Source organism: Vipera ursinii (genome assembly GCF_947247035.1).
Source record: "Vipera ursinii genome assembly, chromosome: 2".
In the NCBI taxonomy this organism is placed as follows: Eukaryota; Metazoa; Chordata; class Lepidosauria; order Squamata; family Viperidae; genus Vipera; species Vipera ursinii.
The window spans coordinates 107,805,150-107,935,712 of record NC_139513.1 but is presented as its reverse complement, the minus strand read 5'-3'; the positions used below and the strand labels follow the sequence as shown (position 1 = coordinate 107,935,712).

General features: G+C 40.7%; 3 protein-coding genes and 2 long non-coding RNA genes across 7 annotated transcripts; 3 read left to right on the top strand and 2 right to left on the bottom strand.

The window, feature by feature from the left end:
- Nucleotides 1–20,799: 20,799 nt before the first annotated feature.
- LOC310636779 (CCN family member 1-like) lies at nt 20,800–32,209 on the bottom strand. Its single transcript, XM_083356881.1, has 5 exons — nt 31,984–32,209; nt 30,738–30,951; nt 28,068–28,394; nt 24,000–24,205; nt 20,800–23,522 (listed from the first exon to the last, which is right to left on the bottom strand). Exons 1-5 carry the CDS (start codon nt 32,032–32,034, stop codon nt 23,214–23,216), a joined length of 1,107 nt encoding a protein of 368 aa, XP_083213007.1. The 5' UTR covers nt 32,035–32,209; the 3' UTR covers nt 20,800–23,213.
- Nucleotides 32,210–59,066: 26,857 nt separating this feature from the next.
- LRRC8E (leucine rich repeat containing 8 VRAC subunit E) lies at nt 59,067–69,490 on the top strand (the record flags this gene model as incomplete). Its single annotated transcript, XM_083356585.1, is given in 5 exon segments — nt 59,067–59,171; nt 59,173–59,234; nt 59,236–59,274; nt 65,687–65,825; nt 67,244–69,490. Coding segments are annotated over 5 exon segments (2,592 nt in total).
- A 1,844-nt stretch (nt 69,491–71,334) lies between these two features.
- Nucleotides 71,335–81,204, bottom strand: LOC310633849. Its single transcript, XR_014491100.1, has 3 exons — nt 80,952–81,204; nt 75,776–75,841; nt 71,335–71,564 (listed from the first exon to the last, which is right to left on the bottom strand). It is a non-coding gene; the product is annotated as an uncharacterized lncRNA (long non-coding RNA).
- Nucleotides 81,205–84,198: 2,994 nt separating this feature from the next.
- Nucleotides 84,199–118,421, top strand: MAP2K7 (mitogen-activated protein kinase kinase 7). 2 transcript variants are annotated; one of them, XM_083351767.1, is made up of 12 exons: nt 84,199–84,344; nt 95,217–95,264; nt 110,207–110,354; nt 111,517–111,583; nt 112,040–112,153; nt 112,454–112,573; nt 113,484–113,591; nt 114,217–114,396; nt 115,119–115,199; nt 115,782–115,924; nt 116,733–116,778; nt 117,290–118,421. In XM_083351767.1, the coding sequence occupies exons 1-12, from the start codon at nt 84,221–84,223 to the stop codon at nt 117,425–117,427; spliced, it is 1,317 nt and encodes a 438-aa protein (XP_083207893.1). In that variant the 5' UTR covers nt 84,199–84,220; the 3' UTR covers nt 117,428–118,421. The 2 variants fall into 2 exon arrangements, with proteins under 2 accessions (XP_083207893.1, XP_083207892.1); XM_083351766.1 differs by lacking the exon at nt 95,217–95,264 and having other exon boundaries at nt 84,218–84,344.
- A 404-nt stretch (nt 118,422–118,825) lies between these two features.
- Nucleotides 118,826–126,813, top strand: LOC310633847. Of its 2 annotated transcripts, XR_014491097.1 has the most exons (3): nt 118,826–119,049; nt 122,206–122,316; nt 123,013–126,813. It is a non-coding gene; the product is annotated as an uncharacterized lncRNA (long non-coding RNA). The 2 variants fall into 2 exon arrangements; XR_014491098.1 differs by having other exon boundaries at nt 122,206–126,813.
- The last annotated feature ends 3,750 nt before the right edge of the window (nt 126,814–130,563 follow it).

Genomic DNA, 130,563 nt, shown 5'->3' with positions numbered 1-130,563 from the left:
GCTGAATCATTTTTGAATCCTGGAATCTTTCAGCATACAACATGCTAAAACAGGAAATTGTAATGTGAATTTTCCTCAATGGCCTTCCTGCTATTTCAGTACACCTATGGCCTGAAAAGATCTAGACGCAATCTATCTCCTGCAGAATATTTCTGATCATTTATTACATTTCAAGATTTCGTTAAAGGAAATCTGCCTTGGTTAATTAGCAAGTTAACCAATCCTCTGCTCATTCCAGGAAAGCACAGTACTCTTAACAAATGGTTATTTAGCCTTCCTGTGATGGAAACGTGATGGCTTCAACTATTTATTTCTTATGCCTGGCATAAGAAAAGTTGGAAAGTTTTTTCTTAATATTCAATTAAATATCTATTAAATGTAGCCCTGATTTCTAGGGCTATAAACAATAAATGTGTTTTTTATGGGCAAGTCAGTGTTATTCTAAACATCAGTATGGTGTGTTTGGTTTTGGCTTAGCATGTTAATGAATCCACCCAATGCTAGGATATTTATCTAACACAGAAATGTGCATGATTCCAGAGGAAAGGCAGGTTGGGACTACTGGACAGCTTGGATCAAATTAATTGTGATCCCCGTAAAACATTTAACAGTCCAACCATTATGCTGCTTACTACCTGCTCTGCTCTCTACTAAATGTTCTCAGAGCCCAATGCACCAAAGGATGCAAAATCCAATGGCATGAAGAAATTGCAAAAGGCAGCTTTAGCCCAAAGGATAATTAAAGAAGACATGGCTGCTGAGCAGGATGAGGACCTCAGGTTGTTCTGATGGATCAAATTTTCCTGATACTTGTTCATATATTCTAAGTGAGGTTTGCTTCTCCCATATGCCACTCATGTTTGTCCAGTTCATATATAATATAGCAAACCCCATAATTTCTGTTCGCGTTATTTGGCACACCCTTCTTTCCAATTTAAAAACTGCAAGTGGTATGGACAGGTAGGTGGAGAAGACAGATTCCCTGGAAAAACAATACAGGCCACATCAGATAGACAAAGTGATGCTTTATTTTACATATCCAAAGGCTAAGAAGTTTATTTCCACCATCACCACCACCACTAAGAAAAGCACTAAAATATACACAACTTTCCCAAAAGAAGTCTATAAGAAGTTGAGAGAAAAGATTTTAAGACACACAAAAACGAGAAAATGCCCATTTGGCTAGAGACACAGATGGAACAGATACACAAGCAGGAAGGAAACCATCTCCATTCCCTACAGGATACTATTGCACATTAACATACCACAGGTCGGCCCATCCAACACAGATGGGGCAGGATTTCTATACATTACCTGCAGCCAGACTATGAGCGGCAGGGAAAGGCTGTGACGATTCTTCTTCGTGCTCACCAGTCTTCAAGGGCATCGGGGTGAGGTGCAAGTGCTGCTCCCAATCCATGGGAATCTTGCTGCAGGTCTCCTTACTGCCCTCCGTGGAATGTTCTTCACTGTCCAGGGAAGAGAGGCCAGGGCTTTTGCCACAGCTGTCAGTTGAATGGAGATGAAAGGCACCAAAAACATCACACGAAGCTGCAGAGTTGGTTGAGGCTGGGGTTTCTGTGCCAGCATCACCAGAACCTTGTTCGTCAGACTCCTCTACCGAATGGGGCAAATGTGACTTGGTTGGGAGAGGTGATGTCAAGAGGCAGACTGTTTTGGGAAAGCTTGCTTCCTTCAGAAGATCTGTATCCAGATCGGCTTCCTCCTCGGAGGATACAGTGGGCTCAGTAGGTGGATCACCAAGGACTTCATCTGCTGGCAGGGTCTCTGCCTCGTCATCTCCCTTTTCCATGTGGATGCCCAGATCAAGCTCACCGGGGAGATCCTCCAAGGGACTCAGGAGCTGATGACAAGTTTGTTCCAGTTTGTCATCTGACTTAGACTCAACTCCAGAGCTACTGTCATACTCTCGGAGCTCTTCAGGTGTGCTAGTTTCACTGCTGCTCTTACCTGCCAGGTCAGGCCCGCTTAAGGTGCTGGATTTGGAAGATGAGTCTCCCTTCTCTGGAGAGCGAGCTTTCAGCCCTGTACTACTGAAGAGCAACTCTGGCTTTTCAGTCAACTCAGTTGGGTATTCTTGTAACAGCCCCAGGCTCTTCAAGGGCAGGCTCTGAGGTTTGTGCATCGACAGCTGAGCAGCCCCACTGTTTGGCGAGAGCTCCCCTGAAGGATGAAACAATAAGTTTGGAGTTTCATATTGGGTGGCCTCTTCTTGCTTCACGTTACTCATGCATTCTTCTGGAATTACTGCATCATCCTCAAGTTCTCCGATGGTGGGATATTCATCTAAGCTGCTAGATTGATCGTCATAGCCTGCAGAAGGCTCTCCAGGCAATTGGGTAGGAATTGAGGTTGCAGCCACAAACACAGGGAGACGTGTTTGGTACTGTGTAGCCTCTCCCATTATTAAATGATCTGCTACCTGCAGAACTTCCATTAGCTCTTCATTTTCAGCATGAATACTGGCACAATGCAGATCCTCCATCTGCTGAGAAGTGACTACTTTCTGTGTAAGCTCACTATCTTTAGTTGCAAGATCTAGGGGGCTCTTCAGTCCTTCATTTCCTACATCTAGAGTTACCACTTCCTTCTGCAGTTCTTCCTCCGAGTCCTGACACAAATTCAATACCCTGTTCACCATTTCCAATTCAGTGCTATCGTTGTGGCCTGCTGCTAGAGACTCTGTTACAGTTTTTAAGGTAGGATCAAACTGGCTAGCTGAGAGAGACTGCTCTACTGAAAGACTGGGCTCCTCCTGTGTCTCTGCCAGAACTAAGAGTTTTATAGTTTGAGTTTCTTCAAGCAATTCAGACTCTAAAGTCAAGGACTCGGAAGAAGGAGATCTCTCAAGCATAGGAATGGACTCGCTTATTAAAATCTGGGAATCCTCAGCTGGAAGGGATGGTGTTGAAATATGATGTACATCAAGACAAGACTTGTCGGGGCTGTGCAAGAAATGGGGCTGCTCAATAGCTGCTGAAGCATCCAAATGAGATGTTTGCTTTCTGAGGTGCTCAGAGTCCATGCCTCTTTCTTTGTGCCATAAGGTTTCCGCTGGAGAAGTTTGGTGAGAGAGCTCCAGCTGAATGGGAGGAGATGTTTCACAAGGGAGGTCTGGCTCCAAATTATGTGTTTCATCACCACTTCCACAATGTACCTCCAAGACATCAAGAGTGGTCAAATGAGGCATCTCACTAACAGATGATATACTGGTATCTTGTGGTCCAGGGCAGACCAGAGATTCTTCAAGGAGTGCTGGAGGCAGCCCCTCTGAAGCATTAACCTTTATCTCTTCCGCTTTGTCACCTTCTGAGTCTCCTGGTTCCATCTGCTCCATCCCTACTCCTGTTATGCAACAGCCTGAAGTCTCCTGGGAGAGTAGCTGGTCAACAGTTTCTTCTTCTGCTGTAGATTCCAACTTTTCTAGAAACTTTGTATCCTCAGTTGAAGCACTTTCTGCTTCTTTGATGGTCTTCTTGCAATTCCCTTCCTTGGCAATTGCCTTTTGAAGCTTCTTTTGGGGTGACACCTGCTCACGACTGGGAAGAGTATCTTTCTTCAGAAGCTTCTTGCCCGAAGGAGGCAGAGATTTGGGAGAAGAAGCACTGGCTCTTGGATGGAGAGTCCCAACAGCTGCCTTGGCAGGAATTTGAGGCTTACTGGGATCTGAAAATTTCTTTGCTGCGAACCTGCTGTTCGTAGGTGCAGTCACATTCCTCTCTCTGAGATTTTGCTCAGATTGCAATTTGGAGGCCGACTGTTTGGGATGCTTTAGGACAGGTGGCATCTTCCCAGAGGAATCGTAGTTTGAAACCTTGGCTTTTAAAACTGTGGCAGCTCTAGAGGCATCTGGAGTAAGAAAAGACATCTTACACATTGGTTTGGATTGGAAAAGCTAACATGTAATCTATGCAGAACATCTGAATCCCCTCCAGCGTCCTAAGGCCTATTTCTAACTACACTACAGCTGCCCTTCTGCTCCCTGGCAATTGAACATGATCTTCCATTTTAGTACCAATTCGTTCATAAAAATAATGTAGTGGCCATGCTTCAGTGATCGTTGTCCCTTTCTCAATGGGCTTACCGATGACGTGATTTATATTTTTTTTGCTCCTTGTACTTGACAGGCCTCAAGTCTGTTTTGGAATAAGCTAAAATTTTAAAAGTATTTAATGCTCAGTGTGACTCCCCTAACTTCTCCGGATGTGGAATAGTAAATATTCCAATTATTGTGGTTTGGCTAGCAAATTGTTCTGGCAATTAGAATTCATTACCATCTCTTCAGAAGTCACACCAACAAAAACTCCTACGTGCCAACAAAAGCCACTATGACTGGAAACTATGGAAGCCAAAAAATAAAATAAATAAATAAATAAATTGGAAAGCATTAGGGGAAAACGATGAGATGGAAACATAGTTCTAATTCTTAAGGGGTGGAAGAACCCTGCCAAGAACTTACTAGGGGTGCTTAGCGAAGCTACTCTTTGCAGCCCTGATATGCCATTTGCAACCTAGATAATTCTGACTGATCTTAGTGTGTTATGATCCTTGAACTGTAAAATAATGCTCTATGTTTGATATCTAAAGTCACTACAAAAATATTGAAAGACCTTTATATGACGACCCGCCTTTAGCCTGATCACTCCCAGTTATATGTATTAGCTAATATTTCTGTGAAATATGATCTTTCCCATTTAGACATTGTAAAGTTCAGGTTTTGGCAAGGTAGAGGGGCATTTGTGTTAGGGCAACAGACTAGATACCTCTCTGTGTTGCCAGTGTGTTTTTCTGCTGATGTGCTGATGTGGCCTGACCAGCAGGTGGTGGTGTTTGCTTATGTTTGCCCACATTCTTATCATTAGTAGCGGTCCTGTTTAAAGAGGATGAAGTTGAATTCTTTGTTCCTGGCAACCAAGTCCTGAAACAGACAGCAAACAATTATGCACAGCAGAAAACCCTGAACATAGAAGGCACAACTGTCTCAGTAATCTATGGCCTCAATACAAATGCACTTGAAGCTTTTGTCAGTTCAGAGTTTATGAGCCAAGTTTATCCTGAAAAAGTACCAGCTTTTAAAACTTGCAGTAAAGAGAAAAGGACCTTCAAATATCTCAGCCATTAGATCAAGAACCAGACAAGATGTTTTCATTTTGGTTAACAGCTTGAAATATAGTTCTTCTAGCTACCCACCTACCTCTTGCATCTGATGACATCTTCCAGTATTCAGATAAACTGGGCCAGGGGAGAACAAACACAAAATAGCAATGGAGCCATTTCCTCCAATTATTATTTTCAGTATCTGAACTGGAGTCATTTCAGATTCCCTGCATCTGGCATATATTCTAACCTGCCCTTATTCCTTTACTATTCACCCATCACCTCCTCCTTCCAATTTTTGCAGAGGCTAAAAATGCAAGATTGCAGCAATATAATCAGAGTGCACATTCAATTATCTTTAATTTGCAGCAAGTAGAATTTCAGAATGTTTGATCTCTGCCTAAACTATGGGTACAATATTAACTAAGAATTCTCAGCTATACAGTAGTCAAACATTTCCAAATTGCAGGAAGGTTAAATTAGCTAAGCTGATTCTGGGAGTTGAAGTCCACAAGTCATAAAAGAGCCAAAGTTGCCTACCCCTGCTCTGAGGAATCCAAACGTGACAAAATTACATATTCCTTCTTTATCGGAATGACTGTAATATATGATTAAATCTTTCAAAGTAAAAAAAAACATAATAGAAAAACAAACATAAACAAACATAACTATCAATGGTGTCAATCCTCAAACATTGTATGAAAAAGCTTTAACTTGTTTGTACAAGGCTATTACATGATCGCCATGATCTCCTGGTCACAGAAGTTGAAGTTCTTCAGCACCGATAGGTGAGAGGACTCTCCATCATAAGTCTAAGATCAAATCTAGGAGCCCAGGAAAGGATTTTGGGGGCAGCACGGTAGCTGATACGCCAGCTACCAATCCAGCCTAAATCATAAGCATTCACATCCCACTATGTGAAGAATAGTGACCTCCGTTTATGTATAAGGTCTCAAGTCAGATCAACACCACCTTTCCTTTCCAATCATGGCCCCAAAATCCACCAAGGCAGATTTAAGATAGGGTAGCATTGCTGCTTTTGCCTAACCAATCTTAGTTATTGACCAGATATGCCTGTTTGCCCATCACTAAGTCATGAATGAATGAGGACTTGTTAGAAACAAGTCTTATCATAGATCAGCAGCACTCCAGGCCAGAAACACAACACTCCAGCCATCTGGGCCCAGGACAGAAGATCACCACCAAACTGAAGCCCCTCCACTGGAACACCTTATTCAGCTTATTTGATCCTTTTATTCACTGATTGTATGTGTGCTCCTCATTAGATGTACAACTGCATCAGTGATAGTGTGCAATAGTATACTATTGTGCAGTACACTAGTATACCCAAGGCCCGGGGGCCGGATCCGGCCCGCGAAGTGGTTTCATGTGGCCCGCGAAGCCATCCTGGAAACAGTGAGGGAACGGCCTCCACTGCCTTGGCCCTGGCCCAGAGACCCTCCTTCCGCCAGACACCTTCAGATCTGTCCCACTCCTGCCCAGGCCCCCATAGGCACCCTTGATGTGAACGATGTAGAGCTGGCCACGCCCACCCAGTAGGCCATACGCACTCTATCCACGCCCACCCAGTAAGCCACGCCCACCCTGGCCATACCCACCCGGCCCCCTGAGGGCAACCACACTGCTGATGCGGCCCTCAATGAAATTGAGTTTGACACCCCTGAGTTAAGCTGTTTGCCTCGTTATAGAGGCATTCCTTGGCTTTAACTCCAAATAGCTGGCAGCCCTCCATTCTGCTACTAGTATGATTTACTCTTTATTACATTGCAGATCTCAGTATGCTTGGGCACTGTGTATGATGTTTTCCTTCTAATGCTTGGGGGTCATATCAAATTGCTATGCTGTCAAGAGAGAGAGTGGTGAAATGGACAGAGTTCCAGAGTGGCCCTGCAAAACTCCAGGCTTCTAATTAGATACAGACATGACATTCGTACTCTATAAGGGAGATGCTCTCTTGGATCGCCTTAATGGGACACACGTATGCTTTCCATACATGCAATTTGACCAGTCGGAAGGAATATATTAATGTACAAACAATTACTCCCACCATAACTTCACAACAGTTCCCTCCATCAAGACTCTATACCCCCCAAAACCTGGCATTTCTGAGCAAATCAACATACTCGTACAAAGAAAAAGCATTTAAAATCCCAATTCTTTGACTGGTGCATCTGAAAGTGATACCCAAAGCCGATACCTGGATGTTTTAGCCTGTTCAGCTCTGCTGGGCTTCGTTGAAGGTGCTTTTGATGCTGATGGAAGAAAAAAAAAGGCAGCAGCTTAACAGTTAACTGACAAATTGCAATGAACACTTGCAAGAGTTACCTAATGAATGCAGTAGGACAAAGGGAAGGTTTCTTTTTTCAGGATTGAACAGTATGTCGAGGCTTTCAGAGAAACATAAGAGAAAATACAGAAAGTGCAGCATCCTGAGAACCCAGTCCTTACGGCTATCATAATTAATGCTGGGAACACTGCTTGCCCCGTTACAAGTTACGAAAAGCTACTCCAGTATCTAGTGATTTAGGAAAAAAAGATCCATATAGTTCTTGCATTCTTCCCAACAGCTAGTATTAGATGGCTCTCAATGCTTTTTTCCCCCAATTTAAAAAAATAAATAAATCAGTAAGTTTAGAACACTTAGTACCCTTTAAAAAGCATGTCTAAAACCATCCTGAAAGATGCTGAAAATGCAGGAATGAACCAAGTCCAGGATTAGTTACTCCATGCGTGCTGAAAAACAGGCAAAAGCATACCTATGGGCTTTGGGGGTTTCTGCTGCACTTCCTTCTCTGTAGCCGTCTTTCCCGACATCTTCGGTCCACTTGCCCTCTCCCCTGGTGCCTTTTTCACTGTCGCTCTAGCAGACAAGTTGTCAACACTACTAGTCTTGGATGCCGGCTGCTTTGGCTGCTGCACGTTGGCCTTCCGAGCAGATCCATCTCCAAGTGTTTTGGAAGCTCCACTAGGAGCTGAAGGAAAGCCAGCTGCAGGAGCTGCTGGCTGCTTCTTATTGGGAAGCTTGTTTGCTGGCTGAGGGGGCTTGCTGGCCTTTTGCTTGGCAGCAGGGGGGCAAGCAGTTGGCACTCTCTTCCTAGCGGTTGCCACCCCACTGGTCTGCGAAACTGAGGTTCCACTAGCAGCTCTGCCGTTGTCATCCATCTTCACATTCATAGGCTCCAGGTGGGTGGTATCTGTCTGAATGGATTGGCAGGTTGGAGTTTTCAATTTGGTCCTGAAAAAGAGAAGCGCTACCAAGGTGATCCAAACCGTACGCCTACTGTTGGACCCCCAGGAAGACCCACTCCATAGAGAGACTGTGACAATGAGTCTTCCAGCTCCCGCTTACCGACTGTGGAAGATGACACTGGATGCAAATAGGATTGAAGTTGGTACTGACAAAACACACAAGGAGATCAGAATATGCTGTCAGGTGTTCACTGATACTAGGTAAAGGTAAAGGTTCCCCTGCACATGCGTGCTAGTCGTTTCCGACTCTAGGGGCCAGTGCTCATCTCCGCTTCAAAGCTGAAGAGCCAGCGCTTGTCCGAGGACATCTCCGTGGTCATGTGGCTGGCATGACTAGATGCCAAAGGCACACGGAATGCTGTTACCTTCCCACCGTAGTGGTCCCTATTTTTCTACTTGCATTTTTTTTACGTGCTTTTGAACTGCTAGGTTGGCAGAAGCTGGGACGAGTAACAGGTGCTCACTCTGTTACGCGGCACTCGGGATTCGACCCACCAAACTGCCGACCATCAGATTGACAAGCTCAGCGTCCTAACCCAATGAGCCACCACGTCCCTCACCGATACTAGCCTTACTTTATTGTCGCAACGATATTCATATCTGAAGGGACCTACAATAATAGCTAGAGCATCACAAAACTCACCTTCTAGGGAGGTCACGTCAGAGCAGAGAGATTTCAGCTTGCTGTGGCAAGGGTAAACAACCTCATTCAGACCGCAGGCTGCCAGGAGCTGCATTCCAAACCAAAAAACAGATGGACCCAGGTCAAAGTTCAGTTAAAAAGACTGAAATAAGATTCATATGCACACCGTCAATTCATTTTCCTCTAAAGCATACTCACACTTCTGCTCTCTCTCCTCCAAGTGTTACTGCCTATAAAAAGAACACCGCAAAAAGAAATTGGCACAGAGGTCCTGTATACAAGCATGAGTGGAGAGGGCCAGAAGCAATGAGCTTTCTGAATGAGGCTTTTTGCCCTTCCAGACTCTACAAGGTTGGTGATGGAAGGGCATAAAGGAGATTCTGAGTGGGAAACGGTAACTTTTCTTCTCCTTGTTACCTCAGAAAACATTGATGCCTATTTATCTGTAAAAGGGTCAGCAGATAAATTTAATCACTCAACACAAGTTCCCTAGATTAGTGTTGATCCTCCTTATGATCCTAGTACCTCTGCTAATTAGTGATTTTTTATCTATGAAATAAGGCAGAAACATCACTAACTACAACAAGAATAAGAGTCGCCAACTATTAGATTCAGGCTACCTTGAATGCAGAAAGGAGTCCAAGCCACTAACAGCACATGCATGTAACTTGGACCAACCACTATTCATACCTAGACAGAGGCACCCTTGCAAATTGACAATAATACACCACATTTATATCCTATCTTTTCCTTCAACACAAATCACTCCAAGTGAGGGTGTAGCAGGAGAAGTTTCCTTAGCAGTCTCCAATCTAATTTGGTTTGAGGATATAATAAGCAAGGCTGCAGTTATCACAAAATCATGGAAGGTCGGGGTTGGAAGAGATCACCCTTATCCTATGGAGTCCCTCATCCAATGCATGAATCAACAATTATAACACCCCCAACAAAGGTTATCCAGCCCTTGCTGAAACTCCCAAGGCAATCTCTTCCACTGCTTAGCAGCTCAGGAAATATTTCTTGATGTCCAGTCAAAATCTATTCCCATATACTTTAAACCATTCTCCTGTGCCATGCCTTCTGGGTCAACTTTACCTGTTCCATATTCTACATGACTATCATTCCGATATATTTCCACATACTCTGTCATCTTACACTATAATCCAATTTCCTTGCCTAAATGTAACATTTTTCATTTGAAGTGTATGGCATACAGCCTGGATATCTGACATACCACTTATCTCCAGTAGTTTCTGCCTACCCAGTGCATTGAAGCAGATCAGGTGCACTCAAGTCTCCTCTATTAAATATGGCTATCCTGTGGGACCTATGAAGTGGGCCTTCTCTGTTATAGCCCCCACCCTCTGGAATAGCATCCCCCCCCCACCCCCCAAGATAAGGATGGTTTCCCCTCTCCTGGGATTCTGGAAAGTCTTGAAGACCTGGCTCTGGTCCCAGGCCTGGGGTTGACATTTCTCATTGTTAATGGCTCCTCTTTTGTTTTGTGGGTTTAGCTTTGTGAATATTTTATCCCGGGCTGCCTTTTGATTTAACATTTCTCACTGTTTCTATGATTTTTAAATTTTGTATGCTGCCCAGGTTCCACTACAGTTGTGCAGCCAATAAATTTAAATAAATACATGTCTTTCTACTGAAATTTATTTTGTAGATTTTGCCTAATGTTCCATTGTACAAGATTCCATTCAGTCTTGAAACTGTCTTCCAAAGATTTTTCTACCTCCTAATTTTTGTGTCATCTTCAAAGATAATACAATTTTTTTAACCATCCTGTAAATAATAATTACGTTCAACAGCACAGTGCCTAAAACAGAGCCCTATAGTATGTCATCCAGTACTTCCTTGGGTGTATAAGTGTTCAACAGCTCTAGTATCCATTAAACCCATAACATGGCCCAGCCCCATTCTGTCATCTTCTCTGCTAGTTCATGGAAAATTCTGTTGAATAAAGTTGTCTAGTTTTACCAGAATATCCCTGGGCTCCCCTGGGCCATCGTCCTAGTAAAATGGCTTTCAAAAAGCATACAAAGGGTTGCTAGCTACCAATATGTGATCTAGTAATTGTCATGCCAAACCAAGTACCCACACTCAGTACCCAAAGGGCAACACTCAATACACCTAAGACTATCCAATGGAGCCACAGAAGAACTGCACCATCCCTGGTTTGGGTTTTTTCCCCCCTACTCTCATCTGAGTGATTTTTGAGGTAATTCATAGCAACTGCAAGTACGGTAGGCAAGAAGAGAAGACTTCCTGAACTTTGTGCTGTATAGACGTGGATGTACCTTCCACTATTTGCAGACAACCTGCCTATTTCTAGAGAAAGGAATGTCAAGGCTGAAGAAAGCTCCTGTGTGACAAGGCATCTGCAAATGCACCAGTGACTGAAGGAAACCGGTTAAAAGACTAGTTAAAAGACCCAAATTTAAGGAAATTCACAGGATAGCCTCTTAGGCGTACAGAGTGTCACTTGGAAGTGCAATTTTAATTAACAGTCACAAGGTACTAAATCATCCCCCTTAATTGACCCAAAATGTATTTTATGCCCTCCACTGCCCAGCTGCTGAAATAACTTGGTTATCCTTCAGCCATGACCTTTTCCCTGATTTTGATCCAGAAAGGACAAGGAGAGGCCTTTGTAGCTTAGAGTTATGAAGAGGTAATAGATAATAGAACACATGAGAATAAAAAGGGAGGCAGCTGTTATGGTTCCATGTGCAGCTGGAATTGGAGGAGGAACAGGCACTCGTGACTGTTCTGCTCATTATTGAAAAAGATAACTGGGAACTCACAGGCAATTTCCGTAGGAAAGAGATAAAGCCGAGAACAAGTTAATTGTAGGTTCCTGTTAACGTTTATGGTAAGAACAAAGAGGCAGTAAAACAAGCACCACTGTGACCAAAGGCCTAATAATTTATGGCATTTTATTTGATTTCTATCATCTGTGGTGATTCTCAGTCATCCAGGTAGGCCATGGTTGTCTCAAAGGTGGTTTTTCAAGAGGCAATTGGACTGGATTTTTTCCCCTTGAGGAAGAAAAACCAAATGTTTCGTTTCTCATCCAAGAAACTTCATCAGTTGTGAGGGCGGTGGCGGTGGTGGGGAAAATGGAAGGATAGGATAGGTATGGTTTCTATATCCAACCTACTTCTACAATCTCAACAACTTCAGAATTGAAGAAGCTTCTTGGAAGAGAAGCAAAACGTCTTCAAGGAAAAACAAAGAAAGTCCAGTTGCCTCTTCAAAATAATAATAATAATAATCTTTGGGACAACCATGACCTGGATGACTGGGAAACCATAGACATAGTCTCAGCAAGTGACTCTGGGCAGTGTACACCACAAAAACAATTCAAAACAAGTGTATTGGAGGTTCAAAGTTCAGCACATAGCCAGGGCTTCAAGGCCAGCAGGGACAGGGTTATCCTAACCAGAGGGGAGAATGTTCCAGATAGAAGACAGGTCTCCTGACAGGATATTTCTTGGCTGACAGGAGCCATAGCAGACTGAGCTGGACAGGAAGAAACCACTGGGAGAAGATGGATCTTTAGGCAATCCATTCCCGAGCCATGAAGGTCTTTAAAAGTGATGACCAGCACCTTGAATGCCACCTGCAAGCAGACTGGCAGCAGCAGTGGTGTTACATGCGTTGAATATCTGACACCATTTGCTACCCATGCAACTGCATTCTGCACCACTTGAAGCTTCCATATGCTCTTCGAGGGCAGCCCCACGTGGAGCACATTGCACTAATTCAGATGAGAGGTCACAAGGGCATGGGTGTCTGTGAACAAAGCTGTACGGGGGCAAAAAAATGTTTTAGATTTGTTTCCTTGCAAGAATCCACTCTAAGAGGGCATGCTGTTTATGAAAACTGTATAAAAAAGCTTATCCAAGGGTTAGAGTGTATACGCTTTGGAACATTTTTCCTGCCACACTTTATTTGCACAAATGAAGTCATTTAATCTCTATTCTCTGTGTTAATTGGCTTTGCAAACTGGGTCCAACAAGCCCACTTGGGAGAATGCAACAACTCAATGCCATGAAGGAGCAGGGCAACAGAATCTGCATTTGCTTTTCTTTAGTTGCCTCTACTAAAGAGACAGCTGAATCATCTCATCCATTAGTTTGGTTCTTGCAGGGGAAACAACTCCCAAACATTAGCTCTGGTCTTTTGGGGTGGGAGGTGGCACTGATGCAAAACAGACCCAGTAAAAGGATTGTTCAGTGCAATCGGAGTGCGTCTAGTAGTGGATCTCTTTCTCTGCAACACCATTTCCTTATACTTACAGTCACAATCAATTGCAATATCTGTGTTCCTTCACATGACCTTCTTGAAATAAGTTCTACCACCTTTCCCATCATCTGTTGCCAACAGTTCCATTTGGAAACCATTTTCTCTTTGCTACCACTGTCTAAAATCAATCATGTTTGATTGCCTCTTCTCCATCACCCATCTGGAAAATATGAGATTTAAGGTCTATCACAAACAACCATCCGTTCATCTCGACCCAAAGTTTTTTCTTTAGAACAGCTCACATATGCCCTTAAGCATCATTTCAAGAGTTGTTAATTCATTGAAATTTTATTTCAATTCTACTCAGCATGGCATTATTTTTATTACTATAGCTTAGCTACCCCTTTAGTCCAACTCAGAAGAGTAGGAACTCTCTATTTTTATTTTTAATACAAAATGTTCACATATCCCCGGCTTTAAGGACAGTTTTAAGACTTATATATTTCTCTCGCAGAGGAGCAGAACTCCTTTGTTTAATGGAAGCTGCAAGAGCCCATATGAAGATAAAAATAATAATAATAATTGTCTGCTGGTGAATGAGCAAATAACAATTTCGCTTAGCTTGTTGTTTTTTAGCTGTGGGAATACTGAGATTTACCCAATAAAAGAGAGGGGGAACCAAAAAAAATCAACTATTCTTTCCAACAAAGCGGCATAGGGCGAGGCTGCCGCCCATTACCACCGTAGACCCCCTCCCTTAACAAAGAAAACGGACCGGCGACCGCGCCTCTCTGACCCACTACTCTCAATGGGAGACTTTTTGAGAGACGGCAACTGTTCCGGTGGTCGGATACATCGTTTTTAATTCCTTCGTCAAGCGTCTTTCACCGCCCATCCCCTTTCAGCACTTAACGTCTGAATTCCGTTTCTAAAAATACCACACACACACACACACACACACACACACACCCCGATCAATCCATCCAACAAACCAGCCACAAACGCCGATGGCAAACAGACAGCCATCCTTTTTTAAGTTTCAGCAGGGTAGCAATCAGGCAGGCAAAGGCGGGAGGGAGGGAGGGAGGGACGGAGGGGGCTAAAACGCGATTCTTTCCCCCCTTTTCCCCCTTCCCACCCCCGCAATCCGGGTAGCCACAAAAGAAAGAGTTCGTGCCCAGGAAAAGACGCCGGATCCATTTCCTGCGTTTCCTTTCGGCCGGAAGGAAAAGAGCCCGGTCCAAAACTGCCCAGTTTAACAAAGCCAACACAGCCCAAGCCCACCCACCCACCCACCCACCCAACAAGGCGCGGCTCTTTTCTCTCGCTGCACCTGCAGGCGGCCCCCGCCTAGTTCTCTCCGCCACGCCGCGCCGCCCAGCCCCTGCTTTCCAGGAGCCGTTCCCCGAAAGCGCCAAGCCGAGGTGGGGGAAAAGAGTCAGCCGGCGTCCCTCCGTCTCCCCGGCTTGCAATTCCTTCGGCGCCGGCCCCAGAGCTCCGGCACCGTCCCCCGCCTCCCCGCCCAGCCCAGCCCAGCCCAGCGCCTGTGGACGGCTGTTGCTACCTAGCTTGCTTTGCGCCGGGGAGCAGAGCTAACCGTTCTTGCAGCACAGAGCGAGCGAACTCGAGGCCGGTCGGGGCCGCTGCTGGTGCCGGCAGCCGCTCGCACTGGGCGCGTGTGTGTGTGTGTGGGGAGGACGAGCACAGCACAGCACAGCGCCGCCGCCGCCGCCGCCACAAAGTAGGCATCGGGCGAGGATGGGCGGGGGGAAGCAGAAATGCCCATCTCGGTTACCTACCTGGCCAGCCAATGGCAGTGCCGGTCGGTATTTGGAAGGGATGATGTCACTCCCGCGAAGAGGCTGGGGCCGAGCTGATCGATTGTCTCCGGCTGCAAGAGGCAGCTATTGTACCCCTTTGCCCCGCCCCCCAGCTAATGTGGCAGCTGGTTAATAGATCGGTTCAGCCGGGGGTGGGGGGGGGGAAGGGGAGAAGGGAGGGAGTGCGTTAACCCTTTCGCTGCCGCAGTTCTCTCAGGCGACCTCTTGGGGGTCTTCAAACTTGGCCCTTTTATGACTTGTGGACTTCAACTCCCAGAATTCCTCAGCCAGCTTTGCTGGCTGAGGAATTCTGGGAATTGAAGTCCACAAGTCATAAAAGGGCCAAGTTTGAAGACCCCTGGTTTACACGGAATGCCTTTGGAGTGGGAGTTGTTTTGGACACGTGGCTTCTCTTAAGAGGGAATTTTAAACCAGAGAATTAACTCAAGGGTGACGGGCGCTCGCCATATCTGGCCTATCAGATGAGCTCTTTGCCCGAGCCTCGGCTCCCTCTGGGGAAAAGTAGAACCTCCTCACGCAGCTCTCTGCAGGGAGGGTGGGGGATCCAGTTGAACCACCGAGGCCAGTTAACCTCGGGACTTGTGCAACAGCTTTGCTGGCTGAGGAATTCTGGGAGTTGAAGTCCACAAGTCATACAAGGGCCACGTTTGAAGACCTACAGTACCTACTCGCGTTAGGAAATGGGTCTTGGTTCACGCACGCACCCTTGGACATCGTGGCAGTCTGTGGGCTGGGAGTGTGAACAGGATTCCTTTGCAAAGGAACGGAGGCGAACGGGGTCCCTGTTGCACAAGTCCCGAGATTAACTGGCCTCGGTGGTTCAACTGGATCCCCCACCCTCCCTGCAGAGAGCTGCGTGAGGAGGTTCTACTTTTCCCCAGAGGGAGCCGAGGCTCGGGCAAAGAGCTCATCTGATAGGCCAGATATGGCGAGCGCCCGTCACCCTTGAGTTAATTCTCTGGTTTAAAATTCCCTCTTAAGAGAAGCGACGTGTCCAAAAGAACTCCCACTCCAAAGGCATTCCATGTAAACCAGGGGTCTTCAAACTTGGCCCTTTTATGACTTGTGGACTTCAACTCCCAGAATTCCTTTGCTGGCTGAGGAATTCTGGGAGTTGAAGTCCACAAGTCATAAAAGGGCCAAGTTTGAAGACCCCTGATGTAAACCACAAGTCATTTTATACATACATTTGTGGACTTTACTGTAATCCTGTTGTGTGGGCATAATCTCTTCTAGGAAGAAGTACTAAACTGTGTGATTACGATTTGATTGGTTATTTGCCATCAAGTCACTGTGGACTCTTAGCAGCCACATAGGTAGTCTCCAAGGCGATTTGTCTCTAACCTGGTCTTTTAAGTCTTCCCAAACACAAAGTATTCCCTCCAGCTGAAATGCAGTTTTAGCTTTCAACAGCTTTTAGTCTTCCATGGGAGTTCTATGAAAGAATCTGGGAAGCCCAGCTGTCCTTGATTGTTTTCATAAGCCAACACCTTCCTGTACAAAGCGAGGAAGCAAAAGTGCCGCGACTAAGTCACTGTCATTTAAAAAGAGTTGTGTTGTTTCCCACTTCTCTCCTGCAGTATTTTTTCCAAATTCACACAGTTTAGAAACCCGTGATGAAGCAAATGTAGTAACTTAAAATTAACCATTTTAATCAGCCTAGAAGTTTTGTCTGGTTTTTTTTTGTGACTAAAAAGTCTTCTGTGACTGAAGCTCAAATATTGGTGGCTTTGTGAACATGAATGACCATATAATTTGTTTGAGCAAGAGGACAAAAATGGTTCACCATTACCTTCTTCCAAGTATTTTATTTTCAGCGTCCAAGTCTAGTCTCTGGCCGAGATTCACGGTAGCCTTTCATCCAAGAACTAGCCCTGCTACTCTGAGGTAGTCAGATTTGGCTAAGGGCTGCCACCTGCTCTTACCTGTTTAAAGGCAAAGGTAAACTGCTACTGATCTGCTACTGCTATTCTAAAATGGCATTTACTTACTCATAATTTCCACCTCATTTCCACATGAACAACGGGTTCATGTTCTTTCAGTGGCCTTTCCAGGGCATGTTCACTGTTTTCAGCTGGGCTTTCAAAGCAGAACTTGAATTTTATCAGATTTAATACTCTTTCTCAAGAATTACACGTGATTGGGTTAATTATCTCAATGCCAAAGGGACTGAGACTTAACTGTTTTGCAAATGTTTCAAGATCATTTTTACTTATATTACTTATATTACATATATTTCATTTCTCAATGATCTCTTTATGTACTTTTTCCCCCACTGCAAACATTTACACAGAAGAGAAAATACGAATGAGCAGAGAAAGAGGCAGATATGAAACCAAAAGCTAACAGAAAACGTGTAAGCTATTGACAAAACATGAGCGAAATTACACATATTTGTAACCCAGGAGCCAAGATGATTCTTTCTTTAAAGTTAGCAGAAAGGAAGACACGTTAAACTGAATGTTTCTCCCAGCCCATTACAATAGCTGCCCAATTGGTTATTTATCTTAGAAAATATCCTGACCCTCTATTATAAATGATATAAAATCAAATAATATTTAATAATTATATATGTAAATAGTAAAAAATATTTATTTTTGCTGACATGGCAAATTAGAAGAGTTAATGAAAATATCTTCCGAAACTGCTTCTTAAACTATCCCATTGTTTGAAAGAAGGTCCAAAACATTATATACATTATATCAATATAACATTATATTATATCTGACTGTCCTTCAGCCTTACCTAAATATCTGTCAACTCTTGCAGCCTATTGGAGAATCATTGAGATCTACAAGTACAGGGAGCAATATCCCAGGCAGTAAAGCCTCAGGATTTATATTACTATAATACGGTATATGAGCAGTGGTGGCGCAGTGGTTAGAATGCAGTACTGCCGCTACTACTGCTGACTGCTGACTGCAGTTTGGTGGTTTGATTCTCACCGGCTCAAGGTTGACTCAGCCTTCCATCTTTCCGAGGTCGGTAAAATGAAGACCCAGATTGTTGGGGGCAATAGGCTGACTCTGTAAACCACTTAGAGAGGGCTGTGAAGTGGTATATGTCTAAGTGCTATTGCTATTGCAATGTATTATAATATCTGTAATTGCTATAATATAACAGAGATGTTCTAAGCTGTAATTCCTATTGTAACTGGAGAAGAAAGGGTGGATATGGGAAGCAACTAAATGGTCTACATGCAAAGTCAGGACAAAGAAAGTTGGGGCCTCTGTGTTATGATGGCTGAAGCTGCCTACTAAAACACAGAGAAATCTTTGCTGAAAGACTTTCATTTGCCTTATTTCCTTTTTATGATTCTTGAGATAGTTTTGATAGCAAAACAATAGTTTTCACAAGTTCTATTAATATTCTTAACCAGATCGCAGTCCTAGAGTGAGTACCTAGAGAGTTGTAGGCAGTGCTTTTTTTGTAAAAGAAAAAGGTGCCGGAACTCACACATGTTATACAACCCGCCTTGCCTACCCTACAAGGTTCCATCCAAAAAAGGTGCTGGAACTCCGTTCTGAGCATTCAAATGAGAAAAAAAGCCCTGGTTGTAGGACTTTCCTGAATGATCATGGAGATCAGCACACAATTTTGTAATTATAGTTTAGATAAAGAACTCAGGAAAGAAGAGTATTTGGGTACGTGGATCATAGCCTGAAAATCCTTGGTAATCTGCTATTCAGTTGAAACTAGAACTTTTCGTGTTAGAACTAATGGATAGATAATTAGTAAAAAATAAAAACAGATCACTGCTGCATATGTACAAAAATGGAAAGATTCTAAAACATTCACAATGCAGGAATGGCTGGTGAGGATGGCAGAATTATCAGAGATCGAGAAATTGATTTGCCTGACTAGGGAAAAGACAATGACTATATTTATTTGTGACTAGAAACCACTTGTGGACTTTTTGCTGAAACAAGAAAAAAATGAAATTGTGATTTATGGGTTTGATGACTGGAAAGGGTAGACTATAGAAAGAAGCAAATTCTATTATAATCATAGAGAGAAGGTATAAAGGTACTTGTAATGGCGGTTAAGAAAATCTTTATAACTTTCCTTTGTCTTCTCCATTTCTTTCTTTGCACTTTTTCACTTAATTACTACTTTTCCTTATTTTCCTTACTTTTTCTTTCAAAAATCTGTGGTTTTTATTATTTTAAAATTCATTTAGTAATATATATATATATATATATATATATATATATATATATATATATATATATATATATATATATATATATATATATATATATATTATATATAATATAATCATTTTGTCATCTTCCCCAATCTCTTCCTCACCCAGGAAGAAAGTTAAAGAAAAAATAGATTTTAAAAATTACAGTTCATAAATGATTTACTCACGTAAACATTATCTGTTTACACATGTCAGTTTATAATACTGTGTTTAGTATGTAGGATTGCTCTGAAATTATCTTCACATCATCTCTTTGAGGTGAAGATAATATTGTTCACCCAGCTTCTATCTTCATCCAATAGTTTAATCATTATACTAAATGAACAATGTGGGACAAAAGAAACATTGAACCCTGAAGATTTTATCAGAAAGTAATCCTGCTGTATTTTCTTAAAAATAGATGTCGGGCTGTAACTCAACCCATTCCTATGTTTTTATCATGTTGACTAGAATTGACAGGACCTAAATTCAACAACATTTGGTGGACCACATCTTCCCCAGCCTAGTCATTTCCAATTATTTTTCCAAGACTGGGAAAACATTAAAGAATCCTGGTAATTGCAACATAGTAAGGATTGTAAACAGGTGGTATTAGTAGTATTGGGTGTGTGTGTTGTCTATTAGCATTGATCCTTTAATCTCTGGATAACTGTGTCAGCACATAACTATGTTTCCTTAGAAATAGGGTCTGCGGGCCTAATTTAGTAGGACGTGTGTCTATGTGGATGTCTGGATTCTGCATGTCTGTCTGCACAGCAGAAGCTACCTACAGAAATGCAGCAAAATGAGTCCCACAAAGTGAAAGAAATGAAGCGCTGTTCTAAAAAAAAACCTGTTGAACCTGCATCCTTGAAGCAAACACATTTAAATCTGACTCCCAAAACTCCACGCAAGGTTTGGCTGAATACTATGCAAAATTGCCTTTAAATATTCCAGCTCATGAGGTATGCTTTATTTGGCAATACTCATCAGCAGGTTTGTTTTTCCAAAAGGGCATTGTTTCAACAATTATGCCGCTGCCTTCTGCTATCTTCCCAGATGCTGAGGGATTGCTCAGTTGATTATTAAAATACCTGTTGATGTTTTCTGTAAAATGAGGGGGGTCTGAGGGATTTATTTGGAATGAATCAGGAATTCCTTGCTCTGCTCAAGATACTCAGAAGTATTTTACTGCTCTCAATTTTCTTCTTCAAGGAGTTGTATATCAAAGGGCAGAGGGAGGGACACGACAATGGATCGACTCCAGCTGGAATCCGAAAGCTTAGAAGACTAAAACTCCAGTCCCGGTGACTGACTCAGATTGGATCCTACAACATTATCCTGGAACACTTATATTTGCCTTTGTTTGTGGACATGACAGTGTACAGAATGAAGCCATATTATCTTCATTGAAACAAAGGATCAGCATAGATTTGAATAAAATATATTTTAAAACAGCAGAAGCATTCCAAATAAGTCCAAGGCCTGCCTATTCCCTTACAGATTTGGGGGAAAAGTCCTAAGTACAATTCCAATGCAAGTAGCATAGCAATGCCCATTCCCCACAGCCCAAGAATATTCAGCTATAATAATTTTGAGAGAGTTGCAGATTCAGAGGTGATGGTTCCAAGAATCAAAAACATGTTGGTGCCTTCCAAGTGACTCTCAATTTTTCCTTAATTTGAAGCCCTACAATGAAAGTTTTTTTTAGGACTGTCACATTGGCCACAGATCAGCCATATGGTGCCTGTGCTCACCATGGTATGTGACTTCTGCTCCCAACGCACACAGTCCATGGGATCCCTAAACCAAATAAAAATTAGTTTTAATCTTAAAATAAAAGGCCAAAATGCAGCATGTCAAAATCTCAGGTGATTGTCAGCAATAACAATCTTTCACAAGATTTTGTAATCTCACTAGGTTTGAGCTGTGTGTATATGTTCATGCGTATACCTTACAGCCCATCCTGGAAGACCTTTGTCCTCCACAGATTGGGAACCATTGGTGGTTCCACAATCCCTTGCCACCATTCATTTTGACTCAGATTGATGCCAATTATAGCTGGATACATTTAGTGGGCATCAGATGCCTACAAGTAATCAAGATAAATCGAAGTCCATAAGATATATCCATTCCATTGTCTATTTCTGTCAGAAGATTGTTTTGGAATGATTACATCAAGCCCATTTTGTATATCATTTTGAAAGGGCAGTATCCTGTTTCTCTGCTCAAGAGCCTTCTATCAAGCAGGAAGGGTGGTAAAACAGACATTGAACTATTCACTTTAGCAAATCTAAGATTAAGATAGGAATAAGAGCTTCACACACAGAAGGTAATGCACAGAAGGCTTCATTATGAAGCTAAATAGCCATCACTCCAATCTATTGTTGAAGCTTTTCTTTATGCAAAACAAACAAAATTTAAAAATCCATAAAGTAATCTTCAGAGCAGAGAGTACTTTGCTGTATGCATAAATGTAGGTTTTCCCAACTGTCCCAAAATGTCTCAAGTCCCTTCTAATGCTGTGCTGATTTTTTTTTCAGCATTCCTTTTGCTGTTCACCAGGAACAGAATGGGAATAGGTTGTTTGTTTATTAAAAAGTGCTTTTGTAAAGGATGCTTTCTGGCTCAATCGTTGATTGGAGAATGGAAAGTATCTCAAATGCTGCTTTTTATACATTTCTGCTGCTGCAGTCCAACACTTAATTCTTTGTGCAACTATCATCTTTGTACAAACCTTTTTAACGCAGAGGTTTAAAGTGGCTGCACATATGGAACAATCCTCTTTCAACTCCACTTTAACTCATTTTAAAACATGCTCATAAAGTAATTTAGTTTTTCCTCTATTTGGGATATCTCTCCATGAATGTGAAGCTTAAAAGCTAGACTTGGCAACAACAGTCTGGTAGCCTAACAGAGCGCAAACTAGAGGAGATTAAAGGTGGACTGACTGTGGATGAGCAGTGTCTTTATACAGATTTCCCTTCCTGCTGGATAATTAATTGCATATGGCTCCTTCCTGGAAACCTCTTGCCATTAGGGGGCACTGTGGGCAGGCAGGAAGACAGCCTTTGGATGTAAAGATGGGCAAACTAGCAAATGGGTTTCAAGCTGAAGGACAAGGAGGAAGCAAACCAAGGAGCAGAAGTAAATAATGTTCTGGCCAGTTGATCAGAAAAATCACAGGAGGCAGGGGCAAGGGGAGGGGGAATACATACTTTGTTGTCTGAGTTTTGTCTCACACCTACTTTTAATTCCTTATTCATTAGGTTCCTTTAGGTTTTATGGCCAGATCCCAAACTCATCAGAATTACAGCTCTTTTGAGAGACAACTTATTCCACTATAGTTGATTCTTATCCAACTTAGAATGTACTATTTTTTTCCTCAAATTCTGGGATCTTGAAAATGTCAAAACCGCCCACTTTGGGATTTAGCAACCTGAACAACAGCCCCCACCACCCCAGCTACCGATAGTGCATAATGCTGTGCTTCCTCAACCTTTCCAGCATGAGGGCCATGAAATCCAAAAAACAAAAAAACAAAAAAACAAACAAATCCAAAAACAAAAACAAAAATCAGAAGTCTTTGATCTTCCACTAGTAGCATGAGACTCAGTTCCAGCCTGAGTCTGGCTGGACTAAACAGAGAGAGTGAAATCAGTGCCATTCAATCCATTCCCAATAACTGGACATCCGTATTTCCCATATATCCCAATGCGTTCTCCAAATACCGAAGGGATAGGCCATTTCCAAATGCCATTTTGTCTTCCAGATTTGCATTCAGGGAAGCAGAACAACTACAGCATGTCTTAGCTTCATGGATCAAGCAGGGGGGCCTGGATGATCCAAAGTAATTTGGGAACTCCATCAGAGCCAGCAGGAGAGAGGTGGGCATACTCTATCATTCCAGGAATTTGTGAATGTCCCCATTCAGCTGATACTGGGGGCCCATGGCAGTTTCACTCAGCAGCGGGCAGTGAGTTGGTCCACACTGGCAAGTATGGATCATCATGACCTTCTTGGTAAAACTGCTCCCATCAGGACAACGGAAGGGTACATTTAGTGTACGAGTACGCAGGGGTACACAGCAGCGGCCATCCAGGCAGGCCCCACAGAAGCTTGGCTGGTAACGGCGTGGGCTCTTGCAACCAGCATGACTGAATCTCACTGGCTCTTGCACTTTGTGTGTCCTCAGGCATTTCTTGCCTTTCTAAAAAAAGGGAAAGGAAAGCATTTAATGCCTCACTTCTAGACCTCTTTCAGGCCCAGACCGCTATGAATTATTACAGCTTTCCTCAGTGTAGTGCATTGCAGCAACCTATCCAAAACGTTTTGCAAACGTGGCCAGTAGAACACTGGATATATTGTCCCAAATATCCCTGGAGAAGATCAAGCTACAGAACAACTAATTAGGATGCCTAATTAATGAGAGCCACAGATCAGCATCAGTTAGGAAATGTTGACTTCTATTATGAGATACCCCATTCCTTACCCAGAACCTCTTCAATACCTGGCTGCAGGAAACTCTTATTTTTTAATTAATATATATATACATTATTATTCTGATTTCCAGAAACTGGGTCTTCCCCATTTTGATTGCAACTCTTGTCAGCTCCACACAGCCTAATGGCTATGTTCAATGGGGAAGGCTGTTGTCACATCTTTTCTTTGGGTTCTGCCATCTCACCTTTAGCTTTGAAAAATCAGGCTGCTCACAGGGCCTGACCTGACACAATCGGGTTTCTTTGATCAGCTTGCACTGGGGATTATTACTGTTGATGCGGGTAGAGATGCCAAAACCACAACTCTTAGAGCATGGGGACCAGTGTGTGGTCTGGGACAAGCATTTGGGCTCTTGCTCTGCATCCCGATCCTGGAAGAATGGTCTCCATCCTGAGGAAAGAGATGGAAAATCTCATTACTTGACCATCATAGGGACCTCAAGGGAGACATGAGCAAAAATGAGCAACGGGATGACTACAAACAACACGACGCTGTTGATGGACCAGTAATGGGCAGCCATTAGTGCACTGCTAGTGAGTAGCTCACGGCTGGGCACTTTCAGAAACTGAGCAAATAATTATTTAGAGATGCTCAGATTTGTCCAGTTCCTCTTATGCTGAGAAGAGCCTCTGTGGCAGTTCTGCTGCTCCACATGGGCATTTCATGAAAGCAGTCAAAGCAAACCAGGCATCAGAAGGATATTGTCAGAATCCATTTATATCACATTAATAAATGTATGTTTAAAACATTATCCCCCCCCCTGGATTCTGCCATCTTCCGAGGAAGGAGGAGCACATGTGGATTCAGCCTGCCTTAGGTTATTTCAAAGGCCAAGGGAACCTTTTGAACTGGGGGAAGCAAAAGGGAGGCTTAGAGAAGAAGGCATCTGGCTTGTGTCTTCTTTTAATTCTGGAGAGGAAGAAGGCAATAACCATTAAGATTCAAAGTTCCTTTTTTCCCATGAAAGGGATGACACGAAGTAGAAGGATGGGGGCTGACCAAATGGGGTTGAGGGAAGGGGGGTTGAACCGGGTACCCTTTATAAAATTTCAATTTGTAAAACAATACTAAGTCCTGTCTTGTATTTCCACAACCAAGCATGTCCTAGTAAAGATTCCTTTTGGACTAGAACTGACTCCAAGAGTTTTTGTTTTCCTAAGGTGTGGATTGGGGTGGGTCCTGACAGTTATATAGGACTATAGCACAGAAAACCGAAGAAAGAGGAAGAAAGGGGACAAATCTGAGTTATGGGGCTCAGGTACCAACTTTTCTGTTTTGGTGACTGAGCAATGTATTAGGCCAGTGGGGCCCACCCGATATCTGCAGAACATCTTTCCTCTTCCTCCTCCCTGTAAGGTTAAGAATGTCTGGGGACATTTCTTGCTTCTATTTTTCATGGAAAATTAAACAAGAGTCAGGGGTGACTCTTACAGCCATGTTTTTTTTCCTGCTGTCCTTGTGCTGGGAAGAAGCTACATCGACATAAATTGTGTTGCTCCCTCCCCCCAACTATCTTCACCGTGACTCAGCAAAATGAATGGGGAGTGACGCTGTTGCCCTCATGCAACTTTTAACACAAAGTAGTTTCAGGACAGTGACTGTTGGATATCTTGCTAGTTTTTCCAGAAGGAAATCCAACCACGTCTCCTGAACCATGTGCAGAGTGAACTGATAAATTAACATCTAATTTTTATCCTTTGCTTCTGACAAACTTATCAACCTCCCAGGAAATCCAGTCCTCTATAAAGCCTGTAATGATCCCAAAAACCACTAGATGGCAGCATCTATTCAACCATTATAGAGTGGTAATTAAAAATACATTCTAGCATACATCAAAGGATCTCTGCTTCCCCACCCAAAAGGTGGGGAAGAGCTCATTGGAAATGCACAAATGCCTGAACCAGAAAGAACTCGATGCTATTGTGCCTTTAAATCATTTGCCTCTAGATCTTTTTATTTTTCCCTTCTGAAGCCCATTTCCTCTGCAAATCATTTCTGATCCAGTAAAGTATCTTTTCTCCCTCCCATTCCCCATTCCCTGAGGGCATGTGTGCCTCTTAGGCATCTTCTAAATTATATGGTGCTGGAGAAGACTCCTGTGAGTCCCTTGGACTGCAAGGTGATCAAATCGGTCAGTCCTAGAGATCAACCCTGACTGCTCTTTAAAAGGCCAGATCCTGAAGCTGAAACTCAAATACTTTGGCCACCTTAATAAGAAGGAAGAACTCACTGGAGAAGAGCCTAATGCTGGGAAAGGTTGAGGGCAAGAGAAGAAGGGGACGACAGAGAATGAGGTGGCTGGATGGAGTCACTGAAGCAGGAGGCATGAGCTTAAATGGACTCCAGAAGATGGTAGAGGACAGGAAGGCCTGGAGGAACGTTGTCCATAGGGTCGCGATGGGTCGGAAACGACTTGGCAGCTAACAACAACAAATTATATATTTATTTACAATCTTCCCAATGCACACACATACACACCCTGTACACTCATATCAGATAGCAAGAATCCTGGTTGAAGATCTATCGGTCTCCTGGGAGTTTGATATTGTAAAGATAGAAAGACCAGGTTGCAGCCAAAAGCAAAAGACTCCTGGAGGCCCAGTGCCCAACAATTGATGGGGAGAGTTGTTCCTAGGGCTGACCTGCTGAGCCAACTGGAGTTGAGTAGACAATGTCCCTGACCATGCCATCCCCAGGCATGTCTGCATTTTATGTTAAGAAAGGAAAAAACCTGGAACAACTAAGAATGGGTCTGGGCTACCTCAGCAGTGGGCTGCAGATGAGCAGGGATGCTGTTAGGATACGCCCCACCAAAACAATCAGCTATCTCTGTGCTTTAAGTTTATTGAAGTTTAAGGTTATTGAATTTATGTGAGAATTAACCCACAGAATTATCTTGCAATCCCCGAGTTCTTGAGAAAGTGACACTCTGGAAATCAGGTGGGGGGAAAATAACTCATCTGTAGGCAGTGCTTTCTGACCCCACCCTCACCACCCACAGTCATGTTTAATAGAAATAGCAGCTGGAAACCAAAGCAAAATGCAAATAAAGAATCACATTTCATGACCTCAAGGAGCATCAGATTTAGATCCCAAAAAGGGCAACAGGGTACTGCCATTTTTACCTGTTTTTGTTTATTTTTTAATTTATTTTATTTTAATCCATTTATATTCCGCCCTTCTCCGAGTGTTCCCATCCTACTTAGGATCGCCTCCCCAAAACAGGGTTACCTTTTGATCTCTAGTTGCTGAAATAAAAATATTTTTTAGCTCAGCTGGTTATATCCTGTGCACCTCTTGTTGCTTGTATGTACACTTAGAGCTTATGCACCGGAGACAAATTCCTTGTGTGTCCAATCATACTTGGCCAATAAAGAATTCTACTCTATTCTATCTTCTCAAAACACAAAACTATTGAGAGTGCACAGACTGCATGTAGGCAGTAAAAACAGAGAAATTGCACAACTCGGCCTGAACCAGAAAATTTAACAGAAAACAAATTTAGGAGGCTGCCTTGGCCATTGAATTCATATTCAGTCACATTTAGATTATATTGCTCTGGATTTCCATGTATTGCTCCTCTAAACCTAATCTGAATGAGACCTACTGTAGGCCTACAAAGTCATATTTCCATTATATATATCACAAATGAGGTATCCCTACAAACTACTTCAAGAACAATGCAGAGAGCCTATGACATTCCAGCCTTAAAAAAGATGATTAGTGGATATTCTGGTTAGATCCTCTGTAGCAGTTGTTCCTTCAAAAGAAATACTCCTGACAGATGCAACTCTGTGGCCTTATAGCTACCCCTCTCTAGATCTTTGAAGCAATTAAAGGTAAAGGTAAAGGTTCCCCCGCACATGCGTGCTAGTCGTTTCCGACTCTAGGGGCCGGTGCTCATCTCCGTTTCAAAGCCGAAAAGCCAGCGCTTGTCCGAGGATGTCTCCGTGGTCATGTGGCCGGCATGACTAGACGCCAAAGGTGCACCGTAGTGGTCCCTATTTTTCTACTTGCATTTTTACATGCTTTCGAACTGCTAGGTTGGCAGAAGCTGGGACGAGTAACAGGCGCTCACTTATAAATTGCAAAATCCTCTTTCCCTAGGATTTCTTCCCAACTTTACCAAGATGAATTATTTCTTTCAGTTGAATAAGGGAAGTACTTAGAGCTCCTGACTGAACACACCCACTAACTCTGGTGGGGCTTGAGGAACTCAACTTTGCTGAGTTTCTGTCTTCTGCCCACTCACCTGGCAGGTTTTTCCATTGTCCGCCTTTGCCCACATAGATGATTTCATTGCTATTGGCCTCTCCTTTTGAATTGTACTCAAAAGTGACACCTTCATACTTCTTGAATCCTTTGCTGCACACAAATTTCTTGCAGCATTGACCAGGCAGTTTAAGGAGCCGGGGACTGGGACAGCCTAGTGAAGCCAGAGGCAGTTCCAGTGGGCAAAGAGGTTGGCAACCCACCGCTCCATCAATGCACGTGCATTGATGTTTGCAACTAGGCTGAAAGTTCTCTCCATTTTGGTAGATACGGCCATTGTATTCGCAGGTCCGACCTTCTTGCTTTGCTGAGGAAGGGGAAGAAAAAAAGATGTTCGACTTTAGCAGTTGTATGTTTAAAGGTGTAGTCATACATAGCGTACATATTTATAAGAGAGGATCCTGTTAGAAGTTGCAAACTGCATGAACTACTAAGATACTGTGTTGGAGCAAACTATCACTAATCATGCCACCAAAGATCCTTTTTCTCTCCCAAACCAGATAATTTCTTATTAATCTATTTTCAAGTGAACACACATAAGATCCTTTGAAATAGCTGCAGAAAGAAGTCTTAAATCATTCTGAACTTCAGCACAAACATTTCCCAACCTACATCTAATTAGGATGTTCATAGTCACCAGGGAGCACTGTTCACACAACAGACCTGAAAAATAACCAAGAGGTATTGAGAAGACATCATGGTCACATCTCACTGGTCTGCTCTAATATAAAACCTCAACTGAAGCTGGGAGTGGTACCCAAAACCTCAGAGTTAGATTATGCAGAAGTAATGAACGCAGCAAGTTATTGGCTATCACCATTAAAAGTCAGAGGAAAATATTTATTTGCACAACTGGGTTTTTAGGGGCCATGTCAACAAGAGGCGAGTGTTCTGAGCTTTAAATAGACATGTGAAAACAGGATGTGAAAAGCACACACAGCCTGGGATCAGGTTGCAGTGGATTGGGACAGGGCTGGAGGCCTTCTGCTGGAGGGTCTGGTGAGAAGAATTCTAGCATAAAAGGACGTGGTCTTCACCTTCTTGCTCTGCATCAAGTTGTCTACTTTTTACTTGTTCTGCATGTGCTTATAGGCTTTCTTTTATTTCCTGTCTATTTTTCCACTGGGTGGAAAAGCTATGACTAGATCATCTGGAAGCCACAGTTTTTAAAGCAAGTCTCCTCATGGATGTGCATCCTAAAAGTCTGACCTATGGAAATAATAATTAAAAAATCATCTGCTCTGCTTGCTCAGAAGTAAACCCCCTTCAGTTATGCAGTCTGGTTCTACTTTCACTTCTGCATACCTATTAATTAGAAATGTTTCTTTTCTCGAATCTCTGGATTTATATCACTGCCCCAATCTCTTTGTATACTACTCTACTGTTGAGCACAGAAGTTACTAGGTACTACAGAGTGTTCTTATTGGCCAGTAATCTAGAGGAAGCTGGGATAAGACACAGTATTTTGAAAACATATTGTTAGGTCCAAGCCCAGAGACAAGACAGTGGTATCTAATCAAGTCCAATTCTTTATTTGCTTGCACCTAAAGGACAGAATCTTGCCAAACTAAAGCTGTAACTTTCTAACCTAATACATGTATCCTGAGAGATTTTTGCCAAAACTCTCCCACTGCTCCTCCAGGTGCACATTCCATCACACTTAGATAAGTTATCTTCATTAGCTCTGAATGATCTCCATATTTCCAATAACTCACCAAATATCTCTAAAAAATATCCCTGGGCATGGAGATCATTCCAGCTCAGATTTATATGCCAAACAGCCTGGACAAACAAAACTGCCTTCTGTTAAACCATTGGTCCATCCAGCCAAAACTGTCTACACACACTGATGAGCAGCTATGCTTTAAGCCTCCTGCCAGTCATCTGGCGTATTTGGAGATGCTACCTCCCGTGACCTTTGGCTTGCCACAAAACAATGGATGAAGGCATCTTTCTAAGATAGGTGGATTTGGAACCATTCCCTGCTACCCAAATACAATGCTGCTGTCTTGTGAAACTGAGGGTAACTAATCTGTTGTTCACTACATCAAGCACTTCTCAGTGCTTAATGATCTAGAAACTCCACTGGGCTGAACACTGTATTATCAGCCAGAATCACGTAAAACTTCACTGCAAATTCTTAATTATCAATACAGGATTTTTCTAATAGGGCATACATGCAGAAATCCCATTATATGAGCTTACAGAATTGTTTTAAAGAACGACTTAATTTTTTATTTTTTATTTTTTTGCTAAACAATAACCCACTGATACTTCTCTCCAAATTCCAGCGGTAGATTTTTAGAAACAACTACAGACCTGGCAGTCCAACCTTCTGTCATTCAGAGAGCAACTTCCAGATCTCTCTTCCAGCCTGGCCCTGTCCACGATCTCTGGGAATGGAGGAAGCTGTGACCCACCTCAGCTAGAAGGCCCAGGTTAGGAAGGGCTCCTCCCGCTCGGCTCCTACGCGCGCCAAGGATCTAATACAGGGGTCTTCAAACTTGGCCCTTTTATGACTTGTGGACTTCAACTCCCAGAATTCCTCAGCCAGCAAAGCTGGCTGAGGAATTCTGGGAGTTGAAGTCCACAAGTCATAGAAGGGCCAAGTTTGAAGACCCCTGATCTAATAAGACTCTGCGCCTCTTACCCCAACAGATGCCCCGGTTCGCTAAAGGGTCGGCCCCAAAATTGCACTCCAGGCCTTTATGAGGATCGCAGGGCGACAGCTTGTCACAGTCCTCGTTGAGCTGGCGGGCGCACACTTGGCAGCAGCCACAGCCGTCGAAAACCGAGCTGACGCCGGGGGGGCAGCGAAGGGGGCGTCTTGCGCAGCGGCATGGGAAAGGGCAGCGGCCGGCGACCTGCAAAAGAGCGAGAGCGTCCTGGAAAGGCAGTTCCTTTCGGCAGCCCTGGGAGCGAAACCGTCCGGCTAACCAACTGCCAGCAGCCTCCAGTTCCGAGGAAAACTGACACCGAAGCCGTTTCCTAGAATTCAAGGATCTCCAACCTTGGCAACTTTACGACTTGGGGACTTCAACTCCCAGAATTCCTCAGCCAGCATGCCTGGCTGAGGAATTCTGGGAGTTGAAGTCCACAACCTGTAAAGTTGACAAGGTTGGGGGGCCGCGCTGTCCCGGCATTCTCTCGCCGCCCACCCCCTCCAACCGCTCCGAGGTCTCCATCCCGTCGACCTCACGGGAATCCAACGCTGGAGAGCAAGCAAAGCGTCCGCCGCGGAGACCAGCGGAGGCCGTGCGGCCAGCAACTCTGGGAATCGACGGAAGCGGAAAAGGGAAACCGCTGCGCACCCTCGACGGGCTGGTGCTGTTCCTGATCGAGCCCGGCTGGGATTTAGGCAGGCGGTGAGGTTTAGCCGGGTCCCCTCCTGGGGTGTTACGGAACACCTAGGAAGGGCTCGGAGATCAAAAGGTATAAGGGCTTCCTGCCTGAGCAGGGGGCTGGACTAGAAGACCTCCAAGCTCCCTTCCAACTCTTACCGTTCTGTTATTCTGCCAAGCCGAATTCAGCGGCCAGGTGAAGCCGGAACACAAAGGGAAGTACACCCAACCCATTCCCTAGTACAGGGGTAGGCAACCTCGGCTCTTTTATGACTCGTGAACTTCAACTCCCAGAATTCCTGAGTCAGCTATGCCGCCCTAGTATGATCTGAGTCAGCCAAATCCCCCCCACACACACACACCCGTTGGGAAAGGTTAGCGATGAGGGCTAAGCAAGCTAGAAGGTGCTACTGGGGGTTTAGTGAGAATTTGATCCAACCCCAGTATGATTTCTGCTGTTTTGACAGGTAGTCGTTGTTTACTGTCATAGTGCGCTCCCCGCAATTCTCTTGTCGAAGTAGAGAGGAAAGGGCTAGTCTAGCTAAGACTACTCACCAGAGAGAAACCCAGCAGGAAAGCAAGGAGGGTCAGGGCAGCCGGTCTCATTCCTGTTTGATGAGAAAAGGCGGCCAGGAAGAGGGCTACTCTTGCTGAAGGAGAAAAGCAAAAAGACCAGAGAGGCAAACTCCCAAAGGATCCAGATGAGACAGAATTGACAGTTGCTGCGAAATTGTCTCCCAGACGCCTTGCCTCTATAAGGTCTCGGCACACTGGCACACCCCCTTTTACACTACTTTCAGTACCTACAGAGCTATAACGTTCTTTCTGTATTTATATTTTCCCCAGGCACTCCCACCTACCGGGCTGAGGGCCAATAGGAGCCTCCTGTCAGCCAATAGCAACGGTGGCGCACTTCCAAACATTCCAGGGGATGGACTTTGGAAAGGTAGGAGGGGCCGCATGAATAGAGTCATTCATAAAATTAGAAAGCCAGTGCATTCCGAGGCGATGTGCATTTAGTCTCGCGCGGGCCAAGATGTTCCGCTAGCAGAGAAGCACTTTTTATGCAGACTGTTGAATAAGGTTCTTACTCCCATGGGGCACATAGCTGCATAGGCAATCTAGTGTGCATAGGCAATCTAGAGTAGCCACAAACATTCCTGACGTGCAAAAAAACAAATTAGGCAGAAGGAAAACACCATGGAAGAAGAAAAAATAAATAAACGGGAGGAGGCCAACGCTGCCTTTAGCAGAGCAAAACTCTGATCTGACTTTAAGGTAGGTTCAAAAGCTCTGGGAATCGGGAGCATTAAATACTTGAGATTACTATGGAGAATATTCTGTGCAGTTTTCAGGAGAGTGCACAAGGGTCAGCTCAGGCTGAATTTATACCAATGAATCTGGTATATACCAATGAATCTGGTATAAGCACCAGAAAGAATGAGGGCTACTACCACTAAACCAAAGTTATGAAGAGGAGAGTGCCGGCATCTATTCTGCTCTCAACTCCTTGGAGAGAGAAATGCTATCCCTAGGATTACCTGCATGCTGTGGTTCAATTTATCAACTTTCATTTTTTTTATGAAGCTATATGACAACCTTTGTGGCCCTGTTTCAAATGCACCTCATAGGCTGAGGGATGAAGGGCCTTTCAATAGTTTTCCTCTCACTGCCCACCATTGGTATTAGGAAATACGGTCTGTTGATATTTGCTGTTTTAGCAGGATTGCATTGTTCCTCATTGTATTGTGTGTGTGTGTGTGTGTGTGTGTGTGTGTGTGTGTATAAAACTCTTTTATTGCCTAAAATGTTTGATTGTAAGATGACTAATAAATCTCTAAACTAAGGAGATAAAATCATAAACTAATTTAAAAACAACCTTTGTCACATCCATATAAAGAAGAGTGATTTCACTACAACAATTTCTCAGAAGAAAATAAAAGAAGACAGGATACTCCATTATCTGCAATTGTTTTTTTTAAAAACTATATAAAAAAGCAAACTTAGATTTATGGGCTATACAGAGTAGTTGCCTGGGTGAACAATTGGCACAGTCGTGGAAGTTATTCCTAGCTTTGATCATCTCAAAATACATTTTTCCCCATGCATCCACCCATGTTGACCTATTTTTCCATATACCCAGAAATGGGTATCCATTAATATCTTTGTAAAGGGCAGACTAGAATTAGAATGACAAAAGTGCCTGCCCTCGGGACCTCAACAGAGCCCAGCAGAGGCCTGGGTGTAGTGGGTCTTAATTTTGTTCTTTTGTGAGCTAGGTTTAATCTTTTCTCAACCAAAGACTCATCAGGCTTCCAATAATCACCACAGCACAAAGACTGTGCCGACACTTAGCTTCTATGTTAACCAAATGTTAGATGGAGGGTGCCTATGATAGCATTCTTCAAATAGCTGAAAGAGTGTCACAGAGAAGGTCAAGACCTCTGATCCATCATTCCAAAATGTAAGACAAGGAATAACGGCTTTAAGTTAAATTACAAGAAGAGAGAATCCAACTGGATGTTAGAAAAAGCTCCCCAACTTAAGAGCAGTTTAACAGGGGAGCAGTGGTGGGATTCAGCCAGTTCGCACCACTTTGGTAGAACCAGTGGCTAATTTTTTGTTACCCAGGACCAGAATGGACTTCCAGAAGCAGCATCCACACAGAGAACTGGTTGTTCACATACTGTATTTGAATCCCACCACTGCAGGGGAGGCAATTAACCACAGAAGTAATAGAAATCTTCTCCCCCTCACCACCACCACCCACCACAAGTAGAAGCTGCACAGCCATTGGGTTGCTTTAATTTAGACCCTTGCTTTGAACAAGGAACTTGCTTGATGGCCCCTTCCAACTGATGGCCCCTTCCAATTCTATGATTCTGTGAAATGAGTCCAATCTGTCACTTTTTATTGAAGCTTTGGGACAGGTTTAAATATGGATATATATAATTACTTAACACTTGAGGACTCCAGGCTTAATGACCCGTAAGGAAATGTATTAGTTTACTTAAACTAAGGAGCATGTTTTTGTTACCTTGCAACCAATGTTTGCTGACTTGTGAGTATTGTGTTTGTCTCTTATAATCTTCCTTCTTATAATCTATGCTCAGCTCAGCAGCTGTTGCCTAATATTCTGAAACATGCCAAATCAGCATCTCACAACGCTTGCAAGTTGCTTGCACAACACTTGCAAGCAAAATAGCATGATGTTAGAATCTTTCACCTTGGCTCTTACTGCTTATAGGGGGAGGGCCTTCTCTGTGGGCGCTCCGGCTTCATGGAACCAGCTGCCGGTCGAGCTCCGGACGGCACCGGACCTTCGCTCCTTCCGACGCGGTCTGAAGACCCATTTATTTGAACAAGCTGGCCTGGCCTGATGGGGGATGTTAGGGTTTTTAATGGGGTTTTATACTGTTATTGTTTTTATCTGGGCGATTATTTAATTCCTTTTAATTTTTGTATTCTCTATTTATATGTGCCCTGTTCACCGCCCTGAGTCCTTCGGGAGAAGGGCGGTATACAAATGTAATAAATAATAAAAATAATAATAATAGTACCTTTCAGAGGCAAACAAGAGGCTGTGATCACTTGCACCTGAGAAGATAAGAAGCTATTAGAAGTCCAGCACCGACTAGTTTGGACAGCTCCTCCCAGCTGCCATGCCTGGGTACTCAGGATTAATGGAAGTGGATAGAGACTCTGACTTCTACCATATCTATGATAACAAAATGGTTTCTAAATTCTGAAGATTCTGATTCATAATATGTCTTTTTTTTGGATAAGCAAGCTGCAAAAGATATTTCAAGCTAAAATGTATGCCTTCCTGTTTTTTAAATCTACAATTCTATGGCTTGTACATTTTTCCTGACCTTCTTGTTTTCAGATAGTTCTGTCTGGCTACTCTGATTTCATGGAATTAGCCCACATCCACTCAAGGCAATTCTCTGGGGCATGTGCGTGGACATAGCCAGAGATTCAGGGAGGTCTTCCTGAGCTTTCACAAGTGCTGCTTTTTTGCCTCCAATTTATCCTATCAGATGCTCTTCCTTTCCCAACGGCTTTCATTTCACCCCAGGATACTCTGGTTTGCTTCTGCTTTTCTCAAAACTCCCAGCCTTTGGAATATGGCTTTGAAGACAGGATCTCCTTTTATCAAACGTGCCTTCTTCCGACATTCCTAGCATAAAGGTCTATTTTTTAGACTTTTTAATTTTATGTCTCCATCCCAAGAGATAAAGAGTCTTCTGCTAATAAAATTGTAATTCTATGACACTATCTTAGCTCTCAGATTCTATACATTAGCCTACATCAGGGGTCTTCAAACCTGGCCCTTTTATGACTTGTGGACTTCAACTCCCAGAATTCCTCAGCCATCATGCCTGGCTGAGAAATTCTGGGAGTTGAAGTCCACAAGTCATAAAAGGGCCAAGTTTGAAGACCCCTGGCCTACACCCTAAGTTTAATGAGAGTTTACTCTTGAGGTAGTGAAATAAGATTGAAGTGTCTGAATGAAAATTGTTTTCCACCTGAGCTCAATGATTCACTGAATTAATATGGATTGACCTATATCTTTTAGTTTAAATATAGAATATTTGTTGAGGGCAAAAAATGAGATGTCCATGTCTAAAAATTTACATTTGTTAAAACTAATCAGAGAGACCTAGAGTTCATTTTTAAGAATGTTTGATTTGTATGGGAAACTGGCCAAAAGGTGGGGACAGATGCTAAGAACTTCTTGCTTGCCTTCTCAGATTTGTCTTAAGGTTTCCAGTTTAAAAAGCATCTGCTGAATCCAGCAGTGGTGGAAAGAAAAATTAAACAGTAATACCTAATGGATGTTTCTGAAGGACTTCTATAAATATATTTCAGAGAAAAGTAAATAAAATTTCCTGTTGCATCGTGAAGTGAAGACTCCTGGGCAGATTATCCTGCAAGGCTTTCATAATTCATTTCCATACAGTATCTCCATTTGCTTTTCCATCTTCACTGGAGATTATACATGAGTAAATACATACATATGTATATACATACATACATCTCTCTCTCTCTCTCTCTCTCTCTCTCTCTCTCTCTCTCTCTCTCTCTCTCTCTGTATTTAATGTTTCACTAGATGGTCAAATATTGCTCTGGGAGAAAGAGAAATGTCTACCCCCTATGTGCACTTGGTTAAAATGACTTCTCCAATATTTTTATTGAAAAAAGAATCACATTTATAAAACATATCATGGAATGTAGAGAGAATAATTATTTAAGGAACAGGTGAGAAGACATGTTATAGCCAGATGTTGAATTCTTCAGGTGATATATCATGAGTGATGCCAGAGATAGTCAATGGAAGCTCAATAATCTTTGGAAAACCAGATGTCAGGGAAGTTTCAAATAATCTTCCAAAACTAAAAGTAATCCTAAATGGAATTAAATGAATTCTGTTTTCTAAATTGCAAACTCCAGTGGCTTAAGCATTGGGAAAGGGCATTAGAAAATAGCTTGAAATTTGATGTCTGTCTCTCCAGGCACAGACTGGAAGGATGAAGACTTTGGGCTTTTCTGGATTGGCCTTGGTAAACAGCCACTAAACTTTGAAGTGATGACCTGTAGAGCTTTATCAAAACCAGAAGTAAGAATCTTTACAAGGGGAAGTCTTCCTCCCTTGTTGATGCCTTACCAGGGAATGCCATTCCCATTGCTACTGGCCAAACAAAAATATTTTTTAAAATTAGTCCAGGCATTTTGATTCATTTTTACAGCTCTGAATATTTTGAATTCTCTGTATTTAATTACTTTTTTATCTATTATTGATTCTTGAATGCTAATTATTATTTCATGACTATAATAGATACTCATCTAGGACTGACTTTTAATATACTAGGAAATATTCAAACTGCACTTAGCTCAGATTTGCTGTTACACTTTTGATTAATATTTATCTTTAAGAAGTTAAAAATCTGTAGCTTGTTCAAACACAGCAATACTTAAAAATACCAAAATTGCAAACTATTCCATTTTTATTTAACATAGACTTACACTTCCAATATGACTGACTGTAATTCTAATGGAGATTACCCACATAGTGCAAGTGATCTTCAAAACTTTGGGGTAAAGCTTCTGAACAGGTCAAGGGAAAACATGAAGGAAAGATAATAAATAATATGTAATTCAGGCATATAAGAAAGCTAAAGGAAAAGGGAATTACTATTTTTTTCAACATATATGCAACCCTTAATCCTAGGGCAGGGGTGAACCTCTTGAACCTCTTCAACTATAAGTGGGAATTTGTTCTTTTTTCTTGATGCTGAAAGCTGCAACCACAAATTTTCTTCAGTCTCAGATGAGAAAGGCATTCATAGAATAACGGGAGCCTCCAAATAAGTCTTCACATCAATTCTTTTAAACGAAAAAACCCCAAATTCCTTCTCCGCCCAAGAAAAAAAAGGTATCTTGTCACATTCAAGTTATGATCTGCCTTTTCCTACTTTTTCATTGCCCTCCCAGACAAATTGGGCCTCCAGAGACCATTCCATATATCAGATGTTATCTGCAGTCTTCCTTCTTATACAGCACAGTCTTTCCCTTGGAACTGGGCACCCACCACTCAGTTATGATGAAATATTCCATCCCCTAGCATAGAACTTCCTGGATATGCCCAGAACATTATACTACAACTATATCTTGTGATTTATCTGTTTACAGTTCTCTAACTTCTTTAAGATTTTACCCATGATCACCCAAACTCAAAGAATGTATGCTCTGTGACTTGAGATTCACACATCTTAAAGTTGCAGAGTTTGAGAAAGCACTGGCCTAACCAATTGTTCTGTTTTCTGCTTCCAGTAGGATGTTGGCTGTTGGTATGGTATGCTGAACTGTAGGCAACAAGGAAATGTTAGGTTATCTATCTCTGCAAAGTGAACAAGTCAAAAAATATTGTAGGGGGGCAGAGCAGGGGAGACTGGGAAATGGGGAAAGAGGTTTTGAACTCTGAGAGAATCCTGCTTACTGCTGGGAGTAGATAAGGCCAGAATTCTCTTGCCAATGTATACCTGTGTGCAAATAGAAGCTCTCAAGGAAACACTGCTGACCCACAAGTCCCTCCACCCCATGCCAAATATTGCTACTACTAGACCAGGGCTTTTCAACAGGTGGTTCGCGTACCACTAGTGGTACATTAGCACCTGGCAGGTGGTACGCGTACGATGGGTTGAACAGCACTGTAAAAAAAAGTGTAAAAGTGGATGAGGTGAAGCTGCAGCAGTGCCGCAAGGTCTTGTGGGAAAGTCAGCTAGAACTGCACATTGCCTGGGTCCTACTCAGAGCCCAAGATCAAAGCGCACAGCTCCAGCTGATTGGCGGTGGCCTTCGGGGTGGCAGGCAGCCTCACACAATCTTCGGGTGGAGATTCAGCTGGAGCTGCATGACGCATTGCCTGGGTATGCTGAGAGTCCAGGATCGGCTGATTGGGGGGGCAGGCGGCCTCACACAGTCTTCAGGCAGAGATTCAGCTGGAGCTGTGTGAGGTATTGCCTGGGTCCTGCTGAAGGGGACAAAAGAGAGGATATTAAAGGGGGTGAGGGAAGAGATGATATTAAAGAGGGTGAGGGAAGAGATGATGTTAAAGGGGTGAGGGAAGAGATTATATTAAAGAGGGTGAGGGAAGAGAGGATGTTAAAGGGGGTGAGGGAAGAGAGGATATTAAAGGGGGTGAGAGAAGAGAGGATATTAAAGGGGGTAAAGAAGAGAGGATATTAAAGGGGATCAGGGAAGAGAGGATATTAAAGGGGTGAGGGAAGAGATGATAATTAAAGGGGGTGAGAGAAGAGAGGATATTAAAGGGGGGGGTGAGGACTACTAACTATTTCTGGGTTGTTGTTTTTTGGTCATCAAGTTTTTGACACCTGGCTAGGCGACTGGTGGTACTTGAATATTGCTATATTCTAAAAGTGGTACAATCGGTGAAAAGTTTGAAAAGCCCTGTTCTAGACTGCATGCTTCTAATCTGGAGAACAGAAACCTGTACAAGAATCTGAATTCTGTGAAATGGGGTGATCCTTTTTGCTGCCTGTCTGAAAAATGATCATATATACATGGAGGCCACTCAAAGCTTCCTTCTTGCTCCTCACATATGTATCCATCAGCCTGTGTGTGCTGTAGATTCCTGGGATGCTTGTGGAACCTTCAGGCAGTTTCCTTTTGGCAAACCTCCTTGTCAGACAAAGAAGCCTGTGTGCAAACAGGTCTCTTTGCATCAGCCCTGCAGGTCTTTCACAGCCCCCTCCTCACCCACCCATGGAAGGGTCTGTGTGCAGGTACCATGCATGTGCATGCCTGAATTCTGAAGAATGGAAAAGGTTGTGTGTTACCACTCCTAGTTGGGTTGTCATTCTGGAAACCATAGCAAAAGCAATGGATGTTAGCTCTGGGGGAGTGCAAACAGATGGAAATCAGCATAAATAAAATACTTGAGAGATGAACTGTGTATTCCTGGTTGGGGTAGATACAGACCTTGGACTGCTGGAGGCTGCAACAGGATGGGACAACAGGGCGAGAACTATTACACAGCCAGAGCTAGAAACTCTATGAAATGGGACAACACCATTTTTCCCTTTCCAGTTCTCCATCTTTTAGTCCAGAGCTCACATTCCAGATACCAAAACACTTTCAGGACCAGGAAGTGGGTGAGGTTTGGAGCTATGGGTCAGTCCTAGCCAACAATCCAGAAATACGGCAATCATACGCATGGCTGTTCTAAAAGAAGATCTGCTTAGGTCAGGGGGGCTTACTTGAAATAAATAGGAATAGGATTGCTCCCTTAGCGACATTCTTAACAGAGTTTGTAAACATGGCCCTTTGCCAATTTCTATTTTCCCCCCTCTGGCTTGGATTTCAATAACTATTGTAAACAAAGGGTTTGTGCATGTGGAGATTTCCTACAAACAGGATAAAAATGGAACCTATGGAAAGTCTAGACTAAGGCTCCCATTTCAAGCCCCTTGGGATTAAGTGGCCCATCAGAGCCAGGTCACTGGATCCGTACCTGTGAAAGCAGCTCTGATAAACACACTGACTATTAATAACAGCATGGCAAACACTTTTAATAGTGTGGGCCCCCAACACTTTTCTCTTATCAAAATCCTGTATTTCAGTCCATCTGAGATATAGTCATTTATTATTTTTTCCATCTGGTCAGAGTTGGAGATCTGTTTCTCTATCAGGGACTGCAAGAGACATCCCTCTTCTATAAAAAAAAGGGGTGCTGTCATCAGCAACCGTGATTTGCAGCCATTGTGATTGTATGCCTTTGGTGAGGAGGAGGAGGAGAATGAGTCACTTCTCTGCATGCCAAATAGGCTCAGAAAAAGATAATATTTTTTTTAAGCCTGGGGGAAAGAGCTCCCCTCAACACACAGACACACACATGAAAGAGAGAGAGAGAGAGAGAGAGAGAGAGATCAGCTGGATCACGTCTCCTGGTCTCCACCTTGTGGCTATTTTTATTTAGCAATAAAAATGCAACTAAAGGCAAAATAGAAGCCAAAAAAAATGATTTTTGTGAAATTTAAGAGTACTACTAGATGAAGAATCTAGAGCATAGAATAGGCATTTAGTGCAAATATTCATGGGGTTAACTTCTACTTAGAAGCTATTATTTCTGTATTTATAAATAAATAGTAACTGGTCTGGTTAAACATTACAGGAGTTTTAATTTAACACATGAGATAACCAGCTTGGGAAAGCTACTAGACATACTTACTCAAAATTAAATCAATTTAATTAATAGACTTCACTTATGAATTCTCTGACAGATGTGCACAGTATGATATAAAATTTGGATCCTACATCTGATGGTAAGTATTATAAGTTTTCAGGACTGATGCAGACCATCATAGCACATAAGTTCTTTCTTGTGAAACCTTATTTGTAGCATGTCAGGGATAGAAAGACATTGTTTTCTATATTATTCTGCCAGCCACATAATTATGCAGGTGGATTCAGCCCAACCATGCAAGACTTCAGCTCCCTCTCCCTCTTTTGGCATCTGCTTTCTAAGGAGAATGGAATGCAGTGAATTACTTCATGGCTTAATTGCTCTACTACTTCAAGGTTAACTATCTTGCTTCTGCCAATATGGCAGTGTGCCTATCCTAAGCTGTAGTTAAAAGTATGTCTATTACTAAATTCTCTAGAAAAATCAATCAAAGGTTTTCAATTAAATTTAATCATCTATCACAGACATGTCAAACACAAGGCCCGGGGGCCGGATCCAGCTCGCGAAGTGGTTTCATGTGGCCCGCGAAGCCATCCTGGAAACAGTGAGGGAACGGCCCCCACTGCCTTGGCCCTGGCCCAGAGACCCTCCTTCTGCCAGAGACCCTCAGATCTGTCCCCCTCCTGCCCAGGCCCCCATAGGCACCCTTGATGTGAACGATGTAGAGCTGACCACGCTCACCCAGTAGGCCATATGCACTCTAGCCACGCCCACCCAGTAGGGCACGCCCACCCTGGCCATACCCACCTGGCCCCCTGAGGGCAACCGCAATGCTGATGCGGCCCTCAATGAAATTGAGTTTGACACCCCTGATTATGACACATTGATCTTTTTTCCCCCCATTCGTTTGGATTCTTGTCTTTCTCTGGGTATCTGTGTTAGGTAGACAGATCCTCGGCTGCTTCCTTCTCTATCGGACATAGTAATTCCTCTTCAGTGTCCTTGAATCATCCTGGATCCTGCATCTTTTGGCAATCCAGGATTGCCTCATTCAATGTTTGCCTACTAGCTGTTCTCCCTCCACTACATTATCCAGTTTCAACAGTACGAACTTCCTTTCAGTTTCTTGGCCCATTACAACTTCCCCTCCTTATTGAAGACCTTGGGGCTCAAATCCCTTCTCTGGGTCTTTTCCAGCCTCAGGTTATTACTACAGGTACAGTTTCTCTCCCTGTGGGATTACGTGCAGGTTAGCAGGCAGTGTTTGCCTTCTCCATTCTGTAACAGAAGGTATAGCTAGCCTGGAATAATGGGATATTTTTAAATCCATTTGCATTGTACTTGACAAGAATAAAACGTCTCGAACTCAGGTATCCTTCTGGACTGACATGTATTCTACATAGATTGTGGTACGCTTTACAGATAGTCCTCAACTTACGACCACAGTTAACTGAGACATTTGCTAAGTGAGTTTCGCCCCATTTTACGACTGTTCTTGCCACAGTTCTTAAGTGAATCACCGCAGCTGACAACTTAGTAACCTAGTTGTTAAGTGAATCTGGCTTCCCCATCGACTTTGCTTGTCAGAAGGTCGCCAAAGGTGAACACATGTCCTTGGGATACAGCAGCGGTCATAAGTATGAACCAGTTGCCAAGCATCTAAATTCTGATCACACAATCATGGGGATGCTGCAAAGGTTGTTAACTGTGAAAAATGGTCATAAGTCACATTTTTCAGTGCCATTGTAACTTTGAACGGTCACTAAGTCACTGAGTCCTTAGGGAGAAGGGCGGTATACAAATCAAATAAATAAATAAATAATAAATAAATGAACTGTTGTAAGTCGAGGGCTACCTGTATTTTTAAACTTGTACAATTTATCAGAAAGCTTCAGCTCCTTTCAAACAATTTTTTCTCAGAAATAGCGATCCCCAAGCCCAGCCTCTGTTTTTTTCATTGGAAGCTTCTGGCAAGCATAGATCATAGATTGCTTCCATAATGTTGCATTCAGTTGTTGTGTGACTTAAGAGCAGAAAAGGTAACAGCTAGCTGCATCTTTGATGTTTCTTTTTTTCTATCTTTTTCCCCATCTTTCTCAAAAAAGAAAAGTTAAAATACAAAACAAATGAAACACTGAAAAAGTGCACTAAAAAAAGAAAAAAAAACAAGCACATATGCACATATTATCCCCCCAATTGAATATTGATTAATAATTACTATAATATTTGTTTCCCCACCCCTTGCAAAACAGACACCCTCAAAATTTTAAACTACTAAATCTATTTGTAAATTAGTGACCTGTCATCTATATACTATATTAAGGACAAAATAGTTAAAACAACAACAACAACAGTAGTAGTAGTAGTAGTAGTAGTAGTAGTAGTAGTAGTAGTAGAAGTTTAAAGTTTCAAAACCGTCTGTTAACAAATTGTTATTGTAATTACCTAATAGAAAATTTACTATGACATCTTATCTATCACAAATCATCCAAAGAGTTAAGAGTAATCCTGGATCAAATACCCATCTTTGTTTTTTTAATACCATCTCTTATCTATTGTTGACTAATAATATAATAGATTCAATCTCCACAATCGATCTATCTTTCCAACAAAATTCACATGAAAGTGGTTTCTGATTAAGAGTGATAAATCCATTCCCCAATGCTACCATGTTTCCCCAAAAATAAGACCCACCCAGAAAATAAGCCCTAGCCTGATTTTTGGTGTGCACGTAATATAAGCCCTACTCCAAAAATAAGTCCGCCCACTCCGTCCCACTGTCTGGTTGCTTGCTGCCACAACGGGGCAGGAAATCGTGTGTCGCACCAGTGCCACCACGAGGTGAGGCAAGGCAGGTGCCCCACGTGCCCTACACCCATTTACCTCAGGGGCCCTGCAGTCAGGCCACTCCCCACTTGGTGACCTCCCCTGTGCATTCAATGACTCAGCTGCCCACCCGCCTCTTCCCTTTCACTCCCAAGCAGGCTGCCATGCTAGGTAGGATGGCAGGGGGGGCTTGGTCGCCTTACCTGGTCCCCCTTTGCCATTTCAGAGCCAGGGGGGAATGACAGCAAAAGGCTCCACCGCTGCAGCGCAACAGCCACGTCTGTCACTGGAGAGGCTTTCTTTGGTCCCGGCCACCCTCACTTCATCTCACAGATCACCTGACCAGCGGTAGCCACTGCCTCCTTCTCTGCCAACTCTACCGTGGCTTGCCCCATGACCAGGCGGTACAAGCTTCCCCTGCCGCCTCCCTCCGCCTGCCATACTCTTTCCTTTTGCAAGCAGATGAAGCTTCCAATCTCCATCAGTTCTCCGTCTGGGCAAAAAGTGTTTGGGCGCCTATCAGGCGCTTGGAAATGGAGCAAATCACTCTGTTTCCAAGTGTTCCGTAGGCGCCCAAATACTTTTTGCCTGGACGGAGAACTGATGGAGACTGGAAGCTTAATCTGTTTGCAAAAGGAAAGAATGTGGCAGGCAGAGGGAGGAGGCAGGGGAGGCTTGCGTTGCCTGGTCTTTTGGCTTCCCCCACCTGTCCATGGTGCTCTCCTCTCGCCTGAAGGTGCATTCCACGAGCACTGCCCTAGTCTCCTAGTCTCTGTCTGTCCTGGGAAGCCCTGTAAGCCATTGCAGCCACTGGTAAGCAAACATTGGGAGGGAGTGGATGGGTGGCCGCAAAATAAGACATCCCCAAAAATAAGCTCTAATGGGTCTTTTGGTCCAAAATATATATATCCAGAGCTGCATGCATCTCAATATTTTCTATAGCCATTATCATTTCATCAAACTTTTTAAAAAAACATTCAACTAAAAATTGCATACTACCAAAATGTCTTTTTCCAGATATCAGCCACTGGATATCAGCATCTTTGATGTATTTAAGTAAACTGCATCGTTATAGTCACTGAGAGTTATCTTCCACCAAATGAGAACTTTATCTTTTCAAACTAGAAAGTATCCAGAGTAAAGACATATATCAGAGAAAGACAGAAAAATCCTTAGGAGAACCCAGGCTTTGCAAAAGAGATAAGGCAAGGAAATAATTTGACTGGGATAGATGTGGCTTAAATAGAGCAGTTGGCAGCATGCCAAGCCCTGCCCAATTGTTTCTCCAATAGGGATGAACTGGGGAATTTTCTTTTGCTGACCTCTACCTATGCAACACATTTGATCCAGTTTTTTTCAGTTTTCAGAGATCTCCTGCTGACAGACATATAGAAAGATAGAGTCCCAACTGCTTCATATATTTTTTTTCCCAATGTGTCCTTGGGAAGGATTTTTTTTAAACAATGCATTCAAACAATACTGGTAATTTTTTTAAAAAAATATTACAATATATACTGGAAATTCGACATCCAATAATTCACCAGCAGGTGGCGAAGATATCTCTCTATAATTACCGTAGATGTTGATTTCTAAGATTACATCCATGAGTAACATTCAACAGAGGCTTTAGTTAGTCAGTATTCAGTCACTGGTAGCAATTGGAGGATTATGGGCAAAAAGTATGTGTGAGAGATTTGATTATATTTGATTTGGGACAGAGCCTTAAAGGTAAAGGTAAAGGTTCCCCCGCACATGCGTGCTAGTCGTTTCCGACTCTAGGGGCCGGTGCTCATCTCCGTTTCAAAGCCGAAGAGCCAGCGTTTGTCCGAGGACGTCTCCATGGTCATGTGGCTGGCATGACTAGACGCCAAAGGCGCACGGAACGCTGTTACCTTCCCACCGTAGTGGTCCCTATTTTTCTACTTGCCTTTTTACGTGCTTTCAAACTGCTAGGTTGGCAGAAGCTGGGACGAGTAACAGGCGCTCACTCTGTTACGCGGCACTCGGGATTCGACCCGCCAAACTGCTGACCTTCTGATCAACAAGCTCAGCGTCCTAACCCACTGAGCCACTGTGTCCTTAACGTAAGCCATATATATATATATATATATATATATATATATATATATATATATATATATATATATAATAACATACTGTACAGGAACATATGAGTGAAGCACCACCCAATGCAAGTAATAAAACAGAACTAGTTCCTTTGAATGGTGACCAGTGTGTACTTCTTTCCTATAAACCTATGTAGTGTGGTTTGAACCATGAGTACTATGTCCAAAGTCTTGTTCGCTTCTTTTTAAAGGATGAGCCCAACGCTTATCCGTGTCCATCTTGCATCATTCTTTCTGCTTGCACTAACTAACATCTTACAACTTTTGTGAATGACAACTTAGAACAATAGCAAAAATCTGCAGGTCTTTCATCCATCCATTTTAATAGCAGGGTTCTTCTCTGTATTCCTTCATTGATCATAGAGCTAGGATTTCCATAAATCTCAACTCCATTTAAAATACACTTCCAATTTAAGGACTTCCAGTGAAGACATGGTGAGTTTGACATCCCTGGAGTAAAGGTAAAAGGAAAAAAGTAAAGGAAGTAAAGGAAGGTCCTGCTCTTAGGAAAAACCAAATGCATGGGTATAGAATGGGTGGTACCTGGCTCAACAGTAGTAATTGCAAGAGGGAGTTTGGTGTCTTAGCAGAACATCACTTAAGTATGCTGCAGTGTGCTGCAACTGCCAATGCAGTCCTGGGCTGCATCAACAGATGGATACTATCAAGTTTCTTGATACTATCCCTCTGTTGATAGTTCCACTTTACGCTGCATTAGTGAGGCCACACTTGGAATACAGAATCCAAGTCTGGTCACCATGATACAGAAAAGATGCTGAGGCTCTAGAAAGAGTGCAAAGAAGAGCAACAAAGATGATAAAGAGTCTGCAAGCTAAACTGTATGTGGAAAGGTTAAGGGAACTAGGGTGACATGATAACTGTCTTCCAGTACTTGAGGGGCAGTCAAAGGGAGGAGAGAGTTGACTTACTCTCCAAAGTACCTGAGGGCAAGACCAGAAGCAATGGGTGGAAGCTTCTTAAAGAGAGATCCAATCTAGAACTAAGAAGAAATTTCCTAGTAGTAAGAACAATTAATCAATGGAACAGTGATGGGTGCTCCATCACTGGAAATCTTCAAGAAAAGATTGGAAAGCCATTTGCCTGGCATGCAATAAGGACTCCTGCCTTGGGCAAGGGGTTGGACTAAAAGACTTCCAAGATCTCTTCCAGCCCTATGATTCTATGAACACCTAGTTGATTTGTTAACACAGAATATAGCAAAATACCTCAACCCTGAATGTACTGAAGGATATATGTGAACAATGGACTCAGAAGTTAATTTCAACAATGTTTGCCATCATAGACAGATTCAGTGAATAATGTTATGGAAGAGGAACAGGCTCTACTAAACAAGACCAAAGATTTGAACATGGATTTTAAAATGATAGGTTACAAGAATGATCTATTAAAAGTTGACATATAAGGGGACTTCCAGTTTGCGTTGCAGCGGAATGGGACACAGGACGGCAGGGCTCTGCCTTCTGGACCCGATTCCACCCTGCTGGGAGCCCTAAAAAGGGCCTAAAATTGTCCTAAAAAGAGGCGATGAAGAGGAGGGGTGCCTTGTCGATCACAGAAAGATGGTGGTCTTTCTGTTCAATCCAAGGAAATCCCTCCAAACCGGCAGAGGAAAGACCGGCTACATTCCTGTGGCCAGCCATTAGCTGCTGACAAGCAAAGAGGGAAAAAGCACTACTTAATACATTGTAAACAGCATGTCTGGAACTGGGTGAGAATATTGAACCTTTCTTTACTATTTTACAACTGAATTTACTGGGAAAGGCTCCCAAGAAACGAAAAATCTCTGAATGTAAATGGAAGCAGCATTTTAATTTTATGGGGGACAGAAACATACAATATTGAAGTGGAAGTAACATAAAGCTACAGTTTTGATAAAATTGAGAACTGAGATAACTGTTAAGATTTTCTCTTTGAAAAAACAAGCATGGAGGTGAAATATAAGAAATCAATTCTTTGTTTTAAAAGTGGGAAAAGGACTTTGAATGACATCTAAAGGTGAATTTGTGTATAGCACTATAATTTGCTTTGCTTGGTGATTCCTACCCTGGGAGAACAGCTGGCAATAAAGGAAATTATAAATATAATTGAATTATAAATACCTACTGAGCTTGGACTTTTAACTTCAAGAGCTAATGTGAGAGAAAGAAAAAATTGACCTTGGACTACGCCTGGCTGGGAGAGACTTTTGAGCTGTTTTCACAGAGGTTGAACATTTTGAACACCTTGAATATTGTGGATTACAACCTTGCCTGATTGACAATTTTTGGGATACTTGAGACAAGGGATTACTATAAAATATTGCTTTCAGAACTGAACCTATACTGGAATATATTGGATTATAAAGGATACATATAAAGACCAGAAAACTAATCTCCAGGAATGATGCCTCAAGAAAAAACAAACACCTTTCAGAAAGAAATATAATCTATGCTACAACTAATTTACCAAACAATTGTTGAATGCAAAGAGGATATAAAAAGAAATCATAAGGAGACTAAAAATAATTTAGACAATATAAATGAGCAAATCTCCAAATTAAATCTACAAATAGAAAGCTCCCAGATGACGACTACAAACTATGAACAAATAATCCAGAAACCAGAAAACCAAACAGATGTAATGGATTTAGAGATGAAAGAGATAAAAGAACTGCAAGACTTAGCTATAATAACGAAAATGCAAAAGACCTTTTACCTCTCAGGTCTGCAAAATATATCTGATGGAAAAGAAAAAGATTTTTAAAAAGGGATTATAGAGCTGTTAAGGGAAATGTCACAACTTGAGAGACAGGAAATGAAAAGAGAAATGGAGGGAGAAAGGAACTGGGAGTTGTTTAAGGAGAATAAATGGGTGGAATACCCCCCCCCCAAATACCCTACCTAAATTGTTTTCCTCATGCCAAGCAATTTTCACAAAAATAGAAAGGAAATTCCTAGGCGATCTAATTGCCCTGGCTTGGAAAGTGACTTGACAATTGAATAAATATGGGACTAAAAAGTTTCATTTAGTATTTGAATAAGTATTGATGTGATATTTATATTCCTTGTAGTTATTTTATAAGAGTTAAAGTGCGATAGATTTAATAGTTTATTGTTGTTTGCATAAGGTAGATTATGATTGTTTATACTTTTATACCCTGTATTTAGCTCTGGGAAGTCAGGGAGGGGGGAGGGGGAGGGAGGGAGGTGTTGGGGAGGGTTGGGGAGAGGGGAGAGGGTTGGGAGGGGTTTTGTTTTGTTAAAAATAAAATGTACTGTAAAACTTTTCAATAAAAAAAAAGGAAATGCCCTGTGAACCGCCCTGAGTCCCTTGGGAGAAGGGCGGTATAGAAATCAAATAAAACATAAACAAAACATAAACAAACTTGGCAAAGGAAGAAAGTGAGAATCAGATTTAAAAAACAGAAGACGTGACCTTCTAGAGGGGGCATTACGTGTTTAAATACTTTTTTTTGAATAAGATTAAAAGAATGGAAGGCTTTTAGATATAGACTTTTATAATGAAAGATATGATTTAGAATTAAGACAGCATTGTTTTCTCTTTTTTGATATGGGAAATATTAAGATAAAAGGAGGATAGATTTGAATAAAACTTTCAGCTATATAAATGTAATTAATATCCAGAAAATCATAACTGATAAGGATATTTCAAATACTAATGGGAAATCAAACTTTAACAAGAGCACGAAAAACAGCACATAAAACCAACCAACCAGGAGATTGGGTAATTTGGATTTACAAAAGAGACTTGTTGAAGTTTTAAAAGACTTGGTGAGAAGGGTCAAAAAGAAAAGAAAAGAAAAGAAAAGAAATCATGTCTTGGGACGTTATTTGAAGGGATTAAAGATTGTTAAAAAATAAAGAGAAGTAATAAAAGATGGTTTATTTGATCAAGGTTAAATAGATAGTGTAACCCTTGATAGATTTGTTGACCAGAACTGAATCATGTGGTTTTAAGGATTTGCCTATAGATAAAAGAGGTGATATGGAATGAAGAGATTGTTTGCTGTGTTTTAAGAGACGGTGATAAATTAAAACTGTTTATATTTTTGAGAAAAAGGAGGAAGGTACTTCTTTTTCTGATTTTTTATCTTGTTATCTTTTTTTCTTATTCTTCTTTGTATAATATTTTTCTTCTCTGCACTTTTTCTTTTTTTCCATCTACAGTATTCCTTTGTTTTTTGCTGTTTGTTTTAGTTTTAATCGATAGAATTGTAATGCTTCATAAAAAATTTTTTTTAAAATAATCTTCAAATTGACGGTACTAGAAACATTTTGAAGATAGCATTCTTCTCATGAATAACTGATGGCTTTGTACATGTTTATGGAACTACAATTCCCAGAGGATCAGTGAGCAAGCTGCCTGAAATGGAAACTGTAGTTCGGCAGTCTACAGAGAGCCACTGATTCTTTAGTTATGATATCTACTCTAGATGCGGTAAGTGAGGGAAAGGATGGCTTCCCTGCCTTTCATCCTCAACCTTTGTGTACAGAGGGCAGCGGTAGTAGCAACTTTCTCAATCCATGTGGGCTTTGTACTACTTAGCGCCCTGATTTTCATTTAGGGAGCCTTTAGTGGCAGAGCTAAGTCCTTTTGTCTAGCTCCTATGCTAGTAGGAGGACAGGAATGGCAACAAAGAAGTGGCCAAATTGACAGATTTATCCACTATGCTTCCTGTGAGAGAATGTGCATTGCTTGTAAAAATGCAGCTTTGGGTTTTAAATCTTAGTTTACTAAAATGTGTTTACTCTTAGAAGGACACTTATGGCTTTTAGCAATCCAGGAAACCACTAAAAATGACATAATATAAAACGGAGACAAGACTGAAGTAAAAAAGTAATGTTTATATGACTGAGGCCACATTAGACATGAACACACACACACACACACACACACACTAGAATAAAAAGAAAAACAGGAGTTTTAGAAAGTATTTTGTAGAGAAAATTTGAAAATATATTTTTTAAAAATAACCAGAAAAAAAGGAAAAAAAATAAAAATAAGAGAAGAGAAAGTAAAGCAACTAGAAAAACATAGATTCCCAGAATGGAGATGACCAAACTACAGTATAACCCTCCCCAACCCAATTTCCAACAACAACAAATACAAAAATAGTAAATACTAGACAGCTCATACCCTGTTGAATCATTGTTTCAGAAATATTTTTCTTCCTAAACAGAGAAACAGAACGACCGAGGGCAAACAAAAAAACCAGTGGGAGCAGGGACAACTTCCAACTTCCTGCCCATTTCCCCATTGATTTTCCTTGTGGGAATCTGGCAGGGAGCATTGGAAGTTTCCCTTCCTTCCCTTCCCTTCCCTTTCTAGGCAGGTAAGTGGCGGCAGCTGGTTGGGAGAGGGAGCAAGGGATTGTCAGACTGGCTGGGAAAATGAAGGTCATGTGACTGCAGCAGCAGCTGCCCAGCACAATCAATAGGTGAGGCGACCAAAAGTCCCCCAAATTTCATTTCTTAAGGAGTCGTGTCCCAGATTTTGGCCACATTCTGTAAGTTAGCCCAACTGAAGTACCTTGGTTCAGAAATTGTTGCTGTATGTTGCCTAGTTAAAGGTATCGACAGTGAGTGTTTTAGAAGTATATAGATGAAAAAAAAACCTCAAAACAAATCTTTTTTTTTTCCTTTTCCTCTTCTGATCTTAACTAAACAAATCTGTCTGAAGTTTCCATTCAAACAATTTCCTCATTTCAAAATCCTGGACCAACCAAGAAAATTAGATATTCAAAAGGAAAAAATTGCATCCTCTTTTATCTTGCAGCTAAATGGGCTCCATTAGAGATACCACTTGGAGAATATGCATCACAATAAAAGTTTAATGTAAGGAAAGATACCCATATTTCAAAGAAGAAAAAAATCTATGTTGCTTTCAGAAGAAACTGTCATGATAACTAGGGAAAGATGGAGGATGGAGGGCTTTAAGTAACAAGAGAGATATACGAATGCAAACTTCTTACATCAAGCAAGAAGAGACAAGGATAAATATCTTAGTCAATAATGCCAACAATATTATAGAGAAATATAAAAAGAAAGGAAGATAAGGAAGCTTTTTAAGATCAAAGAAATTAAAGAGAAACTTATAAATTTTATTTGTATCCCTCCTTTATCATTTTTACAAACAACCCAAGATGCCGAACATATGCAACAGATCTTCCTCCTATTTCTCCCACAACAATAAGTCCATAAGTTGGGCTGAGAAAGAATGACTGGCCCCAAGGTCTCCCAGCTGGCTTTCATGGCTAAGATGGGCCTTCCGCCTTCACCACTAGACCAAATAAGCAAATGAACAAATTAACCATTTTCACAGAAACTATCTGAAATAGGTAAATGAATATTAAGGAATTTACTCCATAGTCGATCAGCTGTCAAATAAAAAAGCACCAGATACCAATTAAAGGCTCACTAAATAGGAGAAAGCAGCAGGAGAAGTTCTTACAACAGGGTTCCCAATCTTGCAACTTTAAGATTCACGGACTTCAACAAATAAATAAATAGCATCTGGAATAATTAATTTTCATATACATTTCTATGAACGTTAGCCATATATTTCCACAAAAACCTGGCCCTGTCAGACTTCTAATGTGCAGTTATCTAAACTTGTCCCAGCATTTGAGGGGAAAGTCAGGTCTTAAAAGCTTTATGGAAGGCTAGGAGAGTATAGGCCTGCCAAACCTCTGGGGGCAGTGTTCCATAGGGCAGAGGTTGCCTCCGAAAAGGCACGCTTCCTAGCTCCCATCAGATGGCAACAGGGGAAAGAACTAGGACTGTGCCCATCCCATCTGAGTGTGTAGGATCAGCAGATGTCCTCTGGGAAAGGCAGTGCCACAGATAACCTAGCCCTGTGCCATCATGGGCTTTTCTGAGCAAAAAAAATGGAGGACACAGGTGCATTAAAATTTGCTGTCCTTATTCTCGTAGCTTTTCATGCAGTTTCATTGTATAACCATTATCTTCCCATATGCTCAGAGATATAAGAACATAAGAGCATGGGTTAGATGTCTGTTAGATCAGACCTCTGGCTCATCTGGTCCAGCAGTATGTTCTCACAGTGACCAACTAACTACACAAGGAAGCCCACTAGTCTCCCAACAGACTTTCCTTTGCCCACAAAAACCAAGGAAGAGACTTCAATATAAAACAGCCCTAGCTTTCACCTAGAATATTAGCCTATCCTTAGCTCAGTATTATTGACAACCAGAACTTTTCAGGGTTTAAGTCAGGGGTGTGGTCTTTCTCCCCAAAATCCTAAGACGTTTGCATGTATGGAAAATGATTTACCACTGTTACTATGGCTCATCCGTAGAATGAGAAGAAGGGATAGCGAGAGGTGATGATGGACTCAAAATGTGTCCAGTATCTACAGAGTGGATCTTCTGTCTCCTAAAAATATTTTGATTGTTTTCCTCTAATCTTTAAAAGAACACTGAACAACATTCATCCTCTCCTCTGTTTGCCTTTCTCTTTGCCTTCTTTCTTTTCCTTCTTGCTTTGCTATTCCATATTTATGTAACTTTTTTCCCACACTTTCTTCTCTGTTCTCTGTTATTACCTTATTATTTGCAAGAAAATAAGATGCAGTAATTATAGTCAACAGTGAAAATCCACACATAATTAGGTACATAAACCTAGCAGATTACTTTGCTCTTCTACCAGCTCTAACAAAATAATTACTGGTGATACATCTTGGCAAGTTCTTGTTCTTCTGGTTTAAAAATATACTCCAAAACATTTCATCTGGGTAACTATGTGCCTGCTTGATGCGCCTATCCATGCTCATCAATGTTGTCTTGGCAGTATGGCAACAAGGTTGATTGCTGTTAAACCTTCATTAGTTATATGACTAATTATGATGCTGTGACACTTATACCTTCTGTCATTGGTTTCCATGAGACTCACATTGCACTGAGCCCTGTGAAAGTATAAAGTAAAATGCCTCAGCTAGTAGGCCATGCCAAGAAGGGAGGAGGGCAACCAGAAAAGGAGGAATAAACATCAGAAGGACAAAACATGACATTTGAAAGTGGGGGGGGGAATGCACCTGGTTGGAGGGGATGGGTAGTGCCTGGAGGTAGGAAAGACCTTCCATGAAGACTCTCCCTGAGGTCCAACCCTCTGACGTCAACACTTCTTTAGGAAGTTGTTCTCCAGCTCTTGAATTACTTTCAGCACCCTCCCTGCTTTCCTGAGGAATAATACATGATAAGGTAATGTTTTGGGCAACAAGTTCCTTCTAGGCAGTCTTTGACTGAATTTCCCAGGAGCTGGCTGCATCCCTCCCTCCCTCCCTCCCCTTTAAACTCTGTCCTCCACTAGTGAGAATGTCCTTACTCTGGAATAGGTTGGGGCAGCAGGGGGGACAATTGCCCTTGTATCAACATGTGGACGAGAGGCCATCTAAAGCATTGCTCATTATTTAAAGTGACTATATGGAGCAATACCTTTCATTCAGGGCAGCTAAAACATAGCCCCAGGAGTTATTTCAATATTCTGGATTTGCTGGACCACCGACTTCAATTGATTTTTTTAGAAAAGGCAATAGAAAAATGTTGACGGTCTGAAGAAACTTGGGTGGGTCTCAAATTAACATCCTGCCTGAGGCCTCTTAGAAGGGCTGGTCTGGAGAATTACCACTGTTTTCTACCTGTTACGTTTTCTGTTGGAGGAATGCCAGTTTCACTTGAAATTGAGGCAAGAGCTACAATTCAAAACCTACTTTCTAAATGAAGAAGCGTTACTGAACACACCTATTATATGCGTTTCTGTGTGAGTTGCTACTATGGGCCAGGAAGAATGTTTGGGATGCTTAGCTCTGGTCAGACATCTGAACACTCAACCAATTTATCAATATTGGGGGAGGGCCCTTGTCATCGACCCTGATACTTGCACAGAACTGCATTCTTAAACCTCTAATCTGGTTTCTTTCATCTGCTGTTCAGTGGACAATAAACAAATACTGAGCTTAGGCTGCAATACTATGAACGTTTACACTGGAGTAAACTCCACTCAAACTAAGGAGACCTACTTCTGAGTAAATGTGCAGGGACAGAATCGGGACTTGAATTGGAATTTGAGAATCAGGTTGGGTATTTCAGCTCCACTGTATAAATTTGTATCAGTCAATTTGCCAAATGCTGGATTGTTTTCCTTGGGAAAGTTGTCATCATGAAACGCCAGGTAAAGTAATACTAAAGCCACACAAAGATTATAAAAGAAACAAGGAACCAGTAGTAGCTTTTCACATTTATCAGCCGTCTAGAGTTTGGATATCAGGTCAGCTTATTTTCATTCCTTGGTTGCTTCCAGATTCTGGGCCATGGACCCTGACACACAGCTGCACTGTTTCAGTCCTTGTGGGGGGGGGGGGAGAAAGTTGGCAACTTCACACCAACCCCTGCTCCCAGGCCCACCCACATATTGCTGACAAGAAGAAATGGTCTGTTCCAACCGGAAAACTGCAAAACACCACGGACAACCTGAGCGTGTTTGTTTAGAGAAGTAAGTCTGGGTTGGTTGAATTTCCTCAAGTCAATGAAAGGCTTTGAGTCCATTCTGAGAACTAACGATCGGCTTTCCAGAGAACATAATAAAGGCTTTTTATAGTCACTTGCCTTCAGTCACCCAGTGCAGAGTTTAGCCCAGGATTCACCTATGCAAGCATGCAACAAACATTTTATATAATGGCTGTAGAGGGGATCATTTTAACTTGCCTTTGCCTGCAAGGAGTCTGCAAGGAGGTTGCACAATACCTCATCCCAGAGGCAGCTGTATTTCAGCAGCACTAAATGGTATCTGGGTAGCCAGAGTCACAAGCAGTCTCCAAAGTTATTCTCAGTTCTTATGCATGCTGCTTTTACGGTGACACTGAAAGACTGTGGGCCTAGAACACGGCTGACCATGGGAGAAATGGGATCTGTTTTGAAACGAAAATGTCTGTAGGTCCTCCAGCTGGAAATCAAAGCTCTAGAACAGGGGTGTCAAACTCAATTTAATTGAGGGCCGCATCAGCATTACGGTTGCCTTCAGGGGGCTGGGTGGGTGTGGCCTGGATGGGTGTGGCCTACTGGGTGGGTGTGGCTAAGGTGTGTATGGCCTACTGGGTGGGCGTGGCCAGCTCTACATCATTGGCATCAAGGGTGCCTATGGGGGCCTGGGCATGAGTGGGACAGATCTGAGGGTCTCTGGCAGAAGGAGGGTCTCTGGGCCAGGGCCAAGGCAGAGGGGGCCGTTCCCTCACTGTTTCCAGGATGGCTTTGTGGGCCGCATGAAACCACTTCACGGGCCGGATCCGGCCCCCGGGCCTTGTGTTTGACATGTCTGCTCTAGAAGGATTTCAAGAGTTTTTAAAAGGTGAACAATCTTGACAAGGCGTACAGATGTGGCACTGCTGATGACTGTTGAGGTTCATTTCATGTCTGTTCTATATACTGGAAAAATGTACCACACTCCAATCATTAGTGCCTTTGATCTCATGCCCTCAAGTCTTAGTTGCCTGCCAGCAGTGCCTGTTTGGTCCTCAGGGTGCCACCGGTCAGAGAATGTCGGCTGGTGACCCCCAAGGGGAGAGCATTCTCGGTGGGTGCGCCAATCCTTTGGAACCGCTTACCAGCTGAAATCCGGATGGCCCCCGACCTTCGGTCCTTCCGGTGTGATCTAAAAACTTATCTATTCCAACAAGCTGGCCTGGCCTGATGGATTTGGGTTTTAAAATTTTCTCACTTTATTGCTTTATTGTATTCTTACTTTATTGCTCTGTACACCGCCCTGAGTCCTCCGGGAGAAGGGCGGTATATAAAACAAATAAATAAATAAATAAATAAACATTACTACAAATATCCATCACCCCTATGGTGCTTTAGTTTGGGAACTATTCTGGATGACAACGACTATATGGGGATTTCCCTGCCATGAATATTTCAGCTAACTGGGCTTTATCAGCTCTGAGTAATGTGAATCCAATCATATATATATTTGAAAGGGAAAGCCTTTGAGTTAATGGGTTTAATTTCCAATTTAAGCAGGTTTATTTCTCAACAGTGCTCATGTTAATATTTCACATTAAGCTACATAAAATGAAACATGTTAGAGTCCAGTAAGTTCTCAGAGTTGTTTTTTTTTTAATCCTCATTGCAGGTTACATAAGTTAGTGATTGTAGCTGGTAAAGCTAAGTATGCATCTATTTAATTTTATACTGCCAACGCAGGAGACCAAGGCTGCATTTAAGAATGGGAGGAGGTTGAGGGTGCAAAGAGGAGCCAATCAGAAATGCAAGCATGACTAAGTATGGGCTAGTTTCATTTTTTTTTAGCTATGATAAGTTAAAGCTACTCTTTTCCTGTGTTTCCCAGCTGAAAGAGTTTTGAGAGCTGCATAGGATTCTATAACTCTCCTCTATTTTATTGGATTCGGACTATGTAAAGATAGGTAAAGGTTCCCCCACATATGCGTGCTAGTCGTTTCTGACTCTAGGGGCCGGTGCTCATCTCCGTTTCAAAGCCGAAGAGCCAGTGTTTGTCCGAGGATGTCTCCGTGGTCATGTGGCCGGCATGACTAGACGCCAAAGGTGCACGGAACGCTGTTACCTTCCCACCGGAGTGGTCCCTATTTTTCTACTTGCATTTTTACGTGCTTTCGAACTGCTAGGTTGGCAGAAGCTGGGACGAGTAACAGACGCTCACTCTGTTACACAGCACTCGGGATTCGACCCGCCAAACTGCTGATCTTCTGATTGACAAGCTCAGTGTCCTAACCCACTGAGCCACCACGTTCCTTTATGTAAAGATACTGCTAGATAATTATAAATCTAATTCCAATAGTCAGAGAAGAATCCAGTGAAAGTTTGTCTGGTATCTAAGCATCAAGTCACCTCTATACAGTATGTCCAATCATTTTGCACAGGCCAAAGGTCAGAGGGGTAAGTTTAAAATAATTCAAGCCGTAATACTTTTTGTGGCAATTGTCAACTTGCACTTTACATACCCCAGAACTAGTCACCCAATAACACCTTACATGCTTGTGTGAGCAGAGGAATTCTGCATATTTACTTCACTGTATAATACTACCTCTGCATAGGCCCACAAAATGTACTTGGGCTAACAGTTTTCAGGTGATTTTGTACCAACCACAAAGCTGTCAGGAGAACAGTGCACATGAATTAAGTGCTGCGATTCCAGCTAACTCACCCCCCACCTTCTTAGGAGGCTTCTGAGGTTTTAAGAAGCCGCATGCAATGACACCTTTGCATCATTAGTGGTCAAAAAATCCGAAGGAATGCGACAGCCTCCTTTCTGATGACTTATCACATTTATATATACTTTTCCACCGGCTACAACTGACTTTATCAGGTGGATTCAACTACCTTAATTTGCTACCAGACTCCTTAGGATTCGAGGCCACCATAGGCGAACAGGGCTCTCCTCCTACAACAACAACGTGGCTGGGGATCCTGCTTGGATGCTGCTTCTACTTAGACCAGGGGTCTTCAAACTTGGCCCTTTTATGACTTGTGGACTTCAACTCCCAGAACCCCTCAGCCAGGCATGCTGGCTGAGGAATTCTGTGAGTTGAAGTCCACAAGTTATAAAAGGGCCAAGTTTGAAGATCCCTGGCTTAGACGGTAAAGGAGACGAAAGGCTTCTCCCTCATGTTTTATTTTTTTTAAAATTTTAATTCCATTTATATCCCGCCCTTCTCCGAAGACTCAGGGCGGCTTACAAGCTTAGCCACCACCCTCCTTCAGCTGCTCGTCTGCCACCAAGTGCCCAGGAAAAGACTTCCAGCCTGGGCCGGGCTGGAGAGGCACTTCCCTAGGGTGGTTCCCCGGCGGCAGCCCGTCTCAGGTGGTTCCTCGTCGCTTGCGTGGGTTGTCGGGCGGCTTCCTCCCAGTTGCTCCTCGGCGGCAGCGCCCTACGGTAGGCTGCCTCCCTCCCTCAAGCCACTTTAGGGCAATGGGGAGAGAGGCGGGATCGCCAGGCGGCCGGGGAGGAAGAGGCACTCCACGAGAGGCGGGCGCGGAGGCGGCGGCTTGCACAGGCCGCCGGGCAAAGCAGCGAAGGGGGGCACGGCCGCCCGGAGCAGGTGGCCACAGCGGAGAAGCCGGATCAGGATTCCCCGTCCTACCAGGACAGACGACCAGAGACCACCGACCTCAGGCAAGTGGCTGGGATACTGCGGAACATAACACACACACACGCACACACCCCGCAGGGTGCCCCGTCTGTACACACACACACACACACACACACACACACACACACACACACACACACACACACACACACACACCGCAGGGTGCCCCGTCTGTACACACACACACACACACACACACACACACACACACACCCCGCAGGGTGCCCCGTCTGTACACATACACACACACACACACACACACACACCGCAGGGTGCCCCGTCTGTACACACACACACACACACACACACACACACCCCGCAGGGTGCCCCGTCTGTACACACACACACACACACACACACACACCGCAGGGTGCCCCGTCTGTACACACACACACACACACACACACACACCCCGCAGGGTGCCCCGTCTGTACACACACACACACACACACACACACACACACCCCGCAGGGTGCCCCGTCTGTGGCAGCGCCGGCTGGGAGCGATGGAAGCGCTCACCCCACGCGGCCGAAGGGCAGCGGCGACTTGGCGAAGGCAGGCTGGGCGTCGAGGGGCCTGTTGGAGGGAGAGAAGACGAGGGACGACCCGAATGTGGAAGAGGCGCCGGGAAGGAATAGAGGCGGTTAGCCAAAAAGCCGAACCCGGGGCGTCCGTTTTCCCACGTCCCCGTGAGCGAGGCGAGAAAGGGGACGATTGAGCCAGGGGAGTTCGCTAAGTTGGAGCGAAGTCGTCCCGCGCCCAGCGGCTTCCCGCTTCTTTGCCAGTTTGCCCCCCCAAAAAAACATCCCGGCGCGGTGGGAGAAATGAAGGAAGCAGGACGGCTTCCCCCCCGCCCCCCCTCTCTCTCTCCAAAACGGGGTGGATTTATTTCAGCCCTGGAGACTCCTTGATCCCCCCCAGGGTCAGAGACCCCCTCTCTCCACAGCCGAATATTTTATTTATTTATTTATTTATTTATTTATTTATTTATTTATTTATTTATTTATTTATTTATTTATTTATTTTTATTTTTAATTCCATTCATATCGCTTACAAGCTTAGCAGTAGCCTTCATTCTATGTATATGCCTGCTTGTTAGGGCTTTCACACACACACCCCCAAGGGGGCATTATTACAAAGTCAGCTTAATTGCCCCCAACAATCTGGGTCCTCATTTTACCTACCTCGGAAGGATGGAAGGCTGAGTCAACCTTGAGCCTGGTGGGATGCGAACCTGCACTAATGGCAGGCAGCTGGTGTTACTTAAGGAGGCATTAGCCCACTGCTCCACCAAGTACTTCTGTCTTGTCGGTGGAGGGCTGGTGGGGAACGCGGGAGACTTCTGGCGCCTTCAGTTTCTGGGGGACAAAACTGCTGAAGATCCCGTAGCTACTACTGCATTCCCTTTTCTGTCAAGAAAAAAAAGAGCCACTCCTGATCACTTTCGGGCACCTCTGGGCTCCCAGGCAGCGGCCCCGCCCCGGTGAGGGCAAATGAGGCCAACAAGAGCTTCTTCCCAGAGTATGAAACGCCCTTTTGGTCCCCAAACTCCCGAGTTGGCTGGGAGGACTCACAATATGCTCCAAAAAGGCCAGGGAATTTCTAGAAGCTCTGACAAATCAGCCATCAACAGACACATAGACATTAACAATATCTACAGACTATGGAAAAGAGGCAATCAACTAGTCCAAAAGAGGAAAAAGGCTCCAGCACCTCTCCATCAGTAACGGGGACTCAGATCAGCGTAGATTAATTCCAAGGTCAACCTCAGACCAACAATCAAGTAAAGCAATACCCCAGTCGAGAAACTGCCAAAGAGCCATTAGTTAACAGCCCAACCAAAGAATCCCTAAGACTACCCCCACCCCCCACTGACAGGCAAAACACCCAAATATAAACAGACAGCAAACAGCACTCCTAACTAGCACTGATTGTGTTATCTACTTAAGGTAATGAAATGTCTGCAAGAAAACAAGCAAGCTCAGAGAGCACCAAGGACCCCTCAAAGGGAACATACTGCAGGGCAACTGCTATTTAGCTATGCTGGGGCTACAACAGCTCCCAGAGTTATCTGGAAATTATCTTAGGCCAGTATTTCTCAAGGTGATAACTTTAAAATGTGTGGATTTCAATTAGCAAATTCCCCAACCAGCATGCTGACTGAGGAATTCTAGGACTTGAAGGCCACACAACTTAAAAACTGCCAACTCTTGAGAAACTCTGGCTTAAGATATGCTAATTCCAGCCTGAGTAAACTGAAAAGAATAGAATTGACCAGCATGGGGCCACTTGCCCACATTGGGCATCTAGATGCACAGGGGAAGTTGACAAGCTTGGACTGAAAGGTGATATTGCTCTTCTCTTGGTGTATCCCAGCAGCCAGTATTTAAGGTCTGCCTATGATTCATGGAGTGATAAAACCTAGAAGTTATTGTTAGCTTGATTCTCCGTAAACCTGTCAAATCCTTTTGTAAAGCACCCAAGCTGGCTGCCATGACCACACCTGTTCGCAGCAAATTCCACAGATTTCTTAAACCCGGTGAAGAAACTTCCTTCTGTTGACCCTGAGCTGCACCACAAAATAGCAAAGTTTTTTTTACAGACATAGAAGATTACAAAGCAGAATATCCAGGGATCTGATTTGCTGGCCAGTTGGGTAAGTTAGGCAGGTCCTTGTCAGTTTACTTGGGATTACTTCCATTGTTAGGCAGAATGGGCCTTTCAGGGGGGCAACTTAGCTGAGAAAGTCCATTGTTTAAAGGAGATGGAATGTTGATGTACGGTAATCAGTCTGATTGAGGATGGAAGACTGGCATTTGTCTCTGTTGCAATTTCCTTGTAAAGGCTGCCCTTGGGCCAATCTGGTTTTGATAGGATTAGGGCCAGGCAAAGAAAGGAACTTAGTCTGATCCTGATTCCATCTAAAAGACAAAGAAAAAAGGTGCAATGTCCATTTTGTTTGTTAAGTTTATTTTCTCTACTACAGTATTTCCCCTTTGTAAGAAGCCCAACTGCTATAGTGTTTCTTGGAAGGATGCTGTTCCAGACTTCAAATCATTTTGGTAGCTTTTTTCTGCGTTCTCTATAGCTCTCTAATATCCTTTTTAAGGTGTGAGCGGAACTATACACAATATTCCAAAGATAGTCTTGCAATTATACAATGACATTTGTTCTATTACTCTTTATCAGGGGTGTCAAACTCAATTTCATTGAGGGCCGCATCAGCATTGCGGTTGCCCTCAGGGGGCCGGGTGGGTGTGGCCTACTGGGTGGGCGTGGCTAGAGTGCGTATGGCCTACTGGATGGGCATGGCCAGCTCTACATCGTTCGCATCAAGGGTGCCAATGGGGGCCTGGGCAGGAGTGGGACAGATCTGAGGATCTCTGGCAGAAGGAGGGTCTCTGGGCCAGGGCCAAGGCAGTGGGGGCCGTTGCCTCACTGTTTCCAGAATGACTTCATGGGCCACATGAAACCACTTTGTGGGCCGGATCCGGCCCCCGGGCCTTGTGTTTGACATGTCTGCTCTTTATGATGACTCCAAATATAGACTTTTAGTTAGACTTTTCTTTTTTAAACCTGCACTCTTAATTGTTGTTAGTTGCGAAGTCGTGTCTGACCCTTAATTATCTTTGTGTTAAGTCCCATGCCTGGTCAGTCATTTGCCCATTAATGTACAGGTAGAATTTGAGCTTTTTTTTAAAAAAAATTGTGTATCATTTTACACTGAACTGCAATTGTATTTGTCATTGTGACCTGTGTTCGTCATTTTGAAACCTATTAGCTCAATATTAACAATCTTCTCAATCTTTGTTTGATTTTACCATCTTGTTTGGCATCAACAATTTACTTCATAACTCACTTCTTCTAAGTCCAGGATCATTGTGCAAAACCAACTTTTGTGGTTATTTTATGGCTGTGTAGTTACCCTTACCTCACCTCACCATGCCTGCAGGTTGCTGTAAAATCTCTTTGGTAGGTCATTGTATAATCTCTAGTTAGGTAGTCATTCTTAAATGTAAGATAAGATGTAGAACCTGTCTCCCATGGAACATAATTAGCCATGTCCTACAGGGTGTCACACCCTAGAAACAATGATTTTTTAGGGTGTTTTATTTTTAAATACATTGTTTTCTTCAGGAACAATCTCCAGGGACCATTGTTGTACAAGCTTTTTTCTACATGCCAGGAGGGTGCTGAATAAAGAGTGAAACGTTTTTAGCTTCCATCTTCAAAATATGTTTTCTACCAGAGAATCTGTGGGACTTTGCACGACCTGGGCTCTTATTTTATCTGAATTGTGGGTGGAATCTTTGTACTTTTGCAGACCCACCCATTTTACTAAAAATGGAGATTTAGGAAAAGAGGGCAGGGCTTTCCTCTTTTTTTAACCTTTCACAAATAAGAAACTGAGCAGGTTATTCAACCTAGGGGTTATCAGCACTTGAATGTACCAGTTCTGTTTGATGTAAGAAACTTGGCTTTCTAGTATTAACATGAACCTCTCTACAGAAAGGAGAAACTGGAGGCCACAGCACTTTTGATTTATAAAGCATTTTTATAAAGCAGCTTTATAAATTGTGTTTGTATTTTGAAGACTGGAGCAACAGATCTCTTTCTCTCCCCCCTCCCCCCCTCCTAGAAATTGGCTAAATTCTTCTGAATCACTGTTTGGATTTAATGGGCAAAACTTGCTTGGGAGAAAAATTTTGTGGTAGCTAGTGATTTATTTTTTAACACATTTATTATATTTCTAATCAGTCCAATGCTGTTGTAAGTCACCTAGAGTCACCGTGAGTGAGTACATGGCCAAATAAAATTTCTAAATAAATAAATAAATACTGTACATTAATAGAAGTTCTGTGGGCAATTACAGTGTAGCAAATACTATTGTTTCTTTAAAAATAATCCACCCACCATTCAAAAGAAGAAAAAACAATGTGCTTTAGTGAAGATGCCATTTTGTTTGCCCATGTTTTCATTTTATCTTCTTGTTACCTTCCATAGTATTTTGGCCTGTTGTTGTCCTGATATCCATATAATGCCTGACTTGGTCTTATTACATTTTCATCTTAAACTAAAGAAAAAGACAATGGCAGAACTTGGAATAGGCTATAAGAAATAAAATCATTTCTGGAATAATCTATCCAAGGGCTAGATTTTCAGATGATGACTAGAAATCAACCCCATTTTCACAATGGCTACTATCATGGTTGGGTGAGTGATTGGTCCTTTTGCTACCAAATAAAAAAGGTTGGAATATACACCCACATGAGGAAAATCTTAGGTCAGCTGAGGCAGTGTCAGAAGTAGCTATAGCGATCATTGTTATATATACTATTCTCTTCAATCTGATGGACTAGGACTGTGGAGCCCTTCCTAAATTGTGGAAAACTCACTGGGTGATTGTGGGGAAAATGAAGAGGAGGAGGAAACTTTATATGTACTACCTTAAGCTCCTGAATAAAAGGTGGGATATTAAAACTAAACAACAAAAGTATCTTCTTAGGTTTGTGCTTCACTGGACGAACAGAGAGATCCTCAAATCCCACAAAACATTTGATCACTGCTTAGCACTGAGAATTTTCTGAAATCTAATTACCATATTAAGATTTTCAGGGTTTATAGAAAACACTGAATTTTTAAAAAGGATATATTTATATCCTGCTTTTCCCCCCACTATGGAACTTAAGGCTATTGTATACATGTTCCAAAGCAGCTCACCAAAATATCAACCAAACCTAGATGTGATTAGCTGTATTATCACTCAAGGAGTTTATTCATTTAATGTTAACTTCAGAATTCGGAATAGAAATAAGTAATATTTGGTTTCCTGTATTTGATCATTCAACGTATTAAAAAAAGGTTAAAATATAAAACATTTTAAAACATAAAAAATATGAAACATAATAAAATGTTATTTAAAATACATTAAAATATAAAATATATTAAAACTGATAAATATCTATAAGGAACTCTGCTTTAATGGTAGTTGAAAGCTAGGGCTTTCCTGCTCTTTTGAAGCTTTGTATCATAATTCTGCCACTATCTCCAAACCTGCTGAATTATAGCTCAGTCAGAATGGCCTAAGACAGCAGACTGGCAAGGTTGTACGACTAATTCCTAGTAGATGTGAGGATCATATGTAATGAAACTTTATGAGGGCTTCTAATAGGAATAAATGCTTATAGGAATAAAGGGTAAGTGTCAAATGAGAGACTTTTCATTGGCTTGTTTTTATCTTCAGGTTAACAGTAGATAGGAAAAAGGTTTAGTGCAGCTTCCTTTTTGTCTATGCTTAAGTAACAGCCTTAATTTACATATTCCAGACATGGCTCGGATGATCATAGCTCCTACATCGAGACTTGAATTAACTTTGGGTTCAGCTTAACATTCCTGAAATGCAGACTATTCTAACTTCTTGTGTTTTTATGGCAGGCAGTATGATTCCAGTGGCTGAATTCAAGCATTTCACAGACCAGCAGCCTGCTTTCAAAGTACTCAAGCCTTGGTGGGATGTGCTAGCCGAGTACCTCACCATAGTCATGCTGATGATAGGCGTTTTTGGTTGCACTCTGCAAGTGAGTGAGTATGGAAGCAGACTACACAATTCCAGAACAAGATCATGGAGTCACTGACTGAAATTGCAGAGATACTTATAACTGGAAGGGCTTTGGAAATTGATTACATGCACTAGGAAGGGTTTATGATTTGAACCTGGGAAAGAGTAGTTTTTTTTCCAGCCTAGGGAGATTAGAAATCATATAAAAAGATTGTTGGGCAAACTTTTCTTCCCCAGTGACTTCCTGTATTGCAACAGGATCATGCATATACATACACACTCCCATGAATTATTTACATATAATGTATCAGTCAAACATACCTAATTCCTCTTCCTCCCCCCCTCACAATCTTGATCAAAACAAACAAATGGTTTATAGAGCAAATGAATCCAAAGTTCTCAAACAGCAAAACTCAAATGGCCAGGCTCAAATTATGATATTCTGGACACATTATGAAAGGACTTGACTCTCTTAGTATACGGTAATGGTGAGAAAGGTGAAAGAAAAAAGAAAAAGAACAACTGACAATAACAGGAATGGACTCAGTTACAGTGGCAGAGATGGTGTAAGTTGGATATACTGAACTAATTCAGTACTATAGAAAACATGTCCCAGGTGGTATAGTAAAAAGACATTTAGAAAAATAATATCATATACTGGGTGATGCAACAGAAACAATGAATGGACTTTTTTATCCCTCTATCATATATCTACTCAACTTGCATAGTTGACACTCTACTCCAGGGGTCTTCAAACTTGGCCCTTTTATGACTTGTGGACTTCAACTCCCAGAATTCCTCAGCCAGCAAAGCAAAGCTGGCTGAGGAATTCTGGGAGTTGAAGTCCACAAGTCATAAAAGGGCCAAGTTTGAAGACCCCTGCTTTACTCTGAAGTCCATTAGAAAGAAGCCCCATAAAGAATTAAGGGGCCTAGTAATATATTTCTAGAATCCACCAAATCACAGTTATTAAAACACTGCTGGCATAAAGTAACAAATGCTGGCCAAAGAGTTATGGATGCTCATTTGCTGCACAGGGAGTTCCAGTCTCAGATTACTGCAGGATTCATCCCACCCCAGTATGTAAAAAAATAGAAAATCTGAGAATATATTTTAGTCTTGTTTGGGCTACTCATCCAGAAGGATAGAATAATTACTGTGACAGTGTTTCAGAACAAAACAACGTTTGGGGAAATGCCCATCACTAAAGATCTAGACAAGCTTATTCTCTGTTGTGCTACTTTTCTGTGTGTAGGATTTTTAAAAAAAAATGTATTAAAAGGAAATTGTAGCTCTTGCACCTTGAAATGGCCAACTAAGATAAACTCTTTTGGGAGTCTATCAGATCATTATTATGTGGTATAAACTGTTGTACTGTATGGACTCTGATACATCATGTTTCTTGTTTCTCTTTTCCTCACTTATATGCTGTGGCAGGTGATACATGACAAGATTATCTGCCTTCCCAATCGTGTTCCCAGTGGTACAGCTTTTACTGATTTAACTTGTGAAGATTTCACCAAGAAGACAATCAATAACTCTGAACCAATCAAATCTTCTGTCCACCAGGAAATGAGTGGATTACAGAACAACCTAGACCTCCAACAGTACAGCTATATTAATCAGATGTGTTATGAGACAGCCCTCCACTGGTATGCTAAGTACTTTCCTTATCTTGTTACTATCCATACACTCATGTTCATGGTGTGTGCCTCTTTCTGGTTCAAATTTCCCGGTACCAGTTCCAAGATTGAACATTTTATCTCCATTATGAGCAAATGCTTTGATTCACCTTGGACTACTCGAACCATCTCAGAAGTTTCTGAAGAGGAGAATACAAGCTCAGAAAAGGTGAATCGGAACAGGAAAAGTAATGTTCCCAGTGAACTGATTGAACTTTCTCCTACAGGAGGCTCTGTTACAAGAAAGAAAGTTGCAGAGTCCCCTTCCAGTAGTATGTTGGGCAAAAAGGAAGGTGAGGAAGCCAAGGCTTTGTTTGAAAAGGTGAAAAAGTTTCGACTCCATGTTGAAAAAGGAGACATCCTTTACACAATGTACATCCGCCAAACTGTTCTCAAAGTTTGCAAATTTCTAGTTATTATTGTCTACAATGCAGTCCTGGTTCACAATATTAAGTTCATAGTGCCCTGTAGTGTCAGAATGGAGGGTATGACAGGCTATGACCATTTCTGTTGCAATCATACCAAAGCCTATCTCTTTGCTAAGCTGGCCATGTGCTATCTCGCTTTTCTTGGTGTATATGGTATGACCTGCCTCTATACTCTTTATTGGCTCTTTCACCGGCCGCTTAAAGAGTACTCATTTCGCTTTGCTCGTGAGGATACTGGCATCAAAGATATCCCTGATGTTAAAAATGATTTTGCTTTCATGCTCCATCTCATAGACCAGTATGATTCCCTTTACTCCAAGCGCTTTGCTATATTCCTCTCTGAGGACAGTGAGTTCAAACTTAAACAGCTCAACCTCAATCATGAGTGGACACATGATAAATTGCAGCAGAAACTTCAGACAAACCCTAATGGGCGCCTAGAACTCCATCTCTTCATGTTGCCTGGGTTGCCTGACACTACTTTTGAGCTGATTGAGTTGGAAGCTCTAAAACTGGAATTGCTCCAAGATGTTACTTTCCCGGCCTTAGTAACTCAACTGATCAATCTCCAAGAGCTAATGCTGATCAATTGTCCTGCTACGCTGTCCTTTACCTCCCTTAAGTTCTTCCGTGAACAGCTGAAGGTGATGATGGTAAATTTGGATGACATAAAAGATATACCTGTGTGGATTTACAACTTGAGAGGTTTGGAAGAGTTGTACATCTCAGGATTTTTCAACCAGGAGATGGGCCGGACAGGAACTCTAGAAAGCTTACGTGAGCTAAAGAACCTAAAGGTTTTGACACTGCATAGCAACATCTCAAAACTGCCACCCAGTGTGGCTGATCTGGCCACTCACCTGCAAAAACTCAGGATACATAATGATGGGACTAAGTTGGTAGCCCTTAACAATCTCAAGAAGCTCTTCTCACTGCAGGAGCTAAAACTGATAAACTGTAACCTGGAACGGATCCCCCATGCTATCTTTAGCCTTGTGAACTTGCAAGAGTTGGACTTGAAGAATAATAAGTTGGTTTCCATTGAGGAAGTCATTAGTTTCCAGCATTGCCGAAAGTTGGTATGTCTCAAACTTTGGCACAACCAGATTTTCACCATCCCTGAACATATCCGCAAACTCAAGACCTTGGAGCAACTTGACCTCAGCCATAATTACATTGAAGCTCTCCCTTCCCAACTCTTCATGTGCACTAGGCTTCATTATTTGGATCTTTCCTACAATAAAATTCAGACCATCCCTTCTGGGATGGGAGTTTTACAAAGCCTTCAATATTTTGCTGTTTCACACAATTGCTTGGAGACATTGCCTAATGAAATTTACTTCTGCAAGAAACTCAAAGTTCTCAAAGCAGAACACAACAAACTGCGGCGCCTCTCAGATCGCGTAAGCTGGCTTCCTTTGCTGTCCAGGATAGAGCTGAAAGGGAACCAGCTTGAAGCCTTACCCTTGGAGATTGGTCAGTGCAAATTCCTCAAGCGTAGTGGTCTGATGGTGGAGAGCAATCTTTATGAGACATTGCCTTTAGAAGTAAGGGTAAAAATGGAGGATGAATGACTGATGGGAACGGTAGGCAAGGACTGTAATTTCTCAAGTGTGACTGTGTAGGCATAGAACCAGAACACACAAGAGTTCTGGTTTCATTCATTCCAGATGTTCTCCCAGGAACTCCCAACCTGTTTTCTATGTCACCATGGAAAGGATGTGATAAGTCTAAGTCTAGCAAATCTGCATCTTGGGATGAAAACAGGAGGGAGCTGACAGCTTTAATCCTAGGAAGAGGTGTGGAAATGGGAAACCTCAGCAAAAAGAAGTTGAAAGTATCATTTCAGTTTTGTTTTTGTTTTTCTGAAAAACACCAGTTTTCAGAACAGTTAAATAGGATAATTTATAAGAAAAAAGGCTGTACTAGACCAAAGAACATTGTATTTAATTTTTTTGTGTTTATGTGTGTAGATATTTTTGAACTGCTCTGAAGCTTTGCTAGATACTCTTGTTCAAGTGGATTCATTTCTCCACTCTTAGCTTTTTGTTTGGAGACATTGCCTAATTTTTTCAAAAATGATTCTGGGTGGTGTTTTGCCTATTTATTGCAATAGGTGAGAATTAGTCAGGGACTAGGTATTTTACATAATTATCAAAAGAACCTAGCTCTCTTTATTCTGTTCTTCGTTAGAAGAAGAATTGTGTTCTAAAATGTAGAAGAACCAAACCACAAAGCATTTGCTTTGATCAATAAGGATTCATCATATGATGTAACTTCTAATTTTTCTATGTCAAATTGGCCTAAATTCTATCCAACATTCTGCCAATGTGAGCCTCTTTGCAGTGCAGGAGGATGACCATATACAGAATGAAGTGCCTTCCATCCATAGCAAGTGCTGGGAAATATTGGGGCGATCCCCTATTTTTTTCCTCAGTCTATCAGATGATAAAGCTATGGGATATATACAGTGTAACTCTTACATCTCATTAATGAGACTGTTTGCCCTTAGATGAATACTCAACTTTCAGTCCTTCTAGCTTATGCCTACAGAGTGGAAATCATGATTGTCATGCATTCTTAAAGGCTTTTGACAAAGACCTTAAAAAAAGGTCTTGAACAAGCTGTTGCAGTCATGAGATTAAAAAAACCCACAGAGGTTCTTTTAGTAATTAGTAAGTAATAATCAGTAAGGGAACATGAAGTAGTAATGCAAGGTTTTCAGGAATCTGCAATTGGAAGGTCTTTCTGTTGATTTATTTGAAGAAGGCATTAGATCTCTGCCTTCAGTTCCTGCCCTGATGGTACCTCTGGCATGCTGTCTAGGCAGGGCCTTGCTTCTAATCAGAGCAAATGGCATTCCATTTGAGGTAGCATCAAGCAAATGCTTTGGTGGGAATATTAAGAGTATGGCTGGGAAGGCTTCAAAAGACTCCTACGTGAGAAACAACCCAGTTGTTCTAGATCAGGGGTAGGCAACCTTGGCTCTTTTATGACTTGTGGACTTCAGCTCCCAGAATTCCTGAGCCAGCCATGCTGAGGGAAAGCAAGAATTTCCAATCTGAGCCATGCTGGCTCAGGAATTCTGGGAGTTGAAGTCCACGAGTCATAAAAGAGCCAAGGTTGCCTACCCCTGTTCTAGATCATGCAGTTCAGTGCGATTCATCTCCGATGGGATTCTCATTGTTTTGTTATGGTGGCAAAATGCAAGGACAGCATTAAAACGTTTTAAAACTCAAAGGAAAAACCAGGGCTAAAACAGCTAAAGAGTGCAACAGTGCAAAAGGAGAAATAAGTACAGCTTTAAAGAGATTTCAAAAATAACTGTAAAAGATCTATGAAGACCCAATCGTTATTATTTATTTATCTTCATTTAGTATGAATTACCAACATTTACCAGTAGTTTAACTGGTTAATTGATATGCCAATTCATGTAATGATAAACCACGAGCATTCTATCCAGGGCTTTTTTTCTCATAGAACGCTCAGAATGGAGTTCCGGCACCTTTTTTGGATGGAACCTTGTAGGGTAAGCAAGGCGGGTTGTATGACGTGTGTGAGTTCTGCCACCTTTTTCTTTTACAAAAAAAAAAGCACTGATTCTATCCATGGTGTATCCGGTTCACCTCCAGTTGAAAGTACAGATGGCTGGTGATAGAAGAGATTTGATATAAAGGTCTAATTCATGACGGACTTTAAACCTAATGTTTGTTTTGTATTTTTGGTCTCTGACACCAACCCTAAGTACCAACACTATGTATATATGTATGTATGTACAGTATGTATGTATGTTTGCAATTACAACAATTGTCAAGAGTTTTATGGCTGGTTCTGGCATCCGTTTTGCAAACAGGCAACACCTTCCCAAGGAGGCCATTTTATGACAAAACCTATAACATGCTCTTAAAAAACCATGAGCAACCACAGCTCAAATATTTTACTCCCAGACTTGTAGCTAGGGGTGGGTGTATAGGCACTTCTAACACTGCTAACTTCTTCTGCTGACCTTAATTTCACTTTATCCTAAAAAGAGAAGGTAAATATACTTTACATTTAATTTTAAGGCTTCACATTCTAGATGAGTTTGCCAAACACTTTAACACATGAACGGTAGCTGTGGTAGCTGGAATTCTGATCTCCCTTGTAACCATAAGAGGATTTGAAGGGAGGCGAAGAGGTCAAGAGCCAGACTTGGAGGGACTGGTCTCAGAGGAAATGGGACAGATCTAACTGAAATGAAAGGCTTCCAACAGAAAGCATGTCCTTTCAGGTTGCTTCCTTGATGCACACCAGTGATTCCTACATTACCTGTACATGATGTCTTGGGATGGGACATGGTGTCTTTGAGGCAGGATGTTAAAGAGAAACACCAACCACTTTTATAATGTAGCCCTTTGGACTGTCTTGGTTGTATCTTAGCTGAATACAGTGGGGGCATCTGGACAAGAGGATTGATATGGAAATCATAATTGGGCCATCCATAAAATATGGTGAAGGAGGCTGGGTGGAACCCCAAAACTGTAACCATGAGATCACTTTGGCTTTCAGGGGAAAAGTAAAATGCACTACCATTGCACAGGCAACTGGATCCTCTTTGTCACCTCCAAATGGAAACAGAGTAGCCCCCAAATGGCAATGGCAAAACACTTTCTTATCACAGTAGGAATGTTGCATAGACCAGATGATGAAAATCACCAGGAGCCAAACTTGATTCAAAAGCATTTTTACTTACCATACATAAGAGAGACTTCAAGAATCAGATCTCATTACAGACTGGAAACACCATGAAAGGACTGCATATGCTTTTTATCTTCTATCAGAGCCTCTTAATGTACTTTTTCTCCTAAATGGTCTCTAATGTTTCATCATTACTAATTAAGTTTTCTGTTACATCTTGTTGCCACCTAGTGGTTGTTAATTAAGGAATGGGGGGGGAAACTAATTTTCCTCCTTTATCTAAGATAAAATGTGATGGTTCGGAATATCTTAAGCATGATTTTTTAAAGGTAAGGCAGATAACTAATTAGTTAGACCTCACTGGAAATTATGCACAGATGGAGTTTCATTCTGCATGTTACCAATTTGTTGTGAGATATCTTTAGGAAAGAAATGCAGAATATTACGGTATATCTTGAAAACCCAGTCAAGAAACAGACTGCCTTTGTATGAGGAGTCAACCGTCTTTGAATTTTTTTCATAGCTTTCTAAGGACAAGCAACCTCACCTATTGATATGTGCCAGGTGCATAGAGCTGTGTGGTTGAAGTGATCTGTTCTTGTATTGCACAGAGTAAAACTGCAACCTAATTAAATGTATGCTAAGCCAATCACTAAATGAGGTTTTCACTTAATATGGCTGCAGGTTTGAAAGAATAGACAGATGTGGTGATGTGAACCCTCAGGGGTGAAGGCTAGAAAAGTTGAAAAAAATCCAAGAAGTGAATAGCATGCCATTTCCGTATTGCTGCGTAAAGTTCCATATATAAGTCCCTGAAGTCATCAGAAATTGAGCTTTATTGTAAGAAATCTTTATTTTTTTAAGATGCTGTCAGTCAGCATATCGGGGCAGAACTTTGGAACAGAAATTGAAGGCTCACTCAGCAGAACGAACAGGAGCCTGCTGAAGATTTTAGGCTGTTTTACTCGTATTACGAAACAAGTGAAACGTGCATATTTCCATGAGCAAAATTTCCTTCCTCTTAAGGCTATTAAAATGGAGTCTAAAATATCTCAAATAAATTCATTACACTACATTTAAGCACGCTGTTTGTTTGAGTGCTGGTGGAAGAATAAGATGGATTTGTGATTAATGGTATTCTTGATGGAGATTCTATCTAGCCACTCATTTTCAATTGAACCTAATTGAGAGGAGGCTCTTTGCTGCCATCTAGTGGACATCAGGAGCCCTATCAGGACAACCCTAACTGAAACCCAAACTGTTTTCCTGGGATTATACTACAGGTATCATCACAACCATGGAATGTTAGGAATGGACACATCTGTCTTGGAGGAATTGCATAATTGCTAAACAAAGGAGTTTATGAATAAAGACTACCTGTATGTGTAACTTTTTGTGCTTCCCTCCCCCCCAACCTTTTTTTTTTGCCTTTGAAGCCAACTTACTGAGTCCTAGTGTAAAATAATTTAGAACAGGCGTATGTGGTAGGCCTGCAGAAAGCCTAAAAAAATGTAAAGTACATTTATCTCATGTTTTGAGGAAAACGTGGGAGCTAGTCCCTATACACCCACCCCTAGCTACAAGCCTGGGAGTAAAATATTTGAGCTGTGGTTGCTCATGGTTTTTAAAGAGCATGTTATAGGTTTAGTCATAAAATGACCTCCTTGGGAAGGTGTTGCCTATTTGCAAAACAGATGCCAGAACCAGCCATAAAACATCCACTAAGAGACAAGGTGGTGAAATGGTTCTCCAAATCTTTATTCCCTCTAATGATTTCTATTATCCCAATTAACCTTTAAGTGATTGTTTTTCCTAATTAGTTGGAAAAATTTCAAAACAAAAGCACAGGGCTCTAACCATGCATCACTTTAAAATTGGCAAGGAGGCAATTCTTTTATAAACAGCCTTTTGTGCAACACAACTCAAGAGTGGAGAATGTGCAAGCAGATCAAGATGGTTGCGGGTACTGCCCTTTCTTTATGGACAGCCATCTAGTTTTTCCAGACAGGTTAACAGAAGTGAAGGAAAGATACAGAGGAAAAAGCCTTAGTTACAACCAAGAACACTTTGGGGAATGCTTCCTTCAAAAGCTAAGCACAATCCCAGGATCTTTCTACCTAAGATTCTCACGAGAATCAAATTATGAAAAAGCCGTCTCCTATGCTTCCTTCGTTTCTGGTCCTTAAGGCATCCAGGGAAGGAGACACCATAGAGTCTCCACACACACACACCTATCATACTCTTATTTCTTTCACTGCCATACAGGTAGTCCTCTACTTAACAACTGTTCGTTTAGTGACCAATTCGAAGTTACAACAGCACTGAAAAAAGTGACTTATGACCATTTTTCACACTTATGACTGTTGCAGCATCCTCATGGTCACTTGATTTACATTCAGATGCTTGACAACTGTCTCACATTTATGACAGTTTCAATGTCCCAGAGTCATGTTGATCCTCTTTTGCAACCTTCTGAGAAGCAAAGTCAATGGAGAAACCAGATTCATTTACTAATTTAGTAATGTTACTAATTTAGCAACAGCAGTCATTTGCTTAACAAATGGGGCAAAGTCATAAAATGGGGCAAAACTTAACAAATTTCTCACTTAACAACATAAATTTTGGGCTAGCTGTATCCAACTTTAGTCCATTTTTTCCCCTCATCTGCTGTGTTCCACTTTAATCTGCATTGTTAAAAACAAGTTTTCTTTGACATGGCGAGGGACTGAAGTTTAAAAGTTTGGATGGAAAATGTTGTCAGATATCCCACTTTTTTCTGCCTCCTGGTGTGAGAGTTTTGCCTCTGTAATTGTAATAGTGGGATACCAGTATTAAACTGCATAGCATCAGCTGGCCTTATTTGACATTGTTGGAGGAATGCATTTTTTTAAAAAAAAATTCTCTTAATAGTTCTGTGATTAACATGTAGTGATTTTTGCTAGTTTTTCTGTTCCTCCTCCTTCAAGCTTTACTCTTTGCATTTCAAGAGAGGGCAATCATGCTGAAAGCGTTAATGAGTCCTGGCTAGGTCACAGTAGCTTTGTTCTCCCCTCTTCCAGTCCTTTGCTCCTGCATTCAGCTGCCATGGCGATGAAAGAAAGCCTCTTGTGCTGAGGGGTTGCCTCTCAGAAACCGTAGGCCATCACAGATATAGGAGAGGAGATTTGGGAACAGGTACCTACCTGGATAGAAGAGCAGATTGACTGCAGACAGGATTGGCTTGCTGCAGGTGAGGAGCTGATGCTGGACTGAGGAAGGGAAAGAATAAGAGAGGGAAGGCAGGTTCGTGGGGCTCGTGGTCAGTGGCGGGTAAGGTGGGCAAGCGGTAAGGTGGGAGGTATTGTTTTGCCACATGGCACACTGAGCTGTAAACTATGGTTTACAAATCACATCAATCAGGCTATATAACACTCTAAAACAAAGACCAACTCAGCTAATGAATTACATACTTCGTCTAATACTTAATAGACTAGAAGCTAACATTAGTCTTAAGGCAGTTTAGAAAACATGCAATAACAAAATGACCCAAACTATAAGAAACTTGAGTTAATACTATAATGTGTTTGTCCCCCGCCCAAGGCTTACTTGGAAAAAAAAAGGCAAACAAGGTCATCAGCTCAGGAACGGATACCTTTTAGATTTGCAATAGGATTTTTATTGTATTTCTTTGTTTATTAATACTTTACATTCAGTAAAAGACAAGCATTTGAAAGATATTTGAACTTTTGCTTCCCTGATAATATAGGTTGAATATTATGCTACAGGTAGTCCTCGATTTACAGTTGGCCATTTAGCAGGCATTCAGAGTTACAGTGGCCTCAGAAAGCGTGCTTTACAGCCCATAAAGTACTTCTGGTGGTTGCATAATCTCATGCCGCTCCCCCTCCCCCACAGTAACGGCAGCATTTCGGGTGCTTGGCAACCAGTTCACATTTATGACTGGCCGCAGTGTCCTGCGGCCCTGTGACTGTGATTTGCAATGTTTTTTCTGGTTTCCAGCAAAAAACCCCCATTCATTTAGGAATGGGTTCTCACTTATGACCCTATGATTTGTTCAGTGATTTGTGATTCAGAGTTATGATCACATGGCTTGCTTAATGACTGCCGTAAAATTAAGTCCGAACATGTGGGTGCCTCAATTTACAACTGTCCCGACTTATGACCAAAATTCTGGTCCCAATTGTGGTCATAAGTGGAGGATTACCTATACTTCTCTCTACAGCAGATGGGACAATGTATTTCAGTTCAATTTTTTTTTGTAGCCTAATTTGCATTTCTACTAAACATTGTTTGTTCAACCATTTTTCAGCAGATAAACCACATATAGTTTTTCCTAAGAGCAGATAACAGTATTTTATAATTTTTTTTCTGTTATAAGATCTTTGTCTTCCGAGCTCTCAAACTGGTTAAGACAATAAAGGCTCTAAAATCTTCGTTTGTTTTAGTGCAACAGTCAAACAAATTACTCAATTCCTATTAATTATTCCTGTTTTTTCTAGTGATGTTTACCCTGTCAGAAGTCACTTTCTTCAATGACAGCCTTGCCCAGTTCCAGTCTTTGAAGCCTTGGTGGGATGTCCTAATGGACTATTTGGTACTAGCAATGCTGATGATTTCTCTTCTCTCAGGAACTCTACTAATCTCTGTTGATAACATGACTTGTCTTCCTCTGAATTATAAGCTAAATGAAACTTCAGCAGTTGTACCCAAGACTCGAGCTATGGATCAAACCATCAGCGAAGAGCTTCCTGTGGCAAACAGTCATCGCTCCATCAATCTGGACTACCAACAGTATCTATACATCAGCTATGTCTGTTATCAGAAAGTTCTGCCCTGGTTCTTGAAGTATTTCCCTTACTTTGCACTTGTCAATTCACTGTTCTTAATGGCAAGCAACAACTTCTGGTTCCGATATCCTAAGACTTCATCAAAGATTGAACACTTCTTGTCCATTCTCACAAAATGTTTTGAGTCACCTTGGACCACCAAGGCTCTCTCTGAAATAGGTTGCCAGCATTTCCTAGGTGCACGCACAAATACTGTGAATATGGGGTATCTAGGACAACTCAAGTCTCCTCCTCCTTCTCCCATCCTGGATGCAAAGGATCGGGAACTTGGCCAGGCCCTTTTTGAGAAGATCCGTAGATTCAGAGCACACACTGAAGGTGGTAGGATGATTTATAGAATCTATTTGGGACAAACCTTTCTCAAAACGGCAAAGGTTCTAACTGTGCTAGGTTATACCTTAAACTGTATAGGATCCATCTCCTTCAAGCATGTTTGCCTGGCAGACATACAAAACCTCATTGGCTATTCTACATTCATCTGTACCCATAGCATGGCTTTCATTCTACAGAAATTGATAGCTACTTATATTTTTTTAGTATTCCTGTATGGAGTCGTGGGGGTTTATTCACTCTTATGGCTTTTGTGGCAACCACTGCAGAAATATTCTTTTAAGCAAGCGCATGAAGACAGTCGGGTCTTTGATATTCCAGATGGACAGAATGATTTTGCTTTTTTGCTACACATGGCTGACCAGTGTAATCAACTCTATTCGTGGCGGCTTGCTAATTTCTTATCAGCCATGCATAAGAATGACATGCTGGATGTAGTCTCCAGTGGTAAATTGGGTAATAAAAACAAGGTTAGTTGCCATTATCGTTCCCTGTCACCAAAACAGATATTCTTATAACAGAATAAGCATTCTAACAAAGCCTTAATAAAGTATCTTATTGATTACAAAGGCCCAAACCTGAGAGTTACTGTTTCAGGTGCCATAAAAACACGTGTGATCCACTTACCAAAAAGAAGAAAATATTAAAACAATTGCAAATAAAAAAAGGAAGAAATCCTCTTTGAAAATAGCCCAGATTAATTTAGTATTAATATAAAAATCTTATGGGCTGCCTGTACCTTTTTTTCCTACAGTATCTCAGAGAGGAATCACTCCTTGCTAAAAATTATGCCTTACGAGAAGAGAAAGTTATATTGGAAACAAGTCATATGATAATAAGCCTGGAATGAAACATTTATCCCAAGGGAAAATAAGTTTAGGAATTGATGAATGAATTGGAGGTAAATACTAGGTCATAAATTGACTGCAGTGGGCTTTGGGTAAAAAATAAAAGACCTGGTCTGACTGTTGTTAACTTATTGCTAAGTCCCTCAGTTTAAAAACCAAGAAATTAGTGCTTATTTTATAAACATAAAAGGGAGTATACTCTATAAATTGAAAACAGAGGAAATGGAAGAGGAAAAAGTAGAAGAATGTGAATCCTGCTCCTCCATAGGCTATAAGTGAGCAGAAACACACTGAACAAAATTCAGGTTAAATCCAGAGCACACTTCATTGCAACTAATACTGTTGTGGAAACTGGATAGACTATAACTAAAGGGTCAAATTCTCTGACTAAAAAACCAATATTGAAAAAGCATTCTTTTCCTTTTCTTTTAAGTATATTTGTTGGTGAAATGAAGAACAAGTGATAAATATATGTCAGAGGAATTTAAATGAATAACTCTTACCATAGGAGCTGGTTTTATTTTAAATTACTAACATGTTTGTTATGAGAGATTATGGGAAGTGGAAAAGTCATGGGAGGAACATTGGACATAAAGCATAAGGAAGAATTTGGTAATAAACAGAAGCTCAGCTCAGGCTGCAAAAAGCTTAGGAGGAAGAAATTCAGATGGTTCAAAGAGACACTATCTTAATCAGCCACTAATGCAAGAAGACAGGAAATTTGCTGCCATTTCCAAGTTTCTCCAATTTACCTCCATTCCTAACATTAAACACACTTTATAGAAGTCTGTGTAATTCTTGCTTCCTTGTCTGTGCCTTGCTGGGAAGGGCAACAATATCACCTCCTGAAAAGTCTCTAATAAAGGTTTGTTAGAAACTGTGTTTCTATGTACATGTGTTTGTTTCACACTGAAAAGAGAGGAAGCATGCATAAAGTAGAGGGGAAATTTAAATACCCCAACATTTATTGAGAGATAATTAATATATGCCAAAATAGGAAATTTGTGTTACTGACAATATTCTCCTTTGGAGGCAGAGGAAGGCACAGGATCAGACCTTGGCCTGATCCTAAGTAATAAGAAAAGCTTTGTTGAGGAAGTAAAAGTAGCAAGAAATTCAGGGAAGGATAATCACATAATTGCAAGAATTCTTAATGTTAAGGAAAACAAAAGCTGAGTTTAGTCAAGATATATCTTGGACTTTAAAAAGGTTGATTTTAATACTGTTGACCGATGAAGGGATGTCATGGCAGGGAAAAGGCTAATAGGAAAAGGTGCTCAAAACAAATGCAATGTATTTTTAAAAATGAGATTCACGCTATTCGAAAGACAAAAAGAAGGGAGGGTAAATGCAGAAGCTAAGATGACTCTACAGAAAGTTTAGTGCAAAATGGGGGGGGGAGGCTGCCAGTTCCTAAAAGTAATAGCTCAAAGCTCAACACCCAGAGATGGATTCTCTTTTTCCTTCACATTCTCTGGATGTATTTGAGCATAACACAAGGAAGCAGCAATCCCAAAGCACTGATAAAAAAAAGTATCTTGTCAGTCAAAAGGGAAGAAAATGAAGAGGATCACATACATTTATTCAATTAAAAATGTTCCTGCAAAGCTGCAAGGTTTTTTTTTTTTTGCTATTTCTCTTTGGCTCCTTAGGCTCAAGGGATGGTTGCACAGTGCTGGTTGAGGTTGCCATGGATGTTGGAGCTGGGCGTACAGTGGTGGCTCTTACGTGCAGAGCAGCTGGGAGTAATGAAGCCACTGGCTCAGTAGAGAAGGAGCCCTGTTGCAAAGTGAGGTGTACCCCTCACTCCTACCTAACTCAGTCCCAGGCCGTTGCCCTCAACCCTGACCCCCTTTGTGGGACCTTCCCTCCAATGGAGTCAAAGCCTGGGCAAGGCACTGTCCAGTGGAGTCACACTCTGGGCAAAGGCTGGGATCTATTCCTCCTGCCTGCCCCCAATCCAGCAGCTCTTTCCTGTTACAGTTTTGGAAACAGAAATACGGCTTCCTGTCTGGTCTGGGACTCACCAGTTTCTATGTATATTCTCTGTTTAATTGTCCCAAAGGTGCGTTTTTCAAGAAGCAACTGGACTTTCTTTGTTTTTCCTTGAAGATATTTCACTTCTCATCTAAGAAGCTTCTTCAGTTTTTACTGTATAGTTCACTGTTTAATTATTACAAAGATTGATAAAGGAGAATATTGGTAGCTCAGGTTTGAAAATATAAAGATCATAATTGAAGCCATTTGAAGTCAGAAGCCATATGCCAGGAGTAGGAGTAGGAAAGCCCAGGGAATCAGTTACAGAATAGAAGAGAGAAGATCGATATTCTCACCCAGTTTCAAGCACGATGTTCACTGTTGTTTTGGTTCGTGCTTTTGAACTTCGGCTGCTGGTAGCTTGGGCTAGACACTGTTGTTCAGCTAGCCTTTCTCCTGTCGGGTTGGAGGTCTTCCCCCGGACTGAGCAGATCAACCGCCGTCATTCCATGGTCATCGGGGCGCCCGTCCTTCTTTGTTGCCTCTCCGGGGTGACTTTTGACCCATTTAGAGTCCCCTGGCAGGGCGAAATCAGCCGTGGGGTGCGGAGCACAGCAATCCCTCAGCCGCATCATTACAGGGCGGAACCGGAAGTCACCACTTGAAATATTTCTTTTTGTGCCTTCATTTCTAATTTTTTTAGCCAAAAAGATCGCAGGAAGTGCTATTTTGCAGAAGTCTCTGGCTAGAACATGTGGAAGACTTCACCGAAAGCAGCACCCAAGCCAATTATAGTCAGGGACCATTACATACCTAATGGTCTCTTACGTCTCTATAATGGAGCTCATGGATGCAGCTTAAGAGACTACATAAATCAGTTCAACCTCTGTTTGGAATGATCAGTGCATAGTTGCATTAAGCACTTTGATTTACTTCTTCCTTTACAATCCTGCCTATATGCTCAGAAGTAGTGACCCAAGAGGCAGGAGCTGAATTTGACTGATGAAATGCATGCTGGCAGGCCACATTAACAATTTACATTTGGTGGTAAGTTTTCATGAGGCCTGGGAACTTTTCAGTGGGCTTGTTTTCTGTTCTGGGTTTTTAACAGGTGCCTCCTTTCCCTAAAGATAAAGGTTCCCCCGCACATGCGTGCTAGTCGTTTCCGACTCTAGGGGCCGGTGCTCATCTCAGTTTCAAAGCCGAAGAGCCAGCGCTTGTCCGAGGACATATCTGTGGTCATGTGGCCGGCATGACTAGATGCCAAAGGCGCACGGAACGCTGTTACCTTCCCACCGTAGTGGTCCCTATTTTTCTACTTGCATTTTTTACGTGCTTTCGAACTGCTAGGTTGGCAGAAGCTGGGACAAGTAGCAGGCGCTCACTCTGTTACGCGGCACTCGGGATTCGACCCGCCAAACTGCCGACCTTCTGATCGACAAGCTCAGCGTCCTAACCCACTGAGCTACCGCGTCCCTTTCCCTACACTGACCTTAATAGTCTAGCCTACTTTTGGAGGTACTTCTAAACCAGCAGCTCCCAACCTTTTCTATACCCCGCACCCCTAGAACACTTCCGATATATTCTCGCACCCCTTACAAAAGTTCAAAATAACGGCAACGAATTATGCATGTACATTATAATTTTGAAAAGCCAAATTTTTGCACCCCTTGCAATATTGTCTCACACCCCCAGGAAGTGTGAGCACCCCCAGTTGGGAACCCCTGTTCTAAAGAGATTATGATAGAAAAGGTGGGACTCACTACTAGGTTCTGTTACATGTTTATTGGATAAAGCCAAATGCTTTTAATGTTCAAGGCTAATTGTTCAAGGGACATTTTTATTCAAAGCAAGTAGCAAATAAGAAGAAATCCAGTACTGGGCAAGCTGAAGCACACACACACACACACACACACACACCCCAAACCACACACTTGAGACATTATTCTTGTCCTCTAGGGTTCTTCAAGCTGACAAAGGATCAATGGAATTATCCATTTTAATTGTTATTTAATAATAATTGAACTAGCATTTGTTAAATATCACATGTTTGGGGGTTGATGAACAATTTGAAACTTCATGAAGGAGTTAATGAGCTGAAGAGATTGGGTTAGGGCACTGTGCCCTCCAAATCTGCCCCATAGATTCCTCAGCATGCCAAAGCAGATATATGGCGAAAGGGGGAAGAAACAACACACACACATAGTGTATTTAACAGTCAGTGGAACAACTACTTATAAACCCTAATGTTGTCTATAAATTATCCCTCGCTGAGTTATTTTTGAGCACTAAAAGGATAGAGGTTTGGGGGATGATTTTCTTGGGCAAAATTGTTAATCTAACCAGCAAAAACTTGAGGTATGCAAGAGACTGATGACACACACAGTTATGTGTTGGAAGATATACCCTGACAAAACTCCCATATTCTCATCCCCATTAGAAAAATTCCTGTAAAAAAAAGTGAACTTCTGTGACACCTTATAAAATGTTGCAAAACCCCCGCTTGCCTGAGGCAAGCCAGCAATTGGGAAAATCAAATAGCAAAGCCACCAAGAACTGCTGCCCCTAAACTGGACAAAAAAAAATATCACTTAAGACAAGAAAGGGAACATTGGACAACCATTAAAACACAAAAGGAGGAACCAGCAAACCCACAGCCCTAGGGCAGAAAAATCATATAAAAATCACAACTCAAGACTGGGAGACCACCTTGCAAGGCAGGAACGGTGAAGTCACTTCTCTGTCCCTTTTTTGCCTTCCTGAAATAAAAGACCTGCTTTGCGGTAGCTGCTGTCCTCAAATTTCTTCATCCTCGGCTTTCCCCAGCTGGAAACGAACCGGGAAATTCTTCTGACAGATGCATTTTGGCTTAGCTTTTAAATTTAATTTAAACATATTTATAATTATTCTCTACTCGTGTGTTTAATAACCTTTCCTTGTCGTGTTAACTTTTAAGACAGGGGTCTTCAAACTTGGCCCTTTTATGACTTGTGGACTTCAACTCCCAGAATTCCTCAGCCAGGCATGCTGGCTGAGGAATTCTGGGAGTTGAAGTCCACAAGTCATAAAAGGGCCAAGTTTGAAGACCACTGTTTTAAGATGTCCCTGGCCATCTGTGTTAAACTATAGTTCACTCATCCACAAAAATCTTCCTAATTACGAAATCACAGGAGTTGCAAATCCTACTAACCAGTTCGTAAGTGAGCCACAACATACAAGCTCATGAGCGAGCCGCAGTTTGGCTTACTTATGAACTAGCGATCGGAAAACCTGAGGCTTAGACGGGCGCTTCGATCAACCTCACGGCAGGATCGCCTGGTCGTCTCCCCAAATGTTAACGCAGATCAGCAACGGGCACTAACCGCCAGACACCTCCGAGGCGCCCCGCAAGCGCCGAACGGCACCGGGGGGGGAAAGGGAAGCCGGTTTCAGCTTTGCGCGCACGCGCGCGAGCGTCAGTCCCTGCCAGGCAAAACAAGCGTCGGATCAAACCGGGGCCGGAGGAGGAGATTGGAGTTACGGTGGCCTGGTTGGTTCGTGCCGCGCCTGCGCGTTGCGGTGTTTGTGCATTCTGGCTGCGCGGCGGCGGCGGCGGCGGCGGCTCCGGGGGAGGGGGGGAAAAAAGATGGCAGCGTCCTCGTTGGAGCAGAAGCTGTCCCGTTTGGAGGCCAAGCTGAAACAGGAGAACAGGGAAGCCCGCCGGCGCATCGACCTCAACCTGGAGATCAGTCCGGCCCGGGCTCGGCCTAGTAAGGGAGGGGAAGGGAGCCCTGTCTACTGGCAATCGCAGGCCCAGCTTGGAAACCGACGGGTTGGGGGAAGGGAGATGCCGCCAAGGGGGCGGGAGGGACGCGGCAGAGGGGAAGGAGCTGAAGCCGAGGCCTGTTTTCCTGAGCGTTGAGGAAGGAAGCTAGGAAAGGGGAAGGAAGCCCAGGAACTACGTCTCGAGTTGGGAAGGAAAATAAGGAAAAGAGTGGGAAGGAGGAGTTTGTAGAAAGAGAGCTGTACAATGAGTGGGAGTCCCTAACTAAGGTGGCATGGCCCGGATTAGGAGGTGCCCTGAAGCCCCGTGTCAAAGGGGTTCACAGTTTTTTTATTTTTTATTTTAATTCCATTTATATCCCGCCCTTCTCCGAAGACTCAGGGCGGCTTACAAGCTTAGCAGTAGCCTTCATTCTATGTCTATGCCTGCTTATTAGGGCTTTCACACACACCCCCAAGCGGCATTATTACAAAGTCAGCTTAATTGCCCCCAACAATCTGGGTCCTCATTTTACCTACCTCGGAAGGATGGAAGGCTGAGTCAACCTTGAGCCTGGTGGGACTCGAACCTGCACTAATTGCAGGCAGTTAACCCTAACTGCGAGGTAGAGGTAAAGGTAAAGAAGTGACTTGTCCACGTGGACGCATCCGATTTTTTGAGTGGGTGTTGCACAACACATTTGCAATAAACTAGGTAAATGGGCTGGATTCATAGAATACGTTCGGGTGGTTTAACGGTTGTCTATAGTTAGTGAACACGTGAATATGGTCTATGTTCACATCTGTGAAACATCAGTTGGGGCAAAGGAAGAATCTAGAGATGTGCAGATGAATGGATTATTTTTTTAAAAAATGGACTTTGAAAGAATCACACTAAGGCTTAATGGTCTTTTGATGTAGAGTGGAGAGGAATGAAAGCATTGGACTGAGAATGCTTTTAAAGCGCAATTGTGTGCTTAAAATTATTTAGAGTTTCTCTGCAAGATTAGTGCCTGTGTATGTCTGAAAAGGGTGAGATTCCAAGTTCCAGGCTAAATATAGGATGTTTCGTATGTTGTGCTTACAGGTTTCTGACTTGGTTCTCAATAAGTCAATAAGTCAATTAAAGCATTAGCTCTTATACTGCATATTCACAACCTTCAAACCATGGATATTTTTAAAAATTTCATGTTGGTTTGGTTCTGAATTGAAATGGTGATTCATTACATTGTGTTAACTCAGAAAATGGATGAGTTTGTTAAATAGGTTAAACATTTAGTTTGAATCCAGACAGTAATCAGATTTAAGTATAATATCTAGGGATTGTTCTTTTAAGTTAAAACTAAAAGCTTGTTTCATCTACATTCAGATTTATATGTGTGTTTATTTATTGCCAATAGCTGGGCACTCTCCATTTCTTTTTAGCATGTTGTTATTTCCTTGCCTAATTCTTTGTGGACAATGCTGTTAAATATAATATCCGCACACCTGCTAACAACAGAACTGACTCAGAATATTAGAAGAATTATACTCAATTACATACTGTTCTACATCATTTTTCTTTTCAAGTGTCTCGCCAGCCAGCCCAGATGCCTATAGAAAGGCCTATAGACCCGAAATTGCTTTTCTAGTTTTTCTCATGTTGCATACATTTAAATGTCCATCATGTTCTATTTGTTTCTGACTTGAAAAACTTCAGATCTTATAAAGTGTCCTCATATGGATTTGTTACAAACCCCTAAATCTGTTTGAAGTGGGCCAAAATGTCTTAACAATGGCAGACCATGCAAGGCCAGTTTCAGTTTTGAGGCTCATTTGAGGTAAACCCACCTTAAATAATCTGTTCAGAGAGAACAGGAGAATTGAGTATCCAGAGAGCAGAGGTGGTGAAACTGTGATTCATCCAAAGTAGGTAAACCAGAATCTCAAATCTTTCTTCATTAGCCATACTAGTTGATCCTATGAGAAAGCAACATTGAAACATTCTTGTATGGAAGAATACTACTGTATGTTCACACAGTTTGCTGTGCAAGTAATATCTATATATGTGATTGCCATACGGATGGCAGTTCCATGAAATATATATCCGTGGCTATCTCACATACCCATGCAAATTCCATAGGAATCTTGGAATAGGAATTTTCCTCTTGGATATCAATTTTAGATCCAGATTGACCTAATGCTTAGTTTATTCCTGTTTAGGTTTGCTTGTGACATTCTAGAATCTTGTGTGGTTATCATTCGTGATAGCTTGTGTTGATAGGTGTCTTCAACAATTCCTTAATATTTCCAAAATCTGAACAGAGAAACAATGCCTTCTTCTTTACTGTGATTTTTATTATAACTGTATTTTAATATAACATAGCTAGTGGTATTATGAATAGTTCGGTCTCCTACTAAGCTAAAAGATTAGATGGTCTTCCTCCTTGCCCATTGCTGCACTAGTATTTAGCAATTTTCCCTGGATGGGGCTGCAGAATCACTCTCCTAATCAGCTGGAGGCCTGTGGGTTATTATTGGAATGATGGCAATTATACAAAAAAGGATGGCACAAACTTTTGACTTGGGTTGGGGGGGGCTTAAAGGTGGGTGTAAGGAATTATTATTGGAATGATGACAATTATACAAAAAAGGATGGTGCAAACTTGCTTTGGGCTGGGGGGGCATAAGGATGGGTGTAGTAGCAGGAAAAATCTGGGAAGTGAATAGCTCACATTTCTACTTTTAAAGTCCAAAGTTCATCTTTCCAAAATGATTGAAAATGGAACCACTGAGATTCAAGGAGAAAATTTTAGGTTATTTACTTGAGGTCAGCAGCTCAGATATTTCTTATTTTTGACAAGGGACCTCAAAAAAAATAACATTGAAAAGTGACAATTTCTGAACAAAATTCCAATGGCCCAGTCTCTGGGTGCAGAGGAGAACATGTGGATCATCCAACCTTGTAATAATTAATTCACTGAAAACCTAGAGTGGAAGAAGCCTTGTGGAATATAAGCTATAATAGGTGCACCTAGGTTTTCTAAAATAGAATAAGACAAGAAGTATCTTAAACAGCTTTATTCATTTATTTGTTAGATTTATAGACTGAATTACTACCATAAGGTCGCACTGACTTATACAGGGATTTTATTTCATTTTATCCCCACAAACCTGTGAGAGGATTATTTATGAGAGTATAACTGGCTGAAAGTCACCCAATGAATTTCTATGATTAAAAGTGGCCCGGGTTTCTGTGGCCCTACTCCAATATCTCTTGAAGTGAGAACACAGTTTATTGAGAAATAATATTTATGAGGTATTTCATATTAAAGATATTAACTAGAACTGTGTATGCATTTCTGCCACATCTTTTTCCGGTATCATGTGGCATCTATTTCACATGCTCTGAAGCACATATTTCAATTTGAGTCTGAAGTAATTAATTGCCCTAATAACTACGAGAAATACAAACATCCTAGTCTGAAATTTCTTTGAAGTAATGGCTCTCAGTATGTAGAATAAACTGGGTTTGTTGGGTGTTTTTTCATCTTCTGTTTTTAGTTCTGTCAGACTTTTTTTGTGTAGATCTGCAAAAGCAAAATGAAGCCATTATTTATTTGATGAATTTCGCTTGATTCTTTAGTTTTCAGTAGAGAATGCTTGGATTCTGAATTTTGTTTCTTGTTGTCAGTCACACACTGTAAATGTGGATGATATTGCTGCTCCTTTTAGAATCTGATAATAAATTGCTGATAATAGTTTTGTAGTAAATGACAATTTCTGGAATTAAAAGGAACTTTAAAAACGGGGAAAATATTCTATACATATACAATGTTAGAAAGGGTTTACCTGAAACTAAATAAAATTACTGCTGGCAGTTCAGGATTATATAACAACACTGTTGTTGTTAGTTGTGAAGTCGTGTCCGACCCATCGCGACCCTATGGACAACATTCCTCCAGGCTTTCCTGTCCTCTACCATCTTCTGGAGTCCATTTAAGCTCACGCCTACTGCTTCAGTGACTCCATCCAGCCACCTCATTCTCTGTCGTCCCCTTCTTCTATTGCCCTCAATCTTTCCCAGCATTAGGCTCTTCTCCAGTGAGTCCTTCCTTCTCATTAGGTGGCCAGTACTTGAGTTTTAGCTTCAGGATCTGGCCTTCTAAAGAGTAGTCAGGGTTGATCTCCTCTAGGACTGACCGGTTTGATCGCCTTGCAGTCCAAGGGACTCGCAGGAGTCTTCTCCAGCACCATAATTCAAAGGCCTCAATTCTTTGGCGCTCAGCCTTTTTTATGGTCCAACTTTCACTGCCATACATTGCAACTGGGAAGACCATAGCCTTGAGTATACACACTTTTGTTGACAGGGTGATGTCTCTGCTTTTTAGTGTGCTGTCTAGATTTGCCATGGCTTTCCTCCCGAGGAGCAAGAGTCTTTTAATTTCTTGGCTACAGTCCCCATCTGCAGTGATCTTGGAGCCCAGGAAAATAAAATCTGTCAGTACCTCCATTTCTTCCCCATCTATTTGCCAGGAATTGAGAGGGCCGGATGCCATGATCTTGGTTTTCTTAATGTTTAGTTTCAACCCAACTTTTGCACTCTCCTTCACTCGCAACAAGAGACTCTTCAGTTCCTCTTCACTTTCTGCCATTAGAGTGGTATCATCTGCATATCTTAGGTTGTTGATATTTCTTCCGGCAATCTTAATTCCAACTTTTGATTCATCTAGCCCTGCCTTTCTCATGATGTGCTCTGCATATAAGTTAAATAGGCAAGGCGACAGTATACAGCCTTGCCGGACTCCTTTCCCAATTTTGAACCAATCAGTGGTTCCGTGTCCAGTTCTCACTGTTGCTTCTTGGCCCGCATATAGGTTTCTCAAGAGACAAATAAGATGGTCTGGTACACCCATGTCTTTAAGGACTTGCCACAGTTTGTTATGATCCACACAATCAAAGGCTTTAGCATAGTCAATGAAGCAGAAGTAGATGTTTTTCTGGAACTCTCTAGCTTTCTCCATGATCCAGCGTATGTTGGGAATTTGATCTCTAGTTCCTCTGCCTCTTCGAAATCCTGCCTGTACTTCTGGTAGTTCTCAATCCACATACTGCTGAAGTCTAGCTTGTAGGATTTTAAGCATAACTTTACTAGCATGAGAAATGAGTGCAATGGTGCGATAGTTTGAACATTCTTTGGCACTGCCTTTCTTTGGAATTGGAATGTAAACTGATCTTTTCCAATCCTGTGGCCACTGTTGAGTTTTCCAAATTTGCTGGCAAATTGAGTGTAGCACTTTTACTGCATCGTCTTTTAAGATTTGAATAGCTCAGCTGGAATACTGTCACCTCCACTAGCTTTGTTGCTCAGCTTTTCTAAGGCCCACTTCACTTCACATTCTAGGATGTCTGGCTCGAGGTCAGTGACCACCTCATTGTGATTGTCAGGGATGTTAAGCTCATTCTTGTATAGTTCTTCTGTGTAATTTTGCCATCTCTTCTTAATCTCTTCTGCCTCTGTTAGGTCCCTGCCATTTTGGTCCTTTATGATGCCCATTTTTGCATTGAACGTTCCTTTCATCTCTCCAATTTTCTTGAAAAGTTCTCTGGTCCTCCCTATTCTATTGTTTTCTTCTATTTCTTTGCACTGTTCATATAAGAAGGCATTCTTATCTCTTCTAGCTATTCTCTGGAATTCTGCATTCAATTGGGCGTATCTTTCTTTTTTTCCCTTGCCTTTTGCTTCCCTCCTTTCCTCAGCCATTTGCAAAGCTTCTTCAGACAGCCATTTTGCTTTCTTGCATTTCTTTTTCTTTGGGATGGTTTTGGTTGCTACCTGTTGTACAATGTTGCGAACCTCTGTCCATAGTTCTTCAGGCACCCTGTCTATCAGATCTAATTCCTTAAATCTATTTGTCACCTCTACTGTATATTCAACAGGGATATGATTTAATTCATACCTGAGTGGCCTAGCGCTTTTCCCTACTTTCTTTAGTTTAAGCCTAAACTTTGCAACGAGAAGCTCATGGTCTGAGCCACAGTCAGCTCCTGGTCTTGTTTTTACTGACTGTATAGAGCTTCTCCATCTTTGGCTGCAGAGCATATAGTCAATCTGATTTCTGTGTTGACCGTCTGGTGATGTCCATGTGTAGAGCCGTCTCTTGGGTTGTTGGAAAAGAGTGTTTGCTATGACCATCGTATTCTCTTGACAAAATTCTATCAGCCTGTGCCCTGCTTCATTTTGTACTCCAAGGCCAAACTTGCCTGTTATTCCGGTTATCTTTTGGCTTCCTACTTTAGCATTCCAATCCCCCATGATGATAAGGACATCATTTTTTGGTGTTAGTTCTATAAGGTGCTGTAGGGCTTCATAGAACCGGTTAATTTCATCCTCTTCAGCACCGGTGGTTGGGCATAGACTTGGACTACTGTGATATTGAATGGTTTGCCTTGGATTCGAACTGAGATCATTCTGTCATTTTGAGGATTGTATCCCAGTATTGCTTTTCCTACTCTTTTATTGACTATGAAGGCTACTCCATTTCTTCTGAGGGATTCTTGCCTGCAGTAGTATACCTGATGGTCATCTGAATTAAATTCACCCATTCCTGTCCATTTTAGTTCGCTGATACCTAAGATGTCGATGTTCAGTCTTGTCATCTCTTGTTTGACCACGTCCAGCTTGCCTTGATTCATGGATCTTACATTCCAGGTTCCTATGGAGAAAAAAATCTTTACAGCATCGGACTTTCCTTTCACCACACCAGATACATCCACAGCTGAGCGTCCTTTCGGCTTTGGCCCAGTCGCTTCATTCTTTCTGGCACTACTGGTACTAGCCCTCTGCTCTTCCCCAGTAGCATATTGGACGCCTTCCGACCTGAGGGGCTCATCTTCCAGCGTCATATCATTTTGGTACTGTCCATAGGGTTTTCATGGCAAAGATACTGGAACGGGTTGCCATTTCCTTCTCCAGTGGATCACGTTTTGTCAGAACTCTCTGCTATGACCTGTCTGTCTTGGGTGGCCCTGCAGGGCATAGTTCATAGCTTCATTGAATTACGCAAGCCCCTTCGCCACAACAAGGCAGTAATCCATGAACAACACTACTAATAGTCAATCTAACCCTTGGATAGTGATGTCAACTGAGGTCCAGAATAACTGGAAACCCCTTGTCAACGTCAGACCCAAACTGTTAGTAGACTGTAATTATTGTAATGCCATGCCATAATGTTTACAGCTTGAGATAATAGGGGTTGAATCCAATATCAGGAAGTCTAAAGTTGGGAGTAACTGTGTCAGGTGATCCAATTCAGATAATCCAGTTCAGTGAAAGACTAGTTTATATTCCTGCTATTTTATAGTTCTGTCAGTGTTCCTGTATAAGTAACTTTCAGTGATAATAAGACATCCTTGTAATCTCTGGATCTCTAATTTTAAAGACTGGTTAGTGTTTAAAGACTTGCTTAGTAACCCTTAGTGGACAAACATGGATGTATCTCAATGTTGGTGTACGATATATCTGTAGTAGTGAAGCAGAAGTCTAGTATTTTCTGTATATAATGATCTTAAATGTTTACTGTAATTCTGAATTACTTTCATCAAAGCCAAAGTGTTAATATAATTTTATATTATCTTTGTATACAATATGACCTTCAGGTGAGGGGAATAATGAAAAATAGAATCAAATATATTATTATTGTCTGAGCACTTGTATGTAGTAGCTGATTTTGATTGCTAAGAGTAAAGTTTGGTGGATATAGGCTACACAAAAATGGATGGACACAAGGTTTAGAAATGGACAATATTTAAGTCTTTGAAACTTCAAGATTTGTATTAAGTATGAATTGAAAATAAATTTTAACTTTTTGCTTTCAGATAAGATGATTTAAATGACTTTTCTGGTATGTCTGAATACATTTTATGTTAGAGAATAGAATAGAATAGAATAGAATAGAATAGAATAGAATAGAATAGGAAGCGACCTTGGAGGTCTTCTAGTCCAAACCCCCCCCCTGCTCAAGCAGGAGAACCTGTAGCATCCCAGACAAGTGACTGTCTAGTCTCTTCTTAAAAATCTCCAGTGATGGAGCACCCACAATTTCTGGAGGCAAGCTGTTCCACTGGTTAATTGTCCTCACTGTCAGGAAGTTTCTCCTTAATTCCAGGTTGCTTTCTCTCTTTGATGTGTCCTCATGGTGAGATTTTCACAATAATGTATAACTTTCCTAGATACATAGGAATTTTTTAAAAAATCATGCTATAATGATACTTTAAAACATTGAAGTTAGAATATAAAATTTAGTTAACAATCTGTAATCCTGGTAATTATTTTTGCCACTAAATTTTAAAAGAATTGACTGATATATTAAGAGACTTTTGAGTAAACAAATGTGACACAAAAACTGTGTTTATTTAATTTATTACATAAACAAAGTAATCCTACATGTGGCATGCCAGTGTGAAAAAGTGCTTCTCTCCCTGAATCAATTGATTCAGTTGAAAAGTTAAGGCCAGTTGTATGAATTCTTCTGTTAACAATCAAAGTGGATTTGCACCAGTTCTGCCTTATTATTATTTAGCATATTTAGCATATGATAACAACACGACAGAACAGAAGTAAACGTATAGACACGGTTTATATAGTTGTAAGTAAAACTGCTATGGGAGTGTCACAGTGGCCTCATAACTGGATGTCCAATTCAGCTATCCAGGTGATCACCTCTGGCATTGCTTCATGTAGTTCTGCCTTATGTGAATCTCAGAAATCTCTCTTCGTCACTGAAGATCTCATCACACATATAGTAAAGGAATATTATGGCACCTCAAAATAAATTTCTGAAGGTCTCCATAGAAAAAGTCATTAATACTCACCAGTCTACAAAAGTTCTGGAGGCAGAAAGATATGATTCTGAAGAATATAGTGAGTCTTCCAAGAACTGCTGCCTTATCAAAACTGCTCCAAGAACACAACATAGAATCATCCCCACAGTACCTCAGAATAGTATATGGGGATCTTCAGGGTGTTGCCTCTTTAATAACAACAACAACAAAGTTGGAAGGGACCTTGGAGGTCATCTAGTCCAACCCCTGCTCAGGCAGGAAATCCAATACCATTTCAGACAAATGGTTGTCCAGTCTCTTCATAAAACCTTCCAGTGTTGGAGCATTCACAGCTTCTGGAGGCAGGTTGTTCCACTGGTTAATTGTTCTGTCAGGAAATTTCTCCTTAGTTCTAGGTTGTTTCTCTCCTTGACTAGTTTCCATCCGTTGCTTCTTGTCCTGCTTTCAGGTGCTTTGGAGAATAGCTTGACTCCCTCTTCTTTGTGGCAGCCCCTGAGATATTGGAAGACTGCTATCATGTCACCCCTATTCCTTCTCTTCATTAAACTAGACATACCCAATTCCAGCAACTGTTCTTTATATGTTTTAGCCTCCAGTCCCCTAATCATCTTTGTTGCTCTTCTCTGTACTCTTTCTAGTGTCTCAACATCTTTTTTACATCGTGGTAACAAAAACTGGATGCAATATCCAAGTGTGGCCTTACCAAGGTGTTATAAAGTAGTATTAACACTTCACTTGATCTTGATTCTATCCCTCGGTTAATGCAGCCTAGCACTGTGTTGGCTTTTTTGGCAGCTGCAGCACACTGCTGGCTCATATCTAAGTGATTGTCCACTAGGACTCCAAGATCCCTCTCACAGTTACTACTATTGATCCAGGTACCACCTATACGATACCTGTGCATTTGGTTTTTCTTGCCTATATGTAGAACTTTACTTTTTTCACCATTGAATTTGAATAGTTGAATCGGTGTCCATGGTAACATAATAAAAAAGCATGGAATAAAAATGGGTTTATGAGATTAGCAAAGTAAAAGCCTTTTCTCAGTAAGAACATTGATGCTCTTCTCATATTTTCTAGAAAAATATCTGGCTGATCCTGTAGATTTCTAGAGGGCTGTTCTAAGTTGATTAAAAATGGGGAACTTTTCAGGCTATATGTGTATTGTTATCCCTGTCAGAAACTAATACTTAATTCCATAGCTGTTTTCTGGATGGCTTTCTATCATTGAAGAAAGCATGAATTCTGTCTTGTTATCAGAAAATGTTAAGGGAATTAACAGGTCATTTGTCCACCTGCTGAAACTGAAGCGGAACATGCAACATGATAGTGATTTCAAACCTATAAATCTAGTAAGAGAATGATTAAAGAACAACATTTTGAACCAGCAATGTGAGAGACTGATCACTAACTACAGGAAACATTTGATGGTAATTATTGTAGCTAAAAGTGATGCATTTACAGAATCTAAAGAAGAGAATACTTTTTCATGCTGGCATATCATTGTTCGATTCAGGCTTATGAAATATATGAAACAAAAACAAAATGTTAGTGTTATTTGTAGATCACTCGGTCTTCCTTTATATAGCAGTAAGACCATAATAAACCCAGGTAATATTTTGAAGAAAAGAGGTGCAAAAATTCAGAAAATCCAGAAGAGAATAAGTAATTTTTTTCATATCATAGTGAAGCGGTAGAACATGTTGTTGATGAAGTTCTAAAAAATAGGTTTTAACTAGGAAGGGTAGAAGAAAGAACATTAAAGGAACGTTACTGTGTAGGGAGCTGAAATATTCAGAGCTTAATGGAACTACTCATAAATACAATGAAGAAATTGATCCTTCACGTGTTTGAGTAAATTGTAGAGCAGATTTTCCACTTGTTTGATACATCTCATTTTCATCTTTCTGTCCCCTTCGTTGATTTTTTTTCCCTACCTGAATTTCTTGAATTCCTTGTCCTGAAATTGATTTGAACATGAATTATTTTCATTTTGATGATTTGACTGTTTCTGTTGTGATTTATCGTGTTTTTTTTTCTTCCTTTTCCCAATCCAGTTATTGTGATCACTCTAAGCCCTGCTCCCGCTCCATCCCAACGTGCAGGTACCAGAACTTTTTATCATCGCAGCTTGGATTTCTTGCATCATTTATCTAATGCTTCTTTCAACTGCATAGAATTGCCATTTTTTTTCTGCTTCTGTTCCAAATGCGTGTCTGACCCTGCTTCTTTCCCACTGTAGTGTTTTCCTTTACTACCTTTTATTGAGCCCTAACTCATCCCGACTGGCTAGACAAAGTGATGCATCAAGCCATGCATGAAAATGTGTTTGATTGTCCACAGCTGCATTTAGTTGCTTAGCACCTTTCTTTACTGATTATGTCAAAGCAATTTATGAAAACGGGTAATATTTAAATTATGTGTATTTTGGACCATGTCTTTCCTACTCCTTGCCAAATGCCTCTGATGGGAAACAGCAGAAATGTAGATACTCTGTAGATTAATATTTGGGGTAGAAAAAAGCCACTACCCATAGGAAAACTTGAAGACTTTCCGAGTGTAAGTGCAGTTGTCTCCGAGGTAGAACCTAGCAGCAAACTGCTGTTGAGTTTGCTTAAGGGCAGAAAATCAAGACTGTATGTTTAATTAACCACAACACTAGCCAAGACTTAAAATCGGAGCAGAGTATGCCAACCTCAGAACTTGGCAGAATGTAAATTGCTTTAAGATTTCTAGGACAAGTTGAAGAAATCCAAACTGAACGGTAGGCAGCATCTGTAACAATACATGAAGAAGGAGTTATGTTTTTGGTATAGCCATTTGAAGGACTGTGTTCCTCCTAACCTGTGGCAGCAACTACAAATAGTTTCCCAGATTGATTCCTGTCCTAATATTCCTTGATTCCAAACATATTTCTGCGAGAGACCCAAGTGTTTTGAGATCACTCTTTGGACCTGCCTTCCCCAGTCTAATGCTTTCCAGGTGGTTCTGAATTCAGGTGTCGGATTAAGAATTCTGGGATTTGCAATCTAATACATCTGGATAAAGGTGGAAGTTGTGATGGGACATGTTAAGTAGAACTGACCCTCAGTTAATAAAAACACCTTTAGAAATCAGACATGTTCCTAGTCATTATACATGTATGTAACGCTACCTGTACAAACTATATTTCAGGATTTCAAAAGATGAAATTGAAACTATTTTATTGGCAAAGAACTTTTTAACAGAGTTAATGAAACTGAAGGTTTCATGCCATACTTGCATAACTACAGGAGAAATTAGTAGTTGTTCTGAAGCAGAAATTAAAATCCAGTTTTTAGTCATAGGTTTTCCATGGTATTGTACAGTGGTAGAATATATTACACAAAGAACTGTCCTTATTTGTTTTGCTTTCAGATTGACATTGTACTTTTAGTAATATTACAATAATATTACAGTGGTGGTAACTTTTATTGAAATTTCTGAGTTTGCTTCTTCCTGCATGCCCTCGTGTCTAAAGGGCATACTTTGGGATGGGGGTGATTACATTGTAAACGTTCAGCTATTCATCTTGATTCAACTTGTCTTGCCAAATACTCTTTGGTATATGTAAAAGAACCTCTTCATTTTCTGCCTTTAGCTGCTGTAGCTGTGGATTGTGAATTAATTACTGTGGTTTTTCCTACCTGAGAGATAGCAGTCTTGCAGTGTTGAAAATGCCGAAAGACCAGCATGCTTTGTCTTGGGGAAGCTTGCTTACTAATGCTTTGAAGTCTCTCAGGATGAGAATGTGTTTAAATAGATTATCATCCAGGCCTTCTCAATCTTGCCTTTTGCTAGCTCTTACCTATGCTTTTTTTTTTGGCTGCCAGCTGTTCTTTGCAGATATAACCCAGCAAAATTTATTATCTTTTTATTATGAAATAGATACTATATTAACTATTTTTCTGTAGGAGTATGTTTTTTAAAAAAAGTATAAATGTGGAAAAAGGGAAAAAGCAAGATAATATTTCTTAAATATAATGCAAAGTTAGCATTACATATTGATGTCATGGTGTACAATTAAATTTGTAACACTTAATAGTAGAAAAATGGGATATTAAGCATATAAATTAGTTTTCATAGTTCAAATTTCTTAGTTCAGATTAGTTTCCAAACAGGATTCCTGGTTGTAAAATTCTTGAGCAAATGTAGAAAGAGGTTCTAGAGTTCTCTACACCATTGAAAGAGAATAAGTAGCATTCAAACTTCATAATTTCAACTTTGCTTCATTACAAAAAATGTCATCCTTTTTATTTCCAAGCCATTGATATACTGTATATATGTGAGCACTTTGTGAAATGCATCTTTTAATCCATCTCCAACAATTAGTTGAATCCATCAAATTCTTCCTAAGTATACAATATGTATACAATACAGTATACAACCATAAAATATGGTTTTGTTGAATTGTGTTTTTAAATCTATAGAAATGTGATATGAATGTATGTTCATGAACCAAACACTTTTGACACTTTGTCCCTCTCTATACGTATATAAGTTTACATGTGCATTTGATTGGCTAAGAGACATTGTAGTTATCTAAAATAGGTAGATGTACTCAGGCAGTTAAGTTCTGCCTAAGTCTAATTGTGCTAGTTAAGCAGCTTGTAGCATGGTAGGTTCTTATAACTTGAAGCTTCATCCCAAGTCAGATAGAACCAAAATTCCTTGTTTGTTTCAGGTTTTGAAGTCATCTTATTTTAATCATTTATTATTTTATTTATTGAAATACTTGATTTCCATTTTTCCCTAAACATGAATGGGTGGAGAGAATTCAACTTTTTTTTAAAATAAAAAACCTGTTGTGATTGCAGAAAAATGTTGAAAATGTAATATGCTTTTTGATACCCCCAAAGTAAAAGCAAAGTGTGTATGTCAGTGAATTAGTTTCTAAGCAGATTGGTAGAGAAGGTAATCTTGCTGATACCAGGGGTGTCAAACTCAATTTCATTGAGGGCCGCATCAGCATTGCGGTTGCCCTCAGGGGGCCGGGTGGGTGTGGCCTACTGGGTGGGCATGGCTAAAGTGCGTATGGCCTACTGGGTGGGCATGGCCAGCTCTACATGGTTCGCATGAAGAGTGCCTATGGGGGCCTGGGCAGGAGTGGGACAGATCTGGGGGTCTCTGGCAGGAGGAGGGTCTCTGGGCCAGGGCCAAGGCAGTGTGGGCCGTTCCCTCACTGTTTCCAGGATGGCTTTGTGGGCCGCATGAAACCACTTTGCGGGCTGGATCTGGCCCCCGGGCCTTGTGTTTAACATGTCTGCACTAGGTGGAACTGGCAGAATCACATTCATTTTATCTCAGCCTGGATTATCATATATATAGGAAATCATACTTAAAATAGCATAGTTCTAAAAATCAGCCTTTCTTAATAGAGGATTGAATGAAGCAAACGGTGTATTTCTTATTTATAAAGGTATTAGCTCTGAGACTTGATTGGATTACTTCTGCTTTGGATAAATAAATCTTAATGAAACGGGTATAAGAAAACATTTCTTCCCTTTTATTATACCATTCTATCCCTCCTTGTATAGAAATTCATGTGGGGCAAAATTGGCCAATTATGAAAAGTTAAACAGGATTACACCTAGTTAGCACTTGGATGGAAGATCATTGGGAAATGGCAGTAGGCTAGACTGGAAAGTTGAAAGGATCTGACCACTGCATTTTATTGCTGAAAAAAATTAAATTGTGAGAAATCTGTAGTCTCACAAAGAGCTGAGCTTGATTCAAAGAAAGTTTTAAGTTATTTATGCAGAATATTGTTGCTTGAATCCCAACGGAATCAATGTGTACAGTGATGAATAGCAGTTTTTTGTGGATTAAAAAAATCGTGTTTTCTCTATTTCTGATCCACTTATCAGTTGATGTTAGAAAAATTTTCTCAGTAGTCATTCTTTAAATACTGGTTCTTAAAATTGACAGTCCAAAATAAACTGTTCTGGTGGTGCTGCCAATGCTGTGTGTTGGTAACGAAATATAGTTCTTAATTTACGACCACAATTGGGATCGGTAAATTCATTGTTGAACAGTTTGGTTGTTAAGTGAAGTACCACGTGACTGCATCCAATTGTATGATCTTTTTTGCCATGCTTGTTAAGCAAATCACCATGCTTGCTAGGTGAGATACCACTTACAGTTGCTTAACAGTTTGTGACTTTCTCTGCTGGCTTCTCCCTTGACTTTGCTTGTTGGAAGCCGGTGATCACCTGATTCCAGACCATTGCAACTGTTGTAAATGCCACCTGGATTAGGATCAAGTGACCACGGAGATGCTGTGATGACCGTAAATGTGAGGACTGATTGTAAGTCATTGCCATTGTAACTTCAAACAGTCGCTAAGTGAATGGTTGTAAGTTAAGGATCACCTGTATGGATTTTAGTCATGTGCAGACAACCATAACATTCTGACCTTAGAGTTCTTATTCTTTGAACTACAAAACAATATACGGTATTAAAAGATTAATATTCATACATCTTTTTTATCTGTGACTACTTTAATTTATTATATCAAATAGCAGTTGCTGATTGTAAATTGCATTCCATACATGCATTCCCCAAAAAGCATAGGAAAACTGAACTGTTTGAATTTGTGGTATTAGTGTAAAGTAAGGAAGGCTACTTTTGCTTAGCAGAATTGCTTTTTAGAAATCTAAACAGGTATAATAGGAGAATGTTTTGTTAGAACTCTGTCTCTCATGTTCTTCAGAAAGATCATACATATAGTCCTTGACTTATGACCACAGTTGGGACAGAACCTCTGTTGCTAATTGATGTGAGTTGTGCTGATTTTAGAAGATTTTTTACCATGGTTGTTAAGGGATTGTGGCTGTGCAGCAAATCTGGCTTCTCCTATTGACTGCTTGTTGGAAATTCCCAGGGAAAGTAAAAAAAAAAAAGACAAATCATGTGACACTCCCCCCCCATGACATTGCAGTTAGTATTTACTAGTTGGCAAGTGACAGTCATAAGTGCAAGGGCCGGTCATAAGTGACTTATTTCAATGCTTTTGTAAATTTGAACAGTTGTTAAATGAATGTTTGTAAGTCAAGGACTACCTCTACACCTTTTTGTTACCTGCAGTAAGTAATTTGTTCCCATCTTTTAGGACACGGGTGTCAAACTCATCACATCATGTGACATGTCATGACATATCGCAACTCTTTGCATTGCCAGCAATGGGGTGGGCGTGGCTTTGGTATGATGAAACCGGCCCCCGGGCCGACAGTTTGACACCCCTGTTTTAGGAGAAGAGACAGAATGTGCACTTAGGGAAGTAATAGACAGCAGGAAAAGCATTTTAGGAATTTGGGGATAGAGGTGAAGAAACAAGATGCAGTAGATGTGCAAACATTTATAAACTATTTTATTATTATTATTATTGCTTTTGCAGTTTCATTATCATTCAAATATGGGGCCAGTTTTCATACTGCACCTTTATTCAGATGCTGCTTGATTTTTGTCTGCTTAGAGAGACATTTAGATCATGATACTGAATAGTTCTATAACTTTAAATAATCTATAAGAGAGTCATAAGCTGCTTCCAAAAAACTATCTTTGAAAAACGTGCTAGAAGCATAACTTGGGTCACAAGAGCAAATTCAGTGCAATCATGAGATGCAGATCAATTGGCTTGAGAAATTCCATATTACGCACTTCAGAGTATATTTTTCATGGAATGGCCTGGCTTTGTCTTGTTTTCTACTAGTAACCTATTTTCCCTGTAATACTTGGTGAATAATAAAATATGTCATCTTTGCAGAAACCAACAAGGAAACAGAAATAATGAATTTATATTGTCCTGATTCCATAATTTCTTCATTTTTATCACTAAATTCATAGTTCAGTGTTCCCACAAAGGACACCAGATGGTCCTTATAAAAATTATCCCATCATAGTGTCCTTGAAATGCAAATATTGAGGGAAGTAACAAGTCTCAATATGCAGAACTTCCACAGTTGGCTAGAGGTGAGATTATAAATCGGTAACTTCAAATGAGATGAAGATTGAGGAATTATTTGCCTTCCTATAAACAGAGTTTGTAGGCATTTCTGTGTAGAGATAGTTATTCTTATCGTAAGTTGAAAAATTCCTCTCCCTCTTGCCAGTTTGTTGCCTAATCCCATTATCCCACCATCAATATTTCTTTAAAATAAATATAAGGCTACAGGAAACATTAAGCATAGGCTTAATTTTGTTTGCTCTGTAAGTGAGTAGTCTTCTCTCCTCATCAGATATGTATTTTGGGAACATTTAATTTTGCAGTTAGACCTTGGTACTGCGGTATGATAGTAAGCCATCCAGAGTTACCTTGACGCAAGTTGGGTGGCCAATACGTTTTATAAACCAACCAACCAACCAACCAAACATTAAGTACGAGAAAGACCAAGTTAAAATCTTTGTCTCTAAATGTAGTAATAGACACAGTTTGTGAAGCTTGTTTTTTTTAAAATTGTAAATGTTCATAAGTGCCATGGATGCCAAGTATGCCAACGGTAGCTGAAATGTCATTGCAAGCTCACTTTGGTAATCTGATGGAGATCAGTTTTAGGCATAAGTGTAATTTTCATTGAGTCCTGAACTTTGGGACAATGTCTTAAAGCATCATCAGAAAAAATCTTCATTAAAAAAAAACCATCAAGAGCGTTCATCCCATCCATGAGTGCTAAATAATAGTTTTAGTAATGAGGATGATGGTGGGGGTGGGGGTGATGATATGGGAACTACGTTACAGTATTGCACAACATTGAAAATCCATAGATTTCTCACTCAAATTTATTTTTTTAAATTGGTCTCAACATTAGTATTGATTTTTTTCCCTTTTGGTGCATGCATGTCACGCAGGATAGCTTTAATGTGACCTTATCTGGTATTTTGGAAATATCTGTTTCCACGTGACTCAAAATATTTATATTTTGCCATTGTTTTTATATTAAGTTAACTTATTTAAAGTAGCTATGTCCCATTATACTAATAGATATCTCTTAATTTCTGATGTTGAAACTTAGCCTTTCAAATGGAGCAAATTATTTTTTCATATGTGTTTTTTTTTAAAAAAACAACAAATTTATTCAGCACAGGGATGAGGAATTGCTGTTTGTTACCCCCCAGCAATTCCAGGAAGAATGGCCAATGGGGCAAATTACATGAATAGAAAAAGAAATCTACACACCCAGAATAGGCATGTTGAGACTTAGATTCTTTGTGGTGATCAGTAGTCAGCGGCCTTGGGTTTCTTTGACTTGTAATGCTGCAATCCTATGCACGCTTACTTAAATGTGTATCTTATTGAATTGATCAGGATTATCTTTGGATAGATAATATAGAGAATTATATTTGCAAGAAGTCTAACCCTACAAGTTTTTTATCTTACTGCCTGCTTCTGTTCACTTTTGAGACCATTTTATTCTAACAATGTGGTTATTTTTGTGACATAGATATTTTATTGAAAGAATGTCAGAAAAAACTGGCTTTTAATCTGTCATCTGGGAATGGCATGGATTTAACTTTCCCTTTTCTGGCTAGTTTTAGCACTGTTATTTTCTGAGCTAACACATTTAAAATCCCAGTATCTCCTCCTTTGTTTACAGAAAATAAACTATGACAATAAACTTAACTGATTTGTGGAAATGCAAAATGTGCAGTTCAAATGCTTTTGTTGTTACTTGATCTGACCATGATAATTCAAAGTAGGGCAGGTCTAGAAAGGCTATTGGAATTCTGTCACATGTCTAGCTATGCTAATTAAAATGTTTTTGATGCATGCCCTATATCGGAATCCCCAGTGCTTGCTTCCATGCTTGCTTTGCTGTGCTTCCACTCTGTGTTATATCTGCTTATGCCCATCAATGTAACTTTCCTGCCCTCTTTTTTCATTCATTCATTCATTCATTCATTCATTCATTCATTCATTCATTCGTGTTGTGTTGTATCCTTCTTCACCTCTATGATTATTTTATTTATTTCTAAGGCAGGGGTTCCCATCCAGGGGTGCTCACACACCCCTGGGGGTACAAGATGATATTCCAAGGGGTGCGAAAACGTTGGTTTTCAAAATTATAGTGTATATGCATAATTTGTTGCCATTATTTCGATCTTTTGTAACGGGTGCGAGAATATATCAGAAGGGTTGAGGGGATATAGAAAAGGTTGGGAGCCACTGTTCTAAGGTCTTGAAATATACTGCAGTGAATGATGCTTTTCTTCAGCATGTTTTTCTCCTTTGCTGTGGATTTCTTTTTGACAGATAGAGGCTGATCTGTTTGCATGATCAAACTTTGAGCAGCATGCAGGCTTCTTGGAGTGAGACTGTGAGGGTTGTGTGGTATAAGAAAGGATTTGTAGTGTTCAGATCTTTATAGTGTTTATCTCGATGCAAAGGGAGGTGAATAATAAAAGAACGACACAGAGCATACCAATTAGATTTGTTCATTTACGTTTCCACAAACATTAAAAATTTCTGGATTTTCTGAATTATATTTTAGTATCTGCAGTGAGAGTCTATTCCCCCCCCCCCCCCCGTGATCTGTACAGTTTTTTGCTTTCACTATGGGCACGCAGTGCAAAACAGGGCAAAATTTCTGTTGCCTTCCAGAGGGCTTCAAGTCAAAGTAATTCAGCTGAAATTGGCTCATATGGATTGTATTTGCTTAGGAATAAACTCAGGTTTATTCAACATAGTTTTCTGGATTTATATTGTACATTGAATAATAAGCTAATTTCATAACTTGGATTCACATTATATGCTGTGCTAAAATATTGTTAGATTGTGACTCATTGTGCTATGAGAACCTAGCAGTAATGTTCCGAAAACTAGACATGGAAGAAAACACACACTTTAACCCAAGAAAACACACACTTTATTATATACATTTTGAACTTGTAGAAACATTTAATTCTCTTTCATGTGAAGAGGCTAAATTCCAAATTGCTATCTATAGACTATTCTTTTCCATTTCAAAGTCCGATCCTGGTGCTGTGAACCATTTTTTCATGTTAAAAAGAACTAGTGAAGGTCAGTTACATTTCTACCATAATTTCATTTTTAGTGTAGTTGCCATTTAATTGGCCAGTGATTTTACCTCCATGTTTAGACATTCATGAACAACAAATAATTGCTTAAGAAGCACATGGTTGCTTTTTAATTATAGGCACCAGCAAAGTTCCCAATTCCTCATGTTATTAAAAGTATGTGAAAGAGAATCAAGCAAGAGATGACTTTCCAAAGCATTGATCTTCTTGTGTGTGCGTGGCAGCGGGCAAGGTGGGGGAATATTGTCTCCACTTTTTTTTTGTAAGGGTTTCAACAGGAATTTTCAATTTATTTCAATAAACCCCACAAGAATTCAACCAATAGATTACAAAAAAAAGAAGAAAAGAAAGTGTATCTCTCTAAAATCTTATGCTTTCTAGTTCAGTAATATAAAGGCCATAGGTACTTAATCTCTCTTTAGAGCTAAAAAAACCCAAACAAATCCCAGTGTCTGTACATTTTCCTGATTGGGGCCTTCCCTTTCCTGAACTTTAGAACTTTAACTCAAACTGTATATAGCATTCCAGTGTGCTCACATTATAAAGTCATATAGGACTAACACTTATTGGTAGTATTATTTTCACTGAATATGAAAAGGACTTTGTTCAAATGAAGAAAGTGGAGATTTAAGTAATAAGCATGTGGCAAGAAAAAAAAAAGGTAGCTAACCAAGAAGGTTGTAATGCGGTATGCCAAGAGCAAGATTTTAACATGTTTATCCTTCGGCATTTATCTTTTCGTTTTTATTCTTCTGATGTTAAAATAAAAGTTGTGTGTTGAATCTTAGTGACATTCTGTCCCCATTCATTTCTTTCTTTTACACTGACTTTTTAGGTGTCAGGTTGTATCAATTCCTCTTCTTCATTGATAAGAGATACATTTAGGTCTGTTAAGAGTTTGTCTTTTTCCAGTATTAAGAATTGTGTATATTATATGTACTTTTGAGTCAATGGACCAATTTCTGCAGTTTTCTTGGCAAGATTGCTTTCTTCCTAGGGCCGAAAAGGAGTGGCTGGCCTCCCAACTGGCTTTGTGCCTAAGTCAGGACTAAAACTCACAGTCTCCTGGTTTCTAGGGCAACATCTTAATTTCTATATCAAATTGGCTGTAATATTGAGGGTAGATGTATTTATTTGTTTTCCAGGTATAGGGAATTCTCTAAATCTTTCAGCCAGGGAAGATTTCTTTCTGGAGTTAATTGAAATTGAATGATAATTCCTCAGTTATTTTGGTGTCCTAATTTATTTGCTTTTTAAAACCTTTATGTAACAACTTCTTGCATAATAGTCAGAGCCATCTATTTCATATTTACTTTAAAAAAAATCTGGCTCGTTAAATAGGTGGCTTCTCTGAGCATTTGAAATTGTCTCTATTATGTTCATTCCAATTTTCTTTTCAGCTCTATTCCACGTATTTTGTGGATAAGATCATATTGTGATAATGAAAAATTATTTATTCATTTATAATTTTAGATTTCTGAGATTACCCCATTCAACAACGACTGGACGGGGGGGGGGGGAGGAGCCAAGATGGTGGCCAGGCAGCAAAGGCTGTAAAGAGCTCCTCCAAAAGTAAAAGCTTTATTTTATTTTACTTTATTTTTATTTTAACTTTTTAACCTCTTGTAATGACTGGATAGCATTAATCTGAATATGAAGATATCATAGCCTCAGAACCTATTTCTTAATCTCTGATACAGGGGTAATACTTTTCAGAACAGTGTAAAGTTTAAGGATGTAATATATCTGGAAGTATTTTAGTAATACATGGTGTTGTCTTTTCTACTAGAGGCCCAGTGTTCTTACGAAAACTTTTGTAACTTTCAATGTGTTGACAGAATGCTTTTTATCAAACAGAGATTTTTTAAAAAAAGATAAAATAAATGGCTTTGATTAATGCTGTTGGTCAATCTTGTTCCTTTTAATACTTATGTTCTTGTTTGAAAGCCATTTATTTGCCTTCACTTCTGTTGTTGAGATCTGTTCGAGGAGCAGTTTGGAGCCACGGCCAGGAGGGATTTTATAGTTGTGCTATGTGCTAATTACACCTGTTCCTGGACCAGGAGACTCTACTCACACACACTTATGTCCTAGTCACCTTCTGAATGAATACTGCAATGGGCTTTTCATGGTCCTGCCCTTGAAGCCGCAGCAGGTGCAAGATGCAATGGTCTGGGCAGTTACTTATTTATTTTTATTTATTGATTACATTTGTTTGTCATCCGTCTTTCCACAAGGCAAGTCTTGTGATCTTATGTCAGCTTCTTGATTGATGCTTATTTCATCTCTCCTCAATGCATTAGTTACCAGTGTGCTTCTGAGTTCAATTCAGGTGGTTGTAGTTACTTATAAAGCCCTGAATGTGATGGGTTTGGGTAATTTAAGGGATTTTCTTTCCCTGACTGTCTCTTATCCATCCCATCAGATCCAGCAGGACATTATTAAAAGAAGATCATTTGGTGGAATTCGGAAGAGACCTTTTTCTGTCACGGTACCCAATCTTCAGAACATCATTTCCTGGGGATTAGATTAGTCCCAAACCTGGTTTCTTTTCATACAGCTTTGAAAACCAGATTATGCCACTGCACGTGGAGTCAGAATTTCTGACAGAGTCCATCGGATGGTTATGTTAGTGGTTCAGATGGGTTTTAACCTTGGCTGCCGGTTACATATTTATTGGTGGTTGTATTTTTTTCCAGATCCCAGAATATTGAGATGGACTGCTTTATAGACAGAAATGAATTGTGTATGTGTGTAAAAACAAATAATTAAACCCTTGCCACATTTATTGTTATTACTAAGCTGACCAACTCAACCAGTGAGACTTGGTATAGCATACGTTATGGAACAGAAGATTTCCTTACCATCACCACTACAAAATCCCAATCACATTTTGTTAAAATGTCTACAATATATAAATATAAAATGGCAATCAAACTCTTTACAACCAAAAGGGGACCCCACTCAATTGGCTCTTGTTGCCTTGTATAATATAATAATATTCCATTATTTTGCAATGAAATTGGCAGCCTATCTTTTTAAAAGATTCTTTGAGGTTGCCAAAAAATATTAAAAATATTTTGTTGAATTAAAATCAAATTCATAGAAACATAATATTAAGATTCTTATCCATTTATTTCTTAGGATAGGTTTTCAGACACTTGTTTTTTGCAAATATTCACCTTAATAGTTCTCTTTTAATTGCCTGTAAAATACAGTAGATTTAGAATAATCAAAATGCATTTCACTGATGGTAGTAATTCAGGAATTTCAGATGATGCTAATGTATCTAGATCAAATTGTGAAATCAAAAGATACTTAAATTGAGTATGCTCTGGTGCTTAATTTTAGGCAATCCAAATTTCTCTTGAAATAAATCCAGCATCTTGAATTCCAAAATTAGATTATTAATTTGTGGGGAGGGGGGAAGAATTTACTTTCTATTTGCAAACTCGGATATCACAAAGTTTAAGTTTATCTTGTGAATAAGAATGAAAATTAAACTTGTGTCCTAACATTGTCCAAATATGCCTTGCAGACTTTAATGCTAGAAATATTGTTGAATTATGAAAAAAGACCCTATTGCGATATCAAAGTTGTATATATAATATAATAACTTTCTGATTGGGCTCATAATGTTTCTTGAACTTGACAACTGGGTTTCCATTGAAAAAAAATATGACCACTGATAACTTTTAAAGTCAGGATACTTTTAATCCCCCCATGATGTAATACCTATTGTAACACTCACTATAACATTCCACATCTTACAAAATCTCTACTGCCGTTCTAGGGGATAATTTGCTTGTTTGATTAGATATCACTTAACACAATGGTAGAATATATACTATAGATGAGATTTTTTTCATTCTGGCAACTCGTCTTTCTTCATTTTACTTCGGGTTTTGAATTAATGTCCATTTAGATAGAAAAGAAACAAAGCATACATGGAAATACAAGATGCATTCGGAACATCAAATAATTTTACATTTGGTAAATGTTGTACTTCTCGCATTTCAGAGGCCAAAGAGTAGCCAAAGGTAAATGTTTTCTGATATGTTTTGGGTGAGCTATCTAATAGTAATTTACCCTGTCAAAAAGTTTATAAAACAAGTGATCCCCATCTACCTTGTTCTTGTGTGAAATGACCAATGTGTCATCTAAGTAACTCAATCAAACTTATATACAGTGTGAAAATCAATTTTGTGACCACACGTGGAATACTGCATTCAGTTCTGGTCATCCCAATACAAAAAAAGATGTTGAGACTGTGCAAAGAGTGCAGAGAAAGAGCTGGAGACTAAAATGTATGCAGAACGATTACAGGAATTGAGTCTGTCTAGTACGAAAAGAAGGACTTGAGAGGACCATGATAGCACTGCTTCTACAAAGATGAGGGGATCAAACTAATTCCCAAAGCATCAAAAGGCAAGACAAGAAACAATGGGTTGGACACTAACCAAGGAGAGAAGGAACCTAGAACTAAGGAGAAGTTTCCTAACAGCGAGAGCAATTAACCAATGGAATAACTTGCCTTCAGAAGTTATTGGTGCTCCATCAGTGAAGGCTTTCAAAAAGAGACTGGACAACCATTTGTCTGAAATGATATAGGGTGCCCGGCTCGAGCAGGGAGCTGGACTACAAGACTTCTAAGGTCCCTTCCAATTCTGTTATTCTATGTTCTTGTTGGAAGCATCTCAGATCTAGCCAATCTTGTTGCTTTTGCAGCATGAATATTATTAATATGCTTTTGATGTTCCCCGATCAGTATGTTTTTATCTGCTCGCTAGGGGGAACTTTCTTTTAATTTCTGTCTATTTTAAGGTACGGCACTATGCTTGGAATATTGATTCTAGCATAGATGTCCACAAAGTTTTGGGCACCAGGGACTGGTTATGTGGAGAGACATTTTTCCGCAGACCGGAAGTGGTGTGGTTTTGTGTGCTGCATGCATCCCGCAGAAGGGGCTTTGCTTTTTTTGTGTGGCCTGGTTGCTGGCATGCCGTGGCCCCAATACTGGTCCACAGACTGGGGATTGGGGACCCTTGTTCTAGCACAGCATTTAACTTTGCCCAGTGTACTAACTGTTAGTGAAGATACAAAGAACAGAAATCTCTTACATTTTTATATTCTAGCAAATTTCTTTCAGTTATTAGAATAGATTTAAATATGAATCTGACTTGTTCCATTTAAGACCAGCTTAAAGTATTAGACTTCCCACATATTTATGCAGCCAGAATATCTAAAGTAAGTTATTAGCTTAACGCTGCAGTGTGAATGTAATTTAATTTAATATAACCTATTCTATCACAGGAGATGCCAAATTGATTGTAGTACTTGCTAGATAACTTGCTAGATAACTCTTTTGAAAAGATACGTAAGTTAGTTTTTAATTTTCTGTTGCCTTCCTTTAACAATTACCCACAATGTAATCGTTCTCGTAGGAGTTCTTGCTTTTGTGTAATCCTTGAAAGTGTTAGTTCTTCAGTTTAAAAGCTGAGTGTGTAATTGGAAGCGACAAGGCTTGATGGTGCTTAGGTGTTTGTTTGTTACCTAAAGCAGAGACTTAAGCAGAAGTTTTCAGAATTAAATTTTGAACAATCATCTGTTTGCTTCAAAGGAAAAAGAAAATCTGGAAACAGATAATAATATAACAGGAGTGCATTAGTTGTTTACAATTCTTTGCAGTTAATATTTGGACCGCCTGATTGGTGCAGCAGCATAGAAGAAAACCTTAGTTCTTGACCAAGATAGAGCCAATTTTCACAATGATGTAGTTGAAAGCTCCGGCTTGCACACGTGGGTTTTACTGGGCAGAAGTAGCAGTAGTATTTGATATTTAGAAACAGCAATGTTAACCTGATAAGTGAGATGTCAAGATAATAATAATCTTCTAGGAATTCACACCCATTGCATCTTACAGGGCAAAATGATTCAGCCTAGGAATTCCTAGTGTGCTACTAATCCTTTGTCTAACTCTCCTCTTCTTTCTCAGCACTGCAGCTTCCCTTAGCCAACGATGGCAGCAGCCGTTCCCCCTCTTTGGAGAACTCACCCCAACATCACACACATCCATCACGCCCTCGAAATATCCTGGGCCTTCCTCCTCCGCCACCATTCCTCATGCACAGGAGCATGGAGAGGTAAGCACAGTTAGAGCAAAGTAGCCAAGTGGTCCTAGAATGCTCACTTAATTTCCCCCATGTTTCTAAGGACTTTTGTCATGCAGTTTTCTGTGCTTATATTCAAATTAGGGGAGGGCAGTTTAGTAAGGAGGAGGGGAAAGCTGTTTATAGTGTAGCTTTTATATTGCTTTAATAATCTAATTAAATGGAAATGTACACAATGAGTATGACAGTACGCAGAGTTTAATCAGTAGAAGAAGAACTTGCAATCATGTGCTATTGTGGTGTTCAGTGATAACATGTTGGGGTGGGGGCTGACCGTGATTCAATTGCCTCTGAGTCACTCTTGAGTCCTGGTAACTATTGTGTATGGACAAATCCATGTTCTTTTGGTAATATTTTTTTTTGGGGGAAATGTACTGCCATTGCCCTCTTCCCAGAGTTGAAAATAATTTGTCTTACATTTTGCTGCAGTTATTGCTGATTTCCTGTGCCTTACGTACTCACCACTCATAAATGAGTTTAGAGCCAAACAAATTATTGCAAACCATCATTTCTTGCCATGGTCACAATGCCATCGTAGTAAGGCAATGTGTACTGTACATTTGGATGAATTTAAAAAAAACCCAAATCTTTCAAATTCATCTTAAGATATTTTCAGTAATTGTATTATTTTCCTATGTATTGGAATGCAGTTTATTGTATTTGCTATAATATTTGTATTAGGCCCTAGGAAGTTTAAAAGCATCTGTCCATGAAAGGGTGTGCCAATTTGGCTTATTAACTGGGGACTGCTGCTTATTTTGCATTCACCAGTTAAGTAAACATTCATGACAATCTGCATTCTTCTTTACAGCTGGAAATGCTTTAGAGGGCTTGTTGTAGAACTGGCTGATTTGTCAAGAGGTTTGAAAGCAAATCTACTTATTTTTCTTTGTAGAAAATTCCTTCTTTACATAATTATTTAGATTCTACTGCTGAGCATGGGAGCTTCAGAATAGGGCTGTGCATACTCTTCTTCATAGTATTTCTTCCTGCAGAGAGAGTATGTTCATATAGTCCCGTGCCAAGGATAAGCTTGTAAGCCGCCCTGAGTCTTCAGAGAAGGGCGGGATATAAATGGAATTTTAAAAAAAAGCTGCCATAAGCTCTTTCAGCTTTTCTTTCTTTCCCTTCCTAGCATAGAAATTGATCAAAAACTGCAGGAGATCATGAAGCAAACTGGTTATTTGACCATTGGAGGCCAGGTAGGTTGACTTCATCTACCCTGCTATACACAAAGTATTCCAGCTCAGTTTCTGATTAAAATTGATCACATTTGAGGTCGGAAAATTGTGATAAGGAACTTCCTAGTCTGATCTAATATGGCATAACCTGCCTTCTTGGATACAGGATTTGTGGGCTGTCCGTCTTAATACTTTTTGCTGCATTTCATGCAGTATATTTTTTCAAGTTAATATTTAGCTTTCAGACAGGCATTTTAAACCTCTGTGAATTTTCACTTTAGATTGACAAGTAAATGTGGCTTTATGAAGGATATTTTACAGGAAGAGATAAGAGATATAGTAGATTAAAATATTTTGCTACCTGGTGACATAACAGTTGACTACACTAAAAGTTACCATAAAATAGTCTTCCCTTTTTTGATATTCACTATATTAATATTCGTTTGTGCCTAAGTTATATGTCCTCATTTCCCACAGAGATATCAAGCTGAAATCCATGACTTAGAAAACCTTGGTGAGATTGGTAGTGGGACGTGTGGACAGGTGTGGAAAATGCGCTTCAAGAAGACAGGACACATCATAGCTGTGAAGGTGAGGTAGATATACTTGAGTTTTGAAACTCAAAACTCTTATTCTTGAAAGAATAAGAAGTCAGGATTGAAATGGCAGGAATTTACTCATTTTGAATACAGCTTTTATGATTTATTAATTTTTGTGCCAGGAGATACAGGTTGAAGAGATTTATAATGTCTTTTGTAGATAGAAAATAGTGATGATCATTGGAGGAATAACAGAAGTGCTCACCATGAGGGAAGACATGTACAGTACGTCATTTTTTTTTAATGTTTTATTTATTCTCAGATACGCCTCATCCTTTTTTTCTCTCTTTAGCAAATGCGTCGTTCTGGTAACAAAGAGGAGAACAAAAGGATACTAATGGATTTGGATGTGGTGCTGAAGAGTCATGACTGTCCCTATATTGTTCAGTGCTTTGGGACTTTCATCACAAATGTAAGTGAAAGCCAGTGTTTCTCCAGCATGACGAATGGAGAATCCACTGATGGGTTGATCTTGCCATTCTGCCCTAGAAACTTAAGTCAGTCAACCTTTGTCATGCCTCTCTTCCTCCGGCTAGGAATCTCCAGTCACGACTTAGTCTTAGTCCAAGAGAGACGTGGTGAAGATTGGGTCTTGTTTCTAGCAGAAAGACAAAACTGTTGGATTTTCCCAGGTTGTACCTTTCCCTTCCCTTCTCTGCGCTGTTATCAGTGCTGCATTTCAAACCGCTGAGAGTCAGAGCGGTTTTGCAGACTTCGGCTGAAGCCTCAGGCTATTTATAGCTCCCAGGCAGGGCAAAAGTGTAGTGGTCGCCATTTTGAGCACCGCTTTTATGGTTCCTGGGGGGGGGGGACCCTCCCTTCCAGCAAGGGCTGTTTAGACTCAAATAGAGTCAATTTTGGCCAGAATTCAGTCAACAGCCTCGAGCCTCCCAACCATTACGGAGGTCTTCAATCGTCCAGGCAATTTCCAAAGACTTCAGGGCGTGGCTGAGTGCCCACTTTAACTGCCACCATTTTCAGCGCCTCTTACCACCACCAATTTTGCTGCTTATAAGTGTGCTGGCTACCCCATTAAGTTGGTCTTACCGCCACTAACAGGTTCATAAGTGTGCTGGCTATCCCATTAGGATGGTTTTGCCGCCACTACCAGGATTGTGAGTGTCCTGGCTATCCCATTAAGTTGGTTGTGCCGCCACCACTTCTAGCCACAACTTGGCTCTATGCTACTGGGATCACCTCTCTGGTGCAAACACATTGAGATTGCCATTACTGACAATGCCCCTTCCTTCTACTCTGTTTTTAAAATGTAATATGATTAACTTGGTCACTATATCCTTTCATTTCTCCCCTTTTGTCCATAGACTGATGTTTTTATAGCCATGGAGCTAATGGGCACGTGTGCAGAGAAGCTGAAGAAACGCATCCAAGGACCCATCCCTGAGAGAATCTTGGGAAAGATGACTGTGGCGGTGAGTGTTGATAACCTCTGGTAAGGTGGCCCCAAATAAAAATGTGTGTTGTTTGCAAGCATAAGTGTAATGGGCATGCACACACACACCATGAAGGCTTTATGCACAGCTTAGAGGAAGTGCCAATTAATGAATGGCAATATGGAAGTTGACAACTTAAAAAGTCAACCTAACATTAAGGAAAAAACCTGGTTTACCACAATTAAGTCTGCTCTAGTTTTTAGGCTACAGTTGACAATTTGAGTGAGTATTATTTAATCAGAATAAAACTGAATAAAATTCAGTGTAGGAAGATTGTGCATCTCTCCTACCAAGGAGAAATACTAAAGGTATAGTTTCTCATATGTATCCCTCCTCTTTTTAATAATGACTTTGACATTTGTTTTGTGATGTATCTGGATAAAAGATGTTATAATAAGTTTTAAGCATATTACCTTGTGTAACTAAAACTCTGTATTCTATACAATCACATAATCTTCCAAGTGAGTGACTAACCTTTGCTTTCCAAGCAGCAAATGTCTTCATAGAAATTCAGTTTTGCTAATCCTAAATAGATTCAAAAGTTAATTTTCTTACATTGAATTATTTCTTCAGCACTGATTTCTGATTTCTTTTTCCTCCCTAGATTGTGAAAGCCCTCTATTATTTGAAAGAGAAGCATGGTGTCATTCATAGAGATGTGAAGCCTTCCAATATTTTGTTGGATGAGAGGGGGCAAATCAAGTTGTGTGACTTTGGGATCAGTGGGAGGCTGGTAGATTCAAAAGCCAAAACCCGAAGTGCTGGTTGTGCAGCATATATGGCGGTAAGGATTAGAGAATTGTTCAGGGAATATCTTCAGGGACCTTGCTGTAACTTTAAAATCAATTACAATGTGCCCAATTTGTTTCCTGTATTGATTCCTTAATAGGCTTTCTTTTCAACAGTATTCTGGGCCAGGCTTGTTTAGGTTATATCAGTGCATCTCTGCCTGAGAATGTCCTCTTGGAATCAGAATCACACATCTGGTATAGGATTCACAGCACCTCTATACAGAGTTGCCGTTAGAATATGGCCTAACATTTTGAAAATGTACTGTACTACTATGCAATTGTAGTTCCATTGCTTATTTTGTTTCTATAATTGGGGGTTATTTCCTTAAGTGCTGGTAAGAAATTAGAGCCTTGGTGGAGCAGTGGGCTAATGCCTCCTTAAGTAACACCAGCTGCCTGCAATTAGTGCAGGTTCGAGTCCCACCAGGCTCAAGGTTGACTCAGCCTTCCATCCTTCAGAGGTAGGTAAAATGAGGACCCAGATTGTTGGGGGCAATTAAGCTGACTTTGTAATAATGCCCCCTTGGAGGTGGTGGTGAAAGCCCTAATAAGCAGGCATATACATAGAATGAAGGCTATTGCTAAGCACATTGATTTGTGCTTCTTAGATTGTAAGCCGCCCTGAGTCTTCGGAGAAGGGCGGGATATAAATGGGATTTTAAAAAAATTAGCAATCAGTTGCTCTTTTAATTTTTTTTTTTTGTTGTTGTTCTAGCCTGAAAGAATAGATCCTCCTGATCCCTCAAAACCCGATTACGATATCCGTGCAGATGTTTGGAGCCTGGGCATTTCCTTGGTAAGTTAAACTCTTTGACTGTTTTTTGATATGCAAATGGACAATCCATAGCTTGCAGGCCGCCTGCAACCCTCAAACATCTTCTCTGTAGCCCATATAGATGCCAAAGCTCTTTAATTAAGCCTTGGCTAGATTCTCAGCGTGGTTAAATAATTTTACACATGCAGAGTAATTATTATTTAGTAGATGGTAGCTTTTTGACTGCTTTATTTTCTCTTTCTAAAGTGAAGAATACAAAGGCAAAATTAAAAGTATCTTAAAAGAAAGCTAAACCTAAGACTAACATTACACAACACTTTTGTGACTTAGGATGGTGGTGACTGTATTATGAGATTTAGTGATATTGTGGAATTTCAGCCAGTTTGATGGAGGAGGTGCCTTTGGTCATCATGTGAAGAAGCCTGAAAGCCGTCTGCTTGACATATAAGAGATCCAAGTGAAACAGCAAATGATATTTTTCTTAGTATCATTTCTTAAAACTAATCCTATTAAATGATACTGAAAGAGAGGGTGATGTTTTTTGCCCACTTGTTTTTAACTTTTAATACTCACCATTTCTCCTCACTTCACATTCCAATGCAGGTTGAGTTAGCTACAGGGCAGTTTCCCTACAAGAACTGCAAAACAGATTTTGAGGTCCTCACCAAGGTTTTGCAGGAAGATCCTCCTCTTCTCCCAAATAACATGGGATTTTCTGTGGATTTCCAGTCCTTTGTAAAAGACTGGTGAGTAAATTGTCTCAGAAACAACTTACAGTGAGTAGTCAACAATTTCTGGAGGCGATGGTCGGAATTAATAATATGTAGAAAGTGGGCCCACTCCAGCCCTATCAGGACCCAGGAAGTTTGCATGCTCTGTCACAGTACTACCCTTTCGAATAGTAACCCCTACAGAGATCCAAATGATTTCCATCCTGATGATGTTCTGAAAGTCCTTGAGGTTTAGGGTGATGGTTGAGCCCCTGTAGATTGCTTTTTGTTGTTATGCCTGGTTTTCTCTTCTGGACATCAATGTCCATTTTTATTGTTTCTCGTTTTTAAAGTGTACTTCACCGAGAATTGTTCGGAACTGGGCAAACTTAATTACATATAAATAAATCAATAGATCATTGACACTTCTTCATTTGTCTGTCTGGTAATGTGTTTTTCTGAAAAGGTGAACTCAAGCATCTTTGTCATTTTCCCATGAAATTAAATCTCATCTCAGCCTTCCAGCTCACTTTGCACAAATTGTGGGCCATTCCACCAGTTTCTGTCAACCTGTTCATGGCTCCTGCTTTTTTCCCCGTAGCCTGCGTCTTGGCTAATTGCAGAATAATGAGGGACTCCTTCATTGAGCTGAAAATGACAACCAGATTGCCATGGGAGGTAGATGTGGAAATTGGGCTGTGCCAGGATAAGGATGAATTTCTTCCTATTAACTAGCAGTTTTAGAGGGGAATAAAATAAATATGAAATATTGGTGCTAAAGAACTGTTGTTAAGCAAAATTCATTTGAAAAATGTGGTTTGAATGTGTGTTTTTATTCCTCTAGCCTTACTAAAGATCACAGGAAGAGACCAAAGTACAACAAGCTACTTGTGAGTATATAACACTTTGTGTGAATATGAATGGTTATCTAGTAGCTATAGGAGAAGCTTCTACCAACTTTAATCTTAAAAACAATTTGCATCTGATGCAGAGGTTTTGTGTCTGTATGTGTACATAAGTACGCACACACACACACACACAGAGTTTCCTAAACAGAATTCTATTCTGATTTTTTTTCATGATTGTCCATTTGTCTTTGCTTGTATTCAGCATCATTGCGTGTCTATCTGTACATTTTCAAATATAGTTGTTTCAAACACAGTTGACCTTAGTTAATTGGTAGGCCCAGCAGAACTGAATACTTTTCTAGATTTCAGGAATATTCCTTCCCTCTGTTTCTCTCTCTCTCTCTCTCTCTCTCTCTCTCTCTCTCTCTCTCTCTCTCTCTCTCTCTCTCTCTCTCTCTCTCTCTCTCCCCCCCCCCCCCGACTCCTTAGAGTTGCTCTCAGCCTTTTAGGAACAGAAGGGGGGAAAAATGCATTCCATCTCCTTGTTTTACAGGAACACAACTTCATCAAGCGTTACGAGACACTGGAAGTGGATGTGGCATCCTGGTTCAAAGATGTCATGGCGAAGACAGAGTCACCCCGCACGAGCAGCATCCTCAGCCAGCATCACCTGCCCTTCTTCACCAGGTAGCCACGTAGCGTGGCTGCTGTGTCAGAGAAGGGGTCCTTGGCTACCAGATCTTAAAAGAGAGAGAGAGCGCCACAACCATCACCAGCCTTCACTAGAACAACTCTCCAGTGGCATGAACTACTTGCTTCACCTGCTCAGTCACCCTTGACCATTTTGTCTTCTTCAGTATTGCCAGGAAGGGATGGGTGGTAGGTCTGGTCTTCCTGGAATGGGGTTACCTTTCAGGGTCTTTGGCGTTCCAGGCACCACATCAGACAGCCCAGGGGGTACGACGCTTTGGATGAGAAAGCACTTCTCCAGCCCACGCTTGTATGTTTCCGGGATTGAGCATCTGCCGCCAGTGACAGCGTGCTCCATGCTTGTCTCTCTCTCTCTCTCTCTCCTGTGACCAGAGGCTGGAGGATATGCAACAGTGACGCTTGCTCACGCACTGTGAACAGACACAAAACACAAAAAGGAAAATAGAAAAGATATTTTTTTTACAAGTTATTTATTAAGTTTGGACTTCTGGTGCTGCGGGCTGCCTGCTGCCCCCCGTTCACCAGTCTCTGTGTTGTTACGTGTCTTTTAATTTGTTTTGATTTTTTTTTTTCCTCTTGTGTTTTTGGATTTGTATTTGCTAAAGAAAAACGGGGGCTGGGATAGATGAATTGGCTTCTGCTTTCGATGCTGAGCTTAGCAGTTGCAGTTGTCTTGGTTTTGTTCGTTCGTGGGGCTTGCGGGTAGGGTTTCTTCCCTGGAAAGGAAACGTGTGCTAGATTCTTGCCCAAGAGTTACTCAGTTAAAGTAAAAAAAAAAAAATCCCCCTCTTTGGTTCTTTGTGATCTCAGGGTTCCTCTTTTGAGTGTGAACAAAGTTTTGTCATTGGTGTTTTATTACCAAAGTGCATGTTTGGTGCTAGGATAAATGCTTGTTCATTTTCTTCCAGTATTTAAGAAAAGGAAAAGCAGAGCTTAAAGATAATCCTGGCATCAATAAAGCCATTAAAAAGAGAGTCAGCCCAAATTATCTCTTTTAACGTGAAGAGATTGTTCAAAAAAAAACAAAACGAAGCTTGATAGTCACAAATTTATGACCTCTGTTCTGTTGGGGACTTATTGGTTGAGAGTCTTAACTAGTAGCAATGATATATTTCCAATTGAGGAGCAGTCACTTTGCTCCATGAGGTCACAGGCTTGGAACAGCAGCATCTGTACGGATGCTCAGTCTGCAAGCCTAGATGTGGTCCTAGAGGAGGTTCAGTAAACAAAGTACCGTTCTCTTTTGTTTCAGAATCAAGCTCTCTCTCTCCCTCCCTCCCTCCCTCCCTCTCTCTCTCTCTCTCTCTCTCTCTCTCTCTCTCTCTCTCTCTCTCTCTCTCTCTCTCTCTTTTTGTGTAATGCTTTCCACAGGATAAAAGAAAGAAGAGAAAGGATCCAGTCGTTTTAAAATCCAAAGGCACCTTTTAAACTGGCTAACACTAACAGGTTGATGGAGGCATGGCAGAGGAACTGTGGTGTCTCAGTCGCTAACGTTATTTTGTAATTAGCAGGCAATCGGAGCCATCTGAAAGTCTGGAAATGAAAGGTGGCCAGAGGCTTTTGGAAGTGAATCAGGAAGTTATTTCCAGGCAGTTCCCAACTGTATCTTTTCCAAGGGTTCTGGGGCTAATAAGCAACTTGAACCTCTCAATGTTGTCCTGAAGATGAGACTTGTTCTTGCTTTCTCCTACTAGCAAAAGCTTGGATATTATGGCGGAGGCCAGAAAAGACCCCACACAGCTTTATCCTCATCAGGAGGCTTTAGTTGTGTAGGGCTGAAAAGGGAGGTGCATTTGTAATTATTGCTATTCCAGATACATCCAGCCTGGTATCAGCCTGAGATAATACGTTCTGCATTCAATACATCTTAACCATTTTGCAAAAGAAGCCATTGCATTTAAATCAGGGGTCCCCCCCAACCTTGGCAACTTTAAGACCGGTGGACTTCAACTCCCAGAATTGCCCAGCCGGCATAGGTGACTGGGGAATTCTGGGAGTTGAAGTCCACAGGTCTTAAAGTTGCCAAGGTTGGGGGGGGACCCCTGATCTAAAGAACTAAAGGAGTCGGGGCAAAACCAGTGAAGGAAGAAGAAGCTTTAGTAAAGCCAGGTGTTTTCAAACTGGGGGATATGGAGGACTTGGTTATTAGAGGCAGGTTGCAATGAAATCAGGTGGGCCTTGCTGAGGTTTCCTCATAGAAGATCAATGTGCAAATCTTGCTGGAAAATACATGCATAATATGCATGTTACATGAATGCAGTGCTTTTGAAAACAAATCCTAACAAAAATGGCAAAGTGTCAAAAGAATTTGGAGAGACAAGAGAACTGTTTGTACAAGATGTAGATCCCCCTGCTCAGCTGACTGGTTGTGGTTACTTCATCATATAGCACACTAATATTCCACCAGCTTTAATTATGACTATTAAGTTATCATTTTTCAGAAACTGAAAAAAGGCAATTTGTCTTATGCACTAACTTTACAAGGCTTAGGATTTGTGTAAGGAAAAATATTTTTGGAATGGGTCACGTGAAAACATATAAGAGAAGATAGGAAGTGAAAGAAGGAAAGGAGAAGTGAAGAGCTAGTGAGAATAAGGTGCAGTGAGCTGAAAGAAAATTTATGGCTTAAGAAACAAATTAGCAACAAGGAAGGTTTATTAGAAACTTATAGAAATTCAGTAGGTGGAACCAGAAGAAAGTATGTGAAAAGAAAGGAAGAATAGCTCATTAGGAAGACTTAAAGATGCCTAGTTTTCAAGATGAATTCCTTTAACAAGTTTATTTAGATTCACTTCAGTGGGGATTTTTTTTTATTTTATTCACTAAGGTAACTTCTAAAAACCCCTTTCAGTTCAAAAACATTCTCTGAAAGATACTTTGGGCCAATTTGGAAATACATCCTATGTCCAAATTGGATCATAATAACTCTGGCAAAATATATCCTGCTAAATCTCAGTCAAGAGATTCAGAAACAAATATTGGCTTCTGATTAGTAAATAGTATTTTAAAGAAATCCCTCTAGATCAAACTTAATAGGGATAGAAATCTAAGATAAATGAAATTGGCTTACCAAAATAAGTGAGGACATTTGGACCCAGTACTTGTTCTCAATTTTATGAAATATGGCTTTGATTTTCAAGATCTGTTGGTCACAGTCAGTTTTGGTTTTCCATGTTTAAGTAATATGCATGGGTATGTTGTGTATGTATGACCATAAACAAAAAATATTAACGTATCCATTTTCTTTGGGGCTCAATTAATGTGGGAAAACATAAATAAGCTTCACTTGGAAGTCATGCAGGTCTCCAGATTCAAATTTATTAATTCTGTGAAGATACATATAAACATGAATATTGGATCAGGATATTAGAAAAGGTCATTTTAGTGCATTTTTAATTGTTGTAAATTGCCAAGAATTACAAGATAGGGTGGCAAATAAACTCTATAAAGGTTAGAGAAGAGTAAAGCATGCTTTCTTTTGAAAAGAAATGAGAAAGGTTTGTAATTTTTATGGCAAAACTGAGAAGCAAAGCCTGAAATGCTTAAAAAAAGAGAGAATGAAATGGGTGCAGAGCATAGAACAACCCCTGGACACCTGTTTCCACCAGGGACAGGGTCTACTGGACCGGCACTGGGCTGTGGCATGCCAGAAACCGGTCCGCGCAAACAAGCAAAGCCCCATCTGTGGGATGCAGGCAGTACATGAAACCACACACCCCTCCAGTCCGCGGAAAAATATCTCTCCGTGGAACCGGTCCCCTGGGCTAAAAGATGTAGTATAAAAATCATGGTAGAACTACATTTTGGTGACTTGATTAATGGAAGTGCAACAGGACAATTGCAGCTGAATTCTCATGTCGTGTATTAAGTAACACCAGCTGCCTGCAATTAGTGCAGGTTCGCATCCCACCAGGCTCGAGGTTGACTCAGCCTTCCATCCTTCCGAAGTAGGTAAAATGAGGACCCAGATGGTTGAGGGCAATAAGCTGACTTTGTAATAATGCCGCTTGGGGGTGTGTGAAAAAGCCCTAATAAGCAGGCATATACATAGAATGAAGGCTACTGCTAAGCTTGTAAGCCGCCCTGAGTCTTCGGAGAAGGGCGGGATATAAATGGGATTTTTTTTAAAAAAAGTCAAAGTAGTCTTATCTTAGTGACAAGCTCTGATTTTTCTTGCTAGTGTTCTTGTTCAGTATTTCCGCACATTTTGCTAAACTAGTTAGAGGAATTGATCTTGAAAAATAAAGGGCAGATTGGAAAGCTACTGAAGCTTGGGCATATGACACTCTGGATTAAGAATGTTGGAGAGGGTTCAGAGCATGAAGATATATAGGAATGAAAAGTGAGCTTCCAATTCCAGGTTGAAAAACAGCACTGCAAGTGGACAGTGGCACTGGCTACATAGAAAAAAAGGATGTACAGAACTGTTTGGTGGAATAAAGGGATGTATAGAAAGTTAAGCAGAAAGACACTGGATGGCTAAGAGAAGTATTGTCATATAAGCAGTTGAATAGTCTTGTCCTAACAGCTTTGTGTGCCCTCCTCATTCTGGCTTTGCTGCTTGTGTTTCGATCTTGCTAGATTATTTATACTTAAGCAAAGTAACCATAGTAGTTGGTAGAGCATGAGTGATATATAATATGACAGCTGGCATTTTAACCCCTCCAGGGATCTTTACCCTGAAGCTAACAGGGAATCTCACTTGGACTGCAGAGAATCTTTTTAAAGCTCCAAATCTCTTAACTCTTTTAAAATCAGTTCCCAACTTGAATTGGTTAAAGCTGATCCAGTTTCCTGGACGTCTTACTCAAACAATGAACTCCCGGGCAATGATGTTGTTAAATAACTCAACCTTCTTCTTTATCAAAAGTAAGGTCTCACTTATCACGAGTCTGAGTTTGTGACCTTGGGATAATTTTTGTAAAGAAGGCTTTTCTATTTCTTTCAAATCCTTTTAAAGAATTTGATAGTAATTATTTGCTGCTGCTTGGGACAAATGGGGGCCTATTGATTCCTATGAATAAGTGCCTTCTATTCCCTCCCTGCGAAAAAAAATACTGTCAGCTGCATTTTTAAGGTAACAGTATTTAAGTTACTGTTGATTGTTTCTTACATCACATTTTGTGATTGCTAGTAGAATAGAATTGCTAAGATCCATTTTTGCAAAATGCTTAAAACAATCAGTAGTTATAAGAGCATTGATTATGTTCAGTTTACCTTTTCTATTGGGAGCTTGTAGTCTCTATCCTTTGGCTTTAAAATCTACATGACCATTCTGAAAGGCCTTTAGCTTTCCAGATGTTTTTGGGCTACATCTGCTTTCATCTCCTTGACCAGACGGGGACTGTAGAATTTGTAATTCAGAGGGTCACAGATGCCAAACCCTACTGAGTGCCACAAGTCTTCCAAGGCCTAGAACGGCTGCTTCTAGAAAATCCTAATTAGCCAAAATTATTAGAAGTGTATCTAGTGAGATTCTGTTTTATTATGTGAATGGAAGAGCAGTAGCAGGGAAAGAAAAGAGTACTATCAATCTCACAATTTTGTCATCCTTCCTTTCCACAGCAAACATTTTGCAGAGGCTTTAAGGAATTACACTGCCTCCTGCTTGAGTAGTTCAGCGTGATCAAGATGGGACTGAAGTATTTGTAAGTGGATAATAGATGAACGATGGTGTTGCCGTTTTGTACAATTTTAGAACAGAATTTTTCTGTTACGAACTGCAACATCAATTAGGATTAAAGTTTCTACACAAGAGAGTTTTCTTAATTTAAAACTACATCCTTTTTCAGATATAAGAAAGAAGTATAGAATATTATGGGGAAATGAATTGATTCAGTTCTTAAAAGGCATATTATTATCAATATACTGTAGTAAGTTTTAAGTAAAAGAGTTTACTAGGAATCTTTGTCCAAGAAAGATGCTGTTTTTATCCCTCACAAGAAATTAGTATGGGTTCATTGTTCTGTTCCCTCGCGGATTTGAAACTTCAAAATATCACAGCTTATCCTAAAAATATTGGCCTCTGATAAAGCATGTTTGTCCTCCTTTTGGTTTAAAGAGAAAGCAAGAATAGTCTCTTACAAGGAGTTTGCCTATCTTTCAGATACGGAAGAATGCTTTCTTCCATCTCAAAACAGTTAAAATATAGATTCTTCGGTGGGAAGGACTTGGGGGCAGTAGTAGGCTTAGGAAGTGTTAAAAAGATTTTTTTTTCAATTGTTCGAAATATGGGATGATTTTAAACAAGAAGAAAAAGAGAAAAAATGCAGTTTTATTGCATTTTTAGAATTATTTTTTTAATGTATTGATTTAGAACAAATCTTTGTTAATGTTATTTTTAATCTGGGTGGCTCAATGTTTACAATCGCCTGCCTGACATCTGCTCTTAAAGTGTGTGGGGATATTGGGGTTGGAAGGGGCACCTGTGTGCAGCGTGTGATGCATGCAATTCAAATGGGGATTTTAAAACAAAACTGTAAAAAAAAATCATGCCAAAGTTAAGGCAGAGATTAGCTGGATAGATGGTTATATTCTAGGCATTAGCAGTTCACTATATTCTCTATATATCATATATTATAAATTTGCATGTTAAAGTAAATAGAAATAATCTATCCTATACAGCAAGCAACTTTTAACTTGGATTCCTTGTAAATTTGGTCACCTGTCTTGATTCAGGATTTTCTGAACACCTTTTGTTTGATATTTTTTTTTGGTAGCTACTAAATCTTTTATTTTACCACCATTTCATTAACAGGGCATGATTTATCCAAAGTTTTATAGAGGGAGTTGAGAGCAGAGCAACTTGAGTTGGCAGCCAGCACAGAAATTATGGTCAGTGGGCATTGCCCCAGAGAGAATGTGGCCTGTTCTGCTGGAACCTACATGACAAAAGTATTGGAGGACTTTGCACCACTGAAGGCACCTGCTCAATGTTATACTGTTAGGAAGGTCAAAAGATTTCAGTATGGCTTTGTTTGTTAAACCTTTTGCTCTGTTGTTACTTCCAATAATTAAGGCTACATTTGTACACATTTATTTATTGCCCACAGGGAACTGTGTGTTGTTTTAATTTATTTTTTTAAGCTTCCCTTTTGTTTCACTTCGTACAGAAAATGTATTTTTTTGTTGATAGCATTCACTAAATAATTAACTGTCAAAGTGGAAATATGGAACATAGCAAATATACTGCAGTTTTTAGAATTTTGTTCTGATAAATCCCAGCACTGATCCTTTCCCAAGAGACTTGTAGTATTTAAACTGTAGTTGGACATGACAGGTTCTGTAATCATGTAACTTTGAAACCCCCGGGATTCAGTGTCCCATCTTCATGCTGTTCAGGGGACCCAAACGAAAGCAACAAAAAGATAGAGAAGTAGAAAACTTTTTTTAAAAAAGATTGGCTAACAGGGATGAAACTATTTATAGGCAGTATTGGGAAGAAATGCAAGATTGGGAATTGGGATGCTCATAATTATGTAGAACTACCAAACTATATTGAATCAGGAGATGTTTTGCACCCGTAATTTAAGCTAATGTTGAATATATTTGCCTATTTGCTTTTAGACTTCTAGAATAGAATAAATACAGTGTATTGTTACCAACAAAGCTTTTAAGAAAAAAAATATATATTCCTAATACCAATGATCTCCCAAAAACCTAGTTCAAAAAAATTGCAATCAAAAATAGAAATCTGTATAGTTTGGTGGGAGAGATGAAGACACATGTGATAATTGTAAGCTAATGGGTAAGATGATAAGGAAAGTTGAAAGAATAATAATTAAAATATTATAGGGTAAGCATTCATTTAAAATGTTACGGAAGCTAAACTGATTTGGGGCAGAAATGCAGAGTATTTCTCCATGTCTTTATTTTAGGAATGATGGTTTCCACTATTGTTTCTGACAATACATACTTAATTGTAGATTCTGTGTTATTATTCAGAGAAGTTTGGAGAAACTGTTTCCTCGCAAAACTTTAAAATTACTTTGAAGAAGCACCTTTTCCACTGATCGTTCTTGAGAAGAGCTTTTTTTTAAAAAAAAACAAAACACAGTATATATATTTTTCATTCAGGTTTTCTTTCTTTTTTTAATGGTTTGATTCTACTTCTGCATTGGTGTTGAATAAACCATTTTTTAAAAGTAAGGTAACAATGCTTATACAAAAGTTCTAGAGTTATTTATTTGGGCTGTGATGAAGGCTGAAAACCATTTCCAAAACTCAACAATAATTTTCTTATATCACATGAATCTGTGACTTACCCCAACCATACCACTTGAATATGCCAACAGTCTTCAGTCCCATTTAATGTTTCATGGAATTATGCATATATGCCTTCCTGACCTTGCTGGAGAAATTTCTTATTAGTATCCTATATTTCTAGGGCATTATTACAAACATGAAAACTCAAGTGCCAACTGTACAATTTGTTGTTTTTATAATAGGTAGGGTTGACAACAACTTCCCTAGATGGTACCCATTGATTTTGAATTTTTCTTTCAATTGCAAATTTGCCAAAATCTCACGAGATAGGTAAATTATGCAAGATCTGTGAGCTTGCATAAGAATTCATGAGGTTTGGGCCATTTAAAAAACAAACAAAAACATTGCTATCTGTTGTAGTATTACACAAAAATCCCACATTGGTGCTTGCCCTGAAAAGGTTGCTGGTTGCAGTAATCAGACGTAGAGTATTTCCACAGTGCAATAAGCATGTAGTCTTGAACATTACATTTCACCTGCAAAAACAGGAAGTATGGTTTGCTCTTCCAAGATTGGATAGCACACATATGACCTTGGGCTCACTGAACAGCTTGCGTGGTTGGCTGAGCTTATGGGTTTTCCTAGAGGCTGAAAAAAATCAAAACCAGTTTTCCATTTAAATAATAATTGTGTCTTGGATTTTAAAGTTGAAGAGGAACTTCAGATGTCAACAGTGGTATGAAACACCTTTTTGTGTCCCTCTGATATAAGTGAACCATTCTATAGGTTCAGTAAAGCTACGTATGGCATGGCAGTTCTGATCACCTATTTCAACTTCTTTGTTAGCCATTTCTCAGGTTGGGCTCACTGTCCTGAATCCCATTGTTTTATTACTTGGCATGTGCAAAGTCTTAGAACAAGAATTTTCTTACACAGTAGTTATCATCCTTGTTTTACACCATAGTCCAAATAGTTTGCCAGAAGTATTGTCTGCGTCCAGGAAGTGAGGTCAGTCTGGTCCATTTGAGTGGAACTTTGGGATTTAAAATACATCAACAATAGTGTAAAGAACATTCTTCATTACTTTTGAAAAGCTTTTTTTACTGTTTGTACAAACCCTCATAGAAGCTTAAAAACAAAATAAAATGTTCTTTCCCTAAATCTCTGTGTTCATTTTACAAATTTCATCTCTTGTTTCCAAAGGTGTTGTTCCCAAAATAATATTTTTTGTGAGCCACTTGAATCTGAGGCTTACCATATGAGGTGGACTTTAATCCCCGACTCCAATTCTTGGTCAGCCTAATAATTTGTCATAATGCCTGCGAAACATGAGATCTGTAGCAATAACGTCTGGGAAGATATTGGTTTAAGATAGTGCACTGTAAGTAGAACAACATGTTGTCCTTGGGATTGAAAAAGAAAATGACTGTGTTTACAGATGGCATTTATACTATTCAACAAGGACTCTGAATGGAACAAAAGGGCCCCAAGTAATTACTGAAAATCCTCATGACTTAAATGTCTGCTAAAATGGCACTGCTGCAACCAGTTTGCAAAATGTCAATAGGGGCCATCTGTGGAAGGATGTTCTACAGAATGCAGCCTGTCATGGAGAAAACCTGACACAGTCTGCATCCCACTTATCTCTTGAGGTGAGGACACCTGCCTCCATGATATAGCATGAGCTTTGAATGCAAGAAACTGGCTTATGACCTTATTTTCTATATTAATTTGAGGTATGTCATACTACAAGTGTAATTCATGAAGCAATATTGACAGACAATCTCAACAGATCTTTTCAGATGGAGCTGCTTGGAACTTGGTTGCTTCATGTGTGCTTCATACTTAGTTTTTACTTTAAATAGGAGCACAGGAGCAGTATCCATTCTTCCCTTAAAACAAGAGATGTAAGCAGCATTAGCTCTTCCATGTGTTGGAGTTCAAAACAAGTTCAAGATTCCTATATTGTGTATGAATTCCATAATGCATGTTTTCAGGCAACTTAAATGGTGTTCCTGCCTTCTGTATCCAACACACCAACATCATTGACAACATTAGGGAAGGTGGCTTTTGTCCTGGCAACAGGATCAGGTATCAAGGTATTCCTTGGGCTGGCAGCTGCAAGGCAGCACTGCCCTTGAATGGGGATTACTTAAGCTCTGCTCAATAATTGTTGGACAGCTTGTCCAATACGGTACAGTGTCTACCCTATTCTTAGCATTCTGTTCTGCACCAAGATTTTCTGTTTTGAGATTAAATTTGCACACTGCCCTTTATTGTCCATTACTGTTTAATTTGTGGCCAGGTTTAGGTATAGTATGGATGATGTTCCCTAACCCATATACCTTCCATCTAGTACCCACTAAGGTTCTTGGTGTCTCAGCAGATGGTAGACCCTGGGTGCTTTTGTCTGCATTCAGAAAGCGAGGATCAGACTAAATTAGTACTATGATGGAAAACCACTATGAAATACTATTGGTGTCAGACATAGTGGGAAGTTACAGAAAGGGAGATTTTAATTTAGTTTAGTTTTATTATATTTAATGTTCAAATTAATGGCTTGACACAAAAACCACTCACCCAGACAGGTAATAGGCTTCCCTTTATTGAATGTGTACAAGCACAAATTAGCAATCTTTCTTGGCTCATAAACTTTGAGTTCTACAGACAATGGACTATATGCCCCCTTCCAGCTCTGGAACCCATGGAAAATATCTGAAAAAAGAAAATGGCAAGGAATTCTGGATTGTTGGTAAGATCAACAATCCTGTGAAACCAGGAATTGAACTTGCAATGCTTTTGAGAATTCTTGAGCTGTGTCATCTTTATCTTCATTACAGATCTGCTGTTAGACCCCTTGCAATTTGCCTACCGAGCAAATAGATCAACAGATGATGCTGTTAACATGGCTCTGCGCTACATCCTACCTACAACATCTTGAATCTCCAAAGACTTATGCAAAGGTCCTTTTTGTAGATTTCAGCTTGGCATTCAATACCATCATTCCAGATATTCTTCTCGCTAAACTAAATCAGCTAGCCGTGCCTGACCACACCTATAAGTGGATCATAAGCTTCCTAACAGGCAGGAAGCAGCAAGTGAAGCTAGGCAAAATCACATCAGATACCTATACAATTAGCACAGCCCCCCCCCCCAGGGCTGTATGCTCTCTCCACTTCTCTCTATATATCCAGTGACTGCATCTCAAAAGATCCCTCTGTTAAAGTACTGAGGTTTGCAGATGATACAACAGTGATTGGCCTCATTCGAGACTACAACGAATCTGCACACAGATGGGAGTTTAAACAACTAGCCTTGTGGTGTGGCTGGAACAAACTTGAGCTTAACACACTCAAAACTGTAGAAATGATAGTAGATTTTAGGAGAAGCCCTACTGTTCTACAATCTCTTACTATCTAGACAACACAGTATTAACAGTAGAGACCTTCAATTTTTCTAGGTTCTACAATATCTCAAGATTTAAAAGCTCAGACTGTCCAAGGAGCTGCTGATACAGTTCTACAAAGGAATTATTGAGTCTGTCATTTGCATCTCTATAACTCTATGATTTGGCACAGCAACCAAACAAGACAAGCACAGACTTCAACGAATACCGTAGTTAGAACTGCAGAAAAAACAATTGCTCCTAGTCTGCCTTCCATTGAGGACCTGTATACTGCACAACCAAGAAAGAGAGCTGTGAAAATATATACAGGCCTCTCACATCCTGGATATAAACTGTTTCAACTTCTTCCCTCAAGATGATACTACATGGCATTGCACACCAGAGCAACTAGACATAAGGACAATTTTTCCCCAATGCCATCACTCTGCTTAACAACTTAATTCCTACAACACTGTCAAAATACTTAGTAAAGCTGTATTACTATGATACTCCTCATCTTTCCTGTTACCTATCCTTATCTTCTTATGACTATAACTTTGTTGCTTGTATCTTACAATTTACACTGTTTTTTTGTATCCTAGTATGATTTATGTTGTTAGCTAGTACTCTGTGACTATCACTAAATGTTGCATCTTATGATGAAGTGTTGTATTTTACAATTTATGATGAATGTATTTTCATGTTATTTATGATCTTGATTATCACTATTCCTTGTATGTACACTGCGAGCTTATGCACCAGAGACAAAATTCCTTGTGTGTCCAACCCCACCTGGCCAAAAAAGAATTCTAGAGGTTTGTTAAAACTCAAGTGTTTATTTAATAAATATAAATGGCCACCCAGTTCACTGAACATAACTGGATGGTGGATCGTGCAGCTTACAATTAAAACAATGCCACAACTGTTGAAATTTTAATAAATAAAAGGGAATTTGTGGGAGAAGAATTTCCATCTAAATACAATATAGGCAGTCTCGACTTACAACCACAGCTGAGCCCAAACTTTCTGTCTCTGAGAGAATTGTTAAGTTTTGCCCCATTTTATGATTTTTCTTGCCATAGCTGTTAAGTGGATCTCTGCAGTTGTTAAGTTAATAACATGGTTGTTAAATGAATCTGGCTTCCCCATTGATTTTGCTTGTCAGAAGGATGCAAAACGTGATCACCTGACCCTGCAACCATCATAAATATGAGCTGGTGCCAAGGATCCGAAGTTTGTTCACATAACCATGGGGATGCTACAGTGGTCATATGTGAGAAAAATGGTCATAAGTAACTTTTTCAACATCATCGTAACTTAACTTCAGACGGTCACTAAATTAATGGTTGTAAGTTGAGGACTACCTGTATAACCATCCTATGGGATCCCCAAGATTGCTGAAAGAACCAGGCTTCCAGGATCTTCTGAATGGCTTACAGGGATGGGCCAAACTTGACTTAGGAGGATGTTCCAAAGACTGGAAGCCACAGCAGAAAAGGCATGCTGACTGGGCCCCATCAGATGGA

Bases quoted from the DNA above. Each gene is read 5' to 3' on its own strand.
- LOC310636779 (XM_083356881.1), bottom strand. From the start codon at position 32,034: ATGAGACCGGCTGCCCTGACCCTCCTTGCTTTCCTGCTGGGTTTCTCT. The intron at 28,395-30,737 runs GTAAGAGGCGCA...CCCCTTCCTCAG, and splicing joins GAACCGGGGCATCTGTTGGG to CAAAGCAAGAAGGTCGGACC. The intron at 24,206-28,067 runs GTGAGTGGGCAG...CTCTTTCCTCAG, and splicing joins ACAATGGAAAAACCTGCCAG to GATGGAGACCATTCTTCCAG.
- MAP2K7 (XM_083351767.1), top strand. From the start codon at position 84,221: ATGGCAGCGTCCTCGTTGGAGCAGAAGCTGTCCCGTTTGGAGGCCAAG. The intron at 110,355-111,516 runs GTAAGCACAGTT...TTCCCTTCCTAG, and splicing joins ATGCACAGGAGCATGGAGAG to CATAGAAATTGATCAAAAAC. The intron at 115,200-115,781 runs GTAAGTTAAACT...ATTCCAATGCAG, and splicing joins GGAGCCTGGGCATTTCCTTG to GTTGAGTTAGCTACAGGGCA.